Source organism: Spea bombifrons, chromosome 5, assembly GCF_027358695.1.
Source record: "Spea bombifrons isolate aSpeBom1 chromosome 5, aSpeBom1.2.pri, whole genome shotgun sequence".
NCBI classification, from domain to species: Eukaryota; Metazoa; Chordata; class Amphibia; order Anura; family Pelobatidae; genus Spea; species Spea bombifrons.
In genome coordinates, this window is record NC_071091.1 from 93,097,917 (window position 1) to 93,242,095 (window position 144,179).

Sequence of the window (144,179 nt, forward strand, 5' to 3'; positions counted from 1 at the left end):
CCTTAAGGACCAGGCTGTTTTTTTCATCAGGATTAAGAGTTGTATTGAATGCGATGGTACAACAATATATATGCAATGGAAGTTAATCGGCAGGAAGCCCACTTGCGGGGCACACGGCAGGTACTGGAGCAAGGCAGGTACTGGAGCAAGGCAGGTACTGGAGCAAGGCAGGTACTGGAGCAAGGCAGGTACTGGAGCAAGGCAAGTACTGGAGCAAGGCAAGTACTGGAGCAAGGCAAGTACTGGAGCAAGGCAAGTACTGGAGCAAGGCAGGTACTGGAGCAAGGCAGGTACTGGAGCAAGGCAGGTACTGGAGCAAGGCAGGTACTGGAGCAAGGCAGGTACTGGAGCAAGGCAGGAACCAAACAGGTAGTCCTCAAACATTAATGTCAAGGCCCAGACTGCAGGGCTGGGCAGGTTTATAAAGGCTGACTTGATCAGGTAAGCCACTGCAGCTGGACCTGATAATTAGTCTGAGAGGTTCTGAATGGCAAGGGCGGCCACTAGTGGCTGGAAACGTGAAATGAATAACAAAGTTTGAACAAGTCCAGCTAGCGCATGGTGAAACGTGACACCAAGGCTGTTTCAACATTTTTGTGGTGCTCGTGTAGCTATAATTTTCTTCTCTCTCATTTAGTGTACCCACACAAATTATATATTGATTTTTCCATCAGAACAAGAAGTGATTTCTTTAGATACCATTATTTTGATCATTTCATCCAATGCCCTATAAAATATAGTGAAAAATAGAAAAAAAAAAACTTTTTCACACTTTTAAAAAGAGTTTAGAAATACACAATGTTTTATTGTTTTTTTTTTGCAAGTAATAGGGCAATAAGTAGTGTTTTGCTATTTTAATTCCTTTTTCTTCATATCTGGTAATCCTGTCCCTGTCTCCTATTTGGGACATTCTTGCAGCCGGCCAATTCAATTTATCTCCATCAAACCATTTATTTATGAAAACTACACACCCCAATATATTTCAAATGCTGGTATTTTAACACTTCCCATGCACTAATTTTACTACCAATCTCTGTCAAACTTTGTGGTAGTTTTCTTTCCACACAAATTGTAGTTCCGGTATAAATTTGCAGCACCTGATATATGTCACTTCAAAACAGCACCCTAATATGTGTTTAGCAACGTCTCTCGAATACAGTGGAGTAAACCATCCATGCATGGTTTTGTCAGGTTGTTAGGGAGGTAAAAGGCCACATTCGGGAAGAGCACATATTTCAGCTTGGATATCTGATCATCCTGTCTCCATGTCCTATTTGGGACATCTTTGAAGCTGGTTAGTTCAGTTTGCCCCATTAAACCATGTATTTTTTAAAACAAGACAACCCAGTGTATTTCAAACGGTGATACTGTAACTCGTTCTACGCTGAAATTCTTTGTCAGAGTTTGTGTGGCAGAGCCTGTCCTGGTGTGTATTTGGTCATCTGTTTCCTGGCACTTTACTTTCTGTTGGAATAAATTGAACAAATTCTTTTTAGTGTACTGATGAACTCCCAATCCCATCACATAACATCAATATGCGTTAGAAAATCAGGAAAAAATGGGTATTAATGGTGGGCTGATTCTGTGACGCAACGGGCCACTTGACTAGACTTGCACCTCAGGCCTTAGGCTGCCAGCCCACCCCTGGACTCGAATCTGTAGCTGGGCTGGGGGGAGGCTGGAGACCTTCAGACAGGGCACATGATCGGAAGCCCTCAGGCAATAAAACATGGTCAAAAACAAACCCGGTCTGTAACAGAAGGACACATTCAACCAGCCAAAATCAGGTATCCTTGAGAATGGTCATAAATAAGCTAGGTCACAACCAGAAGATAAGTGGGAAGCTGCTAGGATAAGTACAGGACCAAGATACAGAGCCAAAGGAGTAGGCTGCTTACACTGCAATGCAAAGCCCAAGGCTAAAAGGCAGAGCAGATATATAGGGGCAGGGCTACACCCAGGTAACGTGGCACAACTGATCAGAAAATTAGTAGCAGGGGTGCTGCTGAGAGGGAAAGGTGACCACTAGTGGCTGCAGGTAGGCATGATGGATATAATTATCATCACATGGTCAAAACTGGCAGGGTGGACAGTTCCCCTGATGGTGACATCACTCCATAAGTATTTTTAAAGATTACATTTTTTATTTTTTTATTTCCTTATTTGTAATTTGTACTGAAACTGAAGGCTTCTTAGATCTTTCCAAGCTTATTTTATGCCATGATGTGCCTGTCACGTCTTTGCCATTAAGGGATTAAAAAAATGAGTATTGCAACATAAATTAATTTTTAAGTGACATTCCATTTTCAGGATCAGCTTTCAAGGATATAAACCTCCTTTTGTCAAATCAAAAGCAATACTAATCACACACATCTAAGTGAGACATGGGCAGCAGTGTAGGGGTTAGAAGAAGGATAGAGGCTAATAAAGTACAAGTCATATAAATTAGTTTCCAATTAAACAAATATTAATTAAACCAATGATACTCATAGGTGCCAATGATACAATTTGCCAAGGACCCAAGAAACCCTTGGTCCATCCCTAAGTGAATTGAATATAGATATGGTCATCTTTAAACTCACTTTTTCGATTGAAAAGTTTTTTATTGACATCCAGGCACAGCATACGACAGAATATGCAAAAAAAACATACAGGTCAGAGTAAAGCGGCGCCCAGACATCATTTTTTTTTTTGTTTTGTTCGTGTGGGAACGATGTGCAAGCAGCAGAAACATCAGCAGTCATCAACATAGGTAACATGGAACAAGTGCATACAAAAAGTAATATCGACATCACTAATGTTGCGGAAAGACACAGGCCTCAGCAATATAAGGTGGTAATGAGGAGACAAATAGGAGAAAAAAGGCCCAGAGACAGCGACACCCAGGACCATGCCCGGAAAACAAGAGCACGATAACTCATATTGTGAATAAGCAGGGGAAGGGAAACCCCAACAGGGAACGGGCCAACCCGTAGGCAGAAACCCCAGGCGGACACCTCGTAAGCCACCGGGCAGCAAAAAAGAGAGGCGGAGCAGCCCTGTTGGGCAGAGGTCCCAGTACAGGAACCAGGGGAAAAAAGGGGGACTCACAAAGGGAGGGAAGAAGAGGGAAACCAGGGCGGAAAGGCGAGGGAGCAAAAAAAAAAAAATAAAAAAAATAAAAAAAAAAAGAGAGAAAGGGAGAAGGGGGAGAAAGAGACCACACGGTGCGCCAGAATGGTACCTCACAGAGCAGCAATCCGGCCTGTGGAGCCGTCAGCGTAGGCGGAAGACATCCAGGGGGTCCACACCTTCAGAAAGCGTTCAGTAGTATTGTATATGTATGCAGTGAGTTTTTCCATGTGCATAATATGCCAAATTTTAGATAAAATTAGTGATCGGGAAGGGATGCATGTGTTCCAATTTTTAGCGATAGAGAGTTGCGCAGCCGCGCATATCCTGTGAATGAGCCGCTGAGTGCACCAGGGAAATTGGGGGTCAGGGTGATCCTTATTGAGTAAAGCCGTCAAAGGGCACTTATCTACCCATGTGCCCACAAGTTCACTGAGAAGATCAAAGACCCAGGTCCACATGTCCACGGCCAGAGGGCACGTCCACCACATGTGAAAGTACGAGCCCCTCTCTCCACAACCTCTCGTGCAGCCATCACCGGAGCCCGGGAACATCCGGGCAACCCGGGAAGGATGAAGATACCACCTGCCAACCACCTTGAATGTGCCCTCTTTAATGAGAGTATTAGCGGTAAGTGAGAACGTGTTAGTGTATATTTCCGTCCAGTCCGACTGAGTTAAAGGTATCTCAAGGTCACTCTCCCACAAACGGCAGTGGGAAGGGGCGGCAGAGAAGGCATGCGCGATAAGGTGGGCGTAAAGCTGCGAAATCGCACCCGGACGTCTCTCCCCAGCCCAGCACAGCCGCTCGAATGGAGTCATAGGAGGGAAGGAGCGGGGAAACTTGAGCCCCACCAAAAACGAGCGAAGTTGAAGGAAACGATACGTTTCCGCAGGGGGCATCTGAAAGGAGGCAGTGAGAGTACGCACGGTGTGTAAATAGCCCTGGTGATATTGGTGACCAACCTTCGAAAAACCATGAGACCTCCACCAGCGGAAGGAAGCTAACGCCAACCCCGCAGGAAAAGCAGAATTGTGGAACAGAGGGGTAAGGGCAGACGGCGTGTGGTACAATTTAAACTCACTTTTAATGCAATTCCATAATATAAATTCTGCTCTGTAATGTAATTATGTAATTATTACAGTGAAGGATAAAAATATTTGATATCCTGCTGATTTTGAACATTTGCCCACTGACAAAGACATGATCAGTCTATAATCTTAATGGTAGGTTTATTTGAACAGTGAGAGACAGAATAACAACAACAAAATCCAGAATAATGCATTTAAAATAAGTTATAAATTGATTTGCATTTTACTCAGTGAAATAAGTATTTGACCCCTATCAATCAGCAAGATGTCTGGCTCCCAGGTGTCTTTTATACAGGTAACAAACAGAGAATAGGAGTGCTCCTAATCTCAGCTTGTCACCTGTATAAAAAACACCTGTCCACAGAAGCAATCAATCAGATTCCAAACTCTCCACCATGGCCAGGACCAAAGAGCAAGTATGTCAGGGACAAGATTGTAGACATACACAAGGCTGGAATGGGCTACAAGACCAGCATGGTGAGAAGGTAACCATGTTGAAAAGTTGGTGCGATTATTCAAAAAAATAGAAGAAACACAAAATAACTGTCAATCTCCCTCGGTCTGGGGCTCCACCTACCTTGTGGAGTTTCAATGATCATGAGAATGGTGAGGAATCAGCCCAGAACTACACAATTGGTAACACACTATGCCATGAAGGACTGAACTTCTGCTGAGCCTGCAAGGTCCCCCTGCTCAAGAAAGCATATGTACAGGCCTGTCTGAAGTTTGCCAATGAACATCTAAATGATTTAGAGGAGAACTGGGTGAAAAGTGCTGTGGTCAGATGAGACCACAATCGAGCTTTTTGGTATCAACTCAACTTGCCGTGTTTGGAGGAGGAGGAATGCTGCTTATGACCCCAAGAACACCAACCCCACAGTTGGACGGGACAGGACAACTTCACCGCTTAAAAGGGACGATGGATGGGTCCATGTATCATCAAATCTTGGGTGAGAACCTCTTTCCCTCAGCCATTGAAAATGGGTCATGGGTGGGCATCCCAGCATGACGCTGACCCAAAACACATGACGTGGCTCAAGAAGAAGCACATTAAGGTCCTGTAGTGGCCTAGATTCTCCAGACCTTAATCCCTCTTTGGAGGGAGCTGAAGGTTAGAGTTGCCAAACATCAGCCTTGAAACCTTAATGACTTGGAGACGATCTGCAAAGAAGAGTGGGACAAAATCCTTCCGGAGATGTGTGCAAACCTGTTGGCCAACTACAAGAAACGTCTGACCTCTGTGATTGCCAACAGGGGTTTTGCCACCGAGTACTAAGTCATGTTTTGCAAAGGGGTCAAATACTTATTCACTGAGTAAAATGCATATCAATTTATAATTTATTTGAAATGCGTTATTCTGGATTGTTTTTGTTATTCTGTCTCTCACTGTTCAAATAAACCTACCATAAAAATTATAATCTGATCATGTCTTTGTCAGTGGGCAAATGTACAAAATCAGCAGGGGATCAAATGTGTTTTTCCTTCACTGTATATAATAACCATTAATCGTGCTGAAGCAAGTACTATAGACATACATTTCTTAGTAAAAGTTCTATGTAAGTTATTATGTAAAATAGTAGGTTAATATCTTTGAATAAAAGCCTAAACTTAAAAAAATAACAAACTCAAGTAATACCCTTTAAACGAACATACATTAATTTAAGTAAAATGAAGTGTCAAGTATACTTAGGAAATACAATAAGTATAGATTCTGAAATTATATACCCAGAGATTGCTTATATAAATTCAATCAATGTCATACTCTACTGTTCTCTGAGTTACTTAAGGTAAATGATACTATGCAGAGAATCCAATTTAAGAGATGATTATTCCTTTGGCAGGTACTCTCTAGTTTCATGGTTTTAGAACTAAGTGAGAAGCTATAGAATCTGCTAACAACCAATTAAAATGTATTGTAGAAAATGGTGTCCTGGCATTTTTTATAGATGTCGAGATGTTTTTTTATCACATTAGAAAAAATCTATTTTCATTCTTCACATCTTATTAAGGAGTCAATATCAATGGAGCAGAAGCTGATTCAAGAAACATTAATATCCCAGTCCTTCTACAATTATCAAGGCAGACTATGATCAATGGTAGAATAATATTTCCCCCAAAGGAAATCAAATTACTGTTTGTTAGTGTTTTTTGAAAATGTTACTTCCCCACAGCCACATTTCTTGGCTTCTCCAATTCATTTACTCTAGTCTCATTACTTGATTTAATTTAAATTCATTGCCATTGTCATTACAATTGCCATAGTGTCCCTGGGTTTCGACCCTTGGACTGCCCCTGGATTGCAAACCTTTCTGAATGCTAAGTGAGTGTATTGTTTTTTGAGCAAGAAGCAGATTGCCCAGACATTTGGATCACGCGACCATTCTTCTTGCCTACTGGTACTGCGTATTGGACTGTTGACCTCGTTTGGTTCTGCCACCTTATTTACATTTACTGCCACCTTATTTAACTTATTTACATTCTGGGTCGGTGGTGATCAAGAGGCGTCTGCTCCTGCATTTTCCAGATTGCAGAGCGTGTAAAATGACATCAACAGACATCAACCGAAGCACAATTTATAGAAAGAAATTACAAAGAAACAGAATTATAAGAACGCATACAGAAATATAGCGAAAAATATAATAGTACTATTGGAACCTAAATATTACCTATATTACCCATAGCAATATATTAAAATAATGATTACCTTAAAATTTAAATAAATTAATAAAAACATTTGGGAACTAATACTAAAAAAAAAGTAAAACACATAATTTAGAAAAAAATAATATATAACGTAAAATAAATAACATACAAAAGAATACAATTACACAAAACAAAGAAAATACAAAGAGTAATTAACAAAAAATGTATAAACTTTATATTAATTCATTAGGTTTAATACATAAAGCTTCAGTGACTTGGGACTTGTCACCCTATACCTGATTAGGAGTACAGGGTGGCAACAGCGAGAGCTAGAGCTCTCTTATGTTGTATTCTAATTTGTGTGTATTATGTGTTTAAGCCCTATGAGTCTCCACAAGCCTACTGTAAGGTTCTTAGAGGCTGGTGTTTCTTTATTTCTTCAATAAAGTCAGCACTTGCTTTACCTCAATACGAGTTCTGTCTTGTCATTGGGGTAAGCCTCAGTCCTGTCCTTGTCAGGTTCCTGAGGAGCTGTGTTTCCTGCTGTCTTCGACGTTATTTCCACCTGATGATTGAGGTTCTGTATTCCTGGTGACTATAGGCAGAAGGAAGCAACGTCTGGTGGGTGTACCCTGTCAGGCTACAGGTCACACATAACAAAATTATAGACAAAATGTAAATTAACAAAATAAGTAAATATAGCAGTATAATAATATGGGACTTGTGCATTCGGATTCGGAGAACATGAAAATGAACACAAATGGTGTGTTCTCATTGTTCAAACCGAATAAACTAATATGGCGGCGGGTATACGTACACGAAGACGAAGAAGCACAACAGGAAGAATCTTCGTCTTCCTTAATATTTCCTAGCTAATCTCCTGGTCCCTTCCCACTGCCTCTAGCCTACCTTGTCTACGTAGCATTGCAGGGGTTAACGGGAACGAAAATCCGTAGAATCGCGCCAGGAGTTAAAGGTCCGTAAGAGTGACTCTATTGGTTGCCGGCACTGAGCTCCTCTGGCATCAACCAATAGAGTCGCTCCTATGGACCTTTAGCTCCTGAAGCTGGGAGACCAATGGTTTCCGAAGGCCAAGTTTCGGCGTCAGGAGTTAAAGGTCCGTACAAGTAATTCTATTGGTCGCCGGCACTGAGCTCCTCTGGTGACCAATAGAGTCTCTCAAACGGACCTTTAACGCCTGGAACCTCCCCCAGGCCAAGTTTCGCCATCGGGAGTTAAAGGTTCGTACGAGTGACTCCATTGGTCGCCGGCAGGGAGCTCCTCTCACATTAACCAATAGAGTCGCTCCTGGAGCCTGCCTTTTGCCAGGGAGACTAAAATCCCTGCTCCTCCCAAGCCAAGTTGCTCAGAGTGGTTGTCTAAATCTGAGACAACCGCTCTTAGCAACTTGGCCTTGGATGAATGGGGATTTGAGTCCCCTGGCGAAACACAGGGCAAGTTACACCTCAGAGCAACTTGGCTTGGGGAGACTAATGGCTTCGGCGTTAGGAGTTAAAGGTCCGGAAGAGCGACTCTATTGGTTGTCACCAAGGGGCTCCTCTGGCATCAACCAATGAAGTGAAAAAAGAAGTGATGAAAACCAGTGTGGAATGGGTATATAGAGAAAAAACAATAAAGAATACTTCCCTTTATGTTGTTTGATTTTCCCGGATACTCGGCTGCAGCCCGTACAAAAACACTCTCCAGGTGTTTCAAAACAAGAACAAAAACGCTAGGGGGCGCTCGTGTATACCGGTTGCAAAGAATGAGAGAATAAAAAAAGAAAAAATATAATTGTGTAATATTCAACACAAGTGATGTCGCTGTAAGTCTATATAATGCACTTACAGTGTTCACTTGTATTCAGGCTTCAAAAGACCATCCTGTCTTCCGGATGTGTATACAGTGGATATATGTAAGAAAACAGAGAGACAGGTAGGGACCCCAATGGTGTATTATCATGCACTGTTTGTAGCACGCAAATACAAAAATGCACTTACTCTTTTGAAGGGGTTTTTTAACCCTTACACGTCAGATGCCTTTTCCTCTGCTCCTCTTGTAGCGCTTTTCAATATTCTGTGTGCATGGGACTAGGTCCCAAATTGGAATCAGGCTAAAACCACTTTCTTGTATATTATAAAAGCTATTTATTTAAGGCTGACATGCCAAAATAATAAAAATATTAAAAATATTCACATACATCCACCAAGGGATGCTATAAAAGTAAATAAAAAGTCTGAATAAAAAGAAGTAGAGCTCTGTAAAATCCTCGACGCGTTTCGCCAGTTCCGTGGCTTCATCAGGAGTAGTTTTCGCTGTTGATGCGAGGTCCTTTTAAATTGTGTGCGGCGCCATCTTTTTTGCCGGCGTCTGACGTCAGTGCGTTCCTCGTCATCATCACGTCCGTCGCGCTGCCCTCCCATCTATCTTCTCCTCCTCTGACGTTTCGTGGAATCCGGGAGCAATCGGTAAGTGAAAAGCATATATTAATGGTTCCGTATACAAACGATCGGATCTATCGAACAAAAAATCCCCGTTCCGTGATCATCTGATGTACGTAGTGGGTGCCTATAGATGCCGCCCATACTATTTATTTGGTGATCCGGAAGCGGACATTATGTGGAGAGAAGGGAACGGAGAAGGAAGGTAGCTAATAAGGTATAGTGCACGGTGTCATTCATTATGTTATAAAGAAACACCCTATATGGTATATATATGCTTTTCACTTACCGATTGCTCCCGGATTCCACGAAACGTCAGAGGAGGAGAAGATAGATGGGAGGGCAGCGCGACGGACGTGATGATGACGAGGAACGCACTGACGTCAGACGCCGGCAAAAAAGATGGCGCCGCACACAATTTAAAAGGACCTCGCATCAACAGCGAAAACTACTCCTGATGAAGCCACGGAACTGGCGAAACGCGTCGAGGATTTTACAGAGCTCTACTTCTTTTTATTTACTTTTATAGCATTCCTTGGTGGATGTATGTGAATATTTTTAATATTTTTGTTATTTTGGCATGTCAGCCTTAAATAAATAGCTTTTATAATATACAAGAAAGTGGTTTTAGCCTGATTCCAATTTGGGACCTAGTCCCATGCACACAGAATATTGAAAAGCGCTACAAGAGGAGCAGAGGAAAAGGCATCTGACGTGTAAGGGTTAAAAAACCCCTTCAAAAGTGTAAGTGCATTTTTGTATTTGCGTGCTACAAACAGTGCATGATAATACACCATTGGGGTCCCTACCTGTCTCTCTGTTTTCTTACATATATCCACTGTATACACATCCGGAAGACAGGATGGTCTTTTGAAGCCTGAATACAAGTGAACACTGTAAGTGCATTATATAGACTTACAGCGACATCACTTGTGTTGAATATTACACAATTATATTTTTTCTTTTTTTATTCTCTCATTCTTTGCAACCGGTATACACGAGCGCCCCCTAGCGTTTTTGATCAACCAATGAAGGACAGCTGGTTGATACAAGAGGAGGTCCCTGCTGGCAACCAATAGAGTCAATCTTACAGACCTTTATTGTTACCACGTTAACCCCGTATTAACCCCATAAAAAAAACGCCCGAAAAGAACCTGAGAACAACAGAATATTTGTGGAACACGAAGGGGTTTACACGAAGACGAACACGAAGACTTGGCTTCCGCCCAAGTCTAATGATTACCATTAGGAAACTTTTGCAAAAAAATAACTAAAAAAAATCCATGACTGCGCCTCCATTGGTATCCAAGTGGACATAAAAACAGAACCACTATTTATGCATAATTTATGTATGTCTTAAGGAAACATTTCAAGAGTTATCCTACAAAAAGTTTTAAGTCCTTGCAGAAAATTATAGACAATGGAAAATGTACTCACTTTCAGAATTATGTCAAAGAGAAAAGTAATTGCTGAAATGCTTACTATATAAAACTCTGAATGCTTATCAGACTGTGAATTATACAAGACTAAAACCAGACAATGCTGTAATTCCTAATCACAAATGCAGGGTTTGTTTGCAACATAATTTCTGTTTGGAACTTTAACCCTCTGTGTACTGCAGAGATGCTAAAAAAGTCAAAGAATAGCAAATATTTTTATATTTAAAGAAGAATATAATATAATTTGAAGAATATATATATGACATGTGCAAATGGGCCAAAAACAATTCAGACACATTTTGCGTTTTTTTGGCCCATTTATTTTCGGGCAACTAATTTTGTTCCCTGCTCATTTTGTTAGGCCAAAAATTTGGGGGCATTTTTTATTCAGGAACGAAATTCCTTGTCCGGTGCCCACATTCACTCTCACACACGCTATCTAAATGTTTCCCTACCTCCTCTGCTGACCGCTTCTGCTTTCTGTGATGTCCCCTTCCTTGATTGGAGAATGGGGGATGACATCACCGCAGCGTTGCCATTTTGGTGAAAGTTGCTGGCTTTGTCCGTGGAGATGCAGACAAAGAAAGAACATTAAGGATTGAAGATAGAATAGAGAAGAGAAGGGAGAAGATGCGGAAGAAGATGTAGAAGTGGACGGCAAAAGTGGAAGTAGTCAGCCGAGAAGGTAGGGAAACATTTTGACATAGTGAGAAAGAGCATGAACAAGAATGAGAGTGTGAGTGAATGTGGACCCAAGTTGTTCATCTGTTCCTTAGACCTGCTAAGGAACAGATGATTCTTACTATGCCCTGCAAAAAAACATAGAATTCCAAGAGGGTGTGCTTTCTTTTTCACACGACTGTATATTAGTCCAGTAGACTCGATGTCTAAAAAAAAGAGTATGCGGTGATACCTTTTTTATTGGGCTAACATAATATTTAAAAGACAAGCTTTTGAGAGTTATCCTCCCTTCATCTGAAGCAATACTGATCAACATGATAGAAGTTACAACTTAAAACAAGTGATGGTATTAGAGAGGGTAGAGTGATAGTAAAATTCACAGTAAAATTGTATGTTACATAATTTGCAAACATTTTAATACATTATAACCTTACATCATAAATACCAAGCCAGTGAAATTGCCATTGTGAAGGTGTTCCAATACCCAATAAAATAGTTTTACATTCAAATAATTTCCTCTAAACATTACTGCTTACGAATAACAAAAAAATAAAAAAATTAATATATAAGAAAACCTAGACCCCAATGGTACTTGCACGAGCCAATGCCAGAATTGGATGGTGATAAGTATAGCGCATGTGTGCACTGTTAAGCAGATATTCGGTCAAATCCCCTAGATTGTAAACTCATTTAAGCAGGGCCCTCCTCACCTGTTGTTTATGTAAGTCAAACTGTTGTGTTATATACTACTTGTTTTGTCTTATCTACCCATTGTATAATGATACAGAATATGATGGCGCTATATAAAACAATACATAATAATAATAATGAACCTCCTGGAAGCAAGGAGCTGGGGCGGGGATGAATGAATCCCTCCATACATTTTCAACAGGAAAACACTAATTTAAAGCTGACACTCAGCTATCATATTCAGTAAAGTACATATGACCTCTCTCATAACCTCATAATTACAGGCCTCTCTCATCTTTTTAAGTGGGAGAACTTGCACAAGTGGTGGCTGACTAAATAGGTTTTTGCCCCACTGTATATATATATATATATATATATATATATATATATATATATATATTGTTATTGTTATTATTATTTTATTTTATTGTTTTGGTTAAACACCCTTCTAAGAGCCACTTCTGATTTTTTTTTTTACTATAACGCTTTATACACAGACCATATTGTGACTTACTCACACTGACCAGCACATGATCTAATGCAGACTGTTTGAATAAAGCCAGCAAAATATGTGTTATGAAAAACTAATACTGTGTTTAGCTGAAACGCAATAAGCATTCATTTGCATAGAACATGTGGCAAAGTTCCTCATTCCACGTTTAGAAAAGCAATGGTAGTACGCCAGCCTTATCTAAAGTGAAATCTGACTGCACAGCACAACCTACTATTTGCAAGCAGAAAACAGGGTTCATTTCCATAGATTTGCTCTGATTCAGTAACCAATTTTTGTATCAGCAGTAGATGCGAGTTGACTTCCATTGGTAAAGGTCAGTAATTTTCCACTAAGCAGCCATTTATTACGCTAGGACTCAAGAGTGCAATTCCTATTCTGGCACTGAACACATTAACCATCACGATCAGCTTTAATCTTCCAGGCTCATCTAGTAGGGGTATAGCAAAAAAATATTGGATCACTTCCCGCAATCCTCTGTGGTCAACATCTCAATAAAAGATGACATGGCAGGATATGATGTCATATCCCGGTGTGCATAGCACCTTTTAATTTGGTCAATAGTGGGCGTGCTGAGTCGGCACAATCTCCATATTGTACATAGGAAAGTTGTTACTGGCCCCTTGTACAGTAGGACACAAGAGAGGCTACTCGCCCGAGACCAGAAGTTTGACTTTTTTGTTGCATCAAGCAAATTTAGGGTTTACAAATTTTAAGAGATCATATACTATTCAGTAGCACCCCCCCCACACTGTCAGAGGACAAAAGGTATTCCACATTTTGCCCCTAAATGCTATTTTGATGTTATGAAACAAAGTAGAGCAGATCCTCTGAAATGTACATGCAATTAAATATTAAATAAAATTAAAAAAGGGATGGGGGGCATTGAATATATGTATTGTATTATTCGCTGTTGGCCCTATATAAATAAAAGATAATAATAATAATAATAATAATTGACCAGCAAGTGTTGGACAATACGATTACCTAACCTCTTAAAAATAACCAAACCCTAGGGCTGATGGCATGTGAACACAATTCCTCTTCAATGTGCATGTGCGGCCACATACTGACACGCGGCTGGACAGCTGGAATTCTCCAAACGGCCCAAATTATTTAAAATGGACCAAGTACATACATATGCTTATACACATGGAGTGCTTGCCCCATGACTACCCTTTTGCCCCTTTGAATACTATTAGTGAGCGCCTGGATGCTTGCTGAAGAAAAGAACAAAGGGAAGAGCCTCTCAACCTAAAAGAAAAGAAATGTTGAATTGAGATTGCACTTCCTAGCGTTCCTTCCTGTTTCTCTCACCCCCTTGTCTTTTCATTCAATCCTCCCTTCCCCCCATCAACTGCTATGTATGGAGAACACTGCTATTTATCTTGTGACAATCTTGTGATCCTGCCACTACTGCCTCTTTCCTTAATGTTAACTAAAGCGCAATCAGTTTTCAATTACAAAGAAGCAGATATGGTTGAGTGGTTGTCATTATTATTCTTCTTATTATTGTTATTATTATTTATGGAAACCATCATATTCCACAGAACTGTATCATGTGGAAGAAACATGCAATCATAAGCATCTACTTTTGTGGGTCTAAACATCCCTAAAAATGTCAGAATAAGAGATGAATATTTGTGTTGCAATGCTTATTACAACACCAAAGCTTGATGATCAAGTATTTCAAGTATACGGCCAAATGTCTTGGAAGACATACAGCATCCTGCGGTGGCATGTCTATCTTATTTACTGGGCTGCATCCATACCATTTACTGTCAGCGAAATCCCAAAGACTGTCATAGAAATGAGACAGGGAGTTATTTTAAGGAAATCTGATTAATACATAGAATGGTCTAAATGTTGGCTATGATTCGATCAAAGAGTTTCTCTTACTTTATTGTAGGTCATTTGAAAGTGGAGACAGTAGAGAAAGAGTTAATAGTATACACTACCTTTTGACAGTCTCAGATATGTATAACATATATTCCATGGGGCTCTTTTTAACACCCAACTCCTTATGTACAGATACCATTGATACATGGCCAAATGGTGCCCTTCATGAAACGCAGCATCTCTATGATCTTGAGGAATAAAAACACATGTTACGCTGGGGTTTCCGACCAACACGCCACCTAGTGGTCAATGCTTGATAGGACAAGAAAGGTCAGTAACCCAGCCATACACGCGGAACTTTACCAAAGATCATACAGACGCAGATGAGCTCTGGCAAAGTGACTGCTATACAATTCCAACCAGTGGCCCGCTAGTCACCCAGTCTACAGCTTGATAATTATCATCATCATCATTATACTTATCATCATACTTATTATCATCATCATCATTCTTATCACTGACATCATCATTTAACCTGGGATGCAAGGTGGCATTCCATCTAATTAACAAACTAGTTCCTTGTCCAAAAGATTGTTGGGGATGATGGGAGTTATAGATCATAGCAGAGAGTCTGCCTGCGTCTTTATGACATGTAATAGATGTTCATGGCTTTGGTTATTATTATTTAATTATTATTGTTTAGTATTATAGTATAAGATGCATCAGCGGCCGCTGACACCACAATATATAATATATTACACCGTCTCCCCGCAGCGCTCTCCTCTACAGCATCCTCCCAGCTCCTCCCACTCTCTCTCGCTCCTCCCTCCTCCTCCTCCTCCACCAATGACAGAGATCCCGGGCCGGTGCGGTGTGTCTGTCTCCCCCTCCCCCAGATCTGTGCTTTAAATCCCTGGCACCGTCCAGTTGTCCCGGCGGCCCCGGTGTGTGAGAGAGACGGTACTCCGTAGGGTTAAAGGTCGCCTCCCCGCATCGGGCTGGTCTGCTGGGAGCCGCAGGACGCGTCGCACGCCTGGGGATTGGCAGCTGGCTGGGTGAGTAGGGAAAGGATGAATGGGCGCCCATCGCATAGTCAGGCTGGCTCCGCACGCGTTGCGCTGTGACCTCGTCCGGGGAGAGCAGGTGCCTGTCCCGTTATGCCCGGTGGGTGCCGGTGGGAACGGCCGGGGCTCGTGCAGCTCTCCGCTCAGTAGCTGTGCTGGATACTGAGTAACATGCAGTCACAGCATCTCATGGGGATGTATGGGCCGGAATCGGCATCATGTATAATGAGCATTTCCCCGGCATGCAGTCTTTGTATGTCATGCTGCATCAGGGTGCGTGTGTGAGCAGCAGATGTGATGGGCGACCTCTGACGTCCTGCTCAGTGTATGGGGAGAGGAGCGGGTTATCTATTGCATCAGAAACACTGGCTGATGTGCACATCCTGGGGAGTATTTTCTCAATATACGTGTTCACACAGTCTATAGGAAATTGACACACACACATTATATATATATATATATATATATATATATATATATATATATAAATATATATATTAATAATAATAATAATTATAGTGATGGCTGTGTTATCTTAGTGGGGTCTGTGGCCATCTGGTTACTTCACAGCTCCGAGACTTTTTTTTGCTCAAATAGTCATTTTATGTCAATTTCCTGGTTGGTTATAAAGGCACACGTGTGTGAAAACCGTGGGCTCTGTGAGAATTTAGATGGCTGCATTACTGTGATGGTGATGCTATTAGTATTAGGGTACCAGTCAGGTGTTTGATGGGAGAGTTGCCCTTGAAGGGTCAACCCCAGTGAGCTTCTGCTGCAGGATCTGCTTGTTTGGCCCCTGAGGGGTACCTAGGTAATTTGGCACCCAGGCAGAACCTATATTTGGCACCAACCCCCATCGGCCCCTTGCTTCCCCTTAGTAACTCGCATACGCACTGGCACGCGTACTCTCTAACCCACGCTTACACCTTCAAGTTAGTACATACTCCCAAGTGGGATATAGTAAAACAAACACTACCCCTATGAATACATGTACCCTTTCAGGGATAGATACCAGAATGGACCTTCTAGTTTAGGGTATTCGGGTTCAGGAGGATTATATCCTTATTGTTGGTTCCGGGTGCAATTTATTTGTGTTTACCGAATTTTGTTGACTCGAGATTAGCTTTGTTTGTTAAACTGCGTAATGTTATTTTATTGACTTGGTTTTCTGGTGTCATCAGTATATGATGTATATCATCATATATCAGTATATCAGTTGACTCTTAATTATGAAATTGCTAAGAGCAGATCTTAAACGGTTCATGACATGTTTACACAACAAGATTACTTCTTTTAACCCCTTCAATCCCGGGGGTTTTTGGTACCTCATGTCCTGGAGCAATTTTGCCATTTTTGCTCTATGTCGGTTCAGCGATTATTCTCTTTTCCTGTGATTAGTGTGCCCATGTAAACTATATATTGTATTTTCAAGGAGAGATATAGGTTTCTTGGATGATTTGCTGAAAATTTAGAAAGAGAATTCTCAATCTCCTCCCCGTGATCCCCCTGCACGATCACACTGTACGATCACACTGTGATCTCTATGCAATTCCCCCTGCAGGGCATATCCTGTCCTCCGATGACCATCTGGTTGACATCGCCCGTGACGCGACCTGGAGGGGAATGCCCGAAAAATGTAACAGGTTTCCGGCTTTTATGCCAGAATGCTGGCTTCTGTTCTCAGGGGGACAGCCTGATCTCCCTTGCAGCGGATCTGTCCCTGCCGCTGCAAGAAGGGCAGGACGTACCGGTACGTCCATAGGGGACTGAAGGTGTTAAGAGAATAATACGAGGACATGTGAAGGTTTGAGATGCCATCCTCCTCCGTTTTTGAACAGTTAAACTAACTTATTCGGCTGAGCTGGTAATACATAATGCAGGTCATGTGAGGAGACTTCTTAAGTCGTGCCTCTGATTTAACCATTCGTTATTCAGGGCAAAGGGAAACTCAAAGGTTGGCCCTTCATAACTGCCAAAATAATGTATTGGAATATAAATTGGTAAGAGTCTGATATCTGCAACTTGTATCATCCTCATCCAAATCACTTGTTCCACCTCCTGGGATCTTATCACACATTAAACACAATATACATAGGCATGTATAAATGCAGGTGAACTTTTGTTCTGATTTAATTAATAAATTAACCACCTTTCGCAACTGTTTTTCTTTTTTCTTTTTATGCTTACTACCTTATGCATCGTATGCAAAAGAGTTATTGAATTGGTTCAGTGAGACTGCTTTGTGTAGCAAGATGCAAATTAAGTAAGTGTGTGTGTGTAAATGTGTGTGTATATATATATATATATATATATATATATATATATATATATATATATATATATATATATATATATATATATATATATATATATATATATATATATATATATTTTCTATCCTTGGATGTAATGCAAGAAACTAAATGTAATGTATGGCGAATGTCAACACAGAGACTTGTTCTAAAATCTAATCTACAGATAAAAAGCAGTATGAAAATGGGTCACCCTAAAGAAGAACATGTACCCCATCGTAGCATGTTGGTGAAACTCTATATCTAGAAAGCCTGTGAGTAAATAGTGATGATGTAGTGCTCAGTAACTTGCTGCATACATGGGGGTTGATTTAATTATCTAAATACGAAAGGTATTAAAGGCGATCTGTCACCTTTTGCAGGACACCCCAGACTTTATAACTATGTTTACAGAATTAAAAGCATTTACATACATATTGGAAACCCACTTTTATCAGGTCTTCTAGCTTTTTTTTTTTTATTTTTTTTTTTTTTTCTTGGAAGCCTTTTTTCTGTTTCTATGGCAACAACCTATTAGTGACAATTGTTCCAAATAAAAAGAATGAGATACAATTTTACAAGTTTAAGGAATTCTGCGATGGGTTTTGGTGATGTTTCCAATAATGCATATTGCTACAAAAAGGTTGAATTATGAGAATTAGATGGATCCTTTTTAAGGCACTTATTTTGATACCTGTGTTGCACCCTAATCCGTGCATTCTTAAAGATATTTATTTATTTATTTATTTTTTTTTACATATTTCTGTCAATAGTATATTGCTTATTCATGATCAGAGTACTGACAAGAAACTAAATCGGTGGTGTTTCATTATGAAAAATCTAAATATGCTATGCCATATTTTTGGTAAAAGTTCTGCTGTGTGGGGAACAAACAAAATGTAAAACCGATGTAAAATTGTATTATCCTGTTTCTCCTCCTTGATTAATTTTCCATTTGCCACAGGGATGTAACGGCTTCTGGTTGTTGCATTAGGGTTTCCTCTTCATCTGCAACTTCCATGCGCCACCGTTCATTCTCTAATACATTTATTTATGTATCAACAGCCCATAAATTCTACATTTAATCGATTTATTAAAATTATTTTTGTTATAAATCAAACCTACTGTCCCAATAATACATATATTTCTGGTGACAGGTGAAGGATTTTAAATTAGATTTGCATATTTAAACTGCATTTAGGTACAGAGTCCACTGGTCTACTACTTTATGCTTAAATATTTGACTAAAACATGGGTGGATTCCTCAAATTAAGTTAAATATTCACTATGCATAAGGAAAGGCTTTTCTCGGGTTCCTCCTTCTGTGGACTGCCTGTACTGAAAGCAGGAAGCATACTTGAGTACACTTCCTGCACATGCTCTGTAGCATTCTCCTTGAACTTAATGGGAGCACATAAAAAATAATAATAATAATAATTAATAAAAATGAATTGGTGTGCATGGGTTACATGCACTAAAATAAATATGTAGTATATGTAAAGTTTGTTTTTTAAAACATTCAACAACAAGCTGTCCATTGCTTGTTTTTTCTCTGCGATGCTACTGTAGGATATGATTTTGATTCCTTTTCATATTGTAGTATTTACATACATGCCGATATGTATAGTTGTAAAAAGTATATGTGTGGTGTTTTTTTCTGTCTGGGAAATGTCTTTGAGATTGAAATCTTTTCTTTTTCTGCAGACGTGGCCCTGGAACAGAAGAACGGTGATTTATTGGACCAGCATTTCTGCAATAATATTGCAGCCTGAAAGCATGCCTTTAGCGGAAGAGACGGTTCTCCCGAGAGACCCACCTCTGACGCTTCCCGTGGTTATTATAGGTGAGTCTTGTATACGCTCTTATTTTTTTAACGTTTTTTTTTCCATGTGTTTAGATACTTGCTGAACGGAGATCATCCTAAAACAATCAAAGGGTGCGCTCCCACTGTTAATAAAATACAACCTGTTACTATACTGCAAGGGTTAAAGAAAACTAGTGGACCACAAGAATACAATGTGTGCTGCCAAGTATGCAGTCTGAGAACCTCCAAATTCCTGTCTTTTTTTGCAACAATTGTTCTAAATATCCATGCAAACCTTGTTTATAACGACTCGGCACCTCATAATACTAAGCATCTGAAACATAAGCTGAACATGTCGATTTTGGCAATTCATAATATTGCATATTTCTCAGGGTACATTAAACAATACCGCTTCTGCTTTCGCTCACAATTTGGAGTTCACATTTTGTAAACCCGGGAATCTGCCCTGTGCCAAGGTTAAAGGAATTTTAATTACTCATTTTCTCATTGTAAAATCTAGCTTCATGCTGGCCTGGAATGGCCATCTGGCACAACTAGGCTGGTGGACCAAATACTTGCCGATACTGGCGCTCCAGGTCTGGCACTGGCTGCTGACGGGCTGCGTGAGCATCAAATTGTAATATCTGGCTGCATGTCACAGGCCATAAAATCATAGACCCGCTTAGACATTTCCTAATCTGGCCCTGGTATCATGTATTTCTTTTATTTATTTATTTTTTATTGTGTACATGTTCAAAAATGACTTTTTCCCTCCCCTATATATGTGTGGTCTTTACTGCAGGAAAATGAGGAGAGTAAATGATTGCTTCTTCTCTGCCATTAAACTCTTTGTAACATCAGTATAGTAACTCTCCACCTAATGTATCGGTTTGTCTTAGTCTGTCAATTCTCATCTTGTTATACCCCTTGAATTTATGCATTGTATTAAGCGTTGCGTAAACTGTTGCTCTATATAAATAAAAGATAATAATAAAGGTGTTGTAGCTGCTCTGGGTGGTCTGGAATAAAGTAGCAGTGAGGATGAGTCTTACACCTGAGCGCCTGGGTCTTCCATCATTTCCACCACGGGAAACAATGTGTTGCCTATAATGATGCCCCTTATCCTTCTATGACCCCATTAAATGAGTTGGACCGTGATATTACTTGAACGTCCTCATTTGTAAGAAAACAAAAATGATCCGTTTTTATTTCTTTACCTATAATAAGCTGGGTTCTGTTGATCCAATAACTACTGCCCCGTAGCAATGGATATTAAAACGTTGCGTAAGTAGACTTTAAACAAGCAGAGGTCTGGTCATCTAATAACTTGTAATGTGTGGAAAATTACTCTGGCATGGTATCCAAAGTAAAGATTACTTTTTCCTCAAACTGAAGATTGCTGAAAGCCAGGCTTGGCGAGTTTCATATAGACTTTAGGAACCAGACATGCAAGGACCTCGCAGATTTATTCTTCAAAATTGAAATGCCGGTACATATGATTTATTACAATCTGACTGACTTATGACATGTTGGTTATCAGCAGTAAGTGTTGTCGGATACAGAGACGAGGAATTGCGTTCAGCGTCACTGGCCTGAGAGACTTTGTGGGCCGTGGTGTATTCTTGTAAACCTATACTAATATGTGTGTGTGTGTGTCATATATACACACATGCAATCCAAAAATAACCATCTTTGGATTGTATATGATTGCTTGCTACAGTTATTTGGCACCGGGCAGATAAGCAGTGGTTGGTATGCAATTGTAACTCTTGGACTTGTATGTATGTATGTATGTATGTATGTATTTATGTGTATATGTACGTGTGTGTGTATATACAAGCATGACTTTAAAAAAAGAAAAAAATAACCTATACCGTAATTAACCATTGGTGTTGGAGATTCATTAAACAGTTTTTCATTTTCCCAAAATAGCTCCTTATTTTTAAACCAAGAATTAGCAGAAGCTGTAGTTGGTTGTCATTTAGTTAATGTTGCTGAAGGTTCCCCTTTACAGCTTAACCACAAAAACAACACAGACGTTTTAAGAAGCTTTTTCTGTTGCCGTGGAAATGACAATTTTCAATCTGGTTACTGGATTTTGTTGCAGGGATAGGCACAGACGTGCTTTATGTTGGACATTTTCAAAACCAAGTGGATCGGTGGAGGATACCATACTTTTTGTTCATTTTTAAAGTATATTTAATAGTTTCCCTTGGTTAAAAATCTATTAAATAGCCATGTGTTTATAATATATTCAATTGTTCAAGGCACAAAACCAAAAAGCCATGAACCTTCTCTAAAGCTAAGCATTTTGCAAATAATGATGCCATGATTTAAAACAGTTGGAAAATTCCAAAAAAGAACTTGTGCCAACACAACCCGGCACGCAAAAGTAACACTCACACTAACATGCAGCAATGCGCCAGACACACAGACACTCATGCTAACAGATACCGACCAAGACAATGACGGCGCAACCAGACACACGCTAACATACGCAGATACAGTAACCACACTAACATACCCAGGCGCACACAACTCGCTTACCGTTGCGAAGCCTCCGCCTGTCGTTAATGCAGCGCGTGGTGCGAGCTGCTGCGCTACTACTGCAATTCTTTGGAATTAGGGGAATAATAATGCTGCTGTCTTTCTCGATTGGGGCAATTGACCTACCAACCCCCCCCCCTCAACCCACTGGATCTGCCCATGCTTGAAAAGTGACAGTATAAGCAGCTTTTTACAAAATCTCCTCCATTCTTTTTCCTTTGATCTCCCTTTCTGTCTCTTTGATTCTTGTATGATGTATTGTGCTATATCTCTTTCTACACCCAAATTCTTTCTGTTTTTCCAAGTCTTTCTACCCTCTTAGGTTCTGTTTTTTTTTTTTTTTTTGCCTTATTCTTGGACAGGAATCGGAGAGCCAGGAAATGACATCACTTTACAACACGCAGTGTAGAGAGAAGACTGCCTTTAAAAAGACCAGATCGGGTCACCGCGACGTGGTAGATTTTAGTTTTCCGTTGATCCGTGTGGTGGACACCTTGCTGACCCCCTACTCCCCCTTTTTTCATTCTTGTCACAAGACTGCACACTAGCTATTGACATTAACCAGAAAAATGAATGGGGCCAACTGTCCTCCTTAAATATTGTCTGGACAGGGTCTAGATATTCATCGGAACTAGTAGTGATGCCTTCAATAGTATATATCGAAATGAAAGGGTTCTTCAAATCATTCAACTTTTTTCCTATTTTTCTTATTATTGGAAATAAATGAAAACAATGGGAAGGGAAAAAAAATTTGCCATTTTCTAGAAAACTTTTACTGCAGATGCGCCGTAGCCGGCCATGTCTCCTGACCAGCAGTTTTACAGGAATTTTTCGTTAAAAACCACTTGTGTGCTGACGCCTGATTACTGCATCTGTCTACGTAATGGGTTGTATAGGAAGGTAGTATGAGGAAGTTGGGTAGATAGAAGCAGACGGTCTCTTAATCTTATGTTTAAACCACAAAGTTGCATTATGTGTGTGACATTTTGCTGACTTGAAGATGTTCTTTAGTAGCCACTGGTGCAAGCTTTAGTCCTCATAAAGGGGGAGAACACGACATTGTTGAAGTGTCCTATTGTGTAGAAAACCAGTGTTCTGTGCAAGTGATTGCAATCTTGTAATTGTATGATGTTCAAAAGTGTGCTGGAGAGGTAAACTCTTCAACTTTCCAACTTGCCATGTGTTTCCGAGAAGCAGGTTTGAACCAATTCGTAGACTTGGAAGGTTCTCGCTGATATAATTATAGAGGGCCAGCTCAGGCTTTCTTGCAAGAGAAGTTACATGTGGTTGGGCTTCCGTAATAGATGGTAAAGCTGACTTCGCAAATAAAGCCCAATGTGTCAATCCAAATACCAGCAGTTTCAGAAGGTTTCTCTTGTTGAAGGATGTCTCTCTGCATTCCTTGGGTGCTGTGTTTTTTTTTTTTGTTTTTTTTTTTTTTTCTCCCTCCCTTGCTTATAATAAAAAAGGTTTTAGGTTTCATATTAAATGTTAAATATTTGCTTCCTTGTTTTCAATACGTCATATAAGAGCATGACTTTTTTTTTTTATTATTCTTTATACAAAAATACAAAAACTTAAGCATAAATACATAGAACAATTTAAGACAAACATACAATTTTGGATTCCAAGTGACAAAACTCTTGCCAAATAGTGCGAGAGAAAAATAAAAATACAAAATAACAGGGCAATGCTTCTTCATATCAGTGTGTTATTAGCTCTATTGGGATATTGTTAAAACTCTATATTTAGATTAGTATTATTAATCTTTACTAATCCATTTTACCTTCTTGGAGAATTTTTATCCAATTTTCCCAGACTACTGAATCAATTTTATTCCCTCTATCGTGTAACGAAAACAATTTTTCCATATGACATTGATGTAGAATTTGGGGTTTTATTTTTGTCCAGCTAATTGAGTCTGAGCATGACTTTTGACTTCTACTAATATGTATTCTCATGATTGCTTTGTCCAGGAAATGGTCCTTCTGGCATCTGTTTGTCATACATGCTGTCTGGATTCAGGCCATATTTGTCTCCAGACGCTGTGCATCCAAATCCGATTCTTCAAAGCAAATTAGAGGAAGCGAGGCACCTGTCTATCCCTGAGCAGGTAGGTACCTGCCTACGGCTGCCGGCCATAATTCTGCAAATTATCACAGACAAAACGGAACTTGCTTAGAAGCACTATGGCCGACTTTGGTATTTTTTTGTTATTACTCTTTTAAAGTTGGTCTTATTCCATTTTAGAACATTTCTAGAGCACATGTATCCATTTTAATTTATTGGTCATTGCTTTGGCAATATTTAAAGTTGATTGTCCTAGAAATGTATGTTGAAATGTTTCGTCATGTTGATTTCCCGTGTGCGTGGTTTTTTTTTTTTATGTGTAATCGCGTTCTTAATTTGTTGAACTAAGCTCTGTTGCAGCAGGTGAATCTTACATATTCTTTCTGAAAACTACACAATGTAATGTTCATGATATTACAAATGTCCTATCATTCAGAATCTTGTTTTTTTTTTTTTTTTTTTTTTTTTTTATTTGTTTTGCAATTGTTTCTTTTATAATAGGATTTAGAATACTTGTCTGAAGGTCTTGAAGGTCGCTCGGCCAATCCTGTGGCTGTTTTATTTGACACTCTTCTTCATCCGAATGCTGATTTCGGATATGATTACCCATCTGTTCTGCAGTGGAAACTAGAGCAGGAGCCCTATATTCCTCATATAGTGCTTGGCAAAGGGCCCCCTGGTGGTGCCTGGCATGTAAGTAACTTTTTACTCTATCGTGTTTTTGTTTGTTTTTTTGTACAGAATGCCTTATTCAAGTTTGTATGGAATGATTTTACATTAAGCATCCATCTTACATTAAGAAGCATCTTCTCAAGTTCTGAAATGACCTACTGTCTACTAACCTCTGCACTAAAATATTTTCTCGGGTCTATCGCTGCTATTTTACTTCGAATGTTTTTGTTTTTCTTACAGGATATGGAAGGGTCCATGTTGACGCTAAGTTTAGGAGACTGGATGGAATTACCTGGACTTAAGTTTAAAGAATGGGCCTTGGGTAAACGACGGTAATACTTTCCTTGTTATAATAGTATCGATTTCATGTTCACGCACAATCATTTGCTGGAAATAATGTAGCAGCAGGATCATAAACCCAGTGTTCCTTCCTTCCCCATGAGATATAGTGATGGTAGAACAACTAGTATTGTGGCTTTTAGTGAGAACGTATCTACTGCATGTGAATTATAGAAATCATCATTAGATACCCAATTTTATCTTACATTTGAAGTGACTCTTTTCTCTATCTTGGCTTCTTGGCACTAGCTGATTATATAGACAGAAAGTGTCCCATGGTTACAGGTGCTAGAAATTTCAGCTCCAAACTATAGTTTGGGGGGGGGGCTAATATTTCAACTTTGCCATCAATATGAAGTGCAAGCATGTTTATCTTCACAGCTGTTCAAATGTTGGCAAATATTCAAGGTTCTTGTTCTTTTTGTGTTCTAATCACAGTAGTTGGGTTTATTTAATTAAAAACTGATTTAATAAATTAGAACACATTAAAATAGGAATGCTGCTACAAAGAAAAGTGTCAACCCCCCCCCCAAATACTCGTATACATTAGTTTATTCTTGGATATATATGTTCTATTAAAAAAATAGATCTTTGTTATGTGTGAATAAAATTTGTATTATATTAATATTGTTTGAGATATTTATATTTGCAGTCAAAGAAACACACAGCATTTAAGTCAAGTGAGGCGTGCCAGGCTCCAGTCCCTTCCAGCAATAGTACCCTGTATTTGCTCAATTATAGGACAAGTTTTGTTTTTTTTCCCAGGGCAAATGCTCTGAAAAATAATCCTCGTCTTATATTCAAGGTCGTCTTCTAATCAGACTTCAAATAGAGGTCTGACTAGAAGAATAAGATCCAGATCCCCGCAGCGCTGCAGGGAACCTGGATCCTCCTCTCCGGCAGCCGGTGGAGGTCTGTGCGATGTGCGCAGACAACCTCCGCTGCTGCCAACACTTCCTCTGGGGGCTTCTGTGACGGAGCGCCGGCATCACATGACCTTCTGGTGCTCATTCATAGAAGTGCCGGCAGCAGCGAGGTTGTCTACACGCATTGCGCAGACCTTCACCGGCTGCCCCACTAGACTCCAAAGAATCTGCAGCACGGGGAGAAGTCTAGGCAAGCGCTGGAAAGTCAGGTGAGGGTAAGAGTGGCATACAGGGGGTTAAAAGGAATATCAGGGAGGCAGAGTGGCATATAGGGGGTTAAAAGGAATATTACGGAGGCAGGGGTGTATAAGGCATATATGGGGGCAAAGTGGCATATAGGTGGGTTAAAAGGCATAAAGGTGGGAAAAAGGGATAACAAACAAAAAAGGGAAAGATGCCCGAGAGGATGCGTAATGTCCATAGGTCACACGGCAATGATAAAATCACTATTTCCTATCCACCAGTGGTCATAGAGGTTGTTCCTCATCATTTAAGAGCTATATTGTAAGTGGGTTAAACAAATTGTCCTGTAGTCTCTGTGTTGGTGGGGACGATGGAGGCCACAGAAAGGACATGTAGGAGTAGATGGGGTTTATATAAAATTATATATATTTTTCTTCTATGTGCAGGACGGTAAAGAGTGACCGAGCCACGCCGGCAGAAGTAGCTTCGTATTACAAACATTACGTTAAAGTTATGGGTCTCCAAAGAAACTTCATTGATAACACATACATAACCTCGGTGGTAAGACCTTACAGAGAGCAAGTTAACGAAGAGACTGCCTGCGAGGAACCCCAGATCGACAAAGACACTACTGATGAGCCTTTCCCAAAGAAAAACTGGGAAATCCAAGGCTATCAGAGAGCAGCTGATGGCTCTCACCAACCTTTTTGCCTGTTTGCAGACACACTAGTCCTTGCTACCGGAACGTTCGATGCACCGGCTAGATTGGGGGTGACCGGGGAGGACCTGCCTCATGTTTCTCACAGTGTTGCTGAATTTGAAGCTGCTGTTGGCAAAGGAAAGTTAAGCGGGGCAGTAGATCCTGTTTTAATAGTAGGTGCTGGGCTTACAGCAGCCGATGCAGTTTTATGTGCTTACAACAACAACATTCCGGTGATCCACGTTTTCCGCAGAAAAGTTAATGATCCAAATTTGATTTTTAAGCAGTTGCCACAGAAACTCTATCCGGAATACCACAAAGTCTATCATATGATGTGCACGCAGTCGCATACAACAGCCCCAAACTTGCATCCGTCTTACACAAGTTTTCCAGAGCACTGCGTACTTGCGTTCAAGCCCGATATGAAGTGCGTGTTACAGAGCACCGGAGGGTTGAAGAAAGTCTTAAAAATATCCATGGCTTTGATATTAATAGGTTCCCACCCAAACCTCTCATTCTTGAAAGAGCAAGGTCGCAGCCTGGGCCGTCACCATAACCAACCAATCACTTGCAAAGGCAATCCTGTGCAGGTTGATCAATACACTTATGAGTCCGTAAAAGAGCCTAATCTGTTTGCCCTGGGGCCGCTAGTTGGTGATAATTTCATCAGGTTCTTGAAAGGTGGAGCACTTGCCATAACCCGATGTCTGGAGCTGAGACAAAAGAAAAGACATCATCTTGTTGAAAGTAATTGTGTATCTGTGTAGGGATACCAGATCTTTTTTTTTTTTTTTTCATCTCATTTTTCATTCAAGGAAGAACATTACCTTATCTTATGTGATCTGCACTCCTGCAGGTTTCAAAAGTATGTGTTTTTGGCACAGTGCAAATGTAAGCCTAAGAAAGCTGATGTTAGTGGGGTTCTTTTATTTTTTTGTTTATTGTAGAGAAGTCTTAAACGGGATGAAGTTTTTTTTGCAGTGAAAGCATAGTTTTCGTTAGCTTGTGAACCAGCATATTTGCTAAAATAGCAATGTTTGGGTTTCAAGTTTTATTTTTCTTTGTACATATTGACCATCTGAGGTTGGTCTCTGGGTTCTTGAGGTTGGCGCCGTGCCAAGGCTCGGTTATTGGCGGGAAAGCTTCTTTTACACACACATTAGAGAAGGCATCTAATTTCATAACACTATTATATCATTCACAAGTCACATGATGGCAGTTTCATACTATTCCAATTTAGCCTGTCTTTTTAATATATAACATTCTATATAAGAGTTTGTGCATAATGGTTTATGTATATATGGGTATTAATCAGTAAGTGCTCTTATAAAGCTATCCAAACAATGTGATACTTTTATAATATTTCAAAACAAATCCAGCACTTAAATGTAACTTTTTTCTTTTTTAAACTTATATTTTTTTTTTCTTTAAATTATATAGCCAACAAAGCTGTATTCATCCAAACGTATTGCCTAAATGGGGACCTGCTGTGTGAACTGTAATGTAACATATGAATATACCAGATCAGACTTTTTTTGGTTTGTTTGTTTTAAGATATCTTTAATTCCAGAGAACTAAATGTATATTTGCTATAGATTGTGTAATATGGCCAGTAATATATTGTTTACTTGTCCATTGGCATGTTTACCATTGTTTTGTTTCTGTAAATGTAAGGAATAGGTGTCATGTAAGCATACATAAGTACTGGGGGGGGCACTACAAGGATATTTTGTGTATCCCGGGTTGCTTGCTCTGATAGAACTATGTTAGCGAGAGCTTAATAGCTCCGTGATTCAGTAACATGCACTGTTTTTCCTTTCCTACTACAGGCACTTTATTGACCTTGCTGTCATATGATGAAATGGACCATACTTTATCAAAGTAGAACTGCAGCGTAAATATAACACTGCACCAGAATTGTGGCCTTGGTTCACATTGATAAAAAAAAAAAAAAATAAAAGGCCTCTGTATCTATTAAATCTGTTTCACTGGATGGATAAAAGCATATGGGAACTTCATGGTGTGTTGGCACAGGGGTTCTATCTTTAATGGTACCTGGGTGCAATTTTTCTTCAGTCTTCTTACACATTGTATTATGCATTGGACAGGGCCAGATCAGTCCTTCTTGCTGGAACAATTTGCTAAAGATGGTCTTTCATAATGAATAGAACATTAAGGGTCGTTTTGTGTGCCCCTTTTCAACGAGTAACTGTGCGGTGGGGTTTTGTCCCGAGATTGAGATACAAAATGCTGATCTTGAAATGAGTAGAAGGTACCAAACCCAACCCTGTTAAAAGGCTCAAGTGAGCTTTTCCCCTCACTTTTATTCTATGGCCGATGCCACAAACGTACCTTCCCAAGTGTCTGCTTGCATGGGACAGTCCTGTTTTTTTTTTTTTTTCCCCAGGCACTATTTTGCGAAGCTGCTTTACTTTAGGAATCGGGCTGGTTGGGGCAATCCTGTTCCCTAACTGGCCCGGGGAGCTGTACGATCAAGCCGAGTACAGCGAGATGGGTCTTAATTTTACATGCATTTTAAAATATATATATATATTTATATAATCTTCTGGCCAGGTAGAGGCCATAAAGGGGAAGTGATTGTAATAAAACTTCCTTAAAAAGGCCTTCTAGATTATTTTTAGTGTTACAAGTCTTTTTTTTTTTTTTCCTTTCCTAAAGTGAAACATGCTTGGCCCCAGGTGTGCCTATTTAATACAAAGTAATACTAAATGCTATTTTACATTCCATACTCAGCTGGGTGACATGTGGCACCTCGTAGACAGATGAGGCTTGTACAGCTTTGAGCGCTGGTTTTATTCACTTTTAGCTGCTACCTGAAAACCCGTAGAATTAGTAGACTGTTTGTGGAATAAACGTGTTCCAGGTGTTTTAGGGCTTCAGACTGTCCGGTATGAGACTGCCTGAGCTGGGGTCTACATCTGACAAACACCACTCCAGCATTTTAACCGTTACAGTGCCAGTACTGTATTATATCAATACGTATCACTTGTGAAAAGATATACTACACATTGGATTAATGTGAAAGAGACAAAAACTAAACCAGTCGTGGCTACGAGGCAGTTACCGGCCCTGGCTATGTACACTTTAGCAGACACTTAAACACAACTCGACAGGGTCCTGCACACTCGCACTTGTAGAACACTTTTTGCATAAAGAAAGAAAAAAAAAATAGCACTTTAGTACATCTTTTTGTAACTCCTTCATTCCCCGTATGTTAAATACCATAACTGTTTCTCCGCGGAACGGAATGCTGTGTAAATCCCTTTAAGTAGAATTTGAGGAAAAAAATCTGAGATGCTGTTTGTGACAACTTGCTGTGCTAAAAATGTTTCAGATGCAAATTTATATTATGCAATATAAACATCCATATGAAGAATAAAGTGCAATGGTTTATAATGTTTATATTGTATGATGCTGCTGTTCGACTCTACTATGATAATGTATAAACAAAAGCTTTTAACCGTCCCATGTGTCAGGGCACCAGGCAAATGCTGACAAAGTTTAGAAAGTTCATTTATAGTCGAAGCTGCCTCCCCATGGCAAGTTTAAACTGTGGCGTGGCACAAATAGTAGCTCAAATAAAGCGCAGCAATAATAAGCGTTTTAGTTATGTTTATTTTTTAAAAAAAATTTCTAATAAACAAAAATTGTCACAAGCTGTGCTACACTTTATTAGGCCACATGCCTTTAATACGTTGGCACAGTGGAGTTAAAGGTGGTTAAATATTTATAATCTCTATAAATCTTTTATAATTGTAGCTGAATCTTGTGTGCGCTGCATTTCCTATCTGTAATAATCGTTCTGGAGGTACTATTTCATTTAGTAATATGTATTCTTCTTTACATTGGGTGTTGGTAAACTGTCCGTATTAAGGGTCATTTTCTAGAGCTCTTTCGATATTGCCCGTAACAGTGGAAGATCACATGAAAAGTTAGAATTGCTTAATGAGGGAAATTGTCTGCAGAACAAATCCTACCGTATTCTCTAGATACTATTATGTCAGGTTGTTTATACGGAACTGTAAAACAGAGCAAGTTCCTCTCTGACTCAAAGGTGTGTTTTCATAGTTATTTTGCCACGTATAAATACAAAATAAGTAACTGAGCAGATTTTTTTTTTATTATTATATACATAAACACAGATCAATGTAGTTTCTGTACACATCAGAACCTTTCCCTTCTGTTAAAGAACAAATAACACGACTTGACTCAGGAGAAGCCTCTATCGTCGTCTTTTCACAATTTTAGGATTGTACCTGTATATAAGAAAGAAAAAAAAAGTCATACGCAGTCAAATATTTGCATGTATATTTTTGGATATTCTTCCATATGCTATACTTTGTAAGTCAAATGAGATGCTTGCAAAGTAGATTTTCCATAGAAGGAAAGGTGGGTTAAATAATGGGGGGGGGCATAAGTAAATGGAAAGCATAAGTAAAAAGATATATATATTATGCCCTGTTTCGATGTGCATGTTATGTTTAAACAAAAGTATTCACCATGCAAATAGACATTGTATAAGAACAGAGACATGGCCTTTACTAAATACAACCCTTATCAAACACACAGCGAAAATCTTAGTTACTTGATAAAGAGACCGGAGTCTTTAGTTCTTTTTCGGTTGTGCCAATAATACATGCTAGTTATATAAAGTTTGAGGCCTCAGAGGTCTCCTCTTCTGGTTGAATTTTAAAGAGTGTCCCAACGTCTAACTTCCGGGTTATTAAAGGGTGACGGCGTATGAGCTGGCTACTTCCTCTGCTGCATGGTTTACGTAAAATGACCATCCTCGGCAGTATAAATTTAGGACATTGTCTGACTCTTGTCACTAAGAAGGTTATCATGCAAGAATTATTTCCTACAACAGAAGTTCCTTTAAAAAAGTTTGTAAAGCTACAAAAGCTTTTGGAATCTCATAAGTCTCTTCTTTAGCTGGAATAAGTGAGCTCATAAAAACACAGCTGTTAATCCTTGCTTTTTTGATGATTGCGGATGAGGAAGTAAATGTGGAGTAATCAATAGAGCAAACAAAGGAATCAATTGTTTCTCAATTCCCGTTGAGCTATTACTCCTATAAGGCTGAGCCATATTTGCTTAAATCTGTAGCCAAATTACATCATCACTGAGCTGGGAACATAATTGCCGACTGCTGCTGTTTCTAAGCAACTCCTGATTATCTTTTAGAGAAGCCAGGAAGGAAAAAGCACAGCGATGAGACACTTCATCAAAGCCAGCCCCAGGCTGCCAGGAACACCAGTGTCTCGTGTGTTCACTAGCCAGTGAATAATGAATAAACATTTTTCTTGATAATATATTTAATCTTTGGTTAGACTACACTTAAGTCCACCTCCTCGGAAGGCTAGAGCCATGTACAGAATGACAGGTTAAACTTGCCCCCCACTGTGCATTGATGCCACCGTGATATTCCTGGTATTAATTTACATATGTATTATTTTAAGTCCCAAGATTCTTCCCCGCGGATCAGATACAGTGAGCCTGGAGGTGTAGAGGGGATCGTAACACTTGTTTGTTCAGCCACAAGCAAATCTCATTTAGCTCAACAGAAAATAACTGGATTGTATCAGCGTTATTTGTTAAGGCTTAGCAGCTCTTTAAGATAGTGTTTTAAGCACAAGAGATGCTTGATCAATTTCTGTAAGATTGTACCAGACAATAAACAAATCCTCTACAGGACTTTATTCTCCCAGCAGAAACCTTCAGTATTAAACATTACGAACCAGCAACATCCTTGATGCTGACACTTTTTGCCATGAAAAGTCACGTACCCCATTCAACATGAATGGGTGATAAAAATTTGAGAGATATATATATATATATATATATATATATATATATATATTTATTTATATTATGTGTGTGTGTGTACACGCATTATAAATAAATAAAAATAGCGTGGGTATACATATTTACACACACACTATATTTTCTTTTATTTATATGGAGCCAGCAATTTATGTAGCGCTTCTTACAATACATATATTCAAAGGGTCTGAAAGTTAGACGGATTAAGGCAAACCTATACATTGGGTAAAGAGGGACGCTCTTGCACGCTTACAGTCTATATAATTAGACTCCACACAAAATGCTAGAAAGGTACAAGTAGTCGTAAAGGTAATAGGCCACTGGAGATAAACAACAAACAGGGACAATTTCAATCTTGCGTCAACCGGACATTTAACAAGGAGATGGCGCTCACCTGAAAAGATCCTCGGCTAATGAGTCTTCTTTTGCCTGCTGAGCTTGTTCCTGCAAGTGTACAGTGACATTACATGAATAACATTTGATGGAGTAGATGTAAAGATATCCAGAAGTATGAGGACGCATCTCCTTATTAATGAGTTCAGGTAATTCAGCCACACTATTTGCCAATAAGTGTTTAAATCAAATACATAGACAGCCATCTCCATAGACAAACATCTGCAGTAGGACGTACTGAAGAGCTCAGTGACTTCAGATATGGCGGGTGTCATAGGATCCACCTTTGCCAAAAGCCAGCTCATGAAATGTTTGCCTGTCCTCTAAGCATCACTCACGCCAACGAGTTCCAAAGTGCCTCCGAAGCACCATCAGCACAAGCGCTGGGTGTTCATGAAATAATATCACTGCATCAGCTGGAGCGCTGTACTGCAGTGGAAACGTGTTCTCTGGTTTGATGAATCTGGAAGCCTGATGGATGAATCTGGGTTTGGCGGATGTCAGGAAAACACTACCTACCGGAATCACAGGAGGGATAATGGTCTGGGGCTGTTCTCAGGGTTTTGGCCCCTTAGTTCCAGTGAAGGGTAGTGTTAATGCTACAGCAGTGCAAGATATTTGACAATTGTATGCTATAGAACTTTGTGGGAAACGTTTAGGGAAGGCCCTTTCCTGTTCCAACATGACTTTGCCACTGCACACAAAGCAAGGTCCATAAAGACATGGTTTGAGAGCAGGCTACAGCAGAAGTGCTTGACTGCAGACTCTGGGCCAAACCTGGAAGTGAGTATTATGTGCTGCGGTGTCTTAGAATTCATAACATTCCATAGCAGGTTCCTTTAGCGCATGCAAGATAATAAATGGCTCGCAAGGTAGGCAAGTCTAGAAACACACAAAAATACCATATGATGGCATATGAGAGTCATTTGATGCAGTTAAGCAAACCTGACCTAAGATGTAAAAAAAACCCAAAAAAACAAAAGCAAAAAAAAAAACCTTGGGCCTAGGCCTTATTTTATGTTCAGGATAACCAAACTATCCCATGCATTATGTATTTAAAGGATCCTACCATGTCTCTCATCTTGGAATAAGGCTTAATTTGTTGAAATTGAAAGCCTTTCCAGATAATGATGATGATAATTCATTTCATTTTAATAGACATTCTTTAAAAAGAATATAATTTCTCTCCAAATCCTAATTTTCTTACAAAAAAAAAAAACCTTAGACTGTGACATGTATAATATCTATTTGCTCTGGCAGTTCAATTATTGAGCACCAAACTAGCAAAATGTTAATGTATAGTTAAGTGTCGACACACCGGTTAAGTGCCCAGTGTGTCTGCCAGTGCCACCATGTCATCTCCAGTCCAGCCAAGCTCCTCAACCATTGAACTATACATGATATACAGCCAGCTCAGACCTTCATGCTGGAGAAACAGAGAACTAAAACCCCAGCTCTCCTGTCCACTATTTATTTAGTGAATAAACTCCACTTGAATTTATTATGCATTATGTAGCGATTAGTTTTGAATAGCACACATCCTACATCACCTCTTAGAAGGCAGCATTTAGGGAGGTACAAAAAAAACAAAGACGTCAGTTTAGAAATGACCGGCAAAAAGCAGTAAGTGCCAACTGACATCATCCAAGCCAACAAAACAAAGCCGCCTTGTTTCCCTCAATTAAAGCAAAGGGGATTATTAGATCAACAACCAAACAATTCCGCTGGCCTTTTTGATTGCTGGGGGGTCAGCACGCATTTTCCCCTGAGAGGCCAAGCACATTTTGGCACAGCTACGTTTAAGGGGCAACCTTACGAACGGCTTATGTTTTCCCCGATGAATCCTGCATATTTTGTTTTATAAACACAAGCTAGTCGTGGATACCTGCTTTAGTGCAAACATAAAGCATTTGATCACAATATAAAAAAGGTACACATTTACATATACTTCAAAACAAAATAGTAAAATCAACAAAAACATTTTTTTTTTCCTTAAAAGCCCCTGCCCCCCTTAGTAAGTGATGCCATGCACTTACATGTAGATTGCAGGCAAAGCCAATGTAGGCAACGGTGCAGAACATTCTGCAGGGTAGGCGATGACAAGAAAGGCTTGATTACCAAGCTTATGCTAAAAGAACTATAGGTAGAAAATACACATTCCCACCAACCCTTTAACACATCTGGTTTTGAGCGCTGCATTTCCCTTCATCCCGATCATTCTAGGCGAGTGTGATGCAAGGTGCAGTCCATAAAAACCACGTAAAAAGGCTTCTATAAAAGCAGTGTGTCAGTGTGGTTTTTTAATTTATTTTAACATGTATTTTGTGTTTTTGCATGTTAGCAGGGGTCAGGGTAACTGCCCGCCGGCCCGCTCACAAAAGATCAGCGGGCAGCATTCTATCATTCTTATTTTTTCTCATATTAGAAGCCATGACAGCAAGCAGCCGCCCCGGTCTAAAGCCAGGGATTAAACTGTGTGTGTTTGTTGTGGAAAATGTGTCCACTTTGCCAACAACACAAGTGGCGGGCCCTGAAAAATGGCTTTGCGACGTGCCACTACAAGGAAACAAAACATCCGCAACCCTCAGTAAATCAAAGCAGCGGCTATTTAAGGATTTTCCTGCATTTCCGTAGCTCGGGCTCCTTACCTCTACTTCCTGACGTAACCATTGTTCAAGCTCTGAATTTTTCTTTCTATCGTGAGCAATCAAGTCAGAACCTCCAATAATATGAGGGAAGCCGCCTGCTCCAGGGTATGCTACCTAGGGTGGGAAACACATTGCACATTATACCAAGATTTACCAACCAGCAGGAAAGAGGTCTACCTGCTGTGAAAACCACATAGCATGAATAAGTAAAAAGCATAACATATTCACCATGACCAATTTATATAACAATTGGCCAAATGTCGCAGTACAGAATATGTCATTATTTTGTAAGATCTATGGGTAATACTATGTTCAGCAAATCTGAAGGATGCATGTGAACTACTCAGTGATTATCTGATAATATATAATTTAATAAAAAGTGTTACATTTGTAATAATTTTCTGCCTTTGCATATCACTGGACAAATTATGAGGAGCATGAGGTTGGAGTTGTTGAGATATATAGTAGAACCTCTACTATAATATGGATTCTTAATTTTAGAAGTAGATTTTCTTTACGTAGAGGTCACTGCTTTGTATTTGTGTATAAGGAGGTGAGCTCAAGACTGGATCGGGGTGAATCGCTGGATGTCTTATATCTTGACTTTTCCAAAGCATTTGATACGGTGCCACATAAAAGGCTGGTACATAAAATGAGAATGCTTGGGCTGGGGGAGAATGTGTGTATGTGGGTAAGTAACTGGCTCAGTGATAGGAAACAGAGGGTGGTTATTAATGGTACATACTCTGAGTGGGTGACTGTTACTAGTGGGGGTACCACAGGGGTCAGTTTTGGGTCCTATTCTTTTTAATATATTTATTAATGACCTTGTAGAGGGATTGTATAGTAAAGTATCAATCTTTGCAGACGATACTAAGCTCTGTAACGTGGTTAACACAACAGAGGACAGTGCACGGTTACAAATGGATCTGCATAGGTTGGAGGCTTGGGCTGGGATGTGGCAGATGAGGTTCAACACAGATAAATGTAAGGTTGTGCACATGGGGAAGAAAAATCCAGGCTGGGAATATGTATTAAATGGGAAAACACTGGGGACGACTGACATGGAAAAGGACTTAGGAGTCTTAGTTAACAGTAAATTTACCTGTAGCGACCAGTGTCAGGCAGCTGCTGCTAAGGCAAATAAAATCATGTGGTGCATCAAAAGGGGCATAGATGCCCACGACAAGGAAATAATTCTACCACTGTACAAGTCACTAGTCAGACCACACATGGAATACTGTGTACAGTAATGGGCACCAGTGTACAAGAAAGATATAGTGGAGCTGGAGAGGGTTCAAAGACGGGCAACCAGAGTAATAAGGGGAATGGAAGGACTACAGTACCCAGAAAGATTATCAGAATTAGGGTTATTTAGTTTGGAAAAAAGACATTTTAGGGGGGACTTAATAACTATGTATAAATATATAAGGGGGCAGTACAGAGATCACTCCCAGGACCTATTTATACCCAGGACTGTATCTATAACAAGGGGACATCCTCTACGGCTGGAGGAAAGAAGGTTTCTACACCAGCACAGACGGGGGTTCTTTACAGTAAGAGCGGTGAGATTATGGAACTCTCTGCCAGAGGAAGTGGTAATGGTAAACTCAATAAAAGAGTTTAAAAGGAGCCTGGACGTGTTTCTTGAAAGCAATAATACCGTATTTGCTCGATTATAAGACGAGGTTTTTTCCAGAGCAAATGCTCTGAAAAATACCCCTCGTCTTATAATTGGGGTCGTCTTCTAATCAGACCCAAAAAAAATGGCTGGGGCCATGCTGCTTACCGGTCGCGAGCAGCGTCTCTTCCGTTAGAAGCAGGAGGACAGGAAGCTTGTAGCTTCCTCACAGAACTCTATCTCCCCCTCCCTCCTCTGGGGGCGGGGCCAGAGAAGTTGCTGGTACAGCCGGTCCCCTGCAGAAGTCTTCGAGTGAGAGATCTGCAGTTCAGGTAAGGGGGTGGGGGAGGGTTTTTGGGTAAGTATGTGTGATTAATGTGTGAAGTATGTGTGATTAATGGAATGAATGAGTATTTAAATGTTTGTGAATGTGTGTTTGTGTGTGATAGCATGGATGTGTAAGGGGGGTGGGGGTTGTAGCATGGCATAGGGAGGCTGTAATCCCACTACTATCATCCCCAGGTTCCAGCATGTACTGGCTGCCTTGGCTTGATAGGAGTGTGATTGCTGTTAGCAGCAATCACACTCCTATCAAGCCAAGGCAGCCAGTACATGCTGGGTTAAAAGGCATATCATGGGACTGAGTGGCATATAGGGGGTTAAAATGCATTTCTGGACCTCCAGAAATGCATTTTAACCCCCTATATGCCACTCAGCCCCATGATATGCATATATACCTCCAGAAATGCATTTTAACCCCCTATATGCCACTCAGCCCCATGATATGCCTTTTAACCCCCTATATGCCAGAGTGGCATATAGGGGTATAAGGCATATCATGGGGCAGAGTGGCAAATAGGGGGGGTATAAAGCATTTCTGGGGGCAGAGTGGCATAACTGGGGGGGGGCAGGTTGGCAAATAAAAGGAAATTTAAAAAATATATTTACATGAATTAATATTTACTGGTAAAACTTTTTTTCCTATAGGGTCGTCTTATATTCAGGCTTTTTGTTTTTTTCCTAAATTAATATTTTGATTTTGGGGGGTTGTCTTATAATCGGGGTCGTCTTATAATCGAGCAAATACGGTATTACAAGTTATGGATATTAGATTAATAGGGACAGAACGTTGATCCAGGGATTTATTCTGATTGCCTTATTTGGAGTCGGGGAGGAATTTTCCCCCTGGTATGGGGCAATTGGCATCTGCTTCATAAGGGTTTTTTGCCTTCCTCTGGATCAACACAGTAGGGACACAATATGTATATAGGTTGAACTTGATGGACTTTGGTCTTTTTTTCAACCTTATGAACTATGTTACTAAGGAGTATCTTTGTACTGTCCCTTGCATTTAACAATCAATCACAAACAAACGCCAGCCGCACTCTAATGATTACCTTTCTGAATTTCTTGAAGTTCGTTACATTTCCATGGTTTGTGTTATTGCTGAAATGATTGTTTTTCGCTGGGCGACCAACAACTAGCGATCGAAATTCGGTCAGCAAGAGTCTGCTATGGACCTCGTCATATTCTTCTTTTGGTTCTTTAATAATCTGAGAAATAACAAGAAAAGAAAAAACTTAAACAACTCTTATCACTAGGATTCGATTGTTGGGTCAAATTAAAGTAATGTATACGTGATTCAAATTTGTATTACCTGACCCCCTTTTTGAGGAGATTCTGGTTCCTCTTTACACTCCACCTTTACTTTCTGAATGGTCTCTGGAGGAGGCTGCTGCTGATGAAGAGAAAAAAAAATTACACATATGGATATACTTTTAAAAATATTGTATAGGAAGGTCCTCCCCCCCACCCGCTATTTCCTATAAAGGAGATGTGTAGGGCTGATATATTTCCTTTACTTACAGAGTCCGTGTATACATTGTCACATTTAACGAGCAGATGACTTCTGCAGGCCACCCAGCAGAAGTTCCCCTGAAAAGGTTCTTTTCACATCTCTAGCTAATCTCGGCCATAACTAAACCTAGCAATTAAAATGAAGCAACTGCCTCTGATCGCCCGTCTCTATGTTACACAAGCACCCAAGGAACAAATGTAACACCCGACTTCAAGTTTTAGAAATTAAATGCAATTTTATTCATCTTTTTCATTGAATGTTCACCATTACCTTATCGGCGAGAACCGGAGCTATTTTGAAACGTTCAACTGTTCCCACTAGCTGTATTAGACAATGAAAAGTCCCTGGCATCCTAACTAACGCGGATTGGTCAACTAGACATTGCTTCACAGCCGCATAGTAAAATGGTGATGTGTCCTAGCACTGATGATGTGACCTCTAGAAAATCGTTTCCCCGGCGCGCGACTTCCATCATTTTATTTTTGTGCATATAAGTGTAGCTGATACGTTGTGACAACCAAAAAAGAACTGAAAGCAGAGTCAGCAGGGAGAGGAATATACATTAAACGCGGCATTTCAAATCAGGACTAACAATTGTTCTGAGAACAATGCTGGCTTTAAAAGAGCTCAATGGAAAAGCATCAACAACTTCAGTAAGGAGGGCGAATCCTACCCGATCACTCAATTAAGAGGTTTCATCCTTTATCAACAATTTTCAGTAAGGAGGAACACATTACTAAACCGAAGCAAGGCCACAATAAGAACGGGACAGGAATCGCAGGAATGTAAACGCTGATTCTTTAAGATGCTGATCCTGCTTAAAGCTCCAGAGCTGCTTTTGGGGTAGTTTCAGACAGACATCTGTGAGTCAAGAGGCAACTTAAACAAAATGTAACATGAAAGAGCAGTCAGAAAAGAGGTGGTTTCTTTCTTTACATTGGCATTAAAACAATTTCACATTGTAGGCATTTAAGTTAAATAAGAAAGTGAAATAAAGTGTTCTCTCTTCCCACCTCTCCATGTTCCGACTTCTCTATATCCCTTTCCTAAACATTCTTCCTCCAGACTCCCAGGGCATCCTTGGCATACCAATAATAACTGCAAACAATTCTCTCCACGCGACATCCCTCTCCAAAATACTCCCATCAATTTACAAACTTCTTCTCCTCTACCATACAAAGTTTAAACCCAGGCCTACAAAACGCAGAAACTAAATGAGGCCTTTAGACCTCGTCCTCCACATTATCAGCATCTGCAGCCAGTGCTATACTTGACATTCATCCAGGCAGACAAGGTCACCCACATTACATTAAAGGGACACTAGCTATCAGTTGCACTTTAATTCATACGATAACTGAAAGATCCCTTTAAATACACTGTAAGCCCTTCCCAATACATAGGGGATGCCACAGACTCCCCCATATACATTTGCCCCTTTAACAACTAACCCCCAAAGCCATTTGAGGTGCAGGAGAGGTATTTGTCGCCTTGCGCATGATATACTTATCACCAGTCAGCAGGTGATCTAATGACAGCATGCCAGCCACAAGCATGAAAAGATTCAAGCAATTAGAGGTGAGAATACTTTGAGAAAAAAAAGTGTTTTAAATAATGCATGTTATAGTGCTCACAACTTTAATACACATTCTTCTTTGGTGGGGCCGTAGGAGACAGCAAACCGTCCCTTTAATATGCCAGTAATGACTGGACCACAGGCAGCAAGTCTACAAGTATTTGCATTAAGCCCCGACTATCACGACTGAAGATTCCCACAGTGACACGGCTTTTATAGGATTACTAGTACTGATGGTTAACAAAACAGGCAGCTTTTAAATCACTTACTAGAGCGCCCTTGTCTAGATCTCCACTGATGTTTCGGTTGTTTTCCGCGTCCAGTCTTCGTCTTTTTACTTTAAGCGAATCATTACACCTCAAACCGTTCTGCTCCACTTCGGCATCAAGCTCTCCTCCACTTTCTAAATCTGACTCTTCAACCAAATCCTCTTCCATGTCCTTTCTTTTCTTTAATATTTCATCTTTTTGAGATGCCATCTGAGCAGTTACCATATCATCTTTGGACTGTTTTGCTGATACATCTAAGTTATCATCAAATAAACTAACTGGCTCCATATCTAGGTCTGATTGATGACCTTGAGATTTTGGACCATCGTTGTTGATCACTGGTTGTAGCCTTATCTCCTCTGGGCAGGAGGTGATGTCTTCCATTCTTGCTGACTTGGAGAACGAGAATTCCTTTTCATCATCTTCTCTCTCTCTTAAACATAAAAAATACGATATTAAACAGGAAAACCACGCCACTCCAAGAAGGGTGTTTTGTTTTTCAAGGAAATCGGCAATGAAATTATTTCAACACATATCAAAGTCTCCCCAGACATCTTTTCACATACTATCCGGATCCAAAACGAAATTAAGTCTACAGGGTCTCATGATCAGTTTTTCCCACTTCTTAAAATGTTTACCATTTCAGGCAACACTTTAGGCAAAAGTACAACGTTTCATTATATATATATATATATATATATATATATATATTTTTTTTAATTGATACATCTAAATTAAATTCAGCTATTTTCCCAAGGTAGATAAGGGTAACTTGGATCATCTAAAAAATATCAAACATAATTTATAGATCCCAACACACCCTGATGAAAGGGGTTCCCTATAAAGACATCTTAAAAAGGTACTGCTCCACAACAATACATTTAAGCAATTCTGGCGTGTCATTATTTGAACAGTAAGAGGGCTCAATCAAAGACAACACAAATTTTAAGAAGCTTTTTCAGTTTCCATGGAAACTGACTATTTCGGGATGACTACTAATCATTTCCTGAGTTTACACGATTAAACAAATTAAAGCAGGTTACAATTCCCTTCAGGGCATACCTCTTCTTGGACAACGGCTGGAAGTAATTCTTTATTTTATTAGTGGAAGGCATTTTTTGTGATATGCTGCTTTTGGTTTTGAAAGACTCATTTACAGGTGATCGTTGGCTACTTGTTTTTTCTGCTACTGCTGTGTTTTCTTCGTACAAAGCACCCTTGATGTAATCTTTGCCTCCTGTTTCTTGATTACGTTCTGGACATGTCTTAGAGCTCATACGGCTATTTCTTGGTGTTTCTTTAACTTCACGGATTCCACTGATGTCCATCCTATTGATGAAATACAGGGGGGGAAATAACTATCAATATCAGTAGGAGAGAACTTTCTGTGCTAATGTTTGTGTTCAGTAAGCGACTGGACAACCAACTGTAAGCAACTGGACAGCCAACTGTAAGCAACTGGACAGCCAACTGTTACTTAGCGCAACTTCACAAATATAAATAACCAGTGTCAATAAATTGTATGAATCCGTGTTAAAAAGGTCACAACGATCCCAGCTCAAAATCCAAACCGCAATTTTTTCAATGCAAATCACCACGTCACTGATCAAGGACGCGGCATCTTGCTACACACCAGGTATTTGTCTCGTCTTGAGGTTCTGTATTTACAACATAAGCAGTGATGTTAAGAGTTGGCCCAGGCAAGACTGTCTCATCGACCGCCATGCTTTGTGAAATAATATTTGGCCTTGAAGTTTCTGCAAAAAATAAAAAAATAAAAAATAAATAATAATAATAATAATAATATATATATATATATATATATATATATATACACATAAATAAAAAAACTAAACTATGTACGTTCTACTTCATTTGCCAACGTGAAGATCGTGACAAAAAGGTGGTCTACAGCAAACATTTTATTCTCGACACCCTGATGAATGTATTTTATTTATATAGCGCCACCACATACTGCAATGCATAACATAATCTACCAACTACCATTTATGCAGGACCCTGACAAGTTTGTCTGTCTCTGCCCCGCAGAGAAATTAATAACATTAGGAATGTAAAGCTTTAATATAAATCTAAATATAGTAGCGGTCTAACATTTTATTTTTTTATTTTAATATACTAAAAGATTTAAAAAAAAAGGAAGGGAAAAAGAAGGAGCTCTGAGCCAATAAAAGAAATGAAAAACAAAATCCAGGGAAATCACACAGGCAGTTGGGAGTAAAATAAAACAAAATAAACTGCTGGACAAAAAAAGCTTAATGGAAAAGAAAGCATGGAAAAGGTGACCGGTTTTATGAACTATATTCCCAGAAATCATACTGAGGACGGTACAAACTACCGCAAAACAGATGACAGATTCCAAAAGACTTAAGTTTCATACAGCCCCATCAACTAAGAATACACATTAAAAAGGACAATCCAGACATCATGTGCTCTTTGTGATAGGCGTTTAGTCCCTCTGAAGTTCAGCTTCATCACCTGCAAGCCAAGGCCAAGAAAACAGTTACCTAACGCTGCAACATAGTGAAGAGGTTACGCTCACAATTTGAGATTGACCAGCTGCACAGTATAATCCAGGTGCAAGGAGAGAAAGCGTGCAGCCGACACCAGGAGCTGGAGCTTCACTGCCACCCCTGCCATTTCAGAGCATAAGATCATGGATAAGCTAGCTACAGCCAATCCTCAAGAGCAACTGCCAAGGCTCAGTGTGAAATGACCACCGCCTAGTATTCTAGAAGAGGACAATAGATATTGCCACCATAACTGATGAACAGCTGCTGCAATCCTGGGAATGCTTGGCTACACATTCAGGAAGGACAGGAGAATATACCCTCCATGGAAAATGAGGTTGGAGGCCAAGATCAAGGCAAGCCGGAGAGCAGTTAGCCAGCTGGTAGAACTATAGAAATGTGTAGTTGCTCATAGACAGAGCAGTTGCCCAATTCTCAAAATCCAGGCAGACCAACATGGATCTGTGAATGCCTGGAGCTGTACAAGTCAACAGGACACTTAAGGCCTTTCTCTAGAACTGAATGGGAGTCTGGAAGAGTAGACATCGAGATGTCATTTGGAAAGGAGAAGTGCGGCTGGATTGTAGTAAAAAGAGGGAAGATACTCAAGACCGAAGGGGTGGAACTACCAGTAGGGCACATAGCAGACATACAGACCAGCTACAAGTACCTTGGTATCCCACAGTCACATGGGAGCCATGATGCGGAGGCAAGGAAGGCAGCAACATCCAAGTAACACCAAAGGATAAGGCCCCTGCCAGTGATCAGATACCCTGTGGGCATAGTGGAGGCTGCTGAAGACCCAGAAGCTCATCAGAATGTATGGAGGTTTCCATGTCCAACACCCAGAGACTGTACACCAGCCGAATAGAAGGCGGGCAGGGTATGGCAAGTGTCAAAGTCACTGCCCTGGATGAAACCAAGAGCATTTGGGAGTAGATCCATAAAGTGGCACTTAACAACACATACCACCCATGGGGGGGACTAAAGCATAGAAAGAAACATACAAAATATTCTGATTAAGTTCCCTTTCCGTAATTTTAGGTTGTAAAAAGTATGTGCAATCAAGTGGTTCCTCTTACTCTGTCAGTTCTAGTCTTGTCGGACCCTTTGAATATATGTACTGTAAGATGCGCTGCGTAAATTGTTGGCGCGATCTAAATAAAATATAATAATTGACAAAGCAAAATCTGGCTTTTACCACACATTGTATTCACTGCAAACGCTACCAAGGTACTTTTTTGTTTGGAACATGCAGCCCTGCAGTCTCAAAGAAGATTGATGGCAGAGTTAGCAGTGAACCGGTCATATCATTACAGGACAAACAAAAGCAGAAGACAGAGCCCTGCCAGCACCTTACACTAACACAGCAACATCTACTACAGAGCTAGAGCGATAATTTATGAGCATCACAAAAAAGTTATTTTGCCGTTGAAAGCAGATTTAATGCTGCCATACCGCTCTCGTTTCCTGGAGATGAGCGACTTCGAGGATTACAGTAAATTTCTGTTGACATATAGATAACCGCTAAACCAATTTCTGCTTCTGGGATTGCTCTTAGATCCTTTCTGCAAGAAACGATAAATATTTTAGATTATTCCTAACAGAGACGGAAACAAGCGTTTCATAACCTCTTAGTACAATTAATACTAAAAAACCATGCCATACAAATCAACCTCTAGATAGATGTACTGTAAGAAACGCTGCGTGAAATTGTTGGTGCTATGATAAAGGTAATAGTAAAGAAAAATGCTATTTGGTGACAAATACTTTTCAGGAATCATTGATTTTGTGGTGTCGGCACACACGCGGGGTGATGTGATAATGTCCACGTGGAAATGGTCTGTTTAGGGGTCTCCGTACTACCAGTGTTAGATCTGGGGGGTTGTTTACAAGAGAGCAAAAGCTTGTGTAACATTTTATCTTTTTCTATGTTGGCTCAAGTTCAAACAAACACTACAATTGACTGCAAATTTAAGATGACAAAAAAAGCCAAACGAAACATATGTACAAACAAATTTGATTGTGAAAACAATAGGCTAACCTTTGCAGCATGTCCAAAATAGAATTGCTCCAGGTTTGTGATGGTTCTGATATTGAGAGTTGTGAATCGCTCATGCTCACGTCAATTACACAGGTCTTCGGACTATCCAGCAGTGACGAGTCTTTCAGTTCCCCCTTCAATAATTTTACTTCTCCACCACCAAAAGTAATAGCTGGGGCCATTTTTTTGTACTAGAAAATGAAACAGCATGTCCAGAAACGAGTAAGGAATAAAGTAAAAAAAAGTGCGTGTTTTAAAGTGTAATAGCAATCAAAGCGCTGTGTTTTATACTTACTGAAATCCTCGACCCCTAGCTAGAATGGTAGAGATCACTGTTAGTGACGCGACAGTTCCCCAGGTAGTCCCATAAACAAATAATGCATATGAAGTACTTTGTAAGTACTATATTTTTACTAAAACAGAACAGTAAAAAGTAAGTCATATGACGGTTCCTTTAACCATCTTGTAAGGACGATGCACTGGTAAAGCTAAACGTATTAAGGTAATTTGAAAAAAAAAAAAAAAAAAAAAAAAAAAAAAAAAATCTCCCTCACTTTCTTATTACGTTCTGTAGTAAAGTACAGAACGCGTCCAGCTTCAGTAAACACCACGTACCTGTTTTTCACTTAGGAATAAGAAGACTTTGCCCTTAAAGATAATTTTTCTTTTAACATTTACAGAGAGATCCAATGAGTCCGATTTAATTGAAGGTTCATCAATGAGGGGAATGAAGCTGCAGAAAAAATAAAATAAAGGGCAGGAAATAGTTTTACAAATTAGCAAGCAAGAGGGGGCTGAAATAAATACTACATCATCCAACCAATGTTTACTCTAAAGGATAGGCTCTTGAGAGACAATCTATGATTATAAAGTACTATATAGCTTCTATTGTAGATCAGTGAATCTCAGCCATAGAAATAAGTTAGAACGGTATTAAAACTCATTTCTGGCAGAAAAAAAAAAAAAAAAAAAAAAGCACCACGAGCACCAATTTTAAGAGGTGAGAAGTGGGCATTGCCAATTCTAGCCTCACTCTTTCTACTGCGCGTTCAACCTAGACCTGCCCAAAGCCGCTTTAAAATAATATAATGTACAATTCGTGGGTATTCCGAGTATAATAATAAGCAGGTATAACTTTATGCTTAATTTTGCACCCACCAGGTTAGGTCACTGGCTGATGATCGGGGAGATTGATCTGATCACTGATTAGACAGCAATTTAATAGGTTACATTTGTTAAAAACAAAATACATATTCTAAAATAATTTAAAAACATCTTGTAAGTGACACGTTTAGGCCACTGATATTAACCAGTAAATCCCATCAATAATTAGTGACCTAAAATGTAGTAATAAGCAAATTTGTTTTTATAATAATGCATGAGTGTTTTTGTAACAGATGTCATCCAGAGGCTGTTATAATGATTACACTGCTTAAGAGCCACAGGAGCGACCTGATCACCAGCAGTTACCTGCTGCGGTGTAACTAATGGCAGATGACCAGGAAGCACCTTTGACTTCCAAGTGTTTTTTTTTTTGTTTGTTTCTTTCAGTGTTGGTGCTCCGCATGAGCACAGTATTGATTGTGACTTTGTTCTGACGACACTCATTTATTGTTAGGGTAAATGTGATTGTGCTGCAGGAGGAGGTCAGGTAATTGTAGGGTTAATACCACACAAATCGCTCTCATGGGTGAGACTGCAGCATTTAAAAAAAAATTTATTCAGGCATAATACTCACCTCGCTTTTCTGGACTCTTGGAAAAAAAAAAAAAAAAAGGGCTAAATTGTGTGTAATACCTGACATTGGGTAGATTTGGGTGGGGGGGCACTGGGATGTTTTACAGTAAAAACATAATAAATTGTTCAGAGCAACAGCTAACACACGTGGACTGTGGTACACAGCCAATTGAAAGATGCAGCAGTGCATTTAATGAGTACGTTATAATACCTTGTTAATGCAGGCAGCGTTTGCTTCTGCTTAATGGATTTGGTCAATTCACTAAAGTACTCAGGTTTCACAATCGGTTTGCAACAAACCATGGCACAGATAGTCTGTAAAAGATAAAAATCTCACTTCAGTCATTTAGAAAATCGTACATAAAAGTTTGTGGAAGAAATAAATGTTTAGCAAAATTCATAGTTTTAAATCAGAGTATAATATATATACTTTAGTGGCATAGCAATCTTTAGGCTTCATTAACACAATGCTCCTGGCACAAATGGAACACTATCTGCTACTCGAAATGTCAGCTAGCTGATTTCCTGCTAAAAATCATTAATTTTCATCTATCGCAAAGTGCCAGAAGTATGTCAATAACCCCGCTGGTGCAAGACACTTTGGATACTATAAAGGACTACTGGTCATTTGGACCACTTTACTTAGGACTTAATATTATTATCGTAGCTTTGCAAATGTATTGAAGCATATAACATTTCTATTTCAGTGTACGTAATTTAATAAATACATATAATTAGGTTTTATTCATATAGAGCCAACAATTTACATGGCACTTCTTACAATACATATATTCAAAGGGTATGATAAGACTAAGACAAACAAATACATTAGGTGGAGAAAGCCCAACTCACAAGCTTAAAGAGAGAGATATAGATATATATATATATATATATATATATATATATATATATATATATATATATATACACACACACATATATACATACACACACACACAAAATAAATTGTAAGTGTAACTAAACAATTACATGGTGTTTGACCAGCCCACTCATAAAGTGTAAATGAGCAGAACAAACACTACATTATATCCGATCACAGGCACCAGCTGTCTTCTCTTTTTAGGTGCATTTAAGCCTGCTGAAGAATGGACCTTTGAGGTTTATGTGACAGTACATTTTACTCTATGAACATTGGTCCATTAAAATGCATCATCAACTTTAGTAAGCAGACACCATATTAGTGTATCAAGCCATCCAATGGTGTAGACGATGTAAATGTCTACGTTTTTTAGGTTGTTCACTGGTCGCATACATCGCGGTATATCTAGTCACTTACCTTGATGGTAACTTTAATGGATGTCATTACAAGGTGGGTGCAGTTTTCCGTCCAGTTGCCGAGCATGTGACCTCCCAGAAGCAGGAGATCTTGATTCAGAGCTGTCTTCTCTGCGACACTCAGACAGGAAGATGACACAACCAGAGGCTCATACTTCACTCTGCGAAGAGAGGTGTGAAACACATATTAAAACTTTTATCAAAGTACAACGGTCACATCGCTGGTCCCACACTGCGACTCCATGAGGAACCGCACAATAAAAATCAATTGGTTTTATATAAAAACACGCAGAAACAAAATATATTATATGTCCCATACGTATAATATACACTTAGCACCCTATACATCTGGTAAATTTGTAGGTAACTGAAAGTGTATAAAATGCCACTGAATTTTTATTTCACAGTCCTTTCACTGAAAAATGTGAACTTCTTAAATGTTTGTTCTTAATAGATACTAATCCATTCTTAAACTGCTACGGATGGAGAGGTGAGAAAAGGCAGGTGGACCCAAGGCCATAAGAACAGAAACAAGAATGCATAACAGTGTAATGTGACGATTCAAACGGAATAAGAAACAAGACCGGGGAGTAAAACGGCAGTTCGAAAAAACAAGGTATCTATCCACTGTACAGCGCTATGGAATATGATGGCGCTATATAAAACAATAACAATAATATAGCCCTCACCTATACTTGCTGTTAAAAACACCAAATGTGACCCTGTCACCAGATTTCAGGCTCCTGGGAACCGGATTTTCCATCTTTTCTTCATTAATAAAAGTGCCATATTTTGAAGAATCTTTAATTGTCAAAGTGGGTATTTTGTCAGAACGGCCCTAAAGAGAAGAAAATAAATATATATATTATTTCATTAGAATAGAACATTCATTAGAATACAAACTTAAGCCTGGCTCTGCACACCCTGGAAAAACATGAGAACACCAAGATCCAATATATCTAAAACATTCACAAACTACCTGTATGACATTTAAACTTTCACACTAGCCTAATGCATGCACTTAGATAATCTGATATATATATTGTATTAACTCGTCCCAGCAACAACACAGGATAATTAGCAATTATCCAATAAAACTAAGCCACATTCAAGTGAGTCTTACCTTTTGGGTTGTGAAGATTTGTAAGCCTTAGTAACTCTACTAGGTGTTACTCCAGCCTCTCTCAGGTATTATATAATATTATGAATAATAATTAAAAGTACCGTATTTGCTCGATTATAAGACGAGGTTTTTTTCAGAGCAAATGCTCTGAAAAATACCCCTCGTCTTACAATCGGGGTCGTCTTCTAATCAGACCTCAAATAGAGGTCTGATTAGGAGACTAAGATCCAGATCCCCCGCACCGCTGCAGGGGACCTGGATCCTCCTGTCGTCGCCCCCCCCACACACACTTACCGGTGCTTCCGGAGGTGAAGTTGGCAGCGGGGGTTTGTATGCGTCCGTCGCAAATACCTTCCCCGACTGTCAGAGATCAGAGTTCCAGAGTTCCTGATCTCTGACAGCCGGGGAAGGTATTTGCGACGGACGCATACAAACCCCCGCTGCCAACTCCACCTCCTTCCGGCTGCCGCGGAATGAGACGTCAACCCGCTGCCCCGGCAATACAGCAGGAAATTGGAAGCACCGGTAAGTAAGTAAGTGTGTGTGTGTGTGTGTGTGTGTGTGTGTGTGTGTGTGTGTGTGTGTGTGTGTGTGTGTGTGTGTGTGTGTGTGTGTGTGTGTGTAGGGCATTTCTGGAATGCCTTACACCCCTATATGCCACTCTGGCACTTAGGGGGTTAAAAGGTATATTATGGGGCAGAGTGGCATATAGGGAGGTATAAGGCATTTCAGGAGGCAGAGTGGCGTTAAGGGGGCATTTAATAGTGCACTCTGCCTCCTGAAATGCCTTATACCTCCCTATATGCCACTCTGCCCCATAATATGCCTTTTAACCCCCTAAATGCCAGAGTGGCATATAGGGGTATAAGGCATTTCTGGAGGCAGAGTGCTCTATATAATGCCTTTTGACTCCCTTAATGCCACTCTGCCTCCTGGAATGCCTTATACCTCCCTATATGCCACTCTGCCCCATAATATGCATTTTAACCCCCTAAATGCCAGAATGGGATATAGGGGTATAAGGCATTTCTGGAGGCAGAGTGGCACATAGGGGGTCAAAAGGCATACCATGGGGCACAGTGGCATATAGAGGGTTAAAAGGCATATCATGGGCCACAGTGCCATATTGGTGTGGCAAGCCTGGGGGCAGATGTGCGTAACTGGGGGACAGGTTGGAAAATACAAGAAATAAAAACAAAAAAAAAATTTTTCTCAATCATAGCTTTTATTAAAAAAAATAGTTTACATGAATTAACATTTACTGGTAAAACTTTTTTCCTTTAGGGTCGTCTTATATTCAGGCTTTTTCTTTTTTTCCTAAGTTAATATTCAGATTTTGGGGGGTCGTCTTATAATCAGGGTCGTCTTATAATCGAGCAAATACGGTAACTTCTTTAATAAAATAAAGTAAACAATGATACATCGAGCCCTGTTTATTTAAAAAGCTGTTCTAAAACACAGGTGTCTGGCCAGCGACACTCAATGGGAACATTTTGATCGCTTTGCATATGATCTAGGAGCCAATGCAGTAGCCATTTTTAGTTATGAAAAATAGCTAAAGTTTAAGTCATTCTATGACTGCCTCATGACACCTCGATAAGGTACAATAGTTTTAATCCAGCTATGTCAAACACAATGAAAAGACCATGGCACCACAACCAAAACTCACGTACCAAGCAAGGAGGGCATTCGTCAGAGAGGCAACAAAGAGACCAAACAACTCTGAAAGAGCAGCAAAGCTCCACAGCGGACATTGGAATATCTGTCCATGGGACCACTTTATGCCGTACATGTCACAGAGCTGGGCTTTATGGAAGAATGCCCAGAAAAAAATCCATTGCTTAAAGAAAAAATATAAGCAAACATGTGGCATGTGGGAGACTCCCCAAACATATGGAAGAAGGTACTCAGATGAGACTAATATTGAGCTTTTTGGCCATCAAGGAAAATACTATGTCTGGCGCAAACCCAACACCTCTCATCATCCCCGCAGTGAAGCACGATGGTGGCAACGACCCTAAGCATACTGCTGAAACAACGCACAAGTCTTTTAAGGGGAATCATTGTCCTGAAATGGCCTAGTCAAAGCCCAGACCTCAATCCAATTGAAAATCTGTAGTATGACTTAAAGATTGCTGCACAGTAGCAGAACCCATCAAACTTGAAGGAGCTGGAGATGTTGTGCCATGAAGAACGGGAGAAAAACCCAGTGGCTAGATGTGCCAAGTTCATAGAGACATAGCCCAAGAGACTTTCGGCTGTAACTGCTAAAGGTGGCTCTACACTTTGGGGGGTGAATAGTTATGCACGCTCAAGCCCTGTCTTGTTTTATTTCTTGTTCCATTTACAATAAAAAATATTTTGCGCCTATTCTTCGCTTACACTTTCTAGCTCATATAACAGAATGGAGTGAAGCCCATCACGACCCTCCTCCTCTAAAATGATTGTGTCCAACCGGCAAATCAGTCAATACTAGTGAATCAGGGGAAAGACAATGTGCTGCCTGGGATTCATCAGGCATGGTTTTAATAAAAGTTTTAACAAAACAAAAAATAAAATGATCAGATCTTACCAGGTTAGAGGCCGAGTGGCTAACTGAAAAAACAGCATGAGATCGACTAATGGATTGATCATCTTGGATTAATATTGCGCAGTTCTTCCTTCCCACAACGTACTCCGTATCAGTCAGAAAATGAAAGGTCTCTTCTGAAAATAAGAAGAAACATGCAACATATTGGATTGCGCTTGCCATGATAAGGACCATTACATCAAACATGGAGCTCAGTATGTAGACTCATTATTTACAGAAGGTCTGTTGGTTTATCCTTACAAATTAGATTTTAGCCTAGATCCATACTGTCTAATAGCATAACCATCACCTGTGAAATAAGCCAGGAGTTTGTAGACTGGTGTGGATCCAGGAGCCAGACAAAAAGGTTAGGAGCCAGCTTGTTTTTTTTCTTCCCCAACCAGGTTTTTATTTTCATATATTGCCCAACTTGGCGTTGCCATACACTAACATACATTAACACACTCTAACACCACATAGTATGACACATGCTAACATCTTACGCTTTCAAACACTAACATTTCACGCTTTTGTTGACACATGCTAACGCCATAAACTAATACATGCACTCTAGCACTATATGCTGGCGTACACATTCATGCCAATGCCATACTGTAACATAAACAACACCATACATGTCCCCAACCTTCCTCCACCATACAAGCTAACATCACACTCTTATACACATGCACACACAGGCTAACACCATACATATATACAAATACACAGTAACACTATGGACACTTACACACTGAATCTGGCGCTGCAATAAAGTAGACACACTGACTCTGGCACTATACACTTACACAAACACATGGACTTTAGCAACTATATATTTATATATAGCACACACACTAACACTGATACTACAGTATACGCAAGGCACCCAGCAGGGTCACATAGCTTGCATTAATAAGGGAATAATAACAGAAAACTATAAAATATACTTTTTTGTAAGTGTCCCTTATAGTGGTGGAGCCAAGAAAAGACCTTAATTCAGTAGTATTAAAAAATACGTCATACAAGGCGATATTTAAAGCATGAATGTGGCCTTCTCGAACATAAAAAATATGTATGTGGGGTGTGACTGTAATCAGATGTTGCTGAACATAAATTGGGTCTTGTGGCAACTCTAGTTAATGTCTACGGTTTCCAACGTAAGCCATTCAGGATTGGCTGAGTACAAATAACGTATCAGTCGGGACACCGATGGGGTACTGGGTATGATGTCAGCAAGACATGAGCTATTGTTGGAGGGGAAGTGGTGGGGAGGGGGAACGTGCCGAAATGCCGTTTCCTTGCAGTGGCCCGGGCATTTGATACATTAGGATACAGCCATGGGGGGGGGGGGGGAGTGTAAAACTTAAAGAGAAAATCTGGTTAGGGTTATGTATAAAATGTACAACAGCCAAGAGAAAAGATTATTTCAGACGCCATCGCTGGCATTCCTGTGCATATACAGAGCCATACCTGTTAAACAGACCGAGGAATTAATGGCAGCTGTCCCAAACTTACCGAAACATTCTCAACGCTTGTGCTTAGGTGTACCAGTCGGTCGGAGGTTCTACCATCAGCCCTGTTAAAGTTGGTTGTTGACGTGGCACAGACAGGGCTGCCCACGTGTGTACAGTCAGATCATGACATCACATTCTAAAGTGTCTTGGAATATTCTTACATCATTATTTTCTTTTATTTATATAGCACAGCGCTTCTTACAGTGCAAACATCCAAAGGGTCTGACAAAATTAGAACTAATAAAGACGACTCTCCTCACAAGCTTACACTCATGAATGAGGAAAAGACTTCTGTGATCTCAAAAGTGCATGTGCCATGCTTTTCTATATTAGCCCAATAAAAAAGGTATGATCTACTACTAAAGCCTCCATCCTCACGTTAACCAACACAGACATAGCAATTTTCCTTACAAAATCCATTTTCCAAAGATCACAGCAAATCTGACATAACTGTGACTTTAAACGGAAACCACCGCTGCCTCCACAAAAAGCCCGGGAAACCAGGCCAAAGAATCATCAACTAAGAGACTAACTGAAAATAAACTTTAATACAACGTCTGCTGTACAAGAGTTCAGCTGTATGCCAGTGACGCGCACTCTGCTTATCAGGCCCAAAATGCACACAGAGTAAACGTTAGACCCCCGTGCCCAATAAACGTGAATCCATGCAGAGCATGACAGCAGAAGATCGCTGCTAGAGATGAGCTGCATTCCCCCGAGCGACCCACCGCGTCAGTGTTTACCTCCGCTCTCTTTTACCAGTTGCCACATTGCGCTTGTTGTTGCTATTCCATTCGTTAAGGCGCGCAAACGTGACGTCACTAACACAAGCCCTCCACACCTACTGCCGCAACATGCCCTTCCTCATAGGCTTCTCTATGAACAGCGCCACCTAGTGTCTAAATTCACACACTGCACGTACATGCTCTGTCACAGCGAGGAGGATAATATTCTGTATATAATAGTTACTCATTTCCAACCACAAATTCAAATGCTTTATTGGAAATTCACTGATGGATTCAATTTATTAGTGGTCATTATATTGCTGTCTCTCACCTGATTTATGAATTAGCAGCATTCGCTGTAGGTAATGTAAAGTTTATGCGTTTTCCGGCTGCTGAAACATTATGGATGTTTTCTCTCCAAACATGTTCCTCTGCAGAATACATATATATGGTCCATGTGTATTGGGAGGAGACATGTATGCAGGGTGCTTGTCAGCTGTTCCTGGCCATTTTGGGGCTTATTAGCTGAGTTCATGGTGCTTATTGGAGGGCCAACTCTAGCCAACTTGCAGGAGAATCTTGGCTAGGTTGGCTCTTTGTAATGCATGGTTAATATGGTGAGTTTAGATTTTGCAGCACCTCTCACTTTTAATTGAACAAACACAATTAAATTTTATATATATATATATATATATATATATATATATATTTACAGTATATATAATACTTAATGTGCTAAAAAATCTTTCAATCTTTCAAAGTTTGTGGCTTGTGACAGGGTTCATAAAAAAAGAAGATAAACTTGTGCTTATTTTATTGCACAAGCTTTCAGAAAATATATACTTTTATCTATTTTGACACTTTATATCGGTTTTACCATAAAATGTAACAATTGTACCTTTTTTATAAACAAAAAAATCAAATGACAGTTTTGTGTTATTACCAATTTATATTTATATTTTGTCGAGTGAGGAGGAAAATAAGCTGAAAGGGCCGATTTAGCCCTTTGTGAACAATTTTGGATTGGCCCAGGAAGGTAGTAAATGCAGTCTGCTCTGCGGGTGAGGTAAAAGATGGGGTGCATGTATGTGTGTTAGCATAGACATGTATGCATAAGTGTGTGTGTGAGCATCAGTGTGTATAGTAACGTTACATAGTTACATAGTAAATAAGGTTAAAAAAAGAACTAGGTCCATCAAGTTCAACCCTTCTACCTAACCTTCCTACTCTTGATCCAAAAGAAGGCAAAAAAATCCCTTCTTGACTCCAAGAGGCAATCGGATTTCTCCTTGGATCAAGAAGCTCTAAAATATTAATGTTATTCTATTTATAGCCCTGAATGTCATGCCTTTCTAAAAAAAAATATCCAGACCCCCTTTTGAAGGCATCTAATGTATTTGATAGAACCAACTCCCCTGGCAGTGAATTCCATACCTTTATTGCCCTTACTGTAAAGAATCCCTTCCTTTGTCGTCTATGAATTCCCCGCTCTTCCAGTCCCAGAGGGTGACCTCTTGTTCTTTGTACATTTATGTTAATGAGCAGGTCACTGAAGAGCTCTTTATATTGGCCCTGCATATATTTATATAATGTTATCATATCCCCTCTGGGATGCCGTTTTTCTAGCGTATTTAATTTTAACTTTTTTTGTCTCTCTTCATAACTAGTATCTCCCATGTATATGTGTGTGTAATCATGAATGAATAAATCCATGTGAGCATGAATGTTTATTTGTAAGTGTGTACGAGAGGGAGTATGTATTAACATGAGTGTGTAAGCGTGAGCACGTATGCATGTTAGCGTGCACGTGTGAGTTTCTGCATATGTGAATGTGTATAAATGTGAGCCTGTACATATGTGAGGGGGGCTAGGCCCCAATTGGCTTTACTTGCCAGAAGGTGGCAGACCTCCCCTGCATCCACTTACTTCCAAGTTTCTTACCTAAGAGCCAAAAATAAAAGTGACATGCAAGTTAAAAAATGACAAAAAAACAAACATTGTGTGTGTCTGTGTAGTTTGGAGCAGCATCTGTGTTTAAAACGTGTAAATATAGTTATTTGCCCTTCGTTACATGTCCACAAAGAGATACAGAACGTAAGGTCACTCAAGGTAAGGCTCAGCTCTCTTACCGCGCCTCACAATATAAGTGTTCGACTGCTTGCTGTACAATAAAGTTGTATTATTTTGAAGTCTCTGTAATCGGCGATATCTTGCTATGGCGGCAACTTTAGCAGCTTTGGTGCGCCCAGCTCTGCTACGGACAGCACGGTCGTGTCAGGGTGTCAGGGTAAGGCTGCTTACGGTCACCCCTTCCAAACGGCCCTGTGAGATTTAACTAACCGGTACACACTTTACCTTTACCGTGTATTTATGTAAAAGCCTATGTACTGCTTATTGGCCGTATTTAAAGTACGGCCCGCCATGTTTAATGTGGGCAAACGTTATGTAAGGTCACCGACGGACAGGACTTGTCACTTTAGCCTATCCAAAATGCCTTCATAACTTATCTAATAGGAGCACGAGACGTTTAGTGCATTTAACCCTTTGACTGACCCACAGACTGTTATTTAAAGTTGTAACTTCTTACACTGAGTCCCTGATGATGCCTTTTTGTATCATATATAATATTGTAACATCTAGATGGGTTATCAAAACAAATTGGCTAGTCTCTAAAACCTCCTTTTTAATATGACTCTGTGATCTGCTGATTGTTTTCTATTAATTAAGAATCTGCTGATTCCGTATAAATGAGTTATGGCGGCTTTTGGGTCTGTACAGCGCCGGTATATTCACACTGAAACTTGGTCTGAGAAATGTGCACAAATGGGCAGTTAAGCTTTGTTAAAGGTTCTCTTCTTCCGCCATTGTGGAATTGAATAGTTACCTTGTTAAAGGTTCTCTTCTACCTCCTCTGTTGAATTGAACTTTTATAACCAAATGCCACGTTTGAAACATTATTCCAGTTCTGTCAAATTCCTAAACTTTTTGTCTGAATTGACTTTGTAACAGTCTTACATTTTTCCTGATTTTTAGTGATGTTTTTCTAACATTCATAATAAACACAAAATTAACAGTTGCGTGTGTGTGTGTGTATATATATATATATATATATATATATATATATGTATGTATGTATATGTATATATATATATACATATACATATACATACATATATATGTTTGTGTGTATATATAATATATACTTACCGGGACAAACGGAGAAGAGGGCTTTACAATATTTCCGTTGTATTAGGTTAAGGGGGAATGAGAAGGTAAGGCACTTCTTGGGTAATGATGATAATTTTATTGTAGTAAACATATGGTTTATTTTAAGACTAAGATCAAACCTCTTCGAGCAGGTGGGTTTTAGTGAGTATTGAAAGGTGGTATAAATAGGAAAACGACAGAGCAAGGTAAGGGATTTCCAAAGATTAGGTGCAGCAGCGGTCCCAGAGGCATGCAAGAGAAGAAGTGCTGGAGATGCAGGAAAGATGCAAAGTCACGGGGAGAACACAGATGGGGGTTTATATGATGTGAGAGTATTTTATGATGTAAGGGAAGAGACGTACAGGATGTGATGCGGAGGGCTCTGAGACTAGTAATGGAAAAGAAAGAGGAGATGATTATTAAGGTAGTACAGCTTTTACCCAGGAGAGCCATGTAACAGATACCATAGGAGTGAAGGGTTTCCAGGAAAAGGACAACAGGAACTTCAATGTAATATTTAAAAGAAAGCAGTTTGTAACAAAATAATAGATCCATCATCTTTTGGCTATGTACTGAACTGTACAGGTATTTGACTACTCAGAGACGTAAGATCCACTAGGAGCTAGTGTTTTTTTTTTTTGTTTTTTTTTATTGTAGTGTGTTATAAAACAGTCTTAGAAGGGGGTTCGCAATGGTTTGGCGTGGAGAAAGGCGGTAGTGGATAAGGCTAAAGAGTTTTGGGTAGTAGTCTCATGAGGAAATAATTTGAGACATTTCCCAGGAACTGGGCGTGAGGGTCAAACATCAGATGTCCTTTGAGGTGTAGGATTTGACCTTGGCGATAGACTCCAAAGAGGGGGGGGGGTTCTGTTCCTGACCACATAGTAGTCCCCTTTTGTAATGTTCTGTTTATGTGAAGAGAAGTAAAATCCACTAGGGGGCAGTGTTGTTTTAATTGTACCATTTTACACAAATCTGAATTTTCTTCCAGTATATTTTAATTTATATTAGCAGTGTAATAAACCATGTGCAAGTTCTCATACATATTAAAATAAAAAATGTATGCCGCAAATAATGTTTTATAAGAATCAATTATTCATCCTGAAATGTATTTCGGAGACCAGCAGTTAAATAATTTTTGCTGCCCTTGTGTTGTCACAGGTTGTGTGAATGAAACTGGTCATATGGGTCAGCATGTGCAGAATATACTGCACTTCCCCTGAGTCCCGGGGTCAGACATCTAACTGAACCGGTACCTGCCACGTCCGTAACGAGTGAATGAACAGACCTACACTTTTGAGTCTGACTCTTCGGGGCTTCTGTACAGTTTGATCAGCTGAGCCCAGCATCTTGGACTCCGGCTCAGCTGATGCGACAATCCAGCTCAACAACGTTTAACGAGCCTCTCGCTTGTTCTGCGCTAACATAGTGTTCATGATTCCGCAGTATTTCTGAGAGTATGCGGTCGTTTTGGGGACATGAAATAACGTAACAAATATTTTCCTTGCGCTACAAAGCTTTTAATTAAACGCTTCATTGCCTTGAATCTATTTTATAATTCACCTTCCAATTTAATCAAAAGTGTTTTGACAGGCCTGGTATTTTCCCTTAAACGGGGGAAAAAAAGGTTCTTGGTAACCTGCTTTATGTCCAAGCATAAACATATTGGGTTGGATTTAGCTGACTTAACATGGTACTTAAGGTTATATACCATACTCATTGTACAACGGAATATGATGGTGCTATATAAAACAACAATAAATAATAATAATAAGGGCTGACTAATGCTGTGGAATTGGGATGAAGTTCAGAGTCAAGGTGGCTTCCTGGTTATTTATTTAAAGATTGTGTCTTGCTTCGCTGGTTCAGGTCCCCAGAGGTGTTCTGTATTTACAAATCTCTAATGATAATATCTTCCTTTGTGTTATATGCAAGCAAAGTGACACAGTATTGTAACATTTATTAGTGTTCTGTATTAACTACAGCATCTCACAATTTTAAGGAACCTCAGATTCATTGCATTATATTTCATATTCCTTAACATCCACACAACAGATTTTAATTTGATGCAGATTTATATAAAGAAAAATACTTTTCAGAGCAGATGTAGAAAAGTAATCTCCTGTTAACTCCTTGTAGGAGAGTCTGCGCATGATGAAACTTCCTAACTTTAGTTATGAGAATAAGGACTTGTAAGTCAATTGGACCGTTCTCCTTACAGACTATTCTCAATGCTCGCAATGAATATCATCTTGAGTGATAAGCGTGATCTGTATAAAGCCACTCGATCTGAACTGAGTGATTTAAAGGGATGGATCCTGAAATCACAATCTAAAGGCTTCGATGAGTCCCTCTTCAAATTTCAAACACCTGTGTCCAAGTTGCAGAATATTTTAATGCAAAGAAAAGCTAATAAACTCAAGTGTGATAAGATGGATTATGACCTACAGCAAGTGTAAATCTATTCCTAAGAAAACATACAATAAAGGTGAAAGGGTCAGCTTCTCTGGTGCTGACTCCAGGGACTCATCCTTGGCTACTTCAGGAGCTTCATCAATGTCCCCATTACCCTGTGATGAGAGGGAAATACAAACTTTCCATTTCTAATGGAATATCTTCATAGGCGTACAGAGGCCCTTTATCACTCCCATCACTCCTGTGTTCCAATGGCACGTTGTGTTCGCTGATCTAAGTTTAAAAGGCTAATTGATCGTTAGGAAACTTTCTTGCAATTATGATATGGCAAAAAAAAATCCTTGTTTTCCATGAAAACAGCTAAGTGACCCCAAACTTTTGAACGGTAGTGTATATCCAACAGAGAGGCTAAAGGTTAATCCGGTGGAAAAATGTATGCGTGATATAGTTTGCTGACGACACAAAGACTTGCAACAGGGCTGATGTTACTGGAGGGAGAAGCCAAATGGCAAATTATTTCGGTTAACTGGAAAAATGGTCAGAGCTGTGGGAACTGGCATTTAATATGGATAAATGCAAAGTAATGCATCTAGGGCATAAAAGGGCAGAGTATAGAATATTTGATACTGTGCTAACCTCAACGTGTGAGGAAAGGGATTTAGGGGTAATTATTTCTGAGGATTTAAAGGTAGGCAGACAATGCAGTAGAGCAGCAGGTAATGCTAGCAGAATGCTTGGGTTATAACAAGAGATATTAGCAGTAGAAAGAGGGAAGAGCTCATGCTGTTGTACAGATCACTGTTGAAACCTCACTTAGTGATGGGGGGGATAAGACAGAAAAACAAATACTTCAAGGAAATCACCACGATAAAGGAGGAGAGTATATTTAAAAAAAAAAATAGAAAAACTAGCGCAGCTAGAGGACATAGTCTTAAATTAGCGGGTGAAAGGTCTAAAAGTAATATCTGGAAATATTACTTTACTGTAAGGGTTGTGGATACATGGGATGGCCTTCCAACAGAGATTGGTAGAGGTTAGAACAGTTAAGGAGTTTAAGCATGTATGGGATAGGCATAAGGCTGTCCTTGATATAAGCTACAGCCAAGGACTAAAGAAAGTATTCAGAAAACTGCAGACCCGTTCTATAAGGTTATCCTGAGCATTAGGTAAGGCCAAGGACTATGTGGCCTGCTGTCAAACTTCTGTTCTGCTGTCCCAATCCTGAGTTTTTGTGGGCAGTCCTGATTTCCAGGCACTACCTCACTGCCCTGTGCAGCTGCTCCTCTATCCCGCTTTTACGGGCAGTGGGAATTGGGAGGCAGTTGGTGAGCTCCCCTGATCCCCGTTGCAGCTTAATTGCGCAAGGTGGGTCTTTTTGAGTAAGATGGCAGGTGGTCACTGCTCTGCCATTTCTGCACCCGTGGGTGCCACTCGGTTCACTTGCCCCAGCACCGCTGTCACCTCAAATGTTGGGGTTAGATGAGCAACTTTCACTTTTTAGTGGAGACACTGCCCCTGCTTTTCATAAATGCAAGAAAATATGTAGCGAACCGTAATTGCAGCTATATAAACCATAAAAAAATCAAAAAAAGAAAAATTCTTTTAGTTTAGATAGACTTTAACTGCTTTTAAAATCTTTTTCTTAATTCAGCTACGATATATACATATACATACAGTGTGTGTGTGTGTGTGTATATATATATATATATATATATATATATATATATATATATATATATATATATATATATATATATATATATATATATATATATATAAAAATAAATAAAGGCTCCTGGAGTGCTGACCATCCTTTGAAAGAGCTTTATATGGAAACTGTTGGTTACTAGCACCAGGCTTGGGAAACTATATCTATATAGCTATATAATTTCAACCTAACGTGACACGTATGCATTTTCTTTTTAACAGTATGCCATGTTTCTTCCCTCTTTTTGGACTTGACATTTCCTATCCTCCTCGTGGTTATAAAACGGCACGTAATACACTTCTTACCTCCCAATTTGTCAAGCTGTACCTGCACATGACAGGGCAGGAGATTATTCCGGAATTCATTTCCCCTCGCCGTATGAGAAATAAATTATGCATGGCTGTCAGTAAACCGTTTTTTTTTGCGTAATATTGGAACTAATTTGGACCTTATTGCCGTTGTATTTTAATTTGGGTGCCTGACCTTGGAATTCTTGCAACTTTTTAAATAGGGGCACTTTTTTATTGCAATAAATACCCCAGGGTTTATGTTAAAGTTTCTAAAAATAAGATAATAATATTATTCAGTATAATCGCCTCTTTCTGACACTCTCTGAGAAAACATAAACCTGTTATATAGATATAATTCCTTGTCATCGATATTCAAGATACCCAAATGTGGTGTGCTCATAAAATTCGGTATAAGTAAGAGGCGCTGTCTCTCTTGTCGGAGATTAAGGCAGTCTTTATTTCTTCATACACGGGTACGAAGCTTTATTGGGTAGTTTTCCACGTTCATGATGCTGATTTGTACCCCCTGGGTGTATTTATGAGGAATACATGTTTTATGTATAAGAGGTTATCCATTTTTTATCTTCCTCAAGTGAGAATGTTGTCATTTATATCAAATTGTTCGTATTTTCCAGAGGCTAGCGCAGGCTCAAAAGTGAGTGCACCACTCCGACATCATACCAGAACTTCAATTCCCATAATGCTGTAGTAAGGGAGTGTGCCCATGACCAGCTGAACTGCTGCAAGAGCGTGGCTACCACTAAATTACACTTTGTGGGAAAAGTCTCCAAACATATAATATCTTTCCACATTCTTCTCATTCTAAAATGTTTACATATAATGAAAGTAAAAGCTAGTTCAGGTTATTGAGATGAAAACGTTATCAAACCAGCACCTGTCACCTGACTTGTATTTGCAGCAATCTGTTAACATGTGTGCGCTCACCAGTAGGCTGCAAATATTTGCAATTCCCATGGTCCTGGGGTTAACGTTTCTCTCTTTAAGCTTAGTTGCTTTGTCACAAAATCTATTAATAACCCTGACAATGGTGGCAGCTGGTTATCCATCATATGGAAGCAAGTGCATAAACTACATGTTTCCATTGAAAGGTAGCTGCCACATACCAGATTGTTCCCAGTTCTTTTATATACACTATTTTTATCATGGTCTTGTGTGTTTTCATCAATGAAGAAGTGATATATAGGACAGCTTCATATACTATACTTGCTAACACTGCTGACATACACACTCATGCTAACACCATAGCAGTACATGATAATAGGACTTAGTTGACCTGACTACGGGTTCTGGGTCAGGCGGAAGTCTCTGTGCAGGGAGTGTTTCAGACTCGGGTCCAAGACATCTGCCGCAGCCTTGGATTTCTTTTTAGGCATAGAACTAGAATAGCAAACAAGGTCAGGGTAGCCGAGGTCATGAGAATGAATATGGGTCCAAGCAGGATACCAACTCCTAAGACGGAAACGTTAACGGAGTCAGAATACAAATAATACAAAACTCTTGGAAAATCCTCTAAGGGCTGGTTAAACAATGGTTTTGAAAGGAAAACTGGGAGCCACACTGGTTAATGAAGGTCCTTGATTGCTTGAAGAGCCACTGGTGTGTCAGGAACATGCAGAGAGTTCAGTCACCTCCGCCATCGCCACCTGATAGCAACCAGGATAAGTGCAACGCCTCCCGTATGTGGGGTTTCCGGTTAGAATACACATGGTTTCTGACACATACAGTAACGCTCACACACTAACTTCTCTCACACCTTATACATATACAAACAGCATAACATTTTACATATGTGTCCTAACGTTTCTCCTCCTTTGACATAAACTTCCCTCTTGTACTTTGTTAGAAGCATTTAAATACTTAAAGTGGCTTATCCCATCTCTCCGCTCTCTTCTTTCCTTGTCAGTGAGAACAGACCTTTCTGCCACATTACGCTATTAAATCTGATCTGTCCTGTATAGCGAGGGGACTAGTGCTATAATAACATAAATTCACAAAGAGAAGAAGAGCGTTACAACTTACTGATTGCTAGATTTCAATGTTCACTGACCAATCACGGGGAACTGAAGGTAATATTTCATCAAATATCCTGCCACAAAAAATACATGTTTTTTTTCAGTGAATTAATTCTGGTTATTTATATCAGATGTGACTTTTTCTTTAAACACCCAAAGCTTCAATGTGTTTTTGTGTTTCGTGCGTCTGAAATACATTTTATTGCTATTTTCATCTCCTTTGTTACGAACCTGAATTCCTAAATTTAGAGTAGAAAACAAAACCGGATTGAAATTATATAAATGATGTATGTGCTCATTATTTTGGTGGTAAACTTTCTGATTTCCCTTTTCTATTGTTAAGATACGTCTTCCTGTATCATTTAGTTTTTCTAATTAGTTTATTGCAATTTTAAAACCCAAGCGCTGGTTCACTTTTGAAATACGCAACGCCAACTAGACAATACAGATTAAAATGAACATCTGAGGTTTAAAATTGTTGAGGATGGATACGACCCACTATCTGCTTGGGGCTTTGTCTTAAATTAATTCAAGGAAGATGCTCTTATGATTAAGGAGTTTTAGGTTTTATTTTCATTTGGGAACTGTGGTATTCCCAAAGTAGTATGTTACGTTCATTGTTTTGTTTGGTTTTAATAGGTATTCAGCAATGGAACCCCAGTTCTATCAAATGAAAACAAGGAGCCTGCCCAAGCCAAGTTCTTTCCTCCTCTCATGAATGCAATGCTGCCTCCTGATGCGTTCAAAGGAAAAGTGGCGTTTATCACAGGTGGTGGCACGGGTCTCGGAAAGGGGATGACAACCGCCTTATCTAGACTGGGAGCTGAATGTGTGATATCTAGCAGGTAAACGTTTTAGATTTATAGACTTCTGCACTCTCCGCTGATGTGTCCGTGTACCTCCCATGCTGCTACATTGTATCCCCTAAACAAAGAACTGCTTTGGCGTCATATACATTAGTAGAAATGTACCAAACCTTTCTCATACAGTTTAAATACGCTTTTATTATTGTTAGGTTTTAATCCTTTCAGTGCCAGCCTTGTGTGATAGAACTTGGCAAACTGGACCACGGTAGCCAGCATCTCATACATTGCTGTGTCCCCTCTCTGCGATCTCTACAAACTGTAAAAAAAAATAATAATTTAGTTACTTTATAAACATTTCGTTTCCTTTTTGAACTTTCAGAAAACTAGATGTTTTGAAGCAAACAGCAGAGGAGATCACATCTCTAACAGGAAATAAGGTAATTTTTCTATTTTTGATAATCGTTCGTATGCTCTTTTCAGTCTGTTTTTTTTGTATTTATTTCAGTGGCATAATAACACAAATTGTATTGTGATAAAGAGCAGAAGCATTATCAGTACAAACCATTTGCAAGATCAGACGTACTAAGTACAGTGTAGCGCGTGTCACATGCAGTGCAGACCCCATTCACACCGCAAAGTCAAGTGAACAATAACAGGAGATTGCAATGGCTTCCAGACAGAGGACGTAACATTTAAGGGAATAATGATGCTCAGATTTTGCTGACGATTCCTCTGGATACTACATTACTACATTGCTAAGGCCGTTTTTAAGTAGTCAGGTTGCAGGAACACTGTGTTTTTAGTGTAGAAAAAGTGGGTACTAATTGTATTTAATTACTTTAAAGATAAAGCTACCCAGCCTCTCTGTGCCCCGCAGGTCGGTTCCTGACACTGAATTTCTTGGCAGCTAATGAAGGACTGCTACATTATATATAGATGTGTCCTGTATCACAGTAACGTTAGGTGTTCTGGAAAGGAAGGATTGTAAAGTTGAATAGATAAATAGAAAGTTAGTATTCACTAAGCTGACTTCAAAGTATCAGCTTTAAATAGAAATACACAGATACACATCATCAAATAAAAATAAAAAATAAAAAAATTCTGTTGTCCTGCTGTGAATTTAGAAAATCATTTATTATTACTATGCTTTATTCTCTAGCGTGTGAAATACCATCTTTTACAGGTTCATCCTCTCCAGTGTGATGTTAGAGACCCGGAATCTGTTAAGAAAGCAGTGGCAGAGTTAATTAAAGTGGCAGGACACCCAGATGTAAGTATGTTTAGTAAAACAGTCACACATTATCTCCATTAAACTACATATTTCCGCTTAGCATGTTAAAGGACAGTGCATTTACCAGTTAACTTTTATTTTGTAAATACTTATTGGAGTCCATTAACTTCATTAAAGAATGTATCAGCAAAGTTATAGTTGATTATGCTCGTCCAAATTATTTTAATGTCATCAATATTACAATTTGTACTCTAGGAATAAGAATAACACTGTGATACATGCACCCATAAATGAACCATGTGGTTCCATTTTATCAACCAGGATACATTCTTAGTAAATTTGGTGTGTGGGTGAAGTCTTCTTGGGTGACCGCTCAACAATCTTCGATCAGAGCCTTAGCTCTAAGATCGCCTCTGCCTCTAAGCTTCTCTTTCCTCTCTCTCTCTTTGCCTTATCTCTAAAATCAGGCAGAAGATGTGAAGGAATCCTCTCACACCTTTTATTTACAAACATTGAAACATTGTCAGATTGCTGTTGGCATCTATGACTCTAAAGGTCCAGTAGGGGTCCTTCTAAAATCATAATAAGCATGGCATCTCGCAGTAGTCATCTTTAATATTTGCTAAGGTGTGTTGACTGTTACCATTCATTTACAATGTTTGTTTGGACCTAAAGGTACACAGCACAGCATATTACAGGCAAATGGGTCTTTTGTCTAAACATAAGCCTATTATTGACTTTCTGTGCATGGGTACTGGTTGATCATCATGTTTAAAGCGATAACCTGGATTAAGATTGGCGGTTATTATGCATACAGAAAATAAAAATTTGGATGTATTTTATAATTTTCCATGCCTCCCTAGTACACTCCTTGTTGTACCAAAATGTTTAGTTCTGATGCCTCAATGTTTGGGTCTTCCTGAAATATTTCCTTCTTTCTGCAGGGAGGGAAATGTCTTTCCTTTCTTATAACTGGCAGAGAAATGCCAATTAAAATAATTTTCTCAGCAAACTATATTTGTTTACTGCTGTACCCATTGTTTTATGTTGGGAGGAATAACTCAGCTTTTTGTAAGTTACAAAGGATTTTAAGATTTCAGGATCAGTCTTCTTGTTGCATGAAGCAGCTCTTAAATTCATGGAGTTCTTGAATAGACTAACTGCTTTGGTTCACTGGTGACAGGGTCATATGTTCTTAAAGGATACATTTGGTTTAATTACAATTGGGATTAGTGTATTGGCTTAACAATGAAAACCACTATATTCATATTGTCTTTTACACCTTTAGTCATATAAGTAGTTTTGCTTTTTTCTCCCCAAAGCATCTGCTGCTATTTCAGATTTTGTTCTGCTTCTCTCTCCCAAAGAGTTAAATGCAGCCATTATTTCTGCATTGAATTCAGATGCATTATCCTACTCTTCAGACCCTCAGATGTGACTTTAATGCCACATTTACAGTTCCTTATTAATGTCTAGTATTTCTGATGAAAGCAAATGGACATTTCCCATTTACATGCATAAAGAGCTAATCAAAAATCTGATCCCGGATTCCCTGTACGTTACAAGACACGCTAACAACATGACAATGTATGAAATGCATTTCAAATACTAATTGGCTCATCCTTTTATCCAGCATGGAACTATGACCATGTATAAAGCATTCTTTAAAGACCTGGTAACATGCCATCAGGCTAGTGGCATAATGGCTATAATTGACTGTATTGCAATGTAGGCTTACGCTGTCATTATGTGGGATAAAAGTAACGGTCTGTTAATTAAACAAGGACACCGGATAATCCCCAAAGGCTATAATTCATCCTGGCCAGCCTGCCTATTTCTAGCCTCCTAGAAGGCAACTCTTGTGACAGCCAACAAGGTCATGGGTTTTGTGCTTTCATCCAATATGGAAACTTCCGAGAAACCCTGACAGTTTTTCTAAGTAAGTTATTCGGGCATGAATAGGATCCAACCTGTGGCAGAGAAGCCTCATGAAAATGAACCAAAAAGTATGTTGTTTTTTTTCCCCCATGTTACTGACAAAAAACCCCATAACTGACATAAACCCAAGTGACAGAAAAAAAAACCTCTACTCAACAACCATCACCTCCCCAAACAAAGACTCAACAACAATGTGGGGGTGAAGAGGCTACAGCTTTAATTAAACATCAATCTCGCCAGCACCAAGAACATACCACAAACATATTAACAACAACATGCCAGCCACAGCTGTGGGCCCATAATTAACCAAAATATTACCAAGGCCTCAGATAACCCATCAGGCCTATCTGGGCTTCCCATTCTTATTACAGCTCTTTCCAACCAGGCCAGTGAGGCAAAATATCTGCTGCTGTGACAACACTGAAAGAGAAAAAACCAACAAAACATATCCACGCTACAATGCATTAACCCCATATTGTGACAGAATTGGGAAGGGAACGGAAGGGGGTGCTTCTCATCAGCTGGTTCATGCGTAAAGAGGGACAAGCTCTCCGCTTTCCATGCTTGAACTGGTTACCGGCTTTGGGAGATGATAAAATAAATGCCTCTCATGGCGTCGGTCCTGTAGCCTGGACAGTCATCCGCCCAAAGCAAGTAACAAGCCCCAGGGCTCCTTTGGCTGCTGGATTCAGAAATTAAACCTGACATTCCTTTTAGGATATAGACCTCTGAAAATATAAGAATATATAATATTATATATGACGTTATATATTCTTATATTATGGTTTATTTGTTTGCCCCAAATCTTCTTCTAAAGCGAGGTATGGTGATGGTTTCAAAGGAAAAGCCTTTGTAATACTGCCGTGTGAAGGCTGTTAACGTCTATTTTGTTCTTGGGTTTGCAGGCTAAAGATTACAGAAACAGGTGTATTGTTTGATAATATTGCTTCTAATTCAGACATGTTGTTATTGAGCGTGTTTGAACAAAATAACTCAAAGGTATTTTAGGGCCAAGTTATTTCAACAAAAGGAAAGGGAGATGATTTTCCTTGCAAATCTTTAATTTGCATGACCTGTGTAGCCCAGCCGCTCCAGCCACTAAATACAAACTATATATCCAAAGGAATGGGTTCTGCAAAGAGAACATTAACGTTTCAAGACGCTGTCAAACAGTCTCAGAAATACATGATAAAGCTGCTGTTTCTATATTTCACATGAGTGCTCGCCTTCCCCCAATCCTGCAAATTTTTTTGTGACCTGCAAGCCTCTTGCAGATTGGCACCCGTCATGAAGCGGGCAATGTAATCACGCAAATAGCTAAGCCACACATGGCATCAACCGTCTTTACGCAAGATATATGGTTGCAAAAATAGTGAAATGACAATACTGTGGCTTCGGCTGCGTTGGGAATGACATTGGTTCAGGCTAGTGCTTCCCATTTGTGTCTGTAGTTCGACTAGGAAGTGTGACATACAACTGTAACGAACAATGGATTTAGTGCAGGTAAATCACGCCGGGAAACATTGGTCCGGAACATAATGCAAGTTTTCCAGATATTCTGTGTTGCGTAAGAAAAACCTACTTCGCGCACATTGCTAAGCACCCTACTGACAATACAAAATGACACATGCAGGAAGAAAAGCAGTGGGAGGTCCCTTTAACACTTCATATTTTTTTTTTAAATGAAAGTAGTGGTTTTATAGCCACATTCAATATATCTTTTCTTGTTTGACAGGACATGCTGTATACTAACTATAATAACTGTTTTATAGATTTGATTTATTCCCTTTCTCGCTGTTTGCTTTGGTCAGGTTGTGATAAACAATGCAGCAGGGAACTTTATTTCTCCTTCCGAAAGGCTCTCTGCAAATGCCTGGAGAACCATAACGGACATTGTTCTTAATGGCACAGCTTACGTAACACTCGAGGTCGGGAAGGAACTAATTAAGGCTGGAAAAGGTAAGGCATATATCGACTTTGATTTGACCTTTCCGTACTGAGAAACTATCCTGTAACGCTCAACTGCACAGACTTCTAGACCAAACACGGCTGATTTCCTTACAATTCCCTCTTGATTTTCAGCTTTGGGTCTTTGACACTAGAAAAAGCTGTAACAGTTATTGTATCTTATTTTTGGATAGTGTGCATCAATGTTTCTCTTTGATATATCGCTCGAAAATTGGCATACATTTTAAATGGAATTATTCATTGATGTAGCATCAAAGTACATATTTTCCCCCTCTTTGTTGCAATGAATTTCACTATAAACGCTAAGCTCAGGGCTAAACATGTGACCTCTGCATGTTGTTGGTACACTTGCCTGGTGGACAGACTTAGGGTTTTTTTATTAACAATTTGCTGTTGACCAATGTGTCTAGATGGCATCTGGAACATTTTGTCACCTTAACAGGTCCTTATTGATTCCTACAGGAGCTCATAATCAGGCCCAGACTGGCCATATGACACTCTGAGCAAATGACCAGTGAGCTGCTGGTGGACAGCACCCATAGGTTATGTAGCCCTGCTCAAAATAGTATTTGTATTTAGTGACATAAGACTTAACGCTACAATCAGAACTCACTATATACAATTCACTAACCCATAAGTTGAAACCTTTCATCTCACCAACTTAATGCATTATAAAGAACTGATGTTGAGGCTTTCTTCCCCAGGAACGTCAAGTTGGCCTTGGCATGGTTTCTCTTGGTAAGATTTCATAAATGTCACCCCACTGTGTTGACTAAGTATTATGCGGGGCCAGGTTGGACCGTGTTCCTGCGTATAGTACCTCATAATGAAAACCGAACTTACTTAGCTTAAACAAACTTGCAGTTTGGTTATTTAACCCCATTTATGAAATGATATTGTTATATCATATATAACATAAAGTCAATCTCAACCCCAGATCGTGTGAAAGAGTTGATCGTGAATTAATCTTGCTCAACAATTTTCATTAGTTGAGTCACTTTTCATAGTTTTTAAATTCACAGTATTAAAGTTTCATTAGCTATCCTTTAGGCTAATATGGTTTAATTAAAAATGTTTTGGTAACTTTTTTGTTTAAGTATTGAATCATTAATAATGTAATCATCTGTAATTTCTGGAATACAAAACAGCCGGTGCAAAAGATGCCCAAGCACTTCACATGTAAAATATGAATAGCGTGGGTGTTTTCAAGGATTAAAGTTTGTATCTTAAAGCAGATCTGTCGCCCAAAAAACGTGACTTGGCAGTGAATAGAGCAGGAAAGTAGCTATAGTGAGAACTTATATAGATATATAGATATATATATCACTGCTGGACAGGGGATAAAGAGGCAACCCTGGCAGTCTCATAATGACGTAACTGCGACCAATGGCTAGGTATAGCAGGCCACACGTTACGTTTTTATAATAAGTGTCAACTTTTTTTTTTTTTTTAACCATATCCTAGCTAGTTGGTACAATACTGATTTTCATTTAGTGGACTGTCTAATGTCCCTGACAGCAGAAGAATGCATATTTAAAGTACTCTGTGAATGTATGCTTTAGAATACTGTAAAATATTGACTTGTGCATTCGAATTTGTGCAAAATTTTATTTTGCCAACTTCGTTGATTAGTACGAATATTCAAAAATGAGGAAGGACTCTCCACGAAAAAAACAAGGCAGCGAGTTCAAAATATTTAGGTTAGGTTGCTTCTTCAGTCTCCCGCGCTCTTTGTGTCTCCTTACCTTCTCTGCGACCGCTTCCGCATCTGTCTCCTTTTTAGCAGTTCCATATTTTCTCTTCCCTCTTCTTCTTCTGTCAGCTTTCTTTGTTCGCTTCTCTCCGATATCAGCTTTGTTAACTAGGCCTCTTGGAGTAGTCGTGTAATAGGATGTGTACGGAGGCGTCTCCTTTTTTTTGGCCTGGTTAACGGAGATATCCAGGTACTTCAGCGAAAGGTAGAGTGTCCGCATGTGTCCTCTCCCCTGTTGGAAGAATAGAGGAGAGGCTGTTCCTCTAGTGCGCACCGTGTCTTCCCCCTTTTTCTGAAGTACCTGGATAACGGAGCTGATACCGGGGAGAAGCGGATGAAGACAGAGGAACGAGGTGAAGCAGAGCTACAGAAAAGAAGACAAGGACAAAGAAGTGATCGGCGAAGGTGGGGAGGCATTTTTTCCAAATTGGAGAACTTCATCTGAACCAAAAGGACATGAAACAGAATTTATTGTAATTTATGTTACTTTGGTTTTTCTTAAGTGATCTTTAGATCATAGACCTAATCAGTAAATCTGGGAAGACCTGATTTTATTTGCATATTGAGGCTGAGCCATTAGACACATTCATTTTATTACGCCGATTTTTAACTTCATGATAAAACTACTGTTAAGCAAAGAGTAGATTTGGGTGGAAAGTCTTGCCCATCTCTAAAAATAGGGAAACTTTTTTTTTTTCCTGGGAAAAGCTTTTTATCCACATCTGAGTTTCTGTTTACGCATATTTCACGAGCGCAGTGACGTTCAGGAAACATTACGTGAATCGAGACATCTCAAGGGTTAAAAGCAGGCTGAAGGGCGATTTTGTTGCAGTAACTCCAGTTGATGCATTTTTAATAGTTTGCCCGGCTCTGGTGAACAGATCCCGAAGGCGAGCAGCTAACGTTCCAAAACTAGAATTAAATGATGCTTCACATTTCATTTCGTTAACGTTGGGGTTTTCCTTTTGACAATTTTTTTTTAATAGTTTTTTTATTTTTTTTTCCATGGACGAGTAGAGATGTTGGCACCATTGCAATGTGAGGTTAAAAGTTGGTGTCTAACAAATCCTATTTTTCAAGGTCATTCCCTGCTATTGTTTGTGAGTGTGCAAATCATTCCGTTACATTTGTTGTTGTGTATTTCATTCTAGGAGCAGCATTTCTGGCCATAACAACAATTTATGCGGAGAGCGGGTCTGGCTTTGTTGTTCCCAGTGCCTCTGCTAAGGCAGGAGTAGAAGCTCTATGCAAGTGAGTTTGTAAAAATGTGATAGTCATTGGATAAAACTAAAGCTTTAAAATTGGTTATCTTCACTAATTCTCTCTACAACACTTGACAATAAGCCCAGAATCATTAAAGATTTCCAGAGTGACCAGAAAAAGATGATTTAATCTCCCAAAATATTACGATGCGTGATTTCTCCCTTTCAGTAAAATTCCAATGGATTTCTTGTACTCGTTCTCTTCAGAATCACAGCATCTTTGGGTCCACGGTTTATCCAGTGCTCATCAAAAGAACCACATGAGCAAAGATTGAAAATCAAACTCATGAGATTCAATACTATTAATGAAACATTATTGTCGGCTGCAGCGTGGGTCAGAAACGTGCACTGAATTATGTTATGTAGTCTGAGCGTTTCCCAGGCTCTCTTCCCTGGAACAAACACCAATGTCTGCAGATTCCATGATGGCAAACAGTAAAAAAGCCAGTGTCAGGGAACATGTAAAACAATAGAAACAATATGCATTGCCATGCTTAATATAAAAAAAAAACTACTGTATTTGCTCAATTATAAGACAAGGTTTTTTTTCAGAGCAAATGCGGTATATCAATGGTGCAAATGTTTTTACCCAGTAGTAAATTACCACATTTTGCAGTTTTACATTTACATAAAGGTTTTATGACCTGTAAAGTATTAATCTATTGTTTTAGGTCCCTAGCTGCAGAGTGGGGAAGATATGGTATGAGATTTAACGTAATACAGCCCGGTCCAATAAAAACTAAGGTACGTCCTTTTATTAGGGATGCTTCTGAAAAGCAGAAAAGTGAAATTGTTGGTTTTATTCAACTTCAGAAACGCTTCTTAAAACTAGGGTGCTTTCAGTCGGCTGGATCCAACTGGAGCGTTCGAGTCACTGATGTTGAAGAGGCTACCGTGTGGACGCTTTGGAACACCGGAGGAAATCGCAAATCTTGCGACTTATCTCTGCAGTGACTACGCAAGCTGGGTCTCCGGGGCAGTAAGTGTTTCCTACAAGTTAATTACCCTTAAGTATGTTTTTGTTTAGGACTTTGTTTGAGAAGCATTGGCATTATGACACAGAGCATAAAAAAGAATATTTAGAATGTTTTTTTTTTAAATCTGCTGAATGCTTTGGAAGAAAGGTTCATGTTTCTAACTTGTCATGTTGGCACATTTTTATTTTTTAAACTGTACAAAAGCTTTTCATGAAATGTTACAATTGTGACATTTACAAAATCATATGCAATTTGGTTGTTTAGAGGTTAATATGCATGTCCTTCTAAATATTACAACTGAAATGTGATTAATCCTTTGACTGAAGTAATGCCCAATGTTTTACAGATCATTAGAATGGATGGTGGAGAATATGTGTTTATGGCAGGAGAGTTTAATAGCTTGCAAAAGGTAATGTATCACTGGATTTGTAAAGTATATGTGTATATTTTATGCATTATTTCCAAAAGGAACTATTGGATTTGCTGTTTTGTGTGGTAGTCAGGAAGCCCAATGACTTTTTCTTTTAAATGTAAGAGCTTATTTTACAAAGAAAAGAGAAATTATTCTACAAAAGGCTTCTCCATTGGCTCAGGAGGCTGGGCTTCTAAATCACTTCATCCAAAAAACCCACCACTTTAGTGTAACTTTTTTTACCGATAACATGCATATTTTAAGATGGCGTCCTAGCTAAATGCATACACAAAATACCAAAGAATTTGATACTATATCCATGCACTCTGTATTTCTGAGTATTTTGTAGCTTCAAGTTGTATATCCTTGTTATTCACTAATGCAAGGATACATTTATGTTGGTAGCATGGTGCCTACCCTTACAGAACATTCAACGGAAAGTTTACTGTCCCTGTCAGTCCTACTAAGTAAAAAGATAATAAAATAATATTTCTTCCCAAGCCCCAACAAATTACGCAGCGTTGTACAACGTAAGTGGGGCCATTAACACATTAATACATACAGGCATATCAGGAGATGAGAACACTCCCCGTCTGCAGAAATGTATGACATGCATTAAACTTGAAGTGCCCTTTGTTCTTGAGAGATTTTATACGTGTGTGTGTATATGTATATGTATGTATGTGTGTATATATATATATATATATATATATAATGATAAAGGTCCGATTTACAGAGAAAACTTTGATGTTGGATGATCTGCTGTGTTGAATAAAATTTTTGTTTTTTTATACTTTTTTTTGCTGGTTACTGCAGTCTGATTGCACCTTAATGTTAAGCTCAGGATGATCTGCAATTGTTGCAGTGAGCCGGTGTTTTGGAACGGCAAGTGGAGGCAGATTGGTGTGTCGGAGGCTGCCGATTTATGATGTGTGGGGTGGGTTGGTTTAGGAGCAGGAGGCTGCTACTCTATACTATATGTCTGGAGGGGCAGGGAGTATGTCTACTACTTACATTGGTACACAGCACACACCATTATTGTGCAGCCTTAAACATCCCTCACATGCGCACGGTGTGAATGAGCAGCCTCTCTCGCTCCAACTCACTTGCAGGAGGCATCTCATTCACAATTGTGTGCGTGGGAGAGGGGTACTCCTGCCCCTTAACCACCCTGTGCACACCCTATTTGTAAGCCTTCTGCTCTCCAACCCTCTTATTCATCGTATGAACGACGGGTGTGTTGGGGTACAGGAGGAGGTTTATTGACATTGTGCATAGGGTGGATGAGTTGGGACTGCTGAATGCAGTGGGCAGGGGAGGAAAGAGAAGAAGGGAAAGAGGAGGAGAAATGAGGTAGAAATAGACAGAGAAAAAAGAGACAAGGCAAAGAGAGGGGTAAGAGAATGGGCACAAAGAGCAATAGCAAGATGATGAGGGACAGAAAAAATAGGAGAAATAGAAGAGGACAGAGAAGCAAGAGGGGAAGAAAAGGAGAGAGAGAAAAGAGAAGGAGATAGGGAAGAAAGAGAGAAAATGGAGGGGAGGAGAGGAGTGAAAGGGTGGGATGGCAAAGTTTAGAAAGAGGAGGGTGAAAGGAAAGAAAAAAAAAAGGGTCTAAATGCTAATATATTAAATATATATATGCATAATTATATAATTATAATGGCGTACATGTTACTTCTTCTTTTCCAGGTTACAAAAGAACAATGGGACATTATGGAAAAAATGATCAGGAATACGAAGGGGTCCTAAAACTGCTTTTGGTGATACAGAGCCGTAGTGCCTTTATACCAAAAAGAATGTTTATATAAATATATGGAGAGCTTCTTTAAGGAGGAATATCACTGGGGGAACCCAAATATAGACACAAAAAGATACAATTCAAATATATAAAATGTACTATGGAATAAAAAAAAACAAATTGTGTTTGGTGATATTGTGACGAAAAATAAAGAAAAGATCTAGAACCAAGTCTGATCTTTAAATCAATATATTTAGCTACAGTGTGACAGAGGAATAGATAATGTCACATGATTCTAAATATGGCATGTAGTTCTTATAAGACAATAGATTTATGTTCTCGGTTACAATGCAGCGTGTTTGGGTCCTGTGAGCTGGAATAAAGTCAGGTCTCCTTGAGCTGCATGTGTAATGGGGGAGGGGTTGGGAGTAGTGTGTGCATATGTAACATGTTAGAGTCAGTGTGTGTGTGAAAGAATGTATGGAGTTTGTTAGTGTGAGGCATTAGCATAAGTGTATATCAGCATATAGTGTTAGTGTCTTTGTATTAGCATGCAGGTGGCTGAATGTATGGTGTTAGTGTGTGTTGCTGTGAGATGTTAGTTCTTAAGCTGCGCCTTAACACTAACATTCTCAATTTGGGGTCTAGAAGGAAGTTTTTCCATTTGTTTGAGGCATAATTATATTTGCTAGTTATGAATGCAAGGAATTGGATGGTATTCAATCAATGAAAACAATCCAATATGTATTTAATCGACTTACACAAATAGACCAAAACCTATGAAGACTAATTTATTGTTACATTTTCTTGTCTCTCACTCGCTCTCACATACATCATCTGCATCGTGGAAAAAGGTTTTATATTGAGAGAAAGACAAGGACATTGAGCAAGTACAATATAAAACCTTATTTCCTCCTGAAGAAGCTAGGCAGGACCCAGTGAAACACATAGAGGACTTTCTTCTGGCTGCTTCATTGTTTGCTGATCCCTGTATGGCATCACTAGTGTTTTTTGCTTATTTTCTTCATACAGAAGGTTTACTTCTACGGGTTGCTGCTAGGAGAATATATGTAATCATCATTATTTTTATCATTGCGGTGGTGATCATTTCAGTTATTATACCATAATTGCAAAAGGGTTTTCTAACAGTGAATTAGCTTTTTAAACCTGCATTAGCTAACAACAATTTTGTTTAATACAGGGGATAAAATTGGACCTTTTTAAATGGCCACTGAGAGCTTATGGTTAATAGACTATGATTTCTTATGACCATACTTTCACAGTATGACATAGGCAGGCACAATTCCTTATTTGCTTAATTATAAGACGAAATTGATTATTAGACTACCCCAAAACTTTGCTTCTTATTGAAAGAAAAAAAAAAAAGGCCTGACATGACAACTCTATGGGGGGATCAAAATAACTTTTTGCCATAAATAGGGCCAATATAAAGAGCTCTTCAGTGGCCTTCAGTGACCTGTTCATTAACAGAAATATACAAAGAACAAGAGGTCACCCTCCGAGACTGGAAGAGCACAGGTTTCATAGACGACAAAGGAAGGGATTCTTTACAGTGAGGACAATAAAGGTATGGAATTCACTTCCACGGGAGGTGGTGTTATCCAATACATTAGATACCTTCAAAAGGGGCCTCGATATTTTCTTAGAAAGGCATGACATACAGGGATATAAATAGAATAACATTAATATTTTAGAGCTTCTTAATCCAAGGAGAAATCTGATTGCCTCTTAGAGTCAAGAAGGAATCTGTTCCCCCTGATGGCAGAATTCAAAGTAGCTTAATTAGGGTTTTTTTGCCTTCTTTTGAATCAAGAATAGGAAGGTTAGGTAGAAGGGTTGAACTTGATGGACTTAGGTCTTTTTTCAACCTTACGTACTATGTAAAAACATTGTTTAATCATTACAACAACTAACAAACTGATCATCTGCACGTATTGGCTTGCAGTTCAGGGTCTTGCAAGTCTTAGAATGCATAAAATGTGTCCGGGGGGCTATAGTAGGCTGCAGAAGTGCTGATTCAGCAGATGGGCTGACGTTCTATATCAGAGGACAGATCTGAGGTCTGAAAAAAAGGCGACCTTGATTATAAGACGAGGTTGTTTTTCAGATAATTTTTTTTCTGAAAAAATCTAGTCTTATATTCGAGCAAAAAACAGTAACTTTCTACAACATGGGTAAGTGTAATTGTTTTATTGAATTCATTTTCTCTCCCTGGAAGCTTGCAAAATCAGGGCCCTCTTCTGTTACATCAGATCTTTGAATGCGATTCCGTTATTTTTTATTTTGCTTCTTGTCAGGTTTAGGTAATAACTATGTTAATCTTGTCTTCTCCCCTATAGCAGTAATGCTACAGAAAACTTGCTGCTCTGTAAATGCAATGTCATACGTAAAATATCTACTGTAAATATACATAAATATGACATTTCTTCAATTTGAAAACAAAGCACTGACCTTCAGGCTTTAATTAAATAATGTAAGGGTCTTAAAAAAAAAAAATAAAAATAAAAAAAACCCTGCACATTTTTCACTATGAAATGAATGGATACACAGATATTTCCTATGTGAGCTGTGCGTACAGGAAAGGAATATTATTTTAATAACTTTCTTTTTTTTCCCCATCAAAAACAAAATACATTGGTTCAATAATGCTTCTGGGTCGATACGCAAGTTGCTTAAAACTACAGATAATAACTATGTCTGATAATTCCAAACAAAAGGAAAGAGTTGCCTTGGCAACCGGAAAAATAATGTATATCCTCCTCAAGTGAAAGAAGAGTCAGTAGGGATTATCAGTGTATTATAGAGGCGCTAAGTCTTAAGAACAAAGTCATAAGCTACAAAGGAAGATTTAAGACGCAGCAGATAGTTATTACGAGAGTAGGCCCCATGAACCTTTTGATGTAAGATCCCTAATAATACTTAAGTCTTTTTTTGAAAAGAGATTTTATTTCCGCCTTTAATGTTAGAACCATGACCTTTTCTATTCATACCTTCGAGAAGAAAACATAGCAATACATTATATATACACTTTATGGACAAAAGTATTGGGACACCAAACCATTAAACCAACAGGGACTTGGATGACATTGCATTCTAAATACATAGGCAGCAATTTGTAGCCCCCCCCCCCTTGCTGCTATAACAGCTTCCACTCTTCTGGGAAGGCTTTCCACATAATTGTGGAGGGTCTCTCGTAATTTTGGCCATTCATACGGTAGCGCATTTGTGAAATCAGGCACTCTGTTCCAGTTCATACCAAAGGTGTTTAATATGGTTGTGGTCAGGGCTCTGTGCGGCCGGTCGAGTTCTTCCACACTAAAATCATCCAACCATGTCTTAATGGAGCTTGCTTTGTGTGTTGGGGCACAGTCATGCTGGAATAGAAAAGGGTCTTCCCCAAACTGTTCCCACAAATTTGGAAGCATAGCATTGTCCAAAATGTCTTGGTATGCTGAAGGGGACATACCAAGACATTGTGTGTGTGTAATATACACACACACACACACTCTGATACCACTATGCATTATAATGGGCCACAGAGTGATCAGGCCATATAATGTATAGTTAAGTATGAGATGTAAAGTTCAAAGTATCTCCCCATATTAGCTACTCATTATGCAGAGTCAGTCAAAGCTGGCTTGTAGCCTACTGGGACTGGCCCTTCATAACGCATAGTGCAGGTTTAGTGAATAAGCTCTTAGTTAATAATCCCCAACTTCATTCCCCGTATTATGAAAGTTTTTTTTTTTCCTATGTCCAAAGTGTTTTGTGGATCTCTGATAGATCCTTTAACATAGATATGTAAATGATTATTTTGTGTAATTCGTCCAAACCTGTGCTTAGAAATGAATGGACTGTACCATTTCTTTCCCCATCCACCACTGTCAAGTCAACCAAGTCTAAACTGGAAAAATCACCTAATTTGACAGTTTGGAATATCCTGAGTAAAGAGGTTTACGAACACATGAAAATAGGAAGAGCAGGTGGCAGCGATGCCCTAATCCTTATGGAAAGTAAGGCAAAGTCCGTGGGATTCAGGGAACTCAGAACTCCTAAAGGAACATTAGGCTCAAATATTAGTACCTTCCTTTTTCTTATTTTTAAGAGTGAATAGCATCACTTAACTTTAGAAGATGTACAATAACAATACCTGTGCAAACATGAATGTCACTGATGTTTGTTGTCTAATTTTGAGAGGTAACAATGAATAAGAGGATCATCCTACTCCTCTTTAACCTTCCACGGAAGGGAAGCAGGTGGCTAGCACATTTAATCTTTCTTTTTTCTTTTCTTTCTTGTAAGGGTGCCCACAGATGGCTGGTTCAGTAAATGACTTCTCTGGTGTCCATTGTCTTTTCTGTTCATTGATTCTAATTTATATTGTTTAAGACTAAAGAATCTTCAAGAAATTTCAGATTTAGTATCGTCTGGCACTGCTCTGGGTACAATTTAGATCTTTATCTCATCTTGTGCTCTCTTCCATCTAGTTATTAATAAAGTACGTCAGCGGTTTTTTCCCCCATGATACTTCAAGATGCTGTGGAATTACTTTCTGTTGAGAACACCTGACTGCATCATTTAAGGTGATCATAAGGTTATCTTATTGATGTAATCTCCAGTCTTTTCTTTAGAGTTGTGAAGCCTTTCTGCATATTACATTCTGATTTCTATTTCATCCGACAAAGATTGTGTCTTCACATATATTACAATACGGTACCTTGCCAGCTCTACAGAGCACATTTATTTCTTTTTCTTGTTTCATGTCAAACGGCGGGTTCTTTCCGCAGCTATGCTCCAGTATTACTGATACTTACATCCAATAGAGGGTATTCACTAATCTCACTATAGATTAATGGCCCAACCTTTGAGCTTCGATGCACTTTTACATTTGTCGGAAGTCTTTCAACACTAACTGTGCAGGCCTAGCTCAGTATTTCCTTCATAAGAAACTTCATGATGTTCAACTGATCGTAATAATGTTCCTCTGATCTGCAGAGTCTATGCTTAATCAATAAAACGGAATGTGATTATAACAGAAGAATCGGAGGAACATGACTAGCCATTTCACCAGGACGTAACTCTCGTATCTTGATATTAGCACAGGAGAAACTTTGTATAATCCCATGAAGATTTTTTCCAGGGTCTGGAAAATGCACAAGGCTTCTATGCAATGCAGGATTCTTGTAAACAGGAACATATACCTATTCTTATCATATAGTATGTTATTAATGACTAACTCTATACTGCACCCACTTGCTGATCACTGATTCTGATTCTCCAACAAAAACTACTTTGTTTCCTTATTTGCATTTGTTTCTATTTGCCAACAAAAGTTACGGTTCTGTAGACTCGTTGTTGAGCATGTCGGTATGCGTGAAAGTCCAGCATCAAAAATGCATAGTTGCTGGAACATAGCTAATTAACTGTATCTAATATATAAATCTTGTATTAAGTCTGTCTGCTGTGTATGATGTAAGTGATGTATATTTTATTGGCTTTAGTTATCTTGAGTTATCTTTGAGTTATCTTGAGCACGTTCTTTCCATAAATGATGGCATATCTTTATATTGATGTTACCAAAATGCTTATGGAATATAGATACATTGGTTCTTAAAATGTAGAAATCCTTTGCTTATAATCATATTCTTATTTTGCTACTGGATGTAGTCCGTGTACAATACCCAGACGTTCTACGGTCATCACCTTTTCTGAAGAAACACAAATGATATGCATGTTATTGCTTCTGCTGGTTGATCCAGAACATATGGCGAGCCGGTTTCAAGCAATGAAAGCGAATTGGACTTTGTTTTCCTTATCTATTATTTCTGCCTGATTGTCTCTGTGAGATGCTTCTGGAAGTAGACATTGAAGCTTTTCTTGGAACTTCACTAGAAGCTCCTCATTTACATGAGTAGTCCTCTGATCTTCAAGTGAGGTGGATTTAGTTCGACTCATTTTCAGCCCCTTTGATCCAGTCTCTCCTTTCACCTTTCTGAGGGACTGCGAGCCAAGTTGGGTGTGAGCAAGGATTAGTTATAGGAATGTTACTTTCAATGCAAGCATTTAATGAACATACATGTTCTTGGAGAATTCTGGTTAGTTTGCAGTTCATCAAAAAAGGTTTAGATACTTCTGCTCTATACATTGACCTTAGTTTCAGGTATTTAAAAAAATATTTTAGGATACACATGGAAAGGTCACAAATAATGGGACTTATGTATACAAAAAAAGGGATTCTCGTAAAAAGTAAAATAACCATAACAACCAGTTGGACTACTCTATTTGTGGCTATAGTGATAGGACTGCTTCTCAATTGTTGCACCAGAACCACTTTTTATACATTACCTTTATTACAATCCCTTTCACAAATATATTGCTTATTTAGTAACCCAGTGTAATATACATCACATTAAACTGCTATTTCAGAATTTTCATGATGAAAGCCATCTTGTTCGACCTGCAATAAATGTCAGGGAAGAGACACGGACTGAAAATTCTGTATTTTCCCGCACCATCGGGTAATGGCGAATATAAAAGAAAAGAACAATGTAGAAGAGAATAAACAACTGCAGCTAGCCATTACCAGCAAGCACATTCCCAACTGTTCATACAAGAGAGGGCCAAAAGTACAAAAGATATATTTTGGTGTGAGCGCTGACTATAGATACAAGAAAGACAGGGTTCTAAAAATGTCACACGTTTTAATAAATATAATAAAATACATAAATATCAAAATATACCCAAATGCCTTACAATCCTATGCTTGAAGCCAAAGTCCAGTAGTGGGACACTGTAACAAATAACCTGACGCGTTTCGCCCGAGGGCTTCTTCAGAGGTTGTTGTAAATCACAGGTAGGTAATGAATTATAAATAAATAAATAACCCTAATAGAAAAGAGGAAGAAAGAAGCAGAATAAGTGTTACTTATTCTACTTATTTCTTCTTCTGTTCTTGTTTTTTTTCTTTCAGGGTTATCTATTTATAATTCATTACCTACCTGCGATTTATAACAACCTCTGAAGAAGCCCTCAGGCGAAATGCATCAGGTTATTTGTTATATGGTCCCAATACCGGACTTTGGCTTCAAGCAAAGGATTGTAAGGCATTCGGGTACATTTTGATATTTATGTATTTTATTTTAATTTATTAAAATGTTTTTTTTTTTATGTGACATAATTTGTATAACCCTGTCTTTCTTGTATATATAACAAGCGCTCACACCAGATATATCTGAGAGACACAGGCTGGCATAATTCCAAGCAGTTATTATGCAAATTCTGTTTTGTGTAAACAGCAGAACATAGTCAATGTAATTAATTACCCAAAGGTAATTACATTTCTTGGATTGGCCTGATTAAGGACTTGAAACATGAACTGACTTTTTGTGTTCTCCTGTTTATCTAAGTTAATTTATTTATAAAATACAAGCAACTGGTAAAGATGGTTCAAATGGCACAATGTTTCTTTCTATAGAATTTCTAATTAAAATTCCAATATGAACGGTTAACCCTTTTTGTTTAGAGGCGAGAACGATACTGAAGAGATGTGCGTTGCTCATCCCTACTTAACTCAACCATTTGACACTTGGCATGTATTGACTGCATTGTTTTTCTTTAGCTTATAAATGTTCAATAACCTGGTTATAGACAGGTCATTGAATTACTAATCATGTATTTTTTACCTCCGTTAAATCCATTTCAGGTTTAGACAGATCATTGAATCAGTTCCGTAGTCGGCAAATTCCAAAGAAGACTCTGTTTCTTCTAGAAACAACTACACAGACTAAAGGACTCAATTCCTTTGATTCAGATGCGTTCCACTAATAATAATTATACCCAAGGACACCAAATGAACTCTCTAGACAGCTTGTCACAAAAAGGCCCTAATGATGACATGAGGGCCTAATCTGGGATAAGAAAAACGGACGATTCATTGAATGTTCGGCAAATGAAGCAGCTCATTGAATGATGGTAGAAGTTATTTAACCATCAGGTCTGTTGATATAAATTGTGCCATGCAATTTAGAATGCATAGTCATGATCTTGGTTGTAATTTACGAGGTGGTCTGCAGAGTCACATGTCTCCACCACATAGCCTCTTGTGAGCTTATGATCTATTGGGTGATTGAGGGGAACAGTAGGACTGCTCGTAAATTGATTGTAATGAGGTTAATATGGAGGACGCTTACTGGATGGGCTTGGTGGATGGCTTCCTTTGGATGCTGGTTGAGAGGATTGGGCGGGAAGGCTTTATGCTTTTCCGAACGGGTGGGTTTTTGGTGAGCATTCCAAGTTACACTTATTAGGAGAAAGTCTGACAGAATGGTATAGGGAATTCCAGAGAATTGGTACGGCACTGGTGAAATCATGAATACGCAAGTGGCACGTGGTAATAATAGTAGAAGATTACGTAACTGACTGAATAACGGACTGCAACGGAAAAAAATTAGATGAAAGTGAAACATTTTATTACAGTTAATAAATCGAGGGCAATATATCGCTACTTTTTATGACACATTTTAATCTTGAAGTCTATGGGGGGTGATTGCTATTCCTTGAGATAGATCTCCAGCATTTGTATCCAGTCCATAATGAAATAAGTTATTTTATAGTTTTCAATTTCTAATTGTGTTGTGTACTGTATGGGCACATTTACCAAGGTTTCCCGAGATGGCTTCTGTCAGGACCAGTTCTAGACCACTCTTGGCATGAATACTTTCTGGTCCCATGAAGCCCTCATCCTCCGATTGTTAAATTAGGAGCATAATAAGGAGGCTTATAGGCCAAAACCAGGTGAAATTTACAATGCTTGTTAGGAGATGCTACTTCAAACTGTAAATGACCAAAATTGCCCTTTCTTCAAGCAAAATGTGCTGAGAAATGCCTTAAAACAACACAAAACATATACTGAAACTGAGGCACTAAATTAAATTATGTAAATACTAGAAAATATGCATCTATTTATGGGTAAATAAAATGAGTCCAAAGAGAAATTTATAGAAATAAATTAAAAAGTTAACTGTAAGGTACATTACACATACAAAAACAAGAGTAAAAACATTTTAAAGCCTTTATCACTTGGCAAAACTCTAAAATTACTCTTTAATTTACACACACACACACACACACATCTCTTAGAACACTCCCGCCTCTCTCATCTCCAGGCCTGCTGTTTTCCAGGAAATAGTGAGTTATCCGGATTACGGGCTTGCCTCTTTATTCCGGGTCTGTCCCAATGAAGCCTCGATTAGTGGCAACCCATGGCTTGGTGCTTCCATTACTCAACGACAGCTGCCTAGAACTCTTACCACTAAGATCTACCATGTCCATTAGATATACCATCAGCCTGTTAACCTATTAACATCACAGGGATATCAAGAAATGTCAAACAAGCCCTTACCTTGATGCTGGATAACTTGATTAATTATGATAATGCATTTTCAAAAGTAACATACTTTTCTAATTTCCCCCAGTAATTATATATCTCAAGGGGGGCAGGGAAGATAGAACATAAAAATGTTAAACTAATGTTCAAGTTGAAATCCAAAGGAAGATTATACTTAGATTTTATGATATAAGGAACATGACCATATGAGCAAAATCCGGGACTGGATGATTTCACTGTACATGGCACCATGGACATGTTAGAAGGTATGTCACATGGTGGATATGAGAACATTCGTACATGCATTCTTGCAAGGATTCACACAATAAAATGACATGTAATGCATATTTTGTATTTCGTTTTAATGTGGCCAGGGCTGCACTGTCCATCTGGCACACTGGGCAAATGATTGGTGAGCCACTGGCCAATATCGCTCCATACACATCTGATGTGCCGCTCCAGTGGATATGTTCATGATGTCACCACATGATTACACTTGTGACAACTACTTGTTAGGCAAGTGCATCCCTGGCTTTTTAGTGTATATTTTCATTATTGTACAATTTGTGTATATTGTGTCATTCTAATACATCTGGGCGCCTCATCAATGTGCCAAAGAGGGCTCGGGTTTAAAAAAAAATAATGTAGCATTACTGACTTAGCTCCATAAGCAATTCACGGTTAATACTTGTCAAAATTAGGGTACTTAGATGTAACGGCAGGCTTAGCAGCATATGACAATAAAGGCTGCAACATATCCTGGCCTATGTTGATTAGACAAAGGCTAAGAAGGGCAGACCCAGGGAGCAGCAGACCCAGGGAGCAGCAGCCCCTACGCTGCATTGCCACAGCCAGATTGCGGATCATTTGGGGAGACCAAAGATCTTTCTTGTAACAGGCCCCTTTGCTCTATGGAGGTATGTGCCTATCCAGACAGGCTCCATATCACTCTTCCACTACAGGGTTGGAATGGTCCCAGGGCATAGAACAGAGGACAGCTGGCTTGGGGTGAAAGATGGGGGCAGCTGGAGGCATAGGTGTTTTTAAGTAGCATTTATAAGATTTTCAGTAGACATTTTCTAGTTATGTGCCGATTCCAGGATTTGTTATGACTACTGCTACCAGATCAAAATCAGTTAAAATGTCTACTTCTTTGTTGATGAAAGTCATCATAAGACTCTTTAGAAATTCTAATCACGTATCATTAATGTGTCAATAGAAAGTTCTCTCAACAAGTGAAATTTCAATGTATGCAGCCCAGCTAAATATTTTATATGAAATGTGTTTCTGCATCACTTCTGTTGGCTGTCTCATGTCTTGTTAGCATTTAGGTCAGGTGTTCAACAATTTTAGCAGGTTTAGACCAAAAGGTAGGCAACTCTCATGAACGGAGCCAGGATCCTCACTGGAAAATGGCTGGATAGTAGAAGCTAAAATCTTCCAACAGCTAAAGACCTACATGCGCTTTGTAGAACTGTTATATTGTTAGTGAAAGTGGACAGGTTAAAAGCTCTTTCAAGTTGTCATGGAGATTTCCTTGCGAAGAGAGAGAGAGATCCTTCTGTATGGATGCCCTGGTGGATTTTCATATCTAGGACAAGCAAGTAGGGCAGTAAAAATTACGATCAATGAATAGAAAAAGCTGAATAAGAAATTGCAGTCAGACACAAAATATGACACCATTTCATTAATTACTTGCATGTAAGCAAAATAAAAAACGGAAACCTTAGAAAATGATGCTCCGCAACTCAGTTGCTGAAACTCAACTTTAACAAGCGCTAGTAACCAGTTTGGCCAACTATAAACTTTCCTTTAGGAAGCATCCCTTAATGTATCTTTTCTTACCAAACAGCATTAACAGCTGAAATTAAATGGGCACTGAAGTACCCTACTGACTATGTTAGAAGAACTCTCCATACAGAAAACCATTATATGTTGAGAAAAACTATTAAGCAGAATCTAACATTCGATAAAGTCAAATTACCTTCTGATATTACAGCATTGTTTCAATAATAATCTTTGATGCATCACAGACCATTAGAAACCTCTTAGGGAAGGCACTTTTTCTGCTCATCACTCGAATAATGAGATGTTGAAGCCGTTAGCGAAAGCTAAAAAAACCCAGCAGGAACTACAAAGTATGGTTTTATGCGCTGAATTTAATTTCAGAATACAGAGAACATGGTGTAAAAACATCAGTTCACTAGAATAATCATCACAACCGGCAAATCAGTGCAAATTATGTAGAAAATGGATTGATGACAATCATTCTGCATGTGATATGCATGAGGCATCTTTATACACTATCTTGAGTATTAGGTTTGTTCATGTATATTATGACGCAGCGGTTAGTCTGCTTCTCCATTGGCACTTCTGTTTCTCTCCTGTAACATCCCTAGACTGCTAGGTACAGATATTAAAATTCATACATCAGTAGAAATGAAGTGAAGTAAGATGATGAAAAGTGTTATATTCCCTCTAAGCATGCGTATTCTTTGATTGTCCCCCACAGTGAAAAGAAAGGATTGATACAAGCATACAACACAAGGTCTTGAAATATATTCTCCGCTAATATTTTAAGTTAGATTCATTTTCCTGTCTTATTACTTGTGGAGATCCCGTGACTAGATTATCTGAAGATCTTTAGTTTATGTGCGTGTGAATTTTAATACATGCCATCTGCAGCTGGTGTTGGTAATTAAAGAGATACTAACAGCTAACGTAAAAACAGAGTTGCGCTAATGGTCATATGAAAGAAGACACCTAGAAAGCCCATGTGCCGCTGGCCAGTGTTTTGAGACGTTCAGCCCAGCAGCATGTAGGATGTATATTATGATATAGTTCCAATAATTGAGTGGATGGATTTTACATGTTCAGGGGCGCCATAAGAAGAGGAACTTAATCATCGCTTCCCAAACTCCTATATACATCTAACCATTTTTTTCTGAGCTATGCCCACTTTTCGCAGCTACAAGAAAGCCCATTAATAATAGAAAATGATTTCACTGAAACTGATGACTGTTAATGTGATCTGTACCTTTATTTTAAAAACTATTTGAATAGATGAAGTAAACAGGATTTAGAAATAATCTTTTGACTCTATACAGAAAACAAAAAAACCCAATAATCTGTGTTGAATGAACTAAGTTTGCATAAGGAGCATAAGCGGATGTAACAAGAAGCCCTGGAAACCCTAGGACCAAGTCCTGGGTGGGAGGTAAGCCAGGACAATTCTGCAGTTGATGGGATACATACTACACCTGAACTGTATATAATCACAAAATTAGAGGAAACGTGTTAATCTAGTCAACTAGCTACATCAGCTTCAAATGACAGTATCACTAATATGTAACTCTGGAGTATATAGATGATTCCAATGTAGTCAGGTGGCTGCCTTCACAGTATTTTATCTGAAAAAATAGCTTATGGTCAGAAAGCAATAATGTGACCAGTTTTAGAAGAAATTGTGACAAATTGAGTATATCAGGCTAGTTAGGACCTCGGACGGCAAAGTGCGATCACCATCACTGTCAGCAAGTCTCAGGTTGGCTGAGTGTGATGTAAATTTCAACACAGCAATAGCTGAAGGGTCAGAGATTGCTTAGCCCGGGGTTAAAATATACAGATTCTATCTGTTCTATGTTAATGCACTGACTCTTTAATGATCTTCTCCCAAATATCCATTCTGGCTCTAAGCATAGCCTTTCTTTCAATTTCCTCTCCTATAGTTACAAAAAACTGTACATTACAAACAGTATAGAAACGAACAAATGAAAAAAAAAAGAAGGGAAAAAAAACAGAACTTGCAGCACATCCTGGCTAAGTTATCTATATGCAATTAGATTTACAGATAAAAAAGAACTAAGTTTAGAGCCTAAATCCTCATAGTGCACGGTAGATACAGTGGTTCAGCCGTTAAGGGAAAGAATTCTGCGTTCCTAGTTTTCGTCGGCACAAAGCACTAAGGCCAGCTCTGTTCTGTACAGCTTTCCTCCGTCGGATAAGGCCATGATGCTCTTCTTGTATGTTGAAAGGCTGTTAATATCTAGTTCCTATTTAAAGAACAGATAATGATAATTGTAATCCAGTTTAGTTAACCAAAAGACCAAACCAATTTGCACATGAAAAAAGGCAACATTTTCCCCAGTTTATCATAGCAATTGCACCTCTTCAATGACTGCCCTCCTGTTTATATATTCAGTAAAACTAGCCTTCTGAGCTCCTTCAAGTGTTTCAAAAGCATCTCCAAAGGTCCATGACCGACACATTGAGCGAAGGATTTACATTCGTATTACTGTGGCTAAGGAGATTTAATGTGTTTCAGCAATTACAGACCGTTCGCTCTTTATCCTACTTTATAAATTAGCCAGATTTTGAAACCTAATTTAAATCCAAATTATCCCTTCCAAAAATAAAATCAGTGATTACCTTTTTATTCTTTTCGCAAAGATCTTTCAGCAAGGCGTCCAATTCATTTTCATCGATGTAGCCGCTTCCATCCTGTATGGTAATAAAGGAAAAGCGGAGCTGAAAGACTTGCATTTAATGTGTTTTCAATGCTGCTTTTATTTCACCAAGCTCGAATCTTCTTTAAATGAACATTTAATATTTTCATTGAATGAGTTTTATACAGTTCTATAGGACTAGCAAGGGAGACAGGGGGATAATTGCCCCCTGAGCTGCTCTGATCTAAAGATTTTGGGCCACTACTTGTATCTTTGTTTCTCTTAATATGTTTTTTTGCTTTCCCTTTCTATTAATCTTTTTTAAAACCAGACTGGATAGTGCCCGCTGAGCATTATTGTTTTCCAAATGTGCTTTCACTGTATGTTGCTTTATTACTGGGCCTTCGAGATGGAATTGCCCCAGGGGCTAAATGTCACCAGTCCTCCAGTAAGGACTTTCCTACTGTTTAGGAACCTATAAATTCTAGGCGGATTGGTTTCTGCGGTTTTCTAAAAACAATCAGAAAAAAACCACTGTAAAAATAACCTTTGGACATCTTGAACATCTGAAACATTGTAGAAAACCACAGAAACCCTTTGTAGTTTATAACCATGAGTGAGCTAGAGTTTCCCATATGTCCCCAATCGTATGATTCTATAACTGGGCCCTCCTCGCCTTTTGTTCTGTAAGTTAAATAGTTAAGTTATATACTACTTATTATGTCCTATCTACGCTACAGGATATGATGGAGCTATATAAAACAATAAATAATAATAATACATACAATCATGCCTTTTCATGTAAAAATGCAGAAAGAACTTACTTTCTCTATGTAATAATTTCTGAACGGAATCATACCTGATCATATAATTCAAAAGCCTTGTTGAATTCTTTCTCGCACATTTTTACACCCTACAAAAAAAAAAAAAAAGAATTGCAGTTATACCTATATACTTTAACAAATAAGTACGTTTTCTTACTTAAAACAAATGTTAAGATTCTCATACCTGGAATTTTAGAAGAAAGTTCTCCTGCACGGGAAGCAATCTTTGGGAAAACAGAACATGTAATTAAATCGTGCTTCTGTGTCACATAAAGGCAGACGTCTAAATTTTACACTACGGAAAGTGGAAGCAAATAACAGGATTTATCTGCCAAAGTATTGTAACCATAGAAGGACTGGGGGCGACTCTGGTGGCTCAAGCACTTTAAATGCGCCAGCTGCCTGCTGGATATGAGAGGCCTCATGCCACGTTTTTATGCTCACGCTGCGTGTAACTGGGCCTTTAAAGCCGGTGGCAAATTTAGGGTATATTTGGTGTTGGCTAGCGGCCCTCAATGCATTTGCCCAGTGTGCTACATGGCTCGTCCAGGCTTCACTATTGGTAGGAAAGCAATATGGCCTCTCGTATTTGCCAACTAACATATTTTACATTGTAACTATACAATGACTATTTGACTACAAATATCCTTGTTGTCTTAGATAATTTGCACGCAAAAACTGATTTTTATACATTTTATACATGTCATGTCCCAGCTGTTATTTTAAAATGTTATGTGGTCAGACATGTGGAAGGCAGCACATATGATATTTATGTCAGCCTATGGTTGCTAAGGAAATTCACAGCGGAAACCGATTCCCTCCACATGGATCTTCAAACTATAAAAAAGTAGTTAAAGCCTCTAACAGCACGACTGCAAATTCCTCGAAAGCCATGAAGTGTTTTTTTTCATAAACAGTAATTATTAGTTACAAACATGCACAGCGTGGAAATTACTTCTTCTAAAAAATGAAATGGTGGTTTAGTATTAGAAAATACAATTTTATTTAATTTATTTTGTTGTTGTTTTTACGCATTTTTTTTAAAAAAAACATTTTAATACATACTGGTTAAGAAAACATGTTTGTACCATAGTTCTTTAGGTTTATTAATCTAGAAGTAATTGCCGTATTTAACATTTGATTGGCACGAAGCACTGTTTACCCACTTTGTTTTAAAAATTATACTATATTAGGCAGAAAAAAATAAAATAAGGCTTTATACTGCCAGACTGTTGTTGAGAACTTCTCTACCAAGTTGAGAACATTCGAATGCAGTAGACCCCTCAAGACTTGTTGAGTTGACTCTGCAAAGGTTTTAGTCAATTTTCTTATATTATGTTGCTAAGGAACGTATTATTGCAAAGTATACAATCTTACCTTGCCATTTCCGTAAGGCCCAGTTTTCCATCATTATTGGAGTCAAACATCCTGAGCTGGAAATGATAAAAATCATAACACAATTATTTATCATATCTAATACTTAAATGAGATGTCAAAATACAAGTTCTTCAAAATAATATACAATCCATTGAGTATAATTGGCCCTTTCCCCCCGAAAATCATCAACATTATCTCAATGGTACATTGTGAACAAAGTCAACTGTAATAAATTAATACATTTCTACTATGGTTTCTTATAAGAAAAAAATAGAACACTTTAGGTAAAGAACACTATAGATTATAGAGACCAATAAACCCCACTAAGCTTAAAATATGGTCTCACTTTACAAGTGCTGTAAGTAGATGTTCTGGTACATTTATTATATGATCATTACACATAGAGCTAATGGAATTATATTGATGTCCGTTTGTTTTTTTTTTTTTTACAGAAAACAACCAGTTAGCAAGAAAAGCAAATACAAAAAGAGGATGATAATAATAATCAGAGGCTTAACTGTAATGGAAGGAAGTTTTACTTTACTAAGTGGGTGGTAGATCAATGGAACATCCTCCCAGCAGGGTGACCACATCGGCCATGTTTTCTAGGGCATGTATATGTTTTTCATATCGATGACCAGCCCAGATAAAATGCTGCCCTGCAGTATGTGGGACTCATGGAAGGGAACTAATTAGTTGGTTATATATTATCCATACCGCAGGGCTGCACTTTATCTGGTCTGGTCAGCAATATGTAAACATTTTATGTGTCCTGGAAAACATGGCTGATGTAGTCACCCTACCTCCCAGCAGAAGAAGTAGAGGCTAATACAGTAATGGAATCCAAACATACTTGTGATCGGCATAAAACTTTCCTGAATCAAAGGACTGATTCAGGTTTGAGACTTAGCAGAAATTATTCTTAGAAAAAGATGTGAAACAAGCTTGAATGCAGGTATATTCTGCAAGTCTGGCTTTGGGTTAAACTACATCAGTACACCATCCGAGTGGGGATTCTGTACAAGCTTATATTGCCAACCATTCGTACTAACACCAAGCATTGTACTCTATAGAAACAGGATTTTCAAAAGCAATACTTTTGAAAAAGTGGGACTGGAAACACGACCGCGTTTTATGTTTTAACTGGTGCAGCTTTTGTAAAAGCACATACAATACTCTGCCCGATTCTCCTGTGATTCTCTCATTTTAAATTACATTCATTTTTTACTCATTAAGAATTAGGACACTTAATAATAGCAGAGTGTGCCTTCCATAAGAGAATATAACAGCCCGTAATGACTTTGCATAGCAGCTGCATAAAAACCCATCTTTCTATCTGCTTCTATTAACTATTAGCATGATAGCAGATCACTTATAAATCTATAAATGGGATACTATTATTAAATATGGTTGCACATAATATTTCATTACATCAGTACGATGAGGTTCATTTAACGAAGAGACAAAATGAATGTGTCAGCTTGAATTTTGTCATAGATCATACCGGCACCCTGAGATTTCCAGGCACTCAGCATCAATGTCATGCGTAGAAATTATAGGTTCGGGGGGAAATGTTACTAATGAGGACATTTATCTATGGTTGACGGCTGCTCGGGTTGTAAAACAGTTATGAAACATTTGGTGCTTCATGGGAAAATTAGACCTACATTATATTAATTTACAGTTTAACATGTCCCCAGTTCATAGAAGAAAGATGTTGAAGAGCTAAGGAACAGAAAACAATGTTTGTTTGTCAACATCCCAAAGAGGACACATTATGATTCCTTTTAAATTTGGAAGGAATACAAAAAGTAATGACTGGTTGACTATATTATTTCAAAAGACTATGCATTCAGAAAAGTCATAGGCGGTGACAAGCATGAATGGATGTGCCAATATGGCTACGATTGTCAACACATTACAGGAGCGTAAGGACAGCAACTCTGGTAGAACTTAGTAGATAGAACTCAGCAACAACAGGTATGGACTGGATGTAGGACATAATAATGCAAATGACCAGTAGCCCACTGTGCCTGGGACACCCTTTCTATTGAGGACAGCAGGTGATCTTGAGAGCTGGTTGGATATAAATGATGGGTTGAATTGTTGATCCCAGCTAAACAAATGCACTTTTAAGCAATTCTACCAAGTAGATTCCTCATAAACTCTTTTTTATATAACATATCCTCTAAAAAGTGCAAGAACTTAAATGTTAGTGACTGTGAGCATCAATATAAAGGTGCCATCAAATATCGATCATGGATGTAGACTGTGACTGGGAAAATGTTCTTTGCATTAACTGCATGAGACATATGGCAAACCATGATCCTAGGTGTTCATTAAACTGAATGGTGTCACGATGGGATGTCTGCAAAGATTGAGCTGTTGTTAATCTCTCTGGATTACAATCAATGTTGGATGTAAAAAAAAATGAATTAACCGTCTGAGAACCAAAATGCTTTTCAGGTTTTCAGCATTTAAACCTGTAAGAAATACAACTATGTATGAAACAAAAGAGTGCTTGTCTTCTTATATTTAACACATAATCCAATAAATTCCCTTATTTCAGAGGGTGCATAGATAGAACAATATGAAAAATCTGCACGCATTGCATCTTTGTTTAACATTTATTATATAGTGGTTCATCTAAGGTTATAAAATAATGTTGTCTTTGTATCAAGAAGAGCATTTACTACTCATTAGTATCATTTATACAAGCTATTACTCTTGTCCAAAAGCAGTGGGACTCTTACCATAGTTTGGGTATATTCATCTAACTTTGATTCTTCATATGGTTTATTTGCCTTCTTTAACAAGTCTTTGAGAAAGCTCTGTTGAGGCATTAAGCGGGACAATACAATTTCAGAAAGATAACCAAGAGTAGCAGAAGAAACAGAATTCTAATCAAAGGTGAAGGGTAGCAAATATGTTCTGTTCCTTAGTGAAAAACTAGCAATACATGGAACCCTTAATTCCAACAATACAACAGAGAACAATTTCGATTATGAATGACATTCATACTACACAAAAACATTCTAAATGTTGCGTAAGTATAAAAACTGGGCAATATTTCCCCTTTAGAACATATATGATTACAGAAATCACTTAGATTAGATTATTAATGTAAACAGAGCAGCCTCCGAGGAACAGACTACTCCGTAGATTATACATAGGTTATAAAATCCTCTGTCTTGATGAAGACACAGAATAAAATATGTATTTCTGACAATCATATGAGCATATAATGATGCAGCAACGCAGCATCAGCTGTCACCAATATCGCCGGCCACAAACTAGTCTGTGTAACGAATTCCAGCTCCTCGTACAAAATATAACTTTAGCAAACGAGCATTGCTAAAATGATATACCGGTATATATTTTTTATACTATAATTTTTTTATATTATTAATTTAACTTTTGTTAGATAGATGTAAAAAAATCCCAGTGGGAAGCAATTAAATAAGCAATAAAAAGGAAATAAAAAGGAACACATACATTCCAAAATTCTGTATTTATACAACTAATCTTAAAAAAAAATCTGTTTATTTTAATGAATTCCACAAACTGTTCTCTGATTCCCTCGAATCTTTGTTTTCATGCTGTTTTAGAGAAATGAAACACACAAAGCTATTTCTTCTCTTGGGAAGCAAAACTAATTTTGTTTTGCATGCGTTACATTTCCGTTTATATTACCTTAAGTTCGTCGGTTTCTATGAAGCCGCTGTGATCAGTATCGTATCTTCTCCATGTCTGAAAAATTCAAGAGTTCTGAAATTTAAACCTTACATTTCTCAATTAAGCTGAAATATATATTGTCCACCGTAAAGAATATTACCTGTGTCATTTAGTCATCGGAATTTAAATGGTTTGAACAGGCAAAGTGATGACTCCTGTCACTTTTTTGTTGACACCAGGATGCTGAAGATGTCACAGACAATGGCTTTACATTGCATTTGCCTGTTAATTGCTTGTTTGCCCTTCCAGCCGTCTCTGTGTGTTTCTACGTGTTAGTCTATATCAGTGTAGTGTGTGTCCCACTCTGTATGTGTATATATATATTTCTATATACGTATCTCCGTGTATAGCCACCTCTTTTTTCCCTTTATGTCCTTCTCCTTATCCTTTAGACAGAAAGCATTTTGTTGATCTCTTAACAAAGATGCAGAAAGCGGTGGGTTGACATGTTTAATAGTGACTCTTCCGTTGTTTTTTTGAGTGCATTTCAGAACTGGTAATAGCCATATTACCATCCTACAATTTTCTACTGGGGAAAATATATATCCCCTAACCCCCCCATTGAAAAGAAAATACCTGTATTAGAAAAGAACAGTAGGATTTTTCCTCCAGGCAGGTGCTGAACATATTAGCACATGGGATTAGCCTGTAAATCATTCCAATCACCATTGGGTGAACGGACTGGAAGATTTTCTGATTGTGTCTTATTTCAGAAACATGCAGAGCTTTATTTGATTTTGGGTCTAAGACTCTACATTTACCCATACCCCCCTCCGCCACCATCAAACCTTTGTAATCTAAAATAATAATTATTTATGAAGTAACATATTACTACTATCAGAACAACACGGTTGGGATGTAGGGCCCACACCATATTTAAGCTCCCTGGATAATCATTGTATTAATAATAATTATAGAAATAATAAAGGTCTAAAATTCTTCATCCTGGTTCCACACACCTTCTACCTTCAACTAAAATGAATTTTACTTGAATGCCCAAAATATAGAAACCAGTAATACTGGAGAGCGTGAGCCACTGTTCTTTATATGTTGATTTGCATCTCAGAAGAATTCTGGGAAGGTACATTCTATTACATTCGTAAAGAAATACCACCTATTTAGTTTTCAGACAGCACTGTGGGCTGCATATATACAGCTTTAATTGTTTTTGGTGGAAGACGCTCAAAGAGATTGATTCACAATACCTGCATGAACTCCTCGCTTGACTTCAACTGCTGCCTAAAGAACAACAAGAAGTTCTCTTCTGTGGGCAAGATTTGAGCAAGCTGAAAAAGACAGATAATACGAGTGAAACCCATGTATTACTTTTCACTAAGATTAAGAGATTAAATATATCACATTTCCATGGGTGAGAATATGTTTTCTTAAAATTCATTAATGTATTGGTAGAAAGGGCAAGACCTGTTTTCAAGGCAATAAACATTGTGATAATATTTTAATTAACAGGAAATAAAAGCGCTTAAAGCTATCGCCATTTAAAAATCATTTGGAATTAATTGTTCTTCTATTTATATACTGATGATCAACACTGAATGCTCTGTAGCAGGGGTAGACACCCTCTCTTCAACCATTGTTAATCTACAACTGTCTACAAGTTGCCTACACCTTTGTTATGGAAACCACACATTCTTTTAGGAACATGTTGTATATGTAAAGAATAAAGCAGGATGAAAGACGAGAACGGGTGTCAGCTTGTAGTTCGATATCTGCAGAATTCTGTAAAACCTCTAATCGTGTCAAGATAATCACAGAATAAGATGCACAGCCTCATATGCTTTTGAGGTCTGCAGGGCATGGACAGGCTTTGCAAAGATAACAAGACTGTAGGTCAACAATATCTGAGAACATACAGCTCCCTACACCCTCTTCAAACATTGCCTGCCCTACGGAAATCCAACAAATCCAGAAAATAAACGCCATGGGGACGTATGATGGGAATTATGGTTTAAACAATGAAAGAAAAAAATAGATCTCGCCTTGTAGGTGGATATCCATGCACCCCCTGGAAATAAAAATATTTAATACACAGAGAATATTATGCGTTGCCCTAAAATGACTGGGATTTGTAATTTGAGGAGATTAGGAAAATACTGATCGCGTACTGCTGCTTACTATTACACAGAAAAAAGAAATAACATATACTTTCCTCTGGGAGACAGAAAAGCTTCCTGCTGATGTAAACACACGTCCAAGTTACAGGGTCAAATTACCGAATGCTTAGCACATGCACTTTAAAGCCATGCTTCCCTTTTCAACGCTACAGCATTAAACACAAAATCTACTAGATGAAGCCAAGTGAAAGGCTTTATAGCCGCCTGTACCAATGTATCAATCCAGAGACACATGGGTTGATTTGAGACACGTGGGTCGATTTCTCTTCAACAGCTGGAGGCTTTGGTAAGAAATGGAAATTCTTAGAAGAGTAAATATGGTCCATATTCCTTCGATTAAAAACATAAACATACAAATGCTGTTTCTTGCTTAAAAAACGTACTTGCATTTAATTTATTTGAATGTTTAATTATTTCCCAAGACTTAAGGTAGGAAGCAAGGTTCTGATGTCACCCTTGGCATGATGACGCCGCTTGTTAATGTCAACACATTTGTGAATAAGGCCGAGGTACTGTTTTAGAGCTCTGGTACCAGCCCTAGAAAGTTCCCCGGAATCAGGTATGGAATACCTGGATGTTTTTATCTGATTGCTCAGTAACAATCGACAAAAACGTTCAACCATCTCCAAAAATGGAAACCCTTCCAGGAAAAATGCTGTTCCTGCGTCTAATTTTCCGTTTACATTTGCATCATGAGTGCTATGTCGCAAGCATCATGTGACTACTTGTGACATCACACGGTGCATGACATTTCAGAATAAAAATCTGCCCTTAATTATAATTTAATATGTATAATATTACTTAGAACACACAAATAAAGGTCAGGGATTTTGTTATATCAAGCAGGAATTAAGGTTACACACAAGAAAAAAACTAAACAAACGTATGTAGCAACATAGCCTTTAAGATCTTGGATAACAAACATATACGGGAGCCAGAAAAAATATCCAAAATGATCACTTGCTCTAGATTAGAGCCTTCACTTTTATATGGTTTACAAACTTGAAGGTTTTTAAACCAATGTTTATTTTTGGATAATATGTACAAATCTAATCTTGGCACTAATTGCTGTCAGCCAGATAAGTTATGGAACGAAAGCCATGAAGAGTTTTAATCTCTAATGTGTGCAAAGAGATAAATATATGGCCTTTGGTGATTTTTTTTCATTTTTTTTGCAAAACCATTCTAAAATCATGTTGCTTACACCAACACAACATTCATGTTTGCATTTGCTTTTTTTGTCACTTAATACTTAAAAAGAGAGTTTTGGTTTTAGATTTCTCACTTTATTATGGATATTTCTCCATGCTTGATAACTATTATGTAATTGTATCAGAAAAAAGTTGCAATATCAAAACAGTAATCTCTAAAAAAATATATTTATAAATATATATATATATATATATATATATATATGATTTTCTCATTTTCTATTAGATTCAATGATTAAAGTTTGAGTTTTACTTTTAAACAGAAGAAATAATTTGATATATGTGTATAAAAATATATAGTTGGAGGGAGGGAAGCATCTATCCCAATCAGCCATAACATTATGACCACTGACAGGTGCCATGATAACAAGATTATCCGTGTTATTCACTTCACCTGTCAGTGGTCATAATGTCACGGCTGATCCGTGTATATATACTGTACATATCTATATATTTAATATAAATTATTATATTATTATTAAATTAATAATATTGCCATATTGAAAGGAAATGATTTTCTCCCCAATGAGCTATTATGTATTACTTCATTCTCTTATGTGACCACTCATTCATTACCAGATATTTGCTTGTCAATATGACAACGGTAACACCGGGAGGTTAAACTGAGCCTTCCTTCCAGGAAATCACCTAAGGCTAGTTTCAAGGTCACAGTTTTGCAGTGCTATCCATTCTAAATATTTGGCTTGGTTCCTAAGGATAGACTTTTTGTAAAATAAGATAAACATAATTAAATATTGATGTAACCCAACACAATCTGAAATGGTAGCTTATTACATTTGAAAGATTTCAGAACAGTGTCAAGGTGAAGTTATGGGTTATTTTTTTATATTTCCAAAAAAAACCCCTATTTATCCTATTTGTACTCACGTAACTTAAAGGAACCGTACAGTCTTATGTTTTACATAACTGCTACTCTAGTTTTCGTCTACCTGCCTATACACAGGTATACTCAATGTATAATTAATGCAACAAGAGTTCATTTTATTCAGCCTACATGAAGATGCAGATAAGAATATCATGTCATGCCACATCAATCTCCTAGAAATAAAATCTTTTCCAGTTTTGCTTTTAGTTCAAGCAAAACATTGAACACCAGGATACCCTAGGCTTCACAAGTAACTTTCCAACCAGTGGAATAATCAATTCAGGGAAGTAAAGCCAGTAGTGTTGTGGTAGCGGCAAGACTAGGCAGTCCTAACTGCTCTTCAGGAGGGACATTGGCAGGTTCCTGGGTACCCCTCTGTTCCCAAGTCACCCAGATATATCTGTTCCTCTTTCCTCCCCTGATATGTTTCTTTTCTTAGAGCTTTGCCTGTTTGGGAATGTGGGTATCATAGTACTCTACAGCACTGAAAGTCAAGATACTGTGAATGAATGATGGTAAACTGCTCTACAAGACTATTTTTTGGTGACTTCACTCGTAAAATGGTGTCAGTTGTAAAGCTAAACAACCATAAACTTTAAGTGCCAGTAAACTTTTAAAATAACATTGGTGACAACAGGGAGACGAGGTTTCTCAGCATCCTGTCTGAAAAGGTCTGGTCGAGATATGCGCTGACAGCGTCAGCATGCATCTAGAGCCGGACAGCTGTCAGTCGGACATCCGCAGAAAATTAGGTGTCTCTCAGACGAGAAACCTTGTTTTCCAATTCTAGACGTGAAATAAAAATAAGTGGCTTCTATAAAAGAGGCCAGCATTATTGTAAAAGTTTAATAGCCCTTTAAGCACAAGAACCACATAACCGTTACAGCCAAACGCAGCTGATTTATCATTATTTGTTTCTGTAATATAATAGCAGAAACAAAGCTGTCCATGTACTTTATGCCTAAGGGTTTATATATAAATTAGAAAAAAAGAAAAGAAATTTGATCTAGCCGCTTGCTCATTCCATGTGATAGGAACTAAAGCACAGCAAAATGTTCATCGTTTGAGTTCTGCTCAGTCACCATAATCCCGGCTACTGTTCCACGGCTGCTGCATTATGCAATAACGACCCCAATGTCCTCTGCACAGTGAGGTCAGAACAGTACTTATGGAAATACAGAAATATCCTTGGTTACCCCAACAAACCACCCCCTAAAAGAAAGCAGGTCATCAACCAAAAGATACACAGCAAAAAAGCAGGAACTATCTGTTTAACTTTGTTGATGTTAGGATTATAAATAAATCGTGTGCAGTTTATTATGTTAATCTATGCATGCAGGGGAAGGTTGGCACTTTTTGCCCTGTTGCCCCCCACCAAGTAACTAACACTCACTAGCATACATACATTTACACATTCACTCTAACACACACTTACACATACACACTCTAACAGACACACACTTACACAAAAGTATCCTCACGTGGAGCTTGGGGTGTGAGAAGGGGCACTTCATGTATAGGGGCCAGGCTAGCCCCATTTTCAACTTAAGTGGGTATGAAGTGTGAGCAGAGTGGGCAGAGAATAGTCAGGAGTGGGAAGAACCTGAGTGAGGAGTAGGCACGATCTAACAGTTCTTCCCTACTCAGTGATTGAAGATTGTAACAGCTGTGCTCCACCCAGAAGATGGAGATGATGAAAGCTTTATTTTTGGTGGTATGTTGTTTAAATGGACCTAATTCTTTGTGAGAAGTTAAGCAGATTTAGGAGTTTTACCTATTAATTTCTATTGCTGTCAGTGGGAATAAACATGAGGGAAAACAACCAAATTCTCTTTGACATTTGGTTATAAAAAATATCCAAATTTGGCAATATAAATTTCAGTCTGGAAATGTATATATAATTAAAAAATTCACAACCTGAGATATGAAACACAAGGAAAATTAACAACTTTTAAATGTTTCTGTTCATTTGATCTGATTAAGTTTATTGTACTGCTTCAATCCATTACCCAGGAGTCTACAATTGCAGGACCACCAGACTTCAATTGTTATTTTCAGTTACAGTTATCTCAAAGAATTGTTCCAGTCATTTGTAAGTCTGTTGCAGACAATTAACATTTTGGGTGTGCAAACTAATTGTGAATACACTAGATACTAATCAGGATCATAAAACCCTTAAAGGGCAAATGCTACCATTAAAGCTTTTAGAACAACTAAATTCATGATTTCAAAAAACCTGTACTTTTTGTTTGCCCGTGTATTTTTTTTTTTTTTTTTAGATATTTAGTTTCAAAGTGCTCTTCATTAAATCTGAGACTGACAGTGGCCAGTGGCAGAGCCAACGTCAGCTAGTATGTTTCCTGCTATGAAGTTATGAACCATTTTCCTCAGGTCCCCTTATAATGCTGTCTCAACAAATCAAGAACAATTAGCAGCTTAACAATAGATGAGCGATAACAGAATGAGGTAGAATAACCATGCATAATAACCATGCAGATCTTGTGAAAAAGAAGAAAAGGAAACATACTGTATCTTTCCCTTTGTATAAAGATTGTATAAGATGGGGTTTTAATATGGTAATTTTACTTACTTTCTTTTTAAGCATTATTACATACGTTTGTTTAGTGTATAAGACATATAGGATTTGTAAAAATGACATATTAGCTTTAAGCTTCGTAAATACCTAAAGCATCTTCACAAACGATAAGTCGCTTAGTCCATGAGTGTTTGACTTTCAAACTCCCACCTTATGGATGTTTGTATCAAACTCACCATGCTAAACAATTAACAACCCTGTTTTAATGATAAAAGATATATATATATATATATATATATATATATATATATATATATATATATATATTGCATAATGGGTACAAACAACACAACTGTATGACTACGAGAGAGAGAGAGAGAGGCCCTCTAATGAAGCTCTTTAATGCATAAGATAAGTGTATGCTTATTTGTAGTCTGTTTTGCAAATGCATGGTGGGTTTCTGCAGAGTTCTATGGCTGTAAGTGCATATGAAAGTACTCCTGAAGGATAGGGTTACTCACAGAGTACTTTGATATGCCTTCTATAGTATTGGTGTCACGGGCATTAGACTTTCCTTTCATGTAAGGGCTGCATGATGGTGCATTTGATGTTCTTTGAGTATATAGGGCCATTTATTACTCATAGGAAATAAATTAATGGCGATAGCCTACTAAAAAGGGTATATTATGATTCTGTATCAGAAAACAGTAAGATATATATAGAGTGTAGGGGCCAGTAATTAGCTGCCCCATTAATTTTCAGGTACATTTAATGTGTCAGGGTGGTGGGGGATTAGATAGCAACCAATGATTTAGCATTAATGAAGGACTGCCTGATTGGGTTTGGAATATCATTAACGTACACAAGTGTGCACTCAGCAGGAGACTTTAAGGACATCGGAAAGGGAAGAGCTTTTGAGCATGGATCATGTGAGACTATAAAAGGGAGATCTTTACTGCCTTCATAACTCTTTGGATGACCTCAATGATTTATTTACCCCATTTTTCTGTCCTGGTGAAGATGATCAGCATTAGAATGGGTCATTGAGGTGTGGCATCAGACTAGAAATGATATGTTCAGCAAACACTGTGGTCTTTTATCTCCATGCCTCAGTGTGTTTATTAGTTTAATGACTATACTGAGAGCGGACATGCCAGGGAAAAGACATCTAACGGTGAAACAAAAATTCCAAGAAAAATACCACAACCTTCTCACCTGACGTCAAGTAACAGCAACAGGATACCTAATGGAATTAATTGTGTCCATCATTTACAAAGCACTACAAAGATCTGGAAAAAATAATGCCTAGATTTGTAGCTCACATTATAGTTGAGACAGGACAATTTACATTCTTGAGTCAGCAACACAATTACAATCTCTATGGAACAGTGCTTTATCGTGTGTATCAAAAAGCTCCATCTATATTCTTAATTCATTAGTTTATGCATATTTATTTTTCCACCAGGGAAAAAACAGTGTGCATGAAATATTGTTTTATACTGAAAAAGAAACTTCAACTTGAAGTTAATATCCACCCAGAAAACGTGGGACCTAACTCAAGATACATAGTTCCTTGTGCATTCATGTGACAAAGAAAGTACAACCTCTTTAAATGCTATAGTTTTACATATCAGGACTTAATAAGAATCCCCTTTTTCTGAGCAGGTCTAAAAATTAGGTAAATACAACCTCAGATGAACAACAACACATGAAAGCTAAAGGTGGTTCAATAAGCTATTGAATCATTTTTCAAACATGGCTTCTCCACTTTGGCTTTACAGTATTGTTCTTGAATAAATCTTGACACGGTGTAATATGTCATGTGCTGTTGTTCTTCTGAGGTTGCATTTACCTAATTTTTAGACCTCAAAGAGGCTGTACTTTCTTTATCACACAATTGCACATACGTATTTGCAATTGTTGCTATCTCTTCTCCTGATGTTCCTGTTTTCTAGGAGCTCAGAATGTCTGGTGGGTCCTTAGAAAATCATAGTTTCACAGCCTTTAGAGTCACAATAATATATATATATATATATATATATATATATATATATAAACCCGCAGCATAAGATAAATATATAATTTCAAATGAACTACATTATTCATTCTCTTAAAGCCTTACTCAGTTACATAAATAGCTGTTCTTTTGTCACAAGGACACATAAGGAGTTTACACAAAAGCAGAAAGCTTTATAAATTAAATGATTTAAATAAAATTAAATATATTATTCTAAGTATCATTAAGAGGGCACAAAGCCCCTTTGGTAAAGCCCTGCTTCCTATTAAAGCCACTGCCCATACACTACAGCACCCGATCTACCCCTGGAATGGCAAATCAGGCATGTATGGAGCAATGCCGAACAGAGGCCCACTAGGCATCTGTTCGCCATTGCCAGATGGCCAGTCCAGGCCTGTGTGGGGCTGTGTACTTTATATACAAATATATACCAATAATTCTGGAGAGTCATATTTCAGAGGAATTAGTTAATTTGAAAAGAAAATCCAGATATTTTTTAAATGAAATATAATACAGTTAAAGTCTACCCAGCATGCTTGTCGCCACAGCTAAACATAAACATTTTATGAAAGTGAAGGGAAATGACAAACTAAAGAGCTGTTCCGTTGAAGGTCACGAAAGATCAGGCTGCAATTTAAGTATTAGCTGCTCATATGACCCTCGCTCTTGCCTATGATATTAGCTTTGTTGACGTATAATCCTTAGAAGGACATTTCCTGAATAACAGACCATAATTGTATAGAAAGGCAAGTGTTCGAAATCTCCTGTTTCAGACACAAGAATTATTTATTATTGACTGCATATATTATAAAATGAATTTTACCACAAAAGCAAGTGCATCAGAGGTACAAAATGTGTAATAATTCTTTAAATGTATATAATTTCTAGATTGTGTTTCTTTAGAATAATTATGAAATGTAACTCCATTTGATGTGCCCCCAATTATATCTTGGGTACAGTGGCATAACAAAAAATGCCAGGCCCCCCTGTAAAACTTATGGTGGGGGCACCAAGCTCCTCCCTTAAAGTGGTACTTAATGGAAACGCGTCATCTGATGTTGCGTTCACTAAGACCAGGGGTCAATTGACTTTAGATGGCGCACGCATCATGTGGCCTGTTATGCTTGACAAGGTTCCTGCATCACTGATTTAAAAGTACCCTGGTGGTTTAAACACTGAGTACATGAATCCCTTGCTGCGGACCCCCCCGTTACACCAGTGCTTGGGTACTGTCACTTGCACGGTCTTTGAGTACCATCTATATGTATGCAGAGCCACATATATTAGATACATTTCCTTAGGTTAAGTGCAAGATTGTTACTTATGATCAAAAGGAGAAGATGTGTTTGGTCCACTAGCCATAAGAGAGCTTTTCCAGGAATGAAAAGCATCTACCTCCTGTGTCATAATGGTATTGTAATGTTCTGTTGTTAAGTAATTCACATTTTACAAACCATTAAATATTTAACCAAAGGCATAACCAATGCATTTCTGGGAAATTTCCTTCATTTAATGTGATCTCCTGGTTGAGATTGCATTGGTATCCTGATTTGCATACATCATGGCCCCGGGGACAGCAAAGTGTATAGCAAAGTGTACAGCAAAGTGCCCTAACACGTACACATATTGACACACACAACAACACACACTAATACATACTCACACGCTAACACCATGCTCTATTACACACACTTAATTTACTACATTAAGTACAACATCACTTTTATATCAATATTTAAATTAGCTATGTTTTTACATAAATAAATGACTTTCATCAATACAGCATATACGATCCCAAGAGATTGCTAACATTTGTTACTTTACTGTATGGTAATTTAATAATATACGTGCAATTAAAGATCTGCACTTACATTTCTTATGTCATATGCCTAGAAGATGATGTATCCCAGCTTACAGTTCATCATTCCTTCTCAACTGGCTGTCAGGCCCCATCCGGGCTGCGGAGCTGCATGTCTGGTATGTGGCTGCACAACCCTAGGTGCTCGACACCCTGGAGAGTGCGGTAGCCCTGCATCAGGCCCTGTCCAACTCCGCTACTGCGCAATAACTCCTAAACTCCATCTTTGGGCACTCTGGGTCGTGGTAGCCGTCTGACCACGGACCCGGGTCCTTACACTGACTGCTAATTGCTCATCATAAGTAGTACAGTAAATGGTCAATAATGGCAAATATCCAACTATGTCCATAACATAGGGGTTCACAGCAGCCAGGTTTATACATTTTATTGCAAACGTGTTATGCATGCATGTATTGGAAATGTATACAATATACTGTATACAGTGACACTGTACAGTCAGAGAGATGTTTGGAGTGAAAATCTTGTGTATAACCCCTGAGATTGAGCATTTGGAGAGCACGGCAGGCAGAGCGGGGCAGCAAACGCACAGACCAGGGAAGACTCCAATTGGCTTTCTAGGTCCACATGTTCAGAAATAGAAACAACTTTTATTTTTATTATAGTCTACCTTTCTATTTCAAATTTACTTGCGGATCTTTAAAAATCAAAACACTGGCGTTGCAATACCTAGATTAGGAAGTGGAATAATAATGTAGGAACAAAATACTATATATGCAATATTTTTTTATGCTTATATATTTTTTTTACTTCATTAAAATAAACAAATGTCAGTTTGTTGTTCCCTTAACTATTACCTTCTAGAAATAATAATAATAATAATAATTACTATTATTATTATTATTGTATTTTTTTCATTTCTTTATCTACATATTAGCAGAGAACATTTACTTAAATATAAATAATAATTATGTTTTATTCTAAACTTTACCCCAAATTTACTCTTTACACATAATCTCTAGACCCTACAATATTACTGAAAACTAGTAGAAGAGGTAGTGACGCAGCAAGAACGCATTCATTTCCACAGCCAACTGGCAGATTTATTTAAATGCAACTGGCCTTTCTAGAAAGTTACTTTATTGCTTTATTTATAGTTCTATTTTTGAAGCTTCAAAGTGATTAACGAAACCATGAAAAATGTTCCTGAATTAATCATGAACTATGGTCACCTCTCACTAGATGAAAACATCTTCTTCATAAAAAAAAAGACATCTTTTCAATATGGAAATATTCAACCTCCCAGCAGAATTGATGGAGGCGAATACAGTGAAGGCATTTAAACATGCCTGGGATAGTCATATAGATGAGACCACAGGCTGATTACGTTTTGGCAGACCAGATGTGCCTTATGGTTCTTATTTGCCTTAAATTCTGTGTTTCTATATGGAACCTATTAGAATATATCAACTGAGGTCTTTAAACTTCATCACAATCCTCCAAATTCTATTTTATATAAGAAAATATAAAAAATGAAAACAAAAATCCACTATTATTTGACCCACTTATCTCAAACGGTATGTGAGAGATCGATGCCGACATTTGCCAGTGTTTATTTATAAATTATTCATGGATGTACCAGTGTGTGTGTACAATTAATTAAGGGATCATGTAGTGCTTGTGTAACTCATGTATAAATTAGACAAACCATGTGTGAGGTAACAGGAAATCTTCAACGATTTAAATGAATAATGAATATATCTTACACGATACAGGTCATGATCACAGATTAAGTAATCTATATTGAGGGAACTTGTGGAGTAATGTAACAATTCTCACATAACTACCGCGGATCGGTTTGGATTTGTAAGAAATTTGCCTAAGAGGAAATAAACCAAATTTGAATGAAGGCTCCATCTGTATTTTTACCAAATCCTTTGGTTTTGGTTGGATTATATTCATTATATGTTCAGACAGACTGACATCAATCATAATAACATCAATGGATAAGCTTCCTATATACTTCCTCTTTTGTTATGGCACCCTTCTGACTGTGATGGGCATATCTAGCTGGTGACATACAATACCATGTAGAGATAACATGTATTATATCATGATCTCCATGATCTCTCTGCCTGGGCAGATTATTAGCCCTCCAACAGCTAACAAGGTCCAAGAAGTCAATAGCAGTAAAATGCAGCCCATCCATTAAATGTGTTACATACATGCAGATGGGACTATATTAGAGAGGTTTGACTTTAGATAGGTAAATAGAAGCTGGGGCAATCACATCACTGCAGTCTCCTGCTGTACAGACTGTGGGTCTCGCCACCTGACACAGCGAGGGCCGGCTGCATTAATGGGGTCGGACAGTGGTCTTGTACTCCACAGTACATAAATTACACCACAGTAACTAAATATATCATAGCTTTTTGTTTATCCAAAAATTGTTTTGGAGATTAACAATTCACCTCACGCTGAGATAGGTAGCAACAAAGCAAGCATTATTTTATCTATTTCCAGGTGCTTAAGTTATCTTTCTTTCCAGCCCCTACACTTACAAAGTCTACCAACTCACAAATATATATATATATATATATATATATATATATATATATATAGACTTGTCCATTTGGATTTCATACAGATTGCAAATTCACAGAATTCATCCACACACTCACTTTCACATGTATAAACACACATTCTTCCCAGGCTCTAACACCATACACTTACACACATACTCGTGCTAACACCATACACTAATGCCCACCAATCCATATACCGACATTGAATACCAACACTCTCAAAGCCTATGAGATAATTCTGGTTGGTAAATGCCCTGACTGCAGAGCCTATTCAGACTATCCTTCCGAGGCGTTGCAGCAAATACAGTGCCTCAAAACATATACTATCACTATATGTGGAGTTGCAAAAATAAATAAATAATAATAATAATACAAATATATAAGTATAACAAGGCTTCTATAATGGCCCAAAAGCTCTTGGAGTGCTTTTGCAAAAAGACAGAGCCTTTGGAGGAACAGGAGAGAGGCTGTCCCAATGATGCTGCCCTTTTGCAGAAATACTCCAGAAAGCGGGAATAATGGAGCCGGATCTGTCTGCATTCATCTGGCCTCCTAAGGCATGCCCCATGGGGACAGCCTCACCCCCGTTCCTCCAATTGGGGGCAAGGGTGTGCGTGGATCTCTGACCCTTTGCACAGGCCTAGTTAACTAAACGGATAGCGATGAGAAGAGGATGAAGAAAGAAGAAGAGGCAAGAGAAGAAGCGGAGCTGTGGAAGAGAGACACGGAAGCAGTTGGCAGAGAAGGTAAGCAGACATTGAGAGAGCGTAAGAGAGAGAGAATGAGAGTGTGAAAGAGAGTAAGCATGAGAGAATGTTAGTGAGGGTGACAACAAATTGTTTCCAAATAAAGAAAGCCCTCTAAATTATCTCCAAACTGAAAGGACAGGAAACTCTTTATCCGAAAACAAATGGGACAAAAATGAACGAAAAATATTACTAATTGTTTTTGGCCTATTCAAACTCGATTAACTACTTATAGCCTTGGGGACATGAGGCATGGACAACATAGTCTGTGTCTTCTCAGTTAATGTTGACCAACAATTCTCATCATCCTAGCAAGGAAATCCATTGAACTGGGGTGGGTTGGCAAAATCCCAGCCAGGTGACTCAGCAGTAAAGCAGCCTAAAGGACATTTGGAACCAGTATGCCCAATATATCCTGCCTTGTGAGTAAGAGTTTAACAAAAAGGGAACACAAATAAACAAATAAAGAGAATACACAAATGATTTACCCAATAAGTTCATTTTCATTGAGTCATTTCTACACTGAACCCTCTGGTTCCTCCATATTGAATTGCAAATAATACACACAACAAAGCTTCAAGCCGTGGCCCAAAATAATTAAATCACAGCAGTTCAGGGCTCTTTTACCCCCTGCCTCCCTTGCCAGAGTATCAAACACAACTAGTCAGCAAAAAAATATATATACAACACCATTTTCAGAACGGCAATGGGACAATGTAACCATAGTATATCTTTGAGTCAAGTAGCTTATTATGATTAACAGTGGGTATTTTACTTCATAGACAGCATGTTTTTTTGGTAAAAACAGGAACTGAAACTTAAGCACTATATTTATATCCCACTCCAAAGCCTTCATTATGGGCTTCAGTAGCAGACACAGAAAATGACATCCCTGTATCTATGATATAATTATCACTAGGGAATAATGAACAGCCGTGGCAGGTGTACATTTACTGCATAGTATAGAATTATCTCCAAAAGTATGACTCTGTACCTTTTCTTGCAAACCTTTGATTTTTTTTTTATTTGAACATAGCTATACTTAAGATTTTTCTCGATATGTTGCGACTCTAAGATAAGATAAGATAAGAAGCATAATATATAAGATCATAACAGTAAACTGTTCTGCTAGGTTTACCATACAAAGGAAAGTTCTACTAATGCTGAGTTCCAGTCGAAACAAAGAAAAACTATATTTCATGGTTTCGATTTTGTGGAATATTTCATTCCAGCTCCTAAGAATAAATATGGTTTATTGAGAAGTTGTGGCAAAAGTTTCTTGTGGCTCTCTTGGCTTTTGGGGTGCAGTCAGGGGTGGTCTATGTTTAAGCATCCGAGGCAGCTGTCTGGGGTGTCTGAATCATAGAGGGCCAGGCAATGGCATATTATTTCTAAGGGGACAAGTCTGAAGTGGCAGCAGCTGCTAAGCCACTATACCAGGGCCCCAAATCCATGTGTCTCTCTGTCTCCCCGGATGTATCCCCCTTCTAAGAGCACAGAATGTTATTATTATTATTTATGGTTTTATATATGGCACTGTCATATTCCGTAGCGCTGTACAATGGGTAGACAGGACAGATCAAGTAGTGTATAACACAACAATTTGACTTACAGAAAAAACAATGAGCTGCAATCTACAATGTTGGATGGATGCGAGTGTATTGCAATGTTATGCAGCTCTAAATGCTACAATTAGTTCTAGATAAAACATCAAAGAAAAGTATAAAGTCTGTAATACACCATAACACACACTATTTGTGTAAAAATGTAATGCTATGTAAAATGGAGGAGGGCGCCAATGTGTATTTTTACTCTTGGTCTAGTAGTCGGCTCTGAGTATTATTATATTATTACATTATGAGTGTATTATTATTATTATTATTATTATTATTATTATTATTATTATGTATTGTTTTTTATAGTGCCATCAGATTATGCAGCGCTATACAAAGGGTAGACAGGACATAACAATCAATATATAAATAACAAGATGTCTTATAGAAACAACAGGTGAGGAGGGCCCTGCTCCAATGAGCTTACAATCTAGAGGATGAGAAATCTTGACACAAGGACCGCGGTCCTTAAAGCTAACAACAGCAAGCAGTCAAATGCAGAGTCAAAAATGTAATCTTTTTTTTTTAAAACTGTTATAATTGCTGTTAACCTCTGCGATGGCATGCTGATAAAAGTACGCCGTCTGCTTTGTCCACTGATGTAGTAGTGCATGAATCCTAAGCATCTGTTAGATATCATTAAGATTTTAATTTGTTCTAGAACATATTGGCACACTACGGTTACAGGCATCTAAGCTATTTACACAATACTGCTGCATGATAGAGATCCTACCTCTACTATGCCAATCTTCCCATCACTGTTCTGTCCATATTGCTCCACAAAGGCTTTCATTTGGTCTGATAAATCCTGCAACATAATTGACGATTATTTGTCAGAAGTGACTTATTTGATATTGTTGTACGTCCAAAAATCATCATACAAAAACACAGTCCGGTGAGTTATTACATATATAATATATGGGTAGATAGAAATATATGCAGGACATATCATTAAAACACTATATGAAAGTATCAAAGTAATATGTTTACCATACTTGCTTCATTACCATTTTTTACTTTTACATTTAACTTTATTAACATTTTAACTGCTAAAAACTGGTAAAATATAAAAATGGGTCATAATATATAGATATATAACTGGACATTTGAAAATATATATACAAATACATATTCCTTTTCATACATTCATTCTGTTATTAGAACTAAAATTCTACAACCTTTAGTACATCAATACATGCGTGTGTATTTGTGTGTTCATCATTGCAAGTTGTGCATGAGTATATGTCATTTAAATTCAACCACACTAACATGTGAAAGCTTTTTCATTCATTTTGGACTCTATAAGTTCCGCTACCTTTGAATGCAATGGTTAAATCTGGAGTAAAATTGAGTTACATTGTAATGCCCTAAATTATGGCAGGTAATAAGGGTCACACAAGTAGGGCAAAAATCCCTGATGCAAACACTTAAATAACTGTAGGGAATATTGCAGAGATAAAACAGGTTATAACTGAGAGGCAGGTTGTGTTCAGGTCCATGCAGCAAGAATTACAGTCCGAGTGACTAAACATTTGAATGTGACCTTTAAGCAAACAAAAAAAAGAAAGAAACACTGCACATAGCCGATGAAATCAATGACTGTGCCAAACTGTGCCTATAAAATACATCGTTTGTTACTGCGTAATACAGGTCTTGTACTGAAATGGTTAAAATGCATTAAATACATGGAAGTTAGACATCAGTACAGAACGCTATTATTTTATATAGGTAGCTGTAAGGAATTAGATTGCCAGATCAAAATATTCTAGCAGTTTAAACTTTTCAACCTCCGGGTTTCTAAGGGCAGCCGTGTAAGATATATTTAAGTGAAATGCGATACTTTAAGTAGATGCAGTTGAGTCTAAAATCAATGAAGCCTTAGCTGTGGCTACTGGCAGCTCTTGGGCAGCATTGCATTGGCTGCAGCTTCACAATCTGGCTGGGTTATTTAATGGGAATTAAAGTTAAATATAATTCCATATTTAGCAAAGATTCACAACTCAGAATGAGATAAGTAAGCAGGCATTGAAGATGACACTCAGTCTGCACAGCAAGGGTTAATTACAGCTCTGTGCAAGGGATCCAGCTTCATGTAAAGCATGCCATATTTGCATTTTCTGAGTCACATACCAGTCCTGCTTTCTTCCTTGCCTGTTGGAGCTCCTGGATAAAGTTCTGCAGCTCTTTGCCTTCAATGAACCCATTCCCTGCAATCAAAAACCAACACTTTAGGGGAATGTCCTGCATCCTTGTGATACTGCAAGAAACTGGAACTCAGCAGAGTAAGAAGGTAAAGCATTGTCATCCTGGGGGCTTGAGTTAACACATTACAGATTTCAAGGCAATAGACATACAATCACATGCACTTGGAGGTCCATCAAAGAAGAGAAAGTCTTGTCAGATTGCAGATTTTAAAAGAATTATTAATGTAAAGAGTGCCTTTGACTTTCATTACCAGTGGCTACCACCTCATCCACCTGGCAGTGAAAGGAGCTTCTCTTTAAACACTTTATGGGAATAGTGGGTATATTCACCATCTGTATCATAGTGACGCCAGATTTCTAGGAACTGAGAGGCTGAGATTTCCACTCCTTGCAGGTGAGTCTGTGCCATGGTCCTGGGGGTAGCCGGAGACGTGGATGCTGCTGTCCTTGGTGCTGACAGAGTCACTAGGAGTCAGGAGCTGAGATCTGCGCTCTATATTTCAGAGAGAGTGTGAGTCACCACGCCCCCCGCACCTTGAGACCGCCCACTCCCTACCTCTGCTGTCTAAAGTGATCTCCAAGCCAGCCTATCAGACGGCTCTTTATCTGTCTCACCTTGACTGCTTTCACCCTCTGGGATATTGTCCTGACCCGGAACCCTGCAATATTATGCTGCAAATACACAGAGACAAGCAACAATCACACTAACCATCTCACAGACAGCACACACAAATGTGGACTTACACATAATAGTTTTGTGAATGGATTGCACTTTGTGGCTGATAAAATACTTTATTCTTTATTTTTTAAATATGCATACATGTTATGATGGCAAAATGTAAAATAAACCCTTTATTTGGGAGGGGATTAATGATATTCTATCCCAGGTTGCAGAACTGTGTGCTCTGTACAGACTTGGGACCAGGGATCCAAGGGACCCTTTGTTTTTAAATTGTAAGGTATTTTATGTAACTTTTTATGCAATAAATCCTGTTTACTTGAATTCTTCGTTGCTCTTTTCGAGAATGAAAACTGGAGGAATGTGACATCTCATATTGGACACAGAAGCCTGAGAGGTCCAATTGAAAGCTATGAATATAGTGATTATATATATATATATATATATATATATATATATATATATAGTGCAATCTATCATCTATATATGTTATATATACCAGTATATATATATATAGTGAGTGCAATCTATCTATCATCTATATATGTTTATTCCTGATACAGACAATACTGCGCTGTGCACTTTATTCTGTTTTTCTCCTTGAGAGGTTCTGATCCTGTATGAAAGAGAACTGATCCTGCTACACAAGCTGAGATAAGTTTGGAGATTTACTTTTTATCTCACACAGAGTGTTTTCACTGCTAGACATGACTTGATAATTCTTAGTGCACTTCTTCACTTTTCTATTTTTAACCCTTTATTGGCATTCTGATATATTAGAATAAGGTAAAAAGTTTTGAAGGGGCCACTGCAGTTTTTGTTTCTTCTTATGTTTAAGCATATGAACCATAATGTAGCCATCTTTGATACGCTAATTTCTCCAATGAAAGTCACGGCTCAATTAAGAAGAGGGTTATCAATGTACGACCTTCATGTGTGAATAGTCCATTATTATTCAAAGCCAGCACGTCAAACATGGGAGACATGTGGGAGACAAAAGATTAAACTCTGTTTTAAGACAAATAGGCAGCCTAGATTGGCTAAATAGTTTTTCTCTGCTATCGAGTTCTATGCTACATTATTGTTTTGGGACATTTAAAAAAAAAAACTAAAACATCATAAGATTCAATCAAGATTCATCAGCTCTGCATAATATATCACTGTAAAAACAATAGAGAATAATAAATGACAGTTATAAAAAGCGCAATTAAGCTTGGACCAAACTTATTCTGGGCTAGATGAGAGATGCACATCATATGTTGAGCATATAGATTTGTGAAATGGATACCTAGGGGCCCAAGAGAGCAGGTATGGAAGCGGCAGATACACGTGTTATGTATCAATAAAATTCTTTACAGTTCGTATATACAAAGCATGCCCATAATCCATTAGAACATACTAACATAGCATGTAGGACATGCACTGTAGGCATGATTTCAGCGTAAAGAAACATGTGAACTGGTGTTTGTTTGTATAACCTTTGCTAAAGATTTTAATTTGTACAGATGAAATGTTTAAGTTAAAGAGCAATGGAAACTGAGTGAAAAAGCATGTTTTCCTTTTGTTTAACCCTTGCTGAAAATGTAGGCCTAATCTTTGTACATTTTCAGGACTTTTTATAAAACAGCCTTGGTCATAGTCTTTAAAGAAGGAAAACATACATTAAAAAATCCACTGGAGGAGGATTACTCTTATATAGCGGTCAAAACTTTGAGCTATACATTTTGCTAGAAAGGATTCTTTCGGTCAATAGTCTATAGTATGGTTAGAGGCAAGGCTAGGACGTTTCATGTGACTTTTTGAACTATAAAATTCGTTTTATTACAAAGTTTAATTTTTAAACATATTTTTGGTTTCTAAAGGCGTTATGGTGCATTTCAGTGCATAGATATATTGTGTTAAGATCAGACCACCGTTCCAAGCTCCTAGAACACAGGGACATGAGAAGAGGTAAAGATAGGGGGTTTGATGTCCGTCTTAGGTTTACTTGAGCCGCTGCTTGAAAACCTAAGATGAAATTGGCCGATAACATGCAAACATATTTGGATCTATTCAGTTATCGCCAATACTGCTAACAAAATATTTATATTTTATTTTTTTGAAAGCGGTCTGCTGTTCCATGGACGGCTGCTCCATTTTAATATAATTTCCACAATATTGAAGCTCAGGTATTATTACTTTTCTAAGAGTTCACATTTTATATGGAAAAGTATACAATAATTATTGTCTGGGAAGGTATTCATTACCCCGTGTTTATGATGCAAGTATATAATTTAACAATCAGTTCCCGTCGTTAAGTAAAGAGTGATAAAACGTCGGTGATTTCATTTCGAATGCCTTTATATTACCTTCAGGACATAATATGTGATTTGAAATGCAACGGAATAACATGACTGTAGTCACAATAAACTATAATAATGGAAAAAGAAAAAATATGCCAGAGAACGGGGTAAAAGGTTCATGGTGGCAATTTAATTCTCCTCAGACACAGGAATCCGCTGAGTTCAGTTCTACAGGTTCATGAGAATTAACCCCATGGGTACCGACGTAGTTATCAAGGGATATTATGACAGGTTGGGCCAGTTTTATGAATTGCTTGGTAAAATACAGAAGCTGGGATTTTTACTGTAAAATGTTTTGTGACATTGGGCTGTATTTGGTTGGTCGTAGACTGACGCCCCATGAGGAGAGCTTGTAAGAAGCAGTCAGTTACCTAATGCAGGGATATAAGCACGAGTCCCTTGCAAAGTAATAAATGCAGTTCTATGCCGCTCAGAAAATAGACTAATCTGACATTTTTAGCATTTTTAAGGGGCCAGATTAAAGTGTCCAAAGGAATTAGAGTATTTCTAAAAAAAACTCTTATCCAATGTTTTAATTACTGGTATCGTATTAAACATAAGTTGCCAAAATATTTTCTGTTTTCTTTTTTAAAAGTTCTACTTTTTGCATAATAGTTATGTGTATGTGTCCTTAGCCCAATATATTAAATAACCCCCCCCCCCGACTCCTTATCATACTATCACCCAGCAGGACACGCCAAACAATGAAAGTTTGTGGAGGACCTCGGACAGGCCGGTGCAGTTATATAAACCGGGAGCAACAGGGGTAATACTCTAAAATATAGCTCCAGACAAGGCAAGTGTGTGAGGTATGTTATGTGAGGTAATAAGTATGTGTTAGCGTAAGTGTGTATGTGTGTGTTATGAGTATGAAAGTGAGTGACTGTGTGTGAGTGTTGTATATGTTATAGTGAGTATGTGCTTGTGTGTATGTTCATTACTGGGGTGGGAGGATGCAGGGGGATTGGAGCGAACCAGCTGTACCTGCCTCCTGGGCCAAAATAGTGTTGCGTTTTATTTGCAAGAAAAAAAAACATTATTTGACACAGGTTTAGAGGACTATCAGCTATAGATAAACCGACTTTACACGTTGTCTGTGGTTTACATTTACTCAGCTATTCATGGTAGAAATGTAATTCTCCCCAGACACAGGAATCAGACACATGCTGCATTCCTTTAAGACTTGATCCCAAGTTACATTATGGCAAACGTCAGTTTATGTCATATTCCCTTCCCCTTATTACGGGGTTTTATTTCAGTTTGCTTCACTGAGAATCGCTATTTGTTCACTGCTTCTAGCTGCCACCCATTAGTTATTCAGTGCATGCATGCAGGCATCGTCAGCATGCTTCATTCACTCCAAAAAAGGTTCTCCATCAGCAGCTGGGTTCAAGACCAACTTGTACCATTGGCACACAGGTCTGCTAGACACGCATTGCAGAACATCAACACCAAAAGGATCAGGTCTTTTGGACCTGCAAGGAAACACTTGCAGGGCAAGGGAAAGCTGGGACAATGCCAACTGGGTTTATTTACTAAAGCGTTAATATGAGTTAAAAGAGTTGAGCTCCTTCACTTCACTATTCATTATGAAAGACCAACCACGGTGAGCCTCTGCTCCATGAAGAGTTTGACTGGTTCTGTGTAACGCATAGATAAATCAGCAAGATTTGCTCAAAGTCTTCTTACACATTAAATTATGCGTTATACAGGACAGTGTTGGCGCTTCACGATGAATGAAGTGAGGGGTTAGAGCTATAACGCTCCATTTAGGTTATCGGCCCCACACTGTTAGTGCTTTAGAAACATTATTGTTCTTTTGTCATTAACCCTAGGAAATCAAATAAATATGAATAACACGGGAATCAACTTGGTGTACTTATTCATGATTGCTTGTTCTCCTCCCTTATAGTAAACATTTTCAAAAATATACTTAATGAAAAGGGTTTAAATTTACAGTTCATTATATAAAAACAATACCTATTTTTGTGATCAACAAGATGTACTCTGAGAATAGTTTTCATTTGTTCTTCAATGCTTAATTAATTAATACAATTAAACATTCAAAGTGTTACCCACAAATGACCCCTATGCCCTAAGGGAGTATATATTACCTCTAGATAAAAGCTGTATAACTTGTTTAACAACCACAACCATTACCCATGCTCCTTCTGAAGCATTTTGGTCTGCTTTAATAACAAAACAGCTATTTTAGGTACCAGGGGCGAGCTGGGCTGGGGGGGGCAGGGGGGCAATTGCCCCCCAGGCCGCCCGAAATCTAATCTAAACGGCCGCTGGGTGCTGATGCCGCCGGCCGGCGCCACTTTAATACTTTTTTTTAAAATGTAAATATGGCAAGCCGGATCGTCTATTAAATTAAAACAAAAATAGTATTAAAGCAGCGCCGGCCGGCAGCATCAGCACCCAGCGGCCGTATGCAATGGCCGCCAAGTGATGGGAGCAGCGTGAGGGGTGAAAGCTCCGCCCCTCGCACTCACCTTTCACCCCTCACGCTGCTCCCATCACTATGCGGCCATCAGATTGTTGGAAATCGAATCTAAACGGCCGCTGGGTGCTGATGCTGCCGGCCGGCGCTACTTTAATACTTTATTTATTTATTTTTAATATGGCAAGCCGATCCAGCATATTAAATAAATAAAAAAAAAAGGATTAAAGTAGCTCCGGCCGGTGGCATCAGCACCCAGCGGCCGTTTAGATAAGTTTTCCAGCAGTCTGATGGCCGCATAGTGATTGGAGCAGCGTGAGGGGTGAAAGGTGAGTGCGAGGGGGCGGAGCCACTTCACTTGACTTGCCCCCCAGGCCTTAGGCTGCCAGCCCTCCCCTGTTAGGTACCCAGTACTTTTTAATTTAGCTGGGTTAGTACAACAATGCAAAATACTTGCCTTCTGTTGTATATTTAATATAAAATAGCACATTAAAGGAACATCTGGCCCACTGGGCAAATGATCGGTGGGCCACTGGACGAGAATGTTCCATTCTCACCTGATCTGCTGCTCCGCTGGCAGATCAGCCCGACCTTAAAGTGCCAGGGCCACCTCTTTATCTCCAGCCCGCCCCTGTTTTTTTTAGTCCCGGTTTACCTTTGTTTAAAGAGTAACTAAATGGTTGAACAGCCTGAGATTGCATGTTGATTCTTCTTGGTTTGCCTGCTATTGGGTTAGTCAAAGATTCACATCTCTCTTCCAACAGTTGCAACAGTCTGCTTGGCAGTGTATGAGGTCACCATGACATGACATCATATTGTAGATACCTCAGTAAAATACTGGAAGAGGGTTGAGATTTATTTCTACAGAGCTATATGCCTCCTACGATCAGACCACCAACTTAAGAATATACAACTCACTTTTTCATTATAGCTGCATCAGGCTCAACGAGGCATCCGATCCAGGATGTTCGCTTGCAGTCCCCTGTAAGATCTCTGCGGAGAATTTCATGAGAGAAGCTAGAAGCCAAAAACACCACCTAATTTGCTTGAAACCATAGACAAAAACACCTGGGTCTACTTGCAAAGCAGGAGAGAAGCTTATTGAGAGAAGGCTTTAATCAGTACGGTGCAACCCTTCTAGGGAAAGCTTGTTTTTGTGTTTTTATAAACATGAGCATGAGATAATAATATCAAAATCAATAATAAATATGTCCTAACCAATATTATTAAATTAGCTGTGATGTTTATGGTTGTTAATGCTACTTATCATGGAAAAAGAATATCACCTTGGAGAATATGTAAATGAAAAATATATTGGTGGGCTTGGATAAGTGTTTATATCATATTACTGATGGCAGTACTAGCAAAAAGGACCGCTGAGATCTCACTTGAAAAGATGGCTAAAAGAATTATTTTTATTATATCTATCCTGTTGAGTCTAAGTATTTGAAACATATAAATGGAATCGAAATGGAGGCCAATTGTTTTTTTTTTTATCTGACATCGCATTTTATGACTTGTACAAATACTGACAATATTATATATAACTGGCAAGAAAGTGGACTCGAAAGAAATTATTCTCATTTTTTAAAAATATTGCTTTTTGTTTTATAACATATCCTTTGACAGCCAGTCTATTACTATGAAGTGAAAATAATTAGGGCAGAAATAGTAGGATTTTATATACGAAACTGGAAACAACACAAAGAATAAAACATGAAATACCATTTAGTAACATTTGAAGTAGTAAGAATAAAAGAAGACTAAAATCTAAAACATTATACAGACCAGAGTAGGATAAATAGTGCACATGTTTCAAATACAAACATTATGAAAACGAAACCCACTTTACCACTATGTCGATGTGATCTCTTAACTTCCCCTTGGGCAATATGATAATGTAATATCCAATAAGATCATATTACGGAACCCTCTTAGCTTTTACACTCATGGTGTCGTTGGAGGAACCAAACATGTAGAAACTAATGAAAGTCATGAAGCTGTGTTTAGAAAGTCATGAAGCTATGTTTAGAAGCAGAAGAGTATAGTAACTGTGCATAGTATAATAAGTACGGTAAGAAATATAGTTACATAGTTACATAGGCTAAAAAAAGACAAGCGTCCATCAAGTTCAGCCTTTCCTATATCTGTTAATTTGTTGCTGTTGATCCAAAAGTAGGCAAAAAACCCCAGTTTCGCTCTTTCCAATTTTGCACTAACCAGGGAAAAAAATTCCTTCTTGACCCCAAAATGGCAGTCAGATTTCTCCTTGGATCAATAAGCTGTTTCCCCATAATTAAAGATTATATCCCTGAATATTATGTTTTTCCAAGTATCCATCCAGTTGCTGTTTAAATGTCTGTACAGACTCCAATAAAACTACCCCTCCATAGGTATCTGCATAATGTTCACATGCCATCATACAGCATATTTAACATTCAGGATCTCAAGATGAATAAAGGATCTAGGAGCATTAATGCACATAAATAGCTAGAAAGTTCAGGTTTCATGGACCCAATTTGGTATTTTTTGGTCTTTTTTTATAAGTGTATATGTGCAACTAGAAAAACAAATAGTAACAATAAATAACATAAACAGACTTATGCACTAAGAGTCTTTTTCCACTTCTATTTTCAGAGAAATCTTTTAGCCTTTATATGATTGTTGGCACATTTTGCATTATTAGCACATGTGGTACTGCAAACGTAATGTGAAAGTTTCTGGTTGCTGATGTCATGAGAAGACCCTTAAGAATACTTATCTATTACTATATGAATGTATTTGTTAACAGTGGTAATTTTCAATAAATACTACATGTATTGATCATCTCCCAGTCATCATATATCTGAATCTTATCATGAATCATGAATCATCTACCCATTATACTAATCTACGCTAAACTAGTATGTAATAAGTGTGGTCTCTGTGTAAACCTTTGTGTGTATTTTGCCATCAATAAAGAAGTACAATTTGTACAGTTTGTCAATCGCAGGAACATCTCTCAGGAAGATCTTTGTTCTGGAACTTGTTCTGGAACAAATGTTTCCATTTAAAAGACATTTGAGTCCTTTGAAAATACCTTTATGTCCAGAACATTTGAAATGTTCCCCCCAACATTAACTATTTCATCACTATTGTGATGCTAACTACTTCTGTTGCTTTTCTCACCAACCATTCTATGTTTTTTTAGGATTGTTTGTACAGATTACATGCAACTGTAGAGAAAACCACCAAAATGTATTCAGATGCATCTCCAGATTACTTAAATGCCCCACATACATAGGATTTTTATGGGTTCTAGAAGTTATAGGGAACAAAATGAAAACATGCCTATTTCTGTTTCCAAATGTGACATTTTAAAATTTTAATTTGTGAGGCTGTGGTTGTTTCTTGTCCTGGCGTTGCCTAGCAGACACACTTCATTTTAGACATTCAAAAGTATCTATTTTTGAAAAGTAGACATTATCCCTACCTGCCGACCAGGTAAGGACACCCAAACTAAAACTGAAAATTAAACTTAATTAAAAACATTAATTTTACAATGGTTTTTTTACAATCTAAAATTGCATTTGTGGTAAATCTGGAAGCAACTTCTGATACAGAGAACAGGCAATATCTACAGAAGGTTTAGGTTGCTGGTAAAAAAAAAGATTTTAATTGACCTTCTGCTGGAACAAGGTATATTCTTTCCTGATACCTGCCTATTTGTATAACACAAAGAAATTGAATATTGCCATTTGCATGAGATAAATGGCAACTTTCTTATACCATATTTTGGCTTTGTGGTCCACTAATTATTGCTTCAGGCACTGGTCAGCCAGGTCAACACCACTCCTGTGCTTATTGTATTTCGTAACACACTTCAGTTTGCTGACATCTCAACATTTATATAGTATACTTGTCAGTGCCAGCAACTTATATTGGCAGAATATTAACAGACACACTATGAAGGGGATGTGATTACACACACACACGCACACATACATAAATACATACACACGCACACACATACATACATACACACATACACACATACATATACATATATATATATATATATATATATATATATATATATGTGTAAAAGGGTGAAGCCGTATTAGTCCAGTAGACACAATGTCAAACTTCGGACCTGATGAAGGGAGGTTAACTCTCGAAAGCTTGTCTTTTTAATATTATGTTAGTCCAATAAAAAAGGTATCACCGCATACTCTGCAATACTCTATTTTTTGACATCGTATATATATATATATATATATATATATATAATCTTATACACACACTGATTCCCATATATACACTGTTACATACACAAATGCAGGTTATATGATATATGTATATAAATATATATCTTACATACACACTGATTCACATATACTATTATATATTAATTATTAGGAAGCATTGGGAAACATGATGATTTCAGATTTAATAATATATTTATATCATAGTATATATACAATCATTACAGACACAAGCAGTTTCAGATAATTAACCCCTCTTACCAGACACGAGCAGATTCAGAGAATGAACCCCTCTACTAGCAGACATTACACACACAGTCATGCAAACAAATCTGTATGTGTCACATACACACCGTCACACACACCTGGCGCTGGCTACATCTTACACTAAGCTTGGTGTGATGGAGGGACTCTCAGGACAAGCTTCTGAACTCTCTGCCAATCTGCTGATTGTCTGAGACCTCCTTCACTCAGAATTCTGACTAAATCCAAAATGAGAAGGTTTACCCTGCGTCAGTTTCACAAAGCTTCTAAAGCTTCGCTTCATATCTTGCCTTCTTGTAAAGCACAAACTACCTAAAAATCAGCCTTTGTACTCTGTCAATGACTCATGGAGGCAGATTTCGTGCTGTGGGACATAGACCTCCCTTTAGAATGGTGGTTGATAAGTGGTCTTATTTTATAAAGCCTGTTATTACATTTTTAATTTTCTGCCAGGTCAGTGGGATGCCAGGAATGTCGCTTGGGATGATCTTGGGTGTTCTTAGTTCCTGCTAACTGTTTGTAACAAAATTGTGTGGCTCACAAACTGCATCAGTACAAAGTTGGCTACATATGCCAGGTGGTGCTGTAAAACGTGGCAAATCTGGTACCACCATGTTGGCAGGTACTGTACCTAGGGCTCACCATCCTGAGCTAGACTGACCTCTTCATCAGAAGTGACACAAGAGGTATCATATATGGGATCAACATCTGAGGCTTGTCAAATTTTCAGGCCGGCTCAGCTTTCTATAATTTAGCCATTTTAAAAATTAAATTTTTTTCACCCTACCTATCTAGCAACAAAAAAGTGTCGTCTTGTGTTAAAAAGTTTAAAGGAACACAAACTCCCACCAAAAATGTTATTTTTCCGCCTACCTACCCACAAATTAAATTCCCAATTCCCCCACAAAATGACTTCAAAGAAAAGAAAAAAAAATATAGTAACTCAGACACAATGTATTAGTGCCCAGTGAATAGAGATGGAAATGGAGACAGACACCTAGTGTACCATGCTTTTGTTATGATTAGCCAATCACTGAAATTGGTCGATCACGGTGCTTGCTGCAGTTGGGCAATCACAGAGCGTCTGCTCCTGACTTTAGGCAGCAAACCTTTACTGTACTTCTCTTTCCATTTTCTTTAAAATGGAACTTTTTAAAATTACTTTCCCAACAAATGAATGAAACAACAAGGAAGTCTTGCGTGATCATGTGATTGTGTGAGAATTCACCTATAGCCACCAGAGCTTTTGGAAGGCCTGCAGTGACGGAGGACAGCTGGGGAGAGCAGGTAAGGGTGAGAGGGGCATGACACAATCATTACCCAGAACAACCCCAATGCCATGTAAAAAAAAAACAAAACAAACAAACAAGGCACACACTCTTACTGTGCCTAGTGAACATAGTAAAGGGTTCTGATCTACTACTGCGGAGCCACGTAATGTCGCGTTACATGACCCTGCCGGATATTTACATAGCACAGAAGGGCAGCCCGTTATTAAATTCTAACACTGGGACAACTCTCCTTGCTGAAAACTGACTAGCCCTCCTTGTGAAATTGTTACCAACACTGGAGGGGAAAAGTCTACCCAAGCAATCCCACCCCTGAGATGATAGACTATTTACTTTTTATTTTAAATGCTTTGAATTTTATATATCAAATATAAACATTTAGGCCTAATGTCAAAAATTCATAAGCAAACCAGGTCATAAAAGCATGACAGGAAATTTGCACGTCTGTTCATTTCTACCCATTTGTGCTTTTTACTGAAAAAGCTGGTGTTCTTAAAACTGAGTTAAGAATAACTATGCTCACTGAATGCATGTACATTTACATGGGCATTTACATGTGAATTTTCATATGGAAAACAAGAGGAGTTTTAAGAAGCCTTAGCGCCTATCACACTGGATGCGTTAAGTTCCTCCGTTGATACCAATTTAGCCCATGTCATTCGAGAGGCTAGCATTTAAAAAAAATCAATGTATGCTGTACACCGCAGCAAAAGTTAAATGCTTTTATTTAATAGAAATAAATTAAAGATTAAACAATGTGTTCAAATTACAATCTGACCTTAACTGAAAAATCTCATTTTAAGTGAAATAATTCTGACTTCAAAGCCTTTGATACAATAATCTAATATTAATTGAGTTCAAATGCTGTCCATTGTGTGTATATATATATATATATATATATATATATATACCGTATTGGCTCGGATAGAGGCCGCCCCCGTATATAGGCCGCACCCTAAAAGTTTGGTGCTTTTTTAAAGAAAAAGTTTTTTTTCCTTAAAAAAGCACCAAAAAAACATGCTGCCACTCTCCCCCCCCGAGATATGCTGCCACTGCCCTCCCCCCCCGAGATATGCTGCCACTGTCAAACTTGGTAAGCGAAAACCACTCGGCGCCCCTCTCTCTCTTCTGCTTAAAAAAAAAAAAGGTGCTTGGGGCAGCAAAGTGCCGCCTCTTCAAAAGTGCCGCCTGGAGCAATTGCCCCACTCCATGGTTGGGCCGGCCCTTCTGCATACAGTCTCAAGGATATAGATCCATACCTATATGCGCATGTTCAAACCCATTCCATAAGAATGTAAAATTGCACACCAAGGATTTGTGGTGGAAACTGGAGAATGCTGAAATGTTGATAACCACGAAGTGTGAGTAAATTGTCTCCAGGTTCCAGCCAAAAGCCTTGGTGTGTTTTTACTTTATGATATATATATTTTATATGTAAACTTGACTTAATACTATGCCATTCAAAAAAAAGATCCCTGGTAATGTGTGAAATTTGTAAAAGTCCTTCTGCACTTTCTGTCACAGAGCATGGATGTCACAAGCCTAGAAGCAGTCAAACCGTATGCTGACGTATTGTAACGGCATTACAATGCAGTTTCAAAAAGAGACAGTTCCAAGCAAAGTGAAATGTATTTCTAACAATATAAAATTAATATATTTAGAACTTCAGAGCATAGTCAGAGTATATATTTAGTTAGTTGGGCTGACCCAGTTTTTCTAACTTATTTCTGAATCAGGGCTGAGCCTTAAATTAAAAGATTCCTCTATGCGATCCAAAGCCAAAAAACATTTAAACAAGTGATCAAACTAAGTAATCCGGTAGCCCTAAAAATGCAGAAATAAATCAATAATCAGAAAGGCTTGGTGTAAAAACCACATCATGATGGAGAATTCAGTCCAAAAATACACAAAATCATCAGCGCCAGGATACTGATACAGCTTAGAGCATTATAGAACAAACACATGCTAAGTGACAACTCAAAGAAAAAAAACAATAAAATGAAATAGTACAAACAACAAACATCAAAAATGTAAAGATGCTCAACCCCCATACATTCATCAGTATATAAAATATTGAATTTGCTAATCATTTACATATATACAAGCTCAATTTCTCTAACGCTGCACAGAATGCACTCAATGGAATGGAACGGACAGAAGAGATCATTGAAAATGATTAGCTCACTTGTTTTTCAATCTCTATTCTCTACCTATTATACCAAGAGGCCATGATAATAGGGAATCAGCCTTCCAGTAGGTTTCCACGCCTTTATATTGCAGGGCTGAGACCCAAAAATATATTTGTGCAAACTGCAACAAACAAAACCTAATTCAGAGATTAATCATATGGCAATGATTTTAGTATTACAGACTTACTAAGACATGCAATTGACTGGATAACACACCAGTTTACTAGTGGAATTTCAGATAAGCTCACAGATATATATGACAAACTGGCTGCATTTCCCATACTCCTTCCTCCCTAGCCATATTAGCTATATTTCACTCCACCATGAAAGCCTGGAAGGTTGATGCTTATTGCAAATATTGATCCATTGAACTACTGTAAGAATAGTTCCTTCCCTCACAATGTTGTACCTTGGAGGAAAAGCTTTTCTTCTTCATATTATCTTTTGTTCAATGATTGTGGTATGCTGTGGAAAAATATCAAAAAATATAAAGTTAAGACATAAAAATGACAACAAGAACAAAGTGCTGAAAGGATTGTGTGTATGAATGTCTATGTCCATATAGGAGTCCATAGAGCACATAAAGCAGGAGAAGTGGGTCTAGCCATGTAAGGAGCCTAGTAGGAAAAGACAAGGAAGCAGAGGAATTGAGGGTAACTGAGTGGAGGCAGAAATAGCTTCTATTCCACCCACTGCTGCCCCAGAAGCCTGGTGATCAGCGGTGATACCTCAAAAGGCCAGGGAAGACCCATGCATGACTGTTTATTTTCCATGGCTAACATAACTAGTGAAAATTGCAAAGCACTTAATATACTCATAGTATTCAAGTTGGGACTCTTCTCTGCTGCCCATGTGTAGCAATCTATGTCACCAGAGAGCTGTCATTTTTTTCTCCCAAGTATAGAAGCCTTGGTTACCTAGAAGAATTGTCTCAGCACTGCTACAGCATTGTGATGGAACCATCATCGGGATAATTTAGCACAAACAATTATTACAATATTAAGAATTTCAAATGCAATCCTTATGATGTCACACAGCTACCTTTACCAATATACATTCAATGGTAATTGTTTGAATGAAACGTGAAAGCAAACTGGCTTTGGAATAAAGCGTGTAACATTTGATTACATATATGCTCGAAGCCTATTTCCAATATTTGAACCAAACAACACACATATGCATAAATACATTACTGCAAAGTTCATGTGTTTATTGCAGAATGCAGCAGGCTTAACATTTTTATATTTGCAGAACAATGGCACATATATGCCATTAGTAATTCCTAGATATAAAATTATTTGTGCAATTCAGCAGAGAACAGAAAAATCCAGTACAGGTTTTACAGACGGTTCACCTGTGACTAACCTCAGGGTTGGAAAAGATCCAGAATCTCTACTTCTCTTATACAAAGCCTTGCTTCTAGCCCAGTGGTTCTCAACCTTCCTAATGCCGCGACCCTTTAATACAGTTCCTCATGCTGTGGTGACCACCAACCATAAAATTATGTAATTATATATTGTGAAATATGTGTTTTCCGATGGTCCAAAGGGGTTGCGACCCACGGGTTGAGAACCGCTGTTCCAGCCTTTGTTGGACAGATCCCCTTGGTCTGCACTCTTATTGGCTGCAAGGACTAGACAACTGTCATATGATGTCATTTCCTGAACCTATTGTCATAACTGCAGGCACTGCAGGTTAAGGCTCAGAACCCTGCATGGGGTAGGCCAGTATAGAAGTGCCTAATTGCAAAAGGCAGTCTGACAAAGCTTTAGGCTTCTCTATAGTCCAAAGTCACAGGTAAAAGTCAGGAAACACACATCTCACGCAAACTCACAGTAGGGCCAGGAAGTTCAAACAAGGAAGGCTGGGGGCAACCCTGGTTATATAGGCCCTTAACTGGCTGACAGGACACATATGTGACAAGATCCTGACATATACTTGACAGGTTTGCCAGTTCAAACCCCAAGGTTTCTGACACCTGTTACTACTGCTACAATTAATTAATGGTAAGGAATTGAGATCTGATAAAGCTGTTCCTCCCTTTCACTAGACAACCAAGAGCTGTACCATGAGATTTCTTTATGTTTATAAAGGATAAAAGATATATAGTGGTAAATAAGCTCATATAGCATACATATCTATATGCCTATCTTCCACTTTTGCTTTAAATGTATACTTTCCTAAAATAAACACGGAGAGGACTGATAACAATCCAAATGATTCATTTATTGGCACCAAACTCAATGCTCTCTTTGTGAAACTAATTATTTCACGATTCCCTGTTGGGATATCCGTATGAACAGCGCACAGCTTAGAGCTTTCCTGTCAAGATCATTAATGATAAAATCAGGTGCTAATTTGAAATTTCCACCAATCTGCTCTCCTCTTTAAATGGTGACTTAATTTCTCTCCTCTTCTCTCTTTCATCCTGCTGTCTTGCCAACTGTCAACTTTGACTACAACCTACTCAATATTTGTCCCGTTTAGGTGGAAAATACACAAATAGTACCTTGAAACGGTAAATCAACAATGTATCTCCAAGCACTATTGATTTATTAGTGAATTTTGTGTTAGTTTAATACAGTGAGATAAATAACACTATTTTGGATAGTTTCCAAACCGGGCACAAGTGAATTTATGAACTTTAGCTGCAAAATATTAACATATTTCAACATAGAAAAGTATATGATTGTATGATTGTGTTAACCTCTTTCTTTCCATATAACAGCTTTTGCAGCTGCCAAATCCAACAATGCATTATAGCTATTGACTTCCATTGTGGATGGAATTCATTGACTTTCATTTTTTTATGGCTACCATTGAGAGCTTTTTTATTAAACCAAGAAGTTTGAAAATTGTGTAACCCCCCTCTTTCATATTTTTTATAAGTTTCTATAGACCAAAGTAACAACACATTATGATATACAGTAAGTGTGAGAGGCAGAAAATACACATCTAATATCATTTCTAATCAACGGAATCTGTCCTTTAGGATGTGTTCCAGATCCTGTTCCTTATTAAGGTCTCCAGAGGTTCCATATTGAAACTTTAATTCCGTAGCATGGGTTCTGCAGGCAGGGTATTAAACTTGTCACAGACCTCCGTTTGCAGCAGAACATGTTTGACAGCCTATATTAAGGGTATATAGATTTAGTGACAGGACTTTCCTAAAGCATGATAATGCACAATGCGGCAGTAAATATGTTTACATATTTTCCATAATATTCTAGAATTTAGCTTACGCTTTTTAGTGAGTCATACCTTATTTACATGTTTTATGCAGGGAATGCTGGTGTTTCATACCAGGCACATGGTAAAGCAGTAAAGCTTCAAAACTAAATCCATTATTGATCTTGTCTTTCTGTCTATCCAATTAAATTCACTCGCAGTATTAATTTTTTCCTGTATTAGATGCTGGAAGATTTCAACAATGTTCCATACCTTGTGGAAGAATCCATAATGTAGACCTGACTTTTGTCACATGCCATCGCATGTTTACACTTGCAAAACAACTTCCAGATTCTCTCATTTGCATGCAAAATTGTATATCCTTGCCTGAAACTATATCCCCCCAAACACACGTACAATAAACAAATATAAATTTTAAAACGATAAATGGATTGATCAATTGGGGGTTGATGATTGCCTCCCTTCTTCTACTACCCCATGTGCGGCAGAGGTAATAAAATAAACCTTGATCGTAAATCGCCCAAATATACCCTCTCACCGGCATCTTCTTATTGGCACTGAAATAGAGCAAAATTGTAGGGAAAAAATGAAGCACTTACCGTTTCAGGTAAGATCCAGTGATATTATTTTATTTCGGCCACCAAACCATCCCCATGTTTTTAATATTTAGTTTTTCTTAATTACAGCTTCTAGGTCTGGTCAGTCTAGTTAATTGTTAATTAAACTTTTTCAGTAAATAGACCCATGAACGTATGTAATTCAGGAGTTGCTAAAAGTGCTGTCATATCAATTTAGTCCCATTTATTACAGAAGTTCCCCTTTACCCCATGTGGCCTGCCCACTACTAATTAAACAATTAAAATATTGTCCTACGATAACACGGCATTGCATGTATTGTTAAACTTTACAGATTATAACTTCTATGTTCTGATTATGATATCTCCACTGTAATAAATAATCCATACATTGATTTTCACTCCATGATTTATATTTAATGCTTTAAAACTGATTAAGAAATTACAGGATTTAAACTGGACCAAGGATTATAAAAGTCTCTTTTACACAGCAGAATGTAATAATTCCATAACACTTTCAGTATATGAAGTAAATGTTACAACTCGCTGACACTGACTTATTACGGGACAAGTTCCTGTATTGGAAAAACTCTAAGCTTGTAAATGTAGCATTAAAGTGAAGAGCAAAGTTCAGAGAACAGTGTTTTGCTCTTGACAATTTAAAAACCAGAACATAAAATCATATATCGCTTTCAATGCTTTGACGGAAGTAGAAAGTGGAAAATAGATATATGTTTGAAAAAATAAATGTATTATCAGCCATAACTAGTGTCTGATTAACCGGGGAGCACATGGAGTCCTAGAGCTGTGAGAAGCCCATACTTTTCATGCAACGCAGCACTGCCAATGACGCTCCCTCACCGAGAGGGGGATCAAGAGGGGGCACTTTTAGTCTTATTGCTCCAGGGCCCCAAGTGCCTTAATCTGTTCTTAACATTCACACTTATCATATTTACCAATATCCATAATCAACAGATAACACAGAAAAAATATGCCAAGGTACATGAATGAAAGTAAAGAAATGAGTGAGTAAAACAAGTACATAAATACATTTTTGAAACTAAACTATGTGCAAAAAATATAGTGTGGATGTCTTATACTAAAATAATGGTCATTCTTCTATATGGAATACACTCATGATATTGTGAAATGTGAAGAAAGACACTACAATCTCAGTCATGCCTGGTTAATTCAATTATATTTTTGATTGATTTATAGGTTTTACTGTTAACTATTTGTAATTTGAATTTTTTATTTAACAAATTTACATTTTTGAGACCTAGGGAATAGAGAAAGCAAATGTAAAAAAAATCTGAAAAAAATAATCAGATAATATGAAACCAGATGACTGGTTAAAAGTGAAGGAAAGCATCATCAATTCCTTAGGAGAGATATGAAATTCATAGATTGTTGATGGCTAGGGAATAGTTCAAAAAACATAAAACCATGTCGGTGCAATGAAAATAATGATTTTAAATCTGCCCCAGATAACAGTGGAAATTTAGATTATAAACTTTCTCTACTCACATTGCAACCTATGTGATTATTTTATGTTCATATACAGCTTAGAAGACAGACAGACCGGGACCTGCAAAATTGCTAGATAATATAAGATTTTGGCAATCTGTGGATTAAAAGTTATGTTTTATAAAAATACAAGGGATTTTGATTTCATATAAAGAACTTTCTCTGAGCATTTCTCTCGTAAGTTGTGGTCATAATAAAAGTTATACGTCAATTTCTGAATAATTATGACACATATAATTTTTGTGCATTAATTGTATGATCATCTTTTAAAAACCTTATACAGAACTCACTGAAAAATTTTCACAGAAAATATTTACTGTTACTGTGACAAACCTTACAAAACTAGAGGTGATGTAGTTAACTCTCACTATGCACCTGGGACTAATGAATTAATCAAGGGGTGTGGTTAGAGGCAGACTGACCCACTGGGCACTAGAGTATAAACTGGGGGCACGCAAAGGTCTGGGGGCTTTTCCACCAGTGGGGTAACAAGCTGGGTGGTCTGCTCAAGGTGCCACTCATCAGGGGGATGCTATCAGGGCCAACCCCAGGTGTGTGACTGTCATGTTCCACCATACCAGCCTAGACTATGTGGTAATCATAACATCGCCATGTCTACCTGTAGCCCCTAGTGGCCACCCTTCCCTTACAGCAGCACCCCTTTCTAATTACTTGAGACAGCTGAGTCATGTTACCTGAGTTTAGCCCTGCCCTTATATACCTGCTCTGGCCTTCAGTCTGGGCCTTTGCATTGATTGGCTTGGGTTCCTGTTAGTCTGCTTGCAGCTAAAGCTCCGTGTACTTAATTCTGATCTCCTGTGTATGACCTTGGCTACATGCATGATCCAGATTTGTGTACCAGACTTACCTACCTGCCCAGCAGTGCCCCTGCTGTGTACCCTGCCTGAGGGCTCCCAGCCGTGCTCCTGCCTAGGGCTTCCTGTCCTCGCTAAAGTTCCCCTGTCATCACTACAGTTCCCCTGTCTTTGCTACAGTTCCCCTGTCTTTGCTACAGTTCCCCTGTCTTTGCTACAGTTCCCCTGTCTTTGCTACCGTTCCCCTGTCTTCGCTACAGTTCCCCTGTTCTCGCTACAGCTCCCCTTTATTCTACAAATCTAGTCTTGATTTTCTGTCTGTTGTGTGCCTGTCTGTACCTACCTACCTACCAGGTATGAGATATCAAGGGGTACAGACAGAGCCCCTGGTATCTCCTGCAACTGGGCTCCTACCCAAACTGCTCGCCCGGGCCCTGACACTCGAGAGATGGACTCGAGGAGCAGGGCCGGTTGGGGAGATCATGGATCTCCCTCTAACCAGCCTAAAATCAAGGCTGAGGGAGTTCTGTTTAATAAATGCTGGCTACTGATGCTGCATCCTGAAGCCACTCCACCGCCCTTATTGATCAGGACCAGAAGGCAGAAGAAGACATACGTAAACAGAAGAAGAGGAGAAAGAGGAGCTGTAATAAAGGAGACAGAGATGCAGAAAAGGTAGGGAGACACTTTGAGACTATGAGAAAGTATGAGTAAGTGTGTGAGAGTATGAGTGAGAGTGTGATGGGCGTTATGGTGTACCACCATCAGTGCCTGGATCAGTATAAAGTGATGAGAGTTAAGGTATACTACAATCAGCGCCTGGTTCAGTATAAAGTAATAGAAGTTATCATATACCGCAATCAATGCTTGGCTCTGTATACAGAAATTGGAGTTATGCTGTACCACCATCAATGTCTGGCTCCATGTATAGTGATGGGAGTTATGCTGTACCCCCGTAAATATCTTTGCTCAGTATATAGTGATTGGCATTATGCTGCACCACCATCAATGTCTAGCTCAGAATATAGTGATGGGAGTTAAGGTGTACCACAATCAGTGCCTGGCTCAGTATAAACTGATGAGAGTTATGGCGTGCCACCATCGGTGTCTGGCTCAGTATATAGTGATATGAGTTAAACTGTACCACCATCAATGTCTGGCTCAGTATATAGTCATATGAGTTAAACTGTATCACCATCAATGTCTGGCTCAGCATACAGTGATGGGAGTTATGCTGTACAAACATCAATGACTTGCTCAGTATATATTGCACGTGAATATAGTTTTGCTGATGTGATCAATTTGCAGAAACAGAGGCTCCGAGGCAGACTATGTAAATGAATTTACCTTTGCAGAATAGATATAGATTTTTTTATAGTGTGGGGTGGTGCCACATATAGGATCCATCTTGGTTGGCAAATACTGTAGGTTCACCCCTGCGCCATCTGTCCCTGTGCCTTACTTTTATTAAATGGTCCCAACGTGGCCAATTGAATGGACTCCCTGGAGTCTCTGCTGCTCAGGAAAGCTGAAACTCCAATGCGCATGCGTGCACACTCTTACACAACTTAGCACAGGGTAAGTAGAACAGCTGTACTGTATAGGTGGGCAGCAATCACGTGGGCTTCTCACCACTAGGCATTTCCCTCCCACACTCTCCTCTTGCTCATGATGACACAGTGAAACATCGCTAAGGCAGACTCATCTGGATGAAAGCTCTGCAGGAGTGAGAAAATTGCAGCTAAGGCAGTGAACAAGCAGTGCCGCCACCCACATTGTGGAAAAACATAACTTTTCTTCAAGGTAATTACTTATGATGTTGCCAGTTTTTCAATCCAGACACCCCCTTGAAGACCCATCACTTCCCTTAGTTGCCATCACCCCCTTGGAGACCTTTATACCAGACTGTCTTTAGTGGGGGTGATAGCAGCTCAGAGGAGTGATGGTTCCTCAAAGGGATACCATTCTAGACACCTACTCAAAGGTTCACCGCATCCTGAACGTCATCACTCCCCTAATCTGCAATCACCCTTTGGGGCCATCCCTTAGCCTCAGACTGCCTGTAGTGCATAGGTGACAGCAGCTCAGGGGGATGATGGTCCCTCAAAATAACTTTATTCTAGACACTGACCTGAGGGCCCAACACACTCTGAGCTACCATAACACCCTTGTTGACCCATTCCTTCATGAGACTTCAAGTGAGTGTCTAGAATGACATCCCATTAAAAGCCTATCACGCCCCTTAGATGCTGTCACCCACCTATGTCTTCACACCAGAATGAGTTTTCAATTATAGTAGATAATCAAGATGAAAACTAGAATCACTTAATCGGGAACCACAGCATGATTCTGAATATAATTTGACTTCTGCAGATATAATAAACCAGGGGCCTCCAGAACACAATAAGAAGTAGGGGACATGACCTTGCCTGGAGGAGGGGAGATTAACCAGGAAAGGGAAGGCAGTGTGAGTGGTATGCCCATTTAGAGATGTAGGATCATGGGAGATTGCAGAAGGGTATGTGCAAAGCATGTCACTTCTGTTTCCACAATCTAGCACAAGTCTTCTTAAATGCAGAACATCATCTATTAACAGTGCAAAGGTCAAGGTTAATCATACTGCTCTCTTTTTTAATTTGTTGACTATGTTTACCATGTAAATGTCTGCTTTATCAACAGTTAACCTTAACCACTCTCTCAAAGCAGAAGATCATCTAGACATTGACTGGATGGTGTTAGTACCTTTCTGTTGCATTTAAATTGGTAATAGATTGTAATCACAACACACTAGACCATATTTAACTATGATGTTATACATTTATGCATATGAAAATGATATAATATGATTCAACTTAAAACAAACAAAAAACTTTAAAAATAGAAATCCCTAAGGTACATTTACATTTAATTCACCTACACTTAAACTGATGGAGGAATACAGATAAGTATACTGTAAATATCTACAGAAAGATTCAGAGATACAAAACAACACAGATATATAAAGATTATCTTAGATGATATTTTCTTATCTCTCTCATCTATGTGTCACTGCAATTAAGCAGCTTGATTTTTAACTTGGAAGTATAATGTGTCTGGACAGCACCATTAGATCTAATTATTTTGCAAGTTCCCTGCTGCAGTCAGCAGGAAAATTTTTACAGTTCGAGTTTATGATTTCCTGAAGCTATAAAGATCTTCACGGGTCACAGTATAACAAACAGCTTGCAGAGGATATGAAATGCTTTGTTATTTCTAATATTAAGAAATATCTACACTGTATTTGAATAAATAAGACAGAAGAAAGAAGACAAAAGAACAAGAAGAGTCAAGAGAAGAAACAGAGCTGTGGGAAAGACAGGGACATGGAAGTGGTCAGTGTAGAAGGCAGGGAGACTTTGAGAGAGAGAGCAGGGGAAAGAGTGTGAGAGAGCATAAGAGAGTTAATGAGTGTGACAATTAATTTAATTTCCAAATGGAAAAAGCCCTCTGAACTTCATCCAAACCAAAAAAACAAAAATAAGAAAAATAAAAACGTCTGTGGAGCTCAACCTACTTCTACTGGGATGCTTTCTGACAAGAGAGAGGTGAGGGGATGTGAAGCTGCCCTAAATTATAATATCATCATCAAGTAAATCATCACTTTCTTACATTAAATAAAATTAAAAATAACCCAGGGAAGAGTCTGTCCCCAAGGCTCCTTTCTTTCGCAAAAGTGTACTGAAAGGCCAGAATAACGCAGATAGATTTGTGGAGAGACACACATTTCCGTATGTCTCTTTCTCATAAAATCTATCTGCATTATTCTGGCCTCTCAGTGCACTTCTGCAACAAGGGGACAGTCTTCACTGAGAGACCAGGCTCATAGAGATGCAGGTGAAGAAAGAAGACACATGGAGAAGTGGACGATAACAGAAGAAGAAGAAAAGGAAAGAGAAGACATTGAGAGAGTGTGATAGAGTGTGAGTGAGGGAGCATGAGAAAGTGAATAAGAGTGAGTGAAGACCAACTTTATTTCCGAATCGAAAAAAGCCCCCCCCCCCGAATTTAATCCAAAACGAAAGGGCAGGAGGAAAAAATGATTCGAAACTGAATCAACCAAAAACAAAATGAAAAGGGAATCTGAATAATTTTTTCTCCATTTGCATAAGTATGGTAGAAACTACATATATGTGCATAACTAAGGCCCCAGCGGGAAAGTTGTGCAAGACAACAGATTTAAACATGCAACCAGCAGTGTGGATACTTGTTTAATGCTCTTAATGGTAAACTGATTATGGAGCCTACCAGAGCCATCACCAATATTTTATCTGCAGTGTTGGCCATTTCATACCCAACCTCCAATGAACAGTCTTTACGATGGATGCGCCTAGGGTCTGTGGATGTTCTTGTGGGTGAGGCTTCTTCTGGTGATGTACTTAGGTCACAGGTTTTCAGAGTGGATACGTGGAGATTTAAATGGTGCAAGACTTAGTGTACACTGTGGTGATGGGGGAGGCGTTAAAGGCATGAAAAAGTACTCACATAGGTGGTATTTTTCCCCACCAAGGAAATAGCTCCAATGAGATAAAAATCAGGGTAAAAATGGAGGTCCAAAAATAAGAATAATCCAAAGCTTTATTAAATAATAATAATAAAAAGTACCTACATATGCCTGGTCTTAGCAGTGATGGGCTTGGTTAGTAATTGGATGGGAGACCACCTGGAAATACCAGGTGTTGGTGTCATTTCTTCCTGTGACAGACTTACTCAACTGATGTTTAATTAATGGCCTTTCCATCTCTGTTACCACGGTTACCCATTTATCTACTATTAGCCAGCCATGTTTAGGCTATTTAACAGCTAAGGCTCATTTCCTCCTTGTGTTTTGTCCTCGCTACCAAGTGCGTTCCTGAGTATCGTGTTCCTGTGTATAACCTGGCTTTGTCTGACTTCCCTCTTGGCTAATGTTACCTGGCATCCATACCCTGACTTTGCTGATCTCCGTACTCCTGACCCTGGCTTGTCTGATTACCCACTTTGGTTACATGACTCTGGCTTGTTTTTTGGATTACGTCTTTTGGATCATGATTTTATTAACTTGCTTTTGCCGTAATAAAAGTCTCTTTATATTTTAAATTTTCTATGTCTGTCTGGTTCTTGGCCCCTTACAATTCCTATGATTAGCAGTGCAGCAGCTGTCCACTTCACACAATTTACACTTTATGTGGCTTTGAGGTGCATTATGCTTGCTTGCAACACAGAAAAAAACATTTTCAGTTGAAAATAAAGCTGAGGAACAGCTCCAAGGAGGAGGTCTCCTTGGTTATACCTACACCTCTTTAAACCCAACAGGACTGAATTAATCAACTTGACTAACAACTTGACTGAGAGACTCACATGCTGACTTGACTGATAGCTGTAAAACAGCAACTTTATGTTTTGTGAAAAAAATTGTTGATCAAAGGTGGTTTCAAAAAAGTCAGTCAATTGACATCCGACTTCCATCCAAAATACATAAAGATAGGGCACACCCTTTCAAACAAATCAGATAGTACAACTGAACTCATGATAACCACATCTCAAACTCAGGCCTTCAGGAGTATGTTTAGAAACGTTGCATACAGTTAATAAAACCAGATCACTTTGTTATCTATAGGAACAGATGAAACTCCAAGTGAGACTAGCATCACCAAATATTTCATAAAATATTTTATGCTTTGTGTAGATTAACTTGTACTGATGCTGGTGTCGGTGTGGCAGAGCCTGCCCTGGTGTGTGTGTGTTTGGGTGTCGGAATGGCAGAACCTGTCCTGGTGTGTGTTTGGTGTGTCAGTGTTGCAGAGCCTGTCCTGATGTGTGTGTTTGTTGTGTTGGTGTTACAAAGCCTGTTCTGGTGTATGTGTTTGGCTGTCCATGTGGCAGAGCCTGCCCTGGTGTGTGTGTGTTTGGGTGTCTGTGTGGCAGAGCCTGTCCTGATGTGTGTATTTGGGTGTTGGTGTGGCAGATCCTGTCCTGGTGTGTGTGGTGTGTTGGTGTGGCAGAGCCTGTACTGGTGTGTATGTTTTGGGTGTTGGTGTGGCAGAGCCTTTCCTGCCGCGTGTGTTTGGGTGTCGGTGTGACAGAGACTGCCCCGGTGTGTGTTTGGTGTGTCGGTGTTGCAGAGCCTGTCTTGTGTGTGTGTTTGGGTGTCAGTGTGTCAGAGCCTGTCCTGGTGCATGTGTTTGGGTGTCAGTGTGGCAGAGCCTGTCCTGGTGTGTGTGTGTTTGGTGTGTCGCTGTTTGCAGAGCCTGTCCTGGTGTGTGTGTTTGTTGTGTCAGTGTTGCAGAGCCTGTCCTGGTGTGTGTGTTTGGGTGTCAGTGGTGCAGAGCCTGTCCTGGTGTGTGTGTTTGGTGTTGGTATAGCAGAGCCTGTCTTGCTGTGTGTGTTTGGTGTGCCAGTGTTGCAAAGCCTGTACTGGTGTGTATGTGTTTGGTGTCGTTGTGGCAGAGCCAGACCTGGTGCGTGTGTTTGGTGTGTTGGTGTTGCAGAGCCTGTCCTGATGTTTGTGTTTGGCTGTTGGTGTGGCAGAGCCTGTCCTGGTGAGTGTGTTTGGGTGTCGGTCTGGCAGAGCCTGTCCTGGTGTGTGTGTGTTTGGGTGTCAGTGTGGCAGAGCCTGTCCTGGTGTGTGTGTATTTGGGTGTCAGTGTGGCTGAGCCTGTCCTGGTGTGTGTGTTTGGGTGTCAGTGTGGCAGAGCCTTTCCTGGTGTGTGTGTGCTTGGGTGTCGGTGTGGCAGAGCCTGTCCCGGAGTGTATATGGTCATCTGTTTCCTGGCACTTTCATTTCTGAACAAAGTTAATTTTTAGTTTTCCGGAGATAAAACTCCTAAATTTGTAGTCACTTCAGAGGACAAAACTTTCCAGGCCCAGAAATCAGTGAGATGCAAAGCAAAGGTTTTGTGTTATTTACTCTATTTCAATCTGCATTTTTTTTTATTAAAATGGATTAGTGACACTAAATTGTGGCTTCAGGCATCCCTTTTTTACATCTTTTACATCAATATGCGTTAGAAAATCAGGAAAAGATGGGCATGGATGGTGGGCTGATTCGGTGGTGCAATGGGCCACTTGACTAGACTTGCCCCCCAGGTCTTAGGCTGCCAGCCCTCCCCTGAGCATGCACATGATTTCACTGATCCCTGGGTGAACTTTTGCAACATGGAATTACCTCATTTTTTACCTGGACTTCCTATTTTAACATTTAGACTGTAGCATCTCTTTGCCTTTTGCTGGTGAGTGTCCTGTGTTGTTGCTCTGTCCTTACAGTCCATTTATGACAGTCTTTAACTAGGCTATGCTAAACTGACGCTTATGTGAAGTTATCAGAATTTCCGAGCTTTGCTATGAAATGTGAAGTGTGTTACATGTCCCCAAGCTAGTGGAAATATATCTAAATCATTTTTAGGTTATCTTTAAAACTGAACTTTTGACATCCTGAAAAAGGATATCAGAAGTAAATAATTCATTGAAACTAAAATGCAGGGTAGAAAGTGGAAATCACTGTATTTATCAGAACATATAAGAAAATATTTTTTTTGTACATATATAATCAGCATTCCTATAATTTTAGCTATGGGTGGAGGTCACCACAAAGCAACCTTAGAGATATCAAAGTGAATGGTTATCATCATTTTTATAAGTAGATATTTTGCCAGTTCAAGTGTGTGCCTCATATTTTGTTTTCTTGCATTTTTTAGACAGCACCATGATAAATTCTTTATTCCATCTTCCAGAAGATAGTTTAGTGAAGAAACTGTCAAACCTAAGGAAACACTTGTGACAAATTGTTAAATGTGCAGTACTTAAATGCCTTATCATTTTTAGACCCAAAGGCATGCTGGAAATCATCTTATAAACCACTAGGCCACAATCTCTTTGCAAAGCCTTCCTTGTTTTTTTTTGTTGTTGTTGTCAAATCAAAAAAACATCCCAGTGGTAACCTTCATGTGATCAACATTCCCTTAATGGCGTCTGCCGATTGCTTTTTTACTGTAAATTACTGTCATATGTCAATATATTAGTAATATATCTATTACTAAAATATTAATTTTTAATCCTTGTTTCAAACTGGAATTCTTTATGATTCATAAAACTCTGCACAATATAGCAAGTATCTTAATTGAAATTCATAGGTCCTACATTCACTCACAACCTCACTCTTGCATTCTTGTTCACTCTCTCTCACTCTCTAAATGTTTCCCTACTTTCTCTGCCGACCACTTCTGCTTCTGCCGACCCTGCTTCTGTGTCTTCTCAGTTCTCTTCTCTCTTCTCCATTCAATCTTTAGTCTTCAATCTCTTATTTTCTTTGCCCACACCACTTGCAGTGACATCCTCTCCCCCAATAAGAGGATCGGTGAGATGTCACCGCAAGCCCAGCCATATTGCCCTCAGTTCACATGAGAACAAAATGACGGCATTTGCAATGACATCCTCTCCCCCATAATTGGAGAATCAGGAAAGATGACGTCACTGCAGGAGCCACCATATTTCCCTCAGTTTACATGAGGGCAAAATGATGGCACTTGCAGTGACATCCTCTCCCCCGATTGGAGGATCGGGGAGATGACATCACTGTAACCATCGCCATATTGCCCTCAGTTCAGGAGAGAAACCAGAAGAGAGGACAGAAGGAGATCATTGGATGAGCGTAGAGACCGTTTAGGAATGTATTTAGAAATTAGTGAGGGGATGTAAGTAGGTGATGGCCTTTGCAAGTAAGAGTTGGGATTTTGAAATGAATCCTGAAACGCACAGGCAGCCAGCGAAGAGATGGACAGAGGGTAGAGATGCTAGTAAAGCAATGGGAGCGGAAGATAAGTCTGACGGCATAATTCATGGCGGATAGTCACACTGTCAACTGTCACATCAACTCCTAATTGTTCCACATTTTGTCACATAACTGCTAAATATGTCTATTTGTGTTTATTTAAAAAAAATGTGTTGTGGAATTTTAGACCTTAGTTATTATGCAATCCTAAAAAATATTCAGAAATACCAAGTGAGTTTCTAACACGAGAAAGAGGAAGAGAGACAGCTGTTGATACTTTCGTTTAATTTTCTTTACAATAATAATCTGTGTGTGTAATATGCAGTGTGTGCACTGGAAGTTAAACCTTTTTATTAACCTTTTTGTAAGTAATATCCAAAAATGTAATCAAGATTTAAGAAAATATAGTAATATATATATTTTTCATAATCAGACTACATAAGGCAGGTAGACGCGAATAGTAACAATAATGCATAATGTATATGGAGAGAATCCTAAATATGTCTCCTTAAAAATAGCTATTTAGGAATTGTACTGAATTCTTTAGGGAATAAGTGACAGACCTGAAGCACATTGGTAAATGAACTGACATGAATTCGTCCAAGTTAAATTGATACGGCTCTGTAACTCAATTCCATACATGCCAACAGTCCCAAATGTCTCAGGGCAGTCCTGTTTTTGGGGTCCTGTCCTGTCAAATTCAGATGTGTACTGGCATAAAACTGCTTATGCACTGTGCATTGCATTTAAACTGTATATGTCAGGAACATACAGCATAAACGCTTGTAAATTAACTTCTAGCTACCCAGTATCTGTCAGAGGCGTATATAGGGTATGGCAGCCATGGCACGTGCCATGGACGCCATCTCGGCGCCCCTCGTTCTCGCCCGCATCCAAAAAAAGAAGACAGCGTTTAAAAGCCGCTCGCTGGTGCCCGCTGCTTCACTGCTGGGCGCCGAAATATGACATCATATTACGGCGCTCAGCAGTGAAGCAGCGGGCACCAGCGAGCGGTGCAGGAAGACAGCAGCATCGTGCTCCCGTCGCTGGACTTCAAGGTGAGAGAGGGGGGGGATATATAGTGGGTAGGGAGAGGGAGAGGGTTAGAAAGTGATAAGGGAGGGAGGGAGGGGTTAGAAAGTGATAAGGGAGGGAGGGGTTAGAAAGTGATAAGAAAGGGAGGAAGGGAGGAAGGGAGGGAGGAAGGGAGGGGGGTTAAAAAGTGATAAGGGAGGGAGGGGGGGTTAAAAAGTGATAAGGGAGGGAGGGGGTTAAAAAGTGATGAGGGTGGGAGGGAGTTAAAAAGTGATAAGGGAGGGGGTTAAAAAGTGATAGGGGAGGGAGAGGGGGTAGATATAAGTAAAGAGTGTGCATTAATGTGTGGATGCATTGAGTGAATGAGAGAGAGCATGAGTTAATATGTGAATGTATTGAGGGAGGGAGGGGTTAAAAAGTGATAAGGGAGGGAGGAAGGGAGGATGGGAGGGAGGAAGGGAGGGGGGTTAAAAAGTGATAAGGGAGAGAGGGAGGTAGGGGGGGGTTAAAAAGTGATGAGGGTGGGAGGGAGTTAAAAAGTGATAAGGGAGGGGGTTAAAAAGTGATAGGGGAGGGAGAGGGGGTAGATATAAGTAAAGAGTGTGCATTAATGTGTGGATGCATTGAGTGAATGAGAGAGAGCATGAGTTAATATGTGAATGTATTGTCTGAATGAGGGAGAGCATGAGTTAATGTGTTGATGCATTGAGTGAATGAGGAACAGCATGAGTTAATGTGTGGA

General features: G+C 38.6%; 4 protein-coding genes across 4 annotated transcripts; 2 read left to right on the forward strand and 2 right to left on the reverse strand.

Annotated features, from left to right (window-relative positions):
- Positions 1–15,175: 15,175 nt before the first annotated feature.
- On the forward strand, positions 15,176–28,025 carry OSGIN2 (oxidative stress induced growth inhibitor family member 2). The gene is made up of 6 exons (XM_053468272.1): positions 15,176–15,501; positions 19,506–19,644; positions 24,129–24,265; positions 24,724–24,915; positions 25,135–25,226; positions 26,789–28,025. The coding sequence occupies exons 2-6, from the start codon at positions 19,578–19,580 to the stop codon at positions 27,807–27,809; spliced, it is 1,509 nt and encodes a 502-aa protein (XP_053324247.1). The 5' UTR covers positions 15,176–15,501; positions 19,506–19,577; the 3' UTR covers positions 27,810–28,025.
- Positions 28,026–31,161: 3,136 nt separating this feature from the next.
- NBN (nibrin) lies at positions 31,162–54,893 on the reverse strand. Its single transcript, XM_053468271.1, has 16 exons — positions 54,803–54,893; positions 52,549–52,682; positions 49,543–49,691; positions 48,855–49,014; positions 47,769–47,872; positions 46,436–46,553; positions 45,821–46,011; positions 45,235–45,344; positions 42,882–43,005; positions 42,311–42,577; positions 41,249–41,681; positions 39,206–39,286; positions 38,946–39,101; positions 35,928–36,041; positions 33,281–33,330; positions 31,162–31,319 (listed from the first exon to the last, which is right to left on the reverse strand). Exons 1-16 carry the CDS (start codon positions 54,828–54,830, stop codon positions 31,286–31,288), a joined length of 2,253 nt encoding a protein of 750 aa, XP_053324246.1. The 5' UTR covers positions 54,831–54,893; the 3' UTR covers positions 31,162–31,285.
- A 2,094-nt stretch (positions 54,894–56,987) lies between these two features.
- Positions 56,988–76,751, forward strand: DECR1 (2,4-dienoyl-CoA reductase 1). The gene is made up of 10 exons (XM_053468274.1): positions 56,988–57,071; positions 65,077–65,282; positions 65,623–65,680; positions 66,427–66,513; positions 70,224–70,371; positions 73,285–73,384; positions 74,067–74,139; positions 74,228–74,374; positions 74,719–74,781; positions 76,477–76,751. Exons 1-10 carry the CDS (start codon positions 57,000–57,002, stop codon positions 76,534–76,536), a joined length of 1,014 nt encoding a protein of 337 aa, XP_053324249.1. The 5' UTR covers positions 56,988–56,999; the 3' UTR covers positions 76,537–76,751.
- An 11,321-nt stretch (positions 76,752–88,072) lies between these two features.
- Positions 88,073–114,526, reverse strand: CALB1 (calbindin 1). The gene is made up of 11 exons (XM_053468275.1): positions 114,389–114,526; positions 113,985–114,061; positions 112,588–112,662; positions 97,518–97,598; positions 96,271–96,327; positions 95,331–95,408; positions 92,578–92,633; positions 91,385–91,424; positions 91,236–91,289; positions 90,360–90,431; positions 88,073–89,983 (listed from the first exon to the last, which is right to left on the reverse strand). Exons 1-11 carry the CDS (start codon positions 114,465–114,467, stop codon positions 89,870–89,872), a joined length of 783 nt encoding a protein of 260 aa, XP_053324250.1. The 5' UTR covers positions 114,468–114,526; the 3' UTR covers positions 88,073–89,869.
- Positions 114,527–144,179: the final 29,653 nt, after the last annotated feature.

Bases quoted from the DNA above. Each gene is read 5' to 3' on its own strand.
- NBN (XM_053468271.1), bottom strand. From the start codon at position 54,830: ATGTGGCAACTGGTAAAAGAGAGCGGAG. The intron at 45,345-45,820 runs GTTAGCCTATTG...CGTTTCTTGCAG, and splicing joins ATTTTGGACATGCTGCAAAG to AAAGGATCTAAGAGCAATCC. The intron at 31,320-33,280 runs GTGAGCGCCATC...TCTTATATACAG, and splicing joins TTAGCCGAGGATCTTTTCAG to GTACAATCCTAAAATTGTGA.
- OSGIN2 (XM_053468272.1), top strand. From the start codon at position 19,578: ATGCCTTTAGCGGAAGAGACGGTTCTCCCGAGAGACCCACCTCTGACG. The intron at 24,266-24,723 runs GTAGGTACCTGC...CTTTTATAATAG, and splicing joins ACCTGTCTATCCCTGAGCAG to GATTTAGAATACTTGTCTGA. The intron at 25,227-26,788 runs GTAATACTTTCC...TTCTATGTGCAG, and splicing joins TGGGCCTTGGGTAAACGACG to GACGGTAAAGAGTGACCGAG.
- CALB1 (XM_053468275.1), bottom strand. From the start codon at position 114,467: ATGGCACAGACTCACCTGCAAGGAGTGGAAATCTCAGCCTCTCAGTTC. The intron at 112,663-113,984 runs GTATGTGACTCA...ATTATGTTGCAG, and splicing joins CAAGGAAGAAAGCAGGACTG to GATTTATCAGACCAAATGAA. The intron at 97,599-112,587 runs GTAGGATCTCTA...TGTCTTTTTCAG, and splicing joins GGAAGATTGGCATAGTAGAG to CTTGCTCAAATCTTGCCCAC.
- DECR1 (XM_053468274.1), top strand. From the start codon at position 57,000: ATGGCGGCAACTTTAGCAGCTTTGGTGCGCCCAGCTCTGCTACGGACA. The intron at 65,681-66,426 runs GTAATTTTTCTA...CATCTTTTACAG, and splicing joins CATCTCTAACAGGAAATAAG to GTTCATCCTCTCCAGTGTGA. The intron at 74,140-74,227 runs GTACGTCCTTTT...TCTTAAAACTAG, and splicing joins CCGGTCCAATAAAAACTAAG to GGTGCTTTCAGTCGGCTGGA.